General features: G+C 45.6%; 1 protein-coding gene across 5 annotated transcripts; it reads left to right on the top strand.

Moving 5' to 3' along the window:
- Positions 1 to 10,211: 10,211 nt before the first annotated feature.
- On the top strand, positions 10,212 to 90,718 carry TMEM67 (transmembrane protein 67). 5 transcript variants are annotated; one of them, XM_073550484.1, is made up of 28 exons: positions 10,212 to 10,425; positions 16,001 to 16,086; positions 17,273 to 17,363; positions 20,168 to 20,267; positions 22,877 to 22,946; positions 24,133 to 24,207; positions 24,289 to 24,351; positions 25,684 to 25,835; positions 25,940 to 26,048; positions 27,353 to 27,445; positions 34,539 to 34,604; positions 35,140 to 35,296; positions 43,470 to 43,593; positions 46,723 to 46,828; positions 47,598 to 47,654; positions 47,732 to 47,830; positions 49,364 to 49,462; positions 51,515 to 51,601; positions 52,590 to 52,686; positions 57,808 to 57,965; positions 72,622 to 72,762; positions 72,846 to 72,926; positions 78,375 to 78,491; positions 80,177 to 80,293; positions 80,377 to 80,481; positions 82,270 to 82,372; positions 90,231 to 90,373; positions 90,457 to 90,718. In XM_073550484.1, the coding sequence occupies exons 1-28, from the start codon at positions 10,212 to 10,214 to the stop codon at positions 90,535 to 90,537; spliced, it is 2,991 nt and encodes a 996-aa protein (XP_073406585.1). In that variant the 3' UTR covers positions 90,538 to 90,718. The 5 variants fall into 5 exon arrangements, 4 of the variants coding, with proteins under 4 accessions (XP_073406585.1, XP_073406587.1, XP_073406586.1 ...); XM_073550486.1 differs by having other exon boundaries at positions 25,681 to 25,835; positions 57,832 to 57,965; XM_073550485.1 differs by having other exon boundaries at positions 25,681 to 25,835; positions 57,829 to 57,965.
- Positions 90,719 to 101,063: the final 10,345 nt, after the last annotated feature.

The raw sequence follows: 101,063 nt of genomic DNA, 5'->3' as shown, positions 1-101,063 counted from the left end.
AGGCAGAAATCCAGAAAAACAAGGCAAAACAAGGCAAAACAAAACCAAAACAAATGCAAAAAGCAGAGCAGAAAACTTAGCTTTTGAGGAGCATGAATCAGACTGGTCTCCTAGAATCCCTCAGAGAAATCACCCGCAAGGCAGAAGGGCGTCGGCTGCCTGATATCCAGTCAGCAAAATATATCCAGTCAGCAATTCCAGTCACCCAGTCATCATCATTCTGCTCAGGTGCTTTGTAATCAGCCTCACTACCTTCCTTCACCAGAAGAGGGAGTTCATCAGACCTCAATGGTGAAGGGGAAAATGAACTCACAACAGAAAAGATAATGAGTTCAGTTTTGTCTACGTTGAGTTTTAGGAAGCGAGAGGTGAAAAAGGAGGATATGGCTGATAGACACTTCGGGATTCTGGACAGCAGAGAGGTGACATTTGGGCCAGAGGTAGATATGAGTGTCATCTGCATACAGGTGATACTGGAAGCCATGGGACTTTATGAGTTGTCCTAGGCCAAGAGTATCACGGGGTCCTTCTCCGATACCACACAATCAACAGCGAGAGAAGGGTGATCAATCCCAAGACCTTTATTACAGGCAAAATTAGAAGGTCCATAAACGAGTGCCTTGATCCGATAATATTTCACTAGGAAACCCTACCTGGGTAAAGATGGTAACAAGGGCATCGGCTTCCTTTACTGCTGTAATACTGGACAGGGCCACAGCTTCAGGATACCTAGTGTCATAGTCCACCACGGTCAGGATATGTTTTTTCCCGACCGGCTGAGGTTGGCCAGAGGACCTATGATGTAGACAGCTACACGTAGAAATGGTTCCTCAATTATGAGCAGGGATTGCAGGAGTACCTTATGTCGAGCTCCTGGATGCCGCATTCGCTGGCACACATCGCAGATGCAGCAATAATGGGCTTCCGACTGCGAGACGCCAGGCCAGTAAAAACTTTGGGTGAGTCTCTTTTCAGTCCTTTTTCTCCCTTGATGCCCAGCCAAGGGGATGTCATGGGCCAGTTGGAGTAGCTGTGCCCTGTACTTCTGAGGGACAATGAGTTGCCTGGTCGTTGCGTCAGGGTTGCCCTGGTCACTGCCCTTTGTTACACGATAATACAGTCCGTTTTCTCAAGTGAAGCCATCCCCATTATCTCCCATGTGCCCAGTTTCTGCATTTCGCCTAAGGGCTGCTAAAGTCACCCTCTATTTCTCTCCTAAACTCCTCTGTCCCAAGACTCTCCCAATGTGGTAGCAGCGAACGTATTGCTTACCGACTCTGATGCGGTTCGTGGTGGTTGCTCCCCGGTGAGGTCCGGATGATGTAGTGCTCGAAGGGCCTGTAGTCTGGTGATTACTCCCACAAATTGGCACTGTAACTCCCCAATGTCGTTACCAAGGAGGATATCTGCAGGAAGTCCTCCCATAAATCCAATCCAACAGTTTTTCCCCACAACCATAATCCAAACGCACAGAAGCTCGCTGTATATATTTGCGGGCACACCCCGCCAGGACAATGGGAATTCCCGGACCCTGGTAAATTGCCTCAGGTCTAACCACACGGGGGTCAGTGATAGTCAAGAATGCCCCCGTGTCTCTAAATCCTGACACTTTGTATCCATCAATTAAGACACCCAGCAAATGGCGTTGCCATTGCTCTGAGTAGCTAAAGGACAGAGGCCGGAGTCCGTACACTCCAGCAGGAGTATCTATGGTGCCATGGTCGGTGGTCCACTCTGGTGGGGGTAGCTCTTACTCAGGCGGGGTGGAGTGCACAAGATGCACTGGACGAGGTGGGGCTCCCGAATCCTGGAAGGACAGCCAGACTGCAAGTGTCCAGGTTGCCCACACCCATAGCACCTCCCCTCTGTGATACCCCCAGGTCGTGGTCGGAACTGTTGGGGCCTAGGATTGTGAGGCGTGATTGTCATCGGCTTGCGACTAGGTGGAAGGGCAGATATAATTGGAGGGGGACGGGGCGCAGGAGCAGGCCGTGGTTCATTGTCCAGAAGCCTCCTCCATTGCGGCCGGATAGTAAGGGCTTCATCGGCCAGGGCTGCAGCTCTATCCACGGTACATGGCGTGCACTCCCGGACCCATTCCCGTACCTCTGCGGGGCACTTGGCAAGAAATTGTTCTATAAGGAACGCTTGTATAACATCTTCCACAGTAAAGGCATTTTCTGCTTCCAGCCATCTCCAACATGCCTGGGACATCTTGTGTGCATACATCCTAAACGATCCCCCCGTGGTGCATGGGAGGTCTCGGAACTTGGCCCTATATGAGTCTGGGGTGATAGCATGGTAATCCAGGATAGTCCACTTTACAATGTTATAATCCCGATTCCGAGGTGCGTCAATGGTTCGGTAAGCCTCCGCCATGCTTCTGTTCAGGAGCCCCACTAACAAACGCATCCAGCTAGAGTGGGGCACCTCCATCACAGCACACTGCTGCTCAAAGTCTTTGAAGAACCCCTCGACATCTCCGGAAGCCTCATCAAATGGCTTAAACTCTGTCCGGATGATCCGTACAGGCTCCCAGATCCTTGGGGTTACACTCCATATTGCTTTACTCCCTCTTTCAAGCTCCATTGCTTCCTGTCTCCGCTGTGCCCGGCGGGCAGCCTCCTCCTTGTACTCCTGAGACGTCGGGGCCCAGAACCGCCATCTCTTCTTCGTACCACACCAACCACTGGCTTTTCTGGATGGGGATCCCTGTCTCCAGTGTTCGTCCTTCAGACATCTGAGAGGAGGTGGCCGGGCTAGCGCCCATCAGTAGATCGATTAAGGCCTCTTTAGTAAGACCCTGGTAGTTCAGGCCCAGGTCTCTGGCTCTCTCCTGTAAACCGGATACAGTCCAATTTCTGTACTCTGTGGGTGGTTCTCCATTGGGTTACGCTTTTGATCTCACTGCTGCCACCAGTTGTCACGGGGTCCTTCTCCGATGCCACACAATCAACAGAGCGAGGGAAGGGTGAACAACACCCAAGACCTTTATTACAGGCAAAATTAGAAGGTCCATAAAAATCCACCACACTGAGGATACAATAGTCCAGAACAAGAATGTAATCCAGTAACAGGATAAAATGTCCAGGGAGACGAGATTCTAAAACTCTAGCACCAGAGGATAAAATGGGTCCTTCTCTCTGAAGTGCAGTCTTTACATGATCCACTCCACACAGGAACTGACTTGACCAGCTCCTGTTCTCCCCACCCCCTTCCTTGTGTCCAGGGGTAGTCAAACAGGTTGGGGCGGTTTCCAGGCCTCCCAGAGAACAAAGGAGCCTTGGGGATTAAAGAACTACAGGTGGTCATCAAGAGACAGATACAGTCAGGCTATAGACATACAAGAAAAACACTATGAAAATAAGTGAAATAGAAATATACACAAAATGATATCCACATAGCCTATCACAACCAGTATAGATGGAAAAAAGTAGCGGCCCCAAGACAGAGCCTTGGGGGACTCCAACAGAGAGGGTGCAAAACACAAGCCACGGAGACACCATCACATGTTTCTCAATGCAAGCAATGACTAGCCAGGTCTTTCCCCAGGAAGGAACAACCACGGGAAGGGCAGTCTCCAATGAAAGAAACCACCTATGCCAAAACATGGTATCCATCCACAGACAGCTGTTTCGGGGTATTGCCCGTCATCAGTGTGGAGTCTTTTACTAGGCCTTGCTCCTACTAACCAGTTTCCTACTCCACACTGATGAGGGGCAATACCACTAAACAGCTATCTGTGGATAGATACCATGTTTTGGCATAGGTGGTTTCCTTCATTGGAGACTGCCCTTCCCGTCGTTGTTCCTTCCCGGGGAAAGACCTGGCTAGTCATTGCTTGTGTTGAGAAACGTGATGGTGTTTCCGCGGCTTGGGTTTTGCATGTTTTTGCATAGGCATTGCTCTAGAATCACTGCGTTGAGAAACATGTGATGGTGTCTCCGCAGTGTTGGATGTTGATCTCCGTGAGTTCATTCATCCTCATTTTTCCAACAGAGAGGGGGCGGGATGAGGAGGTAGTGGGAAACGCTGAATGTGCAGTCAGAAAGGTATGAAGAAATCTAGGACAGGGCGAGGTCTTTTATGCCAAGGGAAGGAATCTGTAGCAGTAGGCAGTGGTCAACTGTGTCAAAGGCAGAGGACAGGTCAAGAAGGAGGAGGATGGAGAACTGTCTGTTAGCTTTGGCTGTCATTAGTAATTTTGGTCAGGGCAGTTTCAGTGGAGTGGTGGGGGTGGAAGCCAGATTGCAGGATGTCAAGGAGGGAGTTACATGAGAGGTGGGAGGAAAGTTGAGCATGGACATGCTGTTCAAGGAGTTTGGAAGCAAATGGGAGCAGTGATATGGGGCGATAGCTGGGCATAGCAGTTGGGATTGAATGTTCGTTTTTATGCTCTGGGGTAAAAAATATATATATGTAGCGCACCATTCAAGTGTCTTCTGTGGTCCAGCCTCTTCTTTACGATGTTGCCCAGTGAGCATTATCCTCCTCCCCTTCACTTGATGCGGAGGAGGATGGCATGTGTCGGGCAGCATCAGACTTAGCAAAATGAAAAAAACACTTATTGTCTTTACAATTTATGTATTAGGGTCTTACCCAAGTAGCAACAGGGAGACAAAGCAGTTATGCTTACCTGGAGGGGTAAGTGGTCACAACCCCTATCCAAGCTTAGGCAAATGGCTGCTGCAGATCGCCTATGTGGAGAAACTTGTGAGGCTAGAGCTGAATGGAATAAAATCTGCGCTGACAGTAGTCCAGAGATGAGCAGGAGACGGGAATCGTAGAAATGCAGTTTATTTGTATACGTGTTTCGAAGTGACACTTCTTCAGGACAAACCAGTTGGCAGCGTCAGAAAGAAGAGGCTAGACCAAGCAATGAGAAAGGTGGACAACATCCTTTCCTGGAGCTCTACAATTCTGGCCATAATTTTGATGAATGCACACAAAGCAGATTCCAATAACTTTTTGAGAAAATTTGAGAATTCCCAAATTCACTCATCGATAGTATTCAGGTGTTAAGACACTGATGTTCTGTGCAGTGTTGTGGGGATGTAACAGCTGTACAAAAAAGAGAAATATCGGGAAATTTATCAATCCCTCTATACCAGTTTTCTCGTGTCAAAAAACAACCCCACAAAATTTGGAGTTAAGGTACTGTCGCACTTAGCGATGCACCAGCGATCCCTACCAGCGATATGACGCGGTCAGGATCGCTGGTGCATCGCTAAGTGGTCGCTAGTGAGCTGCCACACAGGCAGATCTCACCAGCCACATCGCAGGGGTCGGGGGTCGCTACTTACCTGTCACACTAGGCGATCCTGGCTCGTCGCTCGTCTCTCCGCAAGAAGCTGACGACGGGAAACGGTCCAGGACGTTTTCGCGCGATCAGCGATAACCAGCTGGGGAGCGGGTCGTAGGTAAGTATCACACACAGCGATATCGCTAGTAATATCGCTATAACGTCACAAGTTATAGCAATATCGCTTAGTGTGACAGTACCTTTAGAAGAATTACAACAAAATGTTGCAACTTTTTTGCCCTTTGCCACAATGAATAAAACGCACAAAAAACTTTCCAAATTGTACACTGAAAACAGGAGTAATTTGTAGCTGACATCTATGGTGGCTCATAGCTGTCAAAAATCGTTTCTGATATACAGTCCTATAATTTGGCAAGTTTCTTAAAGGGAATCTGTCACCAGTTTTTTGGCCTATCAACTAAAAATATCTAATAGAGTGTGAGCTATACATTCCCCAACTACTTGTGGAAACCCCCCGATTCCCCATGAATCCCCCAAAAAAACATACAGCCGTGCTTTTCTGCTGTGCTATTCTTGTTGAAAGCTCTGAATGTAAGAATGGAGAGTAACGCTCCCAGGATTCCACTGCAGTCGCGTCAGTGTCCACTGCACCTTCAGCAGGAATCCCAGAAAACGGCTTTCCTAACACAAGAACCACATGTCATCTGAAGAATTTTATTTAAAAAAAAAAGTGTTTTGGCATCTACTTCAGACACAATTCTCATGATCATGAGACTGAAGCTGGTGATCGATGTTAGTTACATGTGTGAGCGGAGTTCAGTGAGGAGTGCATGTGTTCTGTGTGGCGTAACCTGCTGCCAGACACTGCCGGAAGCCACTTTTCTACCCTGGGCTCGGAAGGGTTGGATGTTGGAATTCAACACCAGTAGAATAGAAGGATGGCAGCCCAAACTGAGTGAAGTAAAAAAAAATCTTTTTATTCTGCCAAATACTGAGCAAGGTTTCGATAATACAGGTCTTTATCAAGCGTACCACCATAGTGCAACTAGCATTACTAATTATTGACACACCGATAGAACACGTATCACCTCCCCATTCCCAACAACTTTACCCAGCAGTCAGCACATCACAGCTAAAATCTCCTGCACAGCAGATATTACATATAGTACAAATTGAAACACACACAGATTGCGTTTCAGATGTCCTAAAATGAATGCAGAATCTCAGAATCCTTACTCGTGCGCATCCTTGTAGCAATGGCAACAAGTCCACCAATCCAGACGTCCCCGGATTAGAGGTTGTGCTTCCTGATATCGTCCAGTCCTAGATCGGATCTCCTTGTGCCAGTCTGTCACATGACTCGCTACACTTATATTGTCCAATCAGGAAAAGAGCCATATAAGTAACATGGTGATTAAGTCACCGAACTGAATAAGAGGTCACATGACCGCAGGTTCCTCATGTTGAAGGTAAAGATAATCTGCCTAAAAAAAAAAAAAAAAAAATGAGAGAAGAGAAGGAAAAGGCAAAGCCCACAGAGGGGAGACAAAAGGGGCAAATAGACCTTTCCACAGAACCACCCACCAGAAATTCCAGTCAACCCCTCATTCTAATGTCCCATAGGTGATAGGAAAAACAGAAAATCTATAAAAACATACTGAATCAGAAAACACAAAACATACATAATATCATAAACATCCCAGGATATTATATTTCAAATGAAGGCCTCTAGGAAAGATGACATGGGACATCAGAATGAGGGGTTGACTGAAATATCTGGTGGGTAGTTCTGTGAAACACAACAAGAAAACACAAAATGACAAATTTGCAAAAAATACTCTGCAGTAAAAACATGACAGTAATCAGCAAGTGCTGTATAACAAATACAGGGTATTTAGTCGATACGTTTTTTGCAAAAAATGTATACCAAGCTACTCCACCTCGTCACGGTAACCCTTCATGAAGCAGTCCCTATTGGGTAGTTCTGTGGAAAGGTCTATTTGCCCTTTTTGTCTCCCCTCCGTGGGCTTTGCCTTTTCCTGATATTTAAATTATATATTTTTCCTTTTCTTCCTCTCTCTCATTTCTTTGTTTTTCCTTTTTTTTTTTCTAATATGCAGCAGTATTTCTTTACCTTTAACAGGCAGAACCTGTGGTCACGTGACCTCTATTCAGTTCAGTGACTTACTCACCATGGTGCCAATATCACTCTTAGGCTGGAGTCACACACAACCATTAAAAAAATCGGTCCGATTTTTACAGTATGAAATCGCACAAATGTTTCTTGTCCAGGGATCCGTCTGTCATCCGAATTTCCGGCGATGAACCGATTTTACTCGCAACTAAGCATCCGTTTGACATCCAATGCCTGATGCTCTTTCCTGTTGACCTGGAGAAGTCTTGCGATTTTATCGCAAGTCACACTTGTGGTCCGTTTGTAATCCGATTTTTAATCGCACCCATAGACTTGCATTGGCGAGTCCGATCTGAAAATTAGTGACAATCGCAGCATGCTGCGATTGTCTCGGTCCAAGGAAACGTTCCGAAAAAAAAAAAAAATCGGATGATGGGAGCTGCCCCATAGAATAACATTGGGACGAATGCAATGCGATTTTTTATCGCTTTGCATTCGTACGATTTTTTCACTAGTGTGACTCCGGCCTTATAAGTGTAACGAGTCATGTGACTGACTGACGCAATGAGATCCGATCTAGGACTGGACGATATCAGGAAGCACAGTGTTACCTCTAATCCGGGGACGTCGGGATTGGTGGACTTGTTGCCATAGCTACAAGGATGTGGACGCAGTAGGGATTCTGAGATTTTGTATTCATTTTAGGACATTTGAAAAGTGACGTGTCTTTCAATATGTAATCTATCTGCTGTGCAGGGAGTTCTTAGGGTATGTTTCCATGGTCAGTAAACGCTGCAGGCTGGATGCTGCACACAGCCGCAGCGGACAGATGTTACAGCATAGTGAAGGGGATTTCATGAAATCGCATCTCCACTATGCATGCAGGGACGCCTCCGGCTTCCCTGCGTAACCAGATATGCGGCAGTTCTTTCCAGACCGCAGCATGTCTATTTATCTTGCGGAGACACTAGATAAAGTCACCCATACAATGTATAGGACGCTATGATTCCACATGGATCAATGAACAAATGCAGAATCACCGCGTGTACAAAAGTCAGCAGCACTTTGGACGGAGTGCTGAGTCCAAACACTGCCGTATCCTGACCGTGGAAACATACCCTGAGCTGTGATGTGCTGACTGCTGGGCAGAGTTGTTAGGAATGGGGAGGTGATACAAGTCCTATCGGTGTGTCACTAATTAGTAATGCTGTTTGCACTATGGTGGAACGCTTGATAAGGACTGATATTATCGAAACCTTGCTCAGTATTTTGTAGAATAAAAAAGATTTTTTGCTTCACTAAAGTTTGGCTGCTGCCCTTCTAGTCTACTGATGTTAAACTTATCTAAGTGATTTCCTTGGATATCATTACACTTCATCTGTGGCTACGACGACCCGGTTCCTGGAAATTGGGACGCTCCGTCTGTGGGGATGACAACCTGGTTCCCGGAGATCGGGACGTTCCGTCTGTGGCCCCAACGACCCGGAGATCGGGACTCTCCGTCTGAGGCCACAACGACCCGCTTCTCGGAGATCGGGACGCTCCGTCTGAGGCCACAACGACCCGGTTCCCGGAGATCGGGACGCTCCGTCTGAGGCCACGACGACCCGGTTCCCGGAGATCGGGACGCTCCGTCTGAGGCCACGACGACCCGGTTCCCGGAGATCGGGACGCTCCGTCTGAGGCCACGACGACCCGGTTCCCGGAGATCGGGACGCTCCGTCTGAGGCCACGACGACCCGGTTCCCGGAGATCGGGACGCTCCGTCTGAGGCCACGACGACCCGGTTCCCGGAGATCGGGACGCTCCGTCTGAGGCCACGATGACCCGGTTCCCGGAGATCGGGACGCTCCGTCTGAGGCCACGACGACCCGGTTCCCGGAGATCGGGACGCTCCGTCTGAGGCCACGACGACCCGGTTCCCGGAGATCGGGACGCTCCGTCTGAGGCCACGACGACCCGGTTCCCGGAGATGCTCCGTCTGAGGCCACGACGACCCGGTTCCCGGAGATTGGGGACGCACCGTCTGAGGCTTTGACGACCCGGTTCCTGGAAGTCCCTATAGAGTGCTGCTCCTAGCTTTCTACTTTCAGTCAGACTGCAACACTTCCGACAACCCAACGTGATCCATCAGATGTCGGGAAGACAGGTTGGTGCAGGAAGGACATACAGGAAACATCACCCTACTGCAGAGCCTCCGATCCCTAAAGTGAGGCCAGCACTATATCGTCTCCCATATACAGCAGAGTGTCCCTGTAAGGAGAGCAGTGTAGTAAAGTCCAATGGTGACCAAGTAAAATAAGATCACAGACACAGCACGCACTCCCCTCCCTCCCCAGGTCCAGCGCTCCGCCAATGCTCAGCTGGTTTTTGTCAGAGTGGTGTCATCCCGTTCCCAGCTCACATCACCACTGTAGCCAAGGTTCCACTGCACAAGGTGGTGATGGACTTGGGGAGGGTGAACACCAGATGTGTATTGTTGTATAGCGTTTGGGGACGACTTTCCTAAGTGTACCCCCATATTAAGCAGAGCAGCAATAGAATGGCCGCTTCTGTTCTCAGCAGGCTCCACAGACAAAAATATTGGACGTTTGGGCGAGTTGCGGACGATTCCCGGAAACCAGTAACCAATCAGGAGCCAGGTCTCATTTCTCGGAGATCGTTCTGAAAATGAAAGCAGCAACTGATTGGCTGCAGTGGAGAATTACCGTATAGACTCGTATATATCCCCTCTGCACGTGTGAGCGCGGCGCATCCTCCCGCCATTCCCTCTCCACCCTCCCCCTCCGCTCAGGGGTCGCCGCCTGTTGTATCATGGACACGGGGAAGCGGCTCATCTCAGGCTCCCGGTGCGGAGGCCTCAGGCTGCTGCGCTGCCTGTACGTAGTCGTGACCTGTCTGCCATGCTCCGGCCTCGGATACTCCATCCCGCTGCAGCGTCCTCAGGACTGCACGGCGCAGCAGTACTACCACCCGGGAAACCTCTCCTGCGTGCTGTGCCCGGACACACAGCGGCCCAGCCGGGACGGTACAGACAATGCGAATACTGAGCGCTACTGCGGCTGTGTAGAGGGGACCGGGGCTCTTATATACACGGTGGGAAGGGAGCAGACCGAACTGCCAACAGCAACCAATCAGATCACTGTTTTGGTTGTTTTGTTGCGCGGGAAAAATAAAAGCAAGAATCTGATAGGTTGCTATTTGCAACTGCGCCGCCTATTCTGCGCCACTGTGTCTGAGGGGTTGTGTAGCCACATATGTATAGTTATCATGTACCTGTGCGGAGTAGCGCACCGCCATTATACATGAATAGCTGGGGATTGGTATTATATACAGTAGTTACGGGTCACAAATCTCCCTGTTATAGAATGGTAGAGTTGGAAGGGACCTCCTGGGCCATCTGGTCCAACCCCCTGCTCAAAGCAGGATTCACTAAATCATCCCAGTCAGATGTCTGTCCAGCCTCTGTTTGAAGACTTCCATTGAAGGAGAACTCACCACTTCTCGTGGCAGCCTGTTCCACTCATTGATCACTCTAACTGTCAAAAAGTTTTTTCTAATATCTAATCTGTGTCTCCTCCCATTCAGTTTCATCCCATTGCTTCTAGTCTTTCCTTGTGCAAATGAGAATAAAGTTGATCCTTCTACAATGTGACAGCCCTTTAGATATTTGTAGACAGCTATTAAGTCTCCTCTCAGTCTTCTCTTTTACAAACTAAACATTCCCAAATCCTGCAACCTTTCCTCATAAGACAGGGTTTGCAGACCGGTCACCATTCTGGTCGCTCTTTTCTTGCTCCAGTTTGTTGATGTGTTTTTTTAAATGTGGTGCCCAAAACTGGACACAGTATTCCAGATGAGGTCTGACCAAAGATGAGTAGAGGGAAATAATGACTTCACGTGATCTAGACTGTATGCTTCTGTTAATACAGTGTAGAATTGCATTTGCCTTTTTTGCTGCTGCATCACACTGTTGACTCATTTTCAGTCTGTGATCTATTAGTATACCCAAGTCTTTTTCACATGTGCTGTTGCTTAGTCCTATTCCTCCCATTCTGTATATGCTTTTTTCATTTTTATTGCCCAGATGTAGTACTTTGCATTTTTCCCTGTTAAAAACCATTCTGTTAGTTGCTGCCCACTGCTCCAGTTTATTTATATATTTTTGAATCCTCTCTCTTCTCTAGTATTAGCTATCTCTCCTAGCTTTGTGTCATCAGCAAATTTAATCAATTTACCCTCAATTCCTTCATCTAAATCATTGATAAAGATGTTGAACAATACAGGGCCCAGGACAGAGCCCTGTGGTACCCCACTTGAGACATTCTTCCAACTGGATGTACAGCCATTCACGACCACTCTTTGGGTCCGATCACTAAGCCAGTTATGAATCCACCTAACAGTTGCCTTGTCCATTCCATACTTAGCCATTTTTTCAATAAGGATTGTGTGAGATACTTTGTCCAATGTTTTGCCGAAGTCAAGATATACTATATCTACAGCATTTCCCTGATCCACCCAGTCAGTGATTCCGTCATAGAAGGAAATTAAGTTAGTCTGACATGACTTATTAGTTACAAACCCATGCTGACTCTGCTTAATCACTTCTTTCTTGTCCAGGTACTGACATACATGTTGTTTAATAATTTGTTCAAAGATCTTTCCTGGTATAGCAGTCAGACTCACCGGCCTATAGTTGCCTGGGTCCACCTTCTTCCCCTTTTTGAAGATAGGAACAACATTTGCTCTTCTCCAGTCTTCTGGGACTTTTCCTGTTCTCCAATAATTTTCAAAGATTATGGAGAGGGGTTCAAAAATTTCTTCTGCTATCTCCTTCAGTACTCTGGGGTGTAATTCATCTGGACCTGGAGACTTGAATTCATTTAGGTTAGCTAAGTGTTTCCTCACTATCTTTCTGATTATAGATATCCTGGATTCTTCTATTCCCTTAATAGGACAGTAAAGAACAACTGATGTTACATTTCCTTTCTGAGAGAAAACAGATGCAAAATAGGAATTTAAAAGTTTGGCCTTCTCAACATCCTGTCTTACCATTTCATCATTTTTATCCTGTAAAAATCCTATAGCATCTTTTACTTTTCTTTTACTTTTGACATATCCCCAAAATCCTTATGGTGTTAATCACCATTATCACCTACTCTTTATATAAGACCTGATTCACCCAACCAACTGTCACTCTCCAGGTACCAGGGGCGACACTGACAGCTTGGGGCCCCTGTGCAAGAAATGTGTCTGGGGCCCCCTCCCTTTTGTGGCAACAAAGATATAGCCACACACATGTATGTATATTACATAGTCTCCTTTATTATGTATATTGCATCCCTTATTATACAGTGCCCTCTCTTATTATGTACAGTACCATCCCTTACATATTGGATTATATAGAGCCCTGTTTTTTATTACATACCATCCTGTCTTGTTAACTGTATAATGCAATGATGGCTGATGGAGCATGGAAAAGCTTCTTATCTGCTGGAGAAGCTGATGGACTGGTCGTCTGATCACCCACTCCTCAATCAGCAGTCATTTTATGTCTAAAAAGAGAGGGGACTATGTAATAAAAGAGGGCGCTGTGAATAACAAAATTAACAAGAATACACTATGTAAGAGACAGCGCTGTACATAATAGCAGAAGAAGCTATATAATAAGGGACGGCGCCATATATAACTAGAGAGGATGGTATGAAATAAGGGACAGTGTTATACATAATAAAAGAGGAAGCTATGTAACTAAGGATGGTGTTATACAGAATTAGTGAGTACACTATATACTAAGGGACTGTTATACGTAAGCGATAATAATGTCTTCCTCCACCTCCCTCTGTTCCTAAGTCCATTATAAGTCCCCCTTACTCCCATCCCAATCCCCCACACTCCTCATTGTCCCCCCCCCGCATCCTATTTTTGTCCTCTCCCCCACTCCATCATTGCCCAATCCACCACTTCCATAATTTCCTCCTCCCCCACCAACCCCATTATTGCCCTTTCCACCACCATCATTGCATTCTCCCTCAACACCCACATCATTGTTCTTTCCACCACCTCCATCATTGCTTTCTCCCCTAACACCCCATCATTGCCCTTGCCACCATCTCCATCATTGCCTTCTTCCCCACCACTCCCATCATTGTCTTTTCCACTAGCACCATCATTGCCTTCTCCCCCTCCATCATTGCCTTTTCCCCACCACCATTATTGCCCATTCCACCAAGTCCATTATTTCCTCCTCTCCCACCATCCCCATTCTTGCCCATTCCACCACTTCCATCACTTCCTCCTCCCCCACCATCCCCATCATTGCCTTCTCCCTATTACCCCCATCATTGCCCTCTCCTCCACCTCCACCTACACACACAGCACCATTCACCTCTCTGCACATTACCCCGCAGCGCTACACATGCACGCACACAACCACCACCACTCATCTCTACACACACACACACACACAGCACAACTCACCGCTCCGCAAGCTCTATCGTAGCCACAGCATCACTGTCCCGGCAGCTTCCTCTCTCTGGCATAGCCGCGCTGAATGATGATGTCATCCAGCCGCACTGTGTCAGAGACAGGAAGTGCGGTCAGGAAGCTGGACAGATCCCTGCAGCTCCGCTCCCCTGCTATTTTCTCTTGTAGGCAGCGGAGCTGCAGGATCTGGCCAGGGGCCCCCCGGAGCCTCTGGGCCAGATAAACAGGCCAGATTGCCATCATTATTAGCTGCCCTGCAGGGTCCCCCATCCACCTCCGGGCCCCGATGCAGCCGCACAGGCTGCACATGCAGTATGTCCGCCAATGCCAGGTACAGACCACGATATAAGTCAATGGGAAGGGTACAAACACACATGGATGCTTTTTGTATTCGTTTATGAGGCATTTTCACGAAAGAAATACCTTGAAAATTGCTTAAAGATTGCTTAAAGGGGTTGTTCTTTCTCATAAAAATTTATTCCCCCACTGCAGGTTATTATAAAGAAACAATCTATGCGGTACTCGGCCTACCCAGGTCCACCAACTCTGTTACTCACCCTGCCCAGGTCTATCGGGAAGTCTCCACCACTGCTCCTGGTGTCTGGCTTTGGCTGTGCTGTCATTACGTCGACAGCCAATCAGTGAGGACAGCGGCTCTGAGCGAGGAGTTCCCATAAAGATGAAACGCCCCTCACTGGGTTCACTAATTGGCCGTCACGCTGTCGACATAACTTGCTGGCGGACTCAGGGAGGGAAAGCAGAGTGCTTTGTGCTTCTTTACAAAAGTTTGCAGCCAGGGATTAACTGTCATACCCAAAAAATGCTTAGAAAACAACAAAAAAAAAACACTCCAAAAAGTTTACAGAATAAATCCCAGAAAAACATTAAGGCTGTGTACCCACGTAAGCGTTTTTTTTTTTTTTTTCACGGTTTTTAACCAGCAAAAAAACGCTTAATAAACGCTTACAGGAAGCATCCCATTCATTTTAATGAATTCTGCACTTTTTGTGCACATTGATGCGCATCACGGTAAAAAACGCAGCATCCTCATTAATTTCGTGGAAAAATCCGCATTTCTAACTATATTTTATGAGCAGGAGGATGCTCCTGTAAAAAAACGAGCAAAAATCGCGCAAAAAACGTGTTTTTCCTGGGAAGGAGTCCGTTTTTTTTCTGTATATGTGGGTAGATAGCCTAAAGATCCACCTCAGTAAATGTTAGTAAAAGTGAATCAGAACAACAACAAAAAAAGAGGAAAAAAAAGCTCCAGTATTATCTGAGGCGGTTTCCATTTCGAAAACCCATAGTTTCTAACCTGAAACTAACATGGTGTGAACATCGCCTTACTGGTAGATTGGTTAGGGGCCTTGAATGGTTGTACTCACCAATAGGAGCAGTAGCACCCTTACCCGACCACTGCCCATTTCACACGTTGGCTTTGGACCCACCGTTCTTGTGATCATGAGTGGACCCAGTGAAGACCCCTCCCCAATCTACCAGTTAACGGCTACAAATTGATAACTCTTATCAACCAAAATACCCCTTGAAGAGCCTAGACACTTTTAGAGACGCTTTGACCTTGATTCATCAAAGCGATGACGCATTGCTGATTCTAAGGTACATCGTTTTGAAAAGTTGCTAAATGTTTGCGTGAAGCAAAGAAGCTCAGACATTTTGAGGTTTTTGGCATTTTCACGCCAGGTTTACACAGCTCCTCCAAAACGAACAGAGCTGGGGAAGAATAGAGGCACGAGGCCACATAAGTCATGATGACCTGTGGTGTTCCTTACTCCAGGCACTGACTGGACTCAGATTTGTTGCTTGCTGCATGGAGGCGCACACCACTTTTCATATAAATCAGGAGCATCTGTCTCTACAATGGCCTCTCATCAAGAGCTGCATGAAAATCACTGATCTTGATGAATCAGGGCATTTATTCTTACGTAACTGCCTGCATTTTCAGCTAAAGAAATCATTTTTGCAAATTAGTTTGATTGAAAATTTTGCACCTTTTTGACTTTCCAGTGGACCTTTCTGTTTAGTATTAATATATGAGTATTCCAGCTCAGGAATATTACCTGCTGCCGTCTGAGAACATGCTGCTCTCTTTCTCTTAGGTATCGCTTGTGAGTGTCTCCCAGGATATAAACTTCTTTCTAAGAATGACCACAGTGTCCATTGCCAGAAATGTCCTGATAACTTGGTGAGTATTTGACTTGGGCCTTATTCAGACATCCATCCATCCAGCCTTCTTTTTTAGTATATTTGAAAAAAAAAGAAAAAAAAGCGCTAACTATCAGTGCGCTGGATCCAGTTTTCATCCATTTTCCGCCCATGTATATGTATCCACCACCTGTTTTTCTCATATGCATAAAAAGAAATATCCAAGCTTTTCCAACCCATTAAATCAGTGATCTCCATTCTTTCTGCCTTGAGAGCCACATTAAGGCTGGGTGCACACACTGCGGATTTTTCCGCACGGATCCGCAGGTAAAGTGACCTGCGGATTTGCCAGCGGTTTTCCCCTGCAGTTTGACACCTGGACAATGGAACAGGTGTCAAACCGCTGCGGAATCCGCAGGAAGAATTGACATGCTGCGGATTTAAAACCGCAGCAAAACCGCACGAAAAAATCCGCAGCATGTGCACATACCGTAAGAGAGGTTCGCAAGCCACATTTAGGTCCAAGAGTGTCGCGAGCGACATCCAGCTCTTGCCTACCTCACAATAGCGGGACACATTGCCCCCATTACTGGTATAATGCCAGTTTTTCCACAGAAATTACACAAAGGCCGTGGTACCAAGAGCCTGAGGTACCCACATTACCCCCACTCAGGATTCTCACATCAACCACCCCCACCACACTGTCGCATCCAGCTTTAAGCACCTTCTCTTGACATTTCACATCATCTGGTCTCCAGCTTACCATACTTGAATTATTACTGTAATAATGTACTGTGATGTTTTATCGTACAGCACTCGGCCGTATTGTACGGTAGTGTGACTCCGGCCTAAGGATACAAGTCTGCAGTCGCTCAGAATTCTCCGGAATCAAGAGTGGCGGGCACATGACTGCATGATTGCAATTTGTATACATTCGGTCACATGCCGACTAGACATGCGCGGCCTTGTACAAGTATACTGAGTGAGACCGGACACTTCTAGTTGGAGTGTGGCCAGAAGTATGCAAATCGAATACTTGCAATTAAATGACCGCCTCAAAGTGCAGAGTGCACGCAATGTGAGGATTCACAAGTCTGTAGTGACATAAAGCGACTGCAAACTTGTAGCGTAAAGACGGAAAAACCCTTTAAATCAAAACTACATCTTCCACCAGTTCTATCTTCTCTCTGGTTAAATAAAGTTTATGAACTGATGTTCTCTTTCAGGGCGTTACATCTGATGGGTGGAATTGTATTAAATGTCCTGGTGGATTAACGTTATCCAGAAACTGCCAGTGTTCAATTGGGATGATTTTAGGTAATTTATTTATTTATTTTTTTACTTGTTACGAATTGTTAGTACTATGATTTAATGCCGTGGACACATTTGCATCATCTTTTTAATTGCTTGCATTTTGTACTATTAAAACCTTTTTGCTAATTAAACATTTGTCTTTGGTTTCTGGGGATGAGATTTATTTCTATGTAGTACATAGCAAACTGCAGAATGCCTCGGGGTGAGAGTGGACGTGCAGGACTATCTGAGTTTAATACAGGGAACGCAAACTATTGTTTTTATTACTTGTCATCCGTGTGCAGTCCTTTTTTTTTATACCAGCAGTTCTTAAAAGATTACAAGACTAAAAAAAATACAATTTCCTATGTTAAAGAACTGCAACGTAGCTGTAAAAGTCAGATACTTTGGACTTTTTTGCGCACCCAGTTGACTTCATTGGGTGAATCTCATCAGACACAAGGAATAAAATAATGTATGCTGTGGTTTTTTGTTTTTTTTTCACCCACATTCTGGTGAAAAATAAAAATCTGCTATGGCGCAGCATGTGGCTCAGTGGTTAACACTTATCGTTGGTTGAGATCCCACCAAGGACAACATCTGCAAGGAGTTTGTATGTTCCCCCCATGTTTCTGTGGGTTTCCTCCGGGTTCTCCAGTTTCCTCCCACACTCCAAATATATGCTGATAGGGAATTGACATTGTGAGCCCCAAAAGTGACAGTGATTATGTTTGGAAAGAATTGTCGAATTAATGGCGCTATATAAATGAGTAAAAATAAAAAATCTGCTCCGCTCCACTGAAGAACATTGGCTTGAGTTCTGTCCGTTTTCTCAGGGTCAGCACTCGGATCAAGGGGCTATCTTGACAGGTCTGATTTCCAGCATCTTTCACGTATCTGACATTCATGGTTTGAGTACGGAACTCAATATCCATACTATTTGCAGGTCTCCAGACCTGGACTCGGCAGCCGCACTTACAGCTATGAAGTTGTTGAGTTGAAGTCAGGTGAGCCGTGACCCCTCTTGACAAGGTAGTCTGTACTCGGACCTAGAATGTCATATTTGTGAATCCGGACTTGGACTTAAATCTTCTTATAGAATCATTCAGTAAAGGACAGAGATCTGACAACTCCAATCTGCGGTCTGTCATTTGGCGTTCTCGCATACATCCATTCTGCCTCTTGGTATGTACTACATGTGCTCCAGAAACCAAGAAAATGAACATGTTTAATTACAGTCAATTAGATTTTATTTTTTTTAGCACAAAATAGTTTATTAATAAAAAAAAAATTAATTATTGCAAAGGTATCCTACCCTATAGCCATGTTCACTACGTCTCCAGCATATCTGGCAGACCTTTTTCTTTCCTGAAAGGGTCGTCTTTTCTTCTGCAGTTGAGTCTCCTGATATTACTTGTACAGCAAACTCTTCTTTGCCAGGTTAATGTTCCTGGAGTCTGTAATGGGGGCAGTCGGATGAGACTCTGCTGATGAGCGGCTGTAAGTAGCTGAGGTCATTAATGGTCTAGGTGCCAGAGTGCTGCTAAAGTCTGGGATTCTTGTGCAGTCAGCAGCGCAAATCTTTTTACACGAATAGGGATACACCATCCTTGTGTTTCTCAATGCAGTTCCTGTGCACTGTTCATGGCTCAAGGGCAATTTTCTTCTTGAAAACTTCTGAAAATTCAGCAAGTGTGCTCCAGAGTGTCTAAAAGAGTAATACAACACAAGAGCAAGGAATCAGATGGAAACTGAAGCCTCATTCACCAGTGTCATGACAAAGTAATCACAAGTAATTTAGCTTCCCTTCTGCAGCCTTTACTCTATAACTCTTTAAAATATTAGGGAAAATGTTTAAGCTTAAAGGGGTTGTCCACTAGTAGGGCAACCCCTTCTTGATCAAGATGTTTGACACCCTCTCCCATTAAATAATAAAGCCTATACTCGCCTCCTGTGCCGGTGTCGGCACTCGTTCTACCGGGGCTCCTGTGCGTGTGTTGTGACGCTTGGCATTCACAGGACCCATTTAGCACTGGCGTCACTGTCTCCGCTTTCGGACAAATGGAATATAAAGAAGTAGTCCAGGCTGCAGCTGATCTGACTTCCTCTTCCTGCTCAATTTGACAGGAGGTGGGGACAATAACACCAGCTCTGATGTGACGCCGGCGCCCAATGTCACAACAACAACACGGGAGACTGAGTGCTGACACAGCAAGTATGGTGCCAGCACGGGAGGTGACTATAAGCTTTATTATTTTTAGGGGGCCAAGCAAGGGGTATGAGAAGAAGTTGTCTAAGTAGTGGACAACTTCTTTAAAGGGGTTGTCCAGACTTCTGATAAGTCTGCAGTGACTGCAGACTTTTGTCAGAAGACCGGGCAACCCCTTTACTCTAAAGGCCACCCTTTGTGTCCAGCACACGAGGAGCTTTTGGTGAGTTTTTTTAAGCTGCGTATTTTTGAAAAAATGCAAGTAACCTATTTTACTTAATGGGAGCAGAAATGGGGCAGAAAATCTGCAACATGAAAACTCACCAAACGCTCATCATGGGATCCCAGCCATAGGAGTTTTCCTGCTGGGATCCTCTTTGCTGTCAGTAACACAAATGAATACAATTTTGAAAGATTTTCCCTTTTACTGATATGCTTCTTGGATAATGCCGCCAATACACAACCTGGTTCAATCAGACCCATCTATAGGACTGTTGGGGGTGTAAAGGAATTGGAGAAGGAGTTCAATAGACAGCAGAACGATAGTCTTTGCTACCTTTATGGTTTCAGTGTCTGGACCTTAGAATTTCAGCTTTATTTTCTCATTCATTTCATTTAGTGGAAAGGGTCAGTAATGGGACATTGCTGCACGAAGCTGAATGTGTCGACTGTGACGGGTTTGAGCCATCCTTTACATGGCCTGATTCTTCTGGATTCCGGTATTTTATTTGCACGTGTTTATATTATGTTATGTGGTCTTTACTAAAACATTAATTGAATAGTGTTCACTGCCATTCATTGCACATGTGCAACATTCAGGCTACAGATTTGGGATGAATTTGCAGGCTAACAGCGTTCTGAACCTGCCCAGCGCATACATTTTGAGCTGCTGCTGGGAGGAAATTAACTTAATTTCCCCCGCAGTTGTTCAGGTTTCATTCACCAATCTGTGTAAAGAGAGCTATGGCTCTAACCGCCACCCCCAGCACTGACTGACAGCTGGCCCTAATGCTTAGTCTTCTGTCAGTCGGGGGTGCGGTTAGAGCCGCCACTCTCTATACACAGAGTATTAGCTGAAACCATAACAGCGCCTCCTCAGTGACTGAAATCCGAAAGTTGACGGGGAGAACACAGTTTAATTTCCTCCCGGCAGCAGGGCGTAAAGTGCAGCCGCCAGGCAGGTTCAGAACGCCATTAACCTGCAGATTAACCCCATATCTGCAGGCTAATAGCATTTTTTCACTTGACAGGTTCCCTTTAAAAAAGACGGAACATGTGCACATATTTTTAACGTTTAATGTCGTAGAGAAAAATTGTGAAATCCATAGACATCTGCAGAGAGGGGACATATCACCCTCACATTGAACATATCGGATTAATTATAACTGGGGAAGTGGGAAGCTAATTATAACTGCGGAAGTGAGAAAAAGTGACACTTCAACCTCCGTTGAAGTATGACCTCCTACCGTGAACAGGTAATTACAACAAGGGATCTGATGAGAACCAGCCAAAAAGGCTAGGATTTGTATGCTCAGAGGCGGAGAAGTACAGGGGTTTCCTCTGTTCTAAGGAATTCTCTGACTCTCTGGAGCCAGTTGTCAATGATGTATATTCGGGTCTGCATCAATCCGATATTTATGGGAGATATATTTCCGTTGTCGTAGTGAAGGGACTAGCGTAACACCTTCACTTTCATCACTGTAAGGCCAGCCGAACACCTGCCATTTATTATCATGAAAATGGATGATGCTATCCATGCCATGTTTCGTCTGTATAGAAAGGAAAAATGATAGGAAATATGACAACAATATCTCCCGCTTGGGACCTCCAAGGGCAAAGATATCCTCAATGTTGGGGATCTTATAAACCTCTAGCACATCCCACGACCAGACCCCGCCCCTACCCATTTGAAATCACCAATGGAAGGTATGTGGGCATAACCTTGATCTAACAAAAAGCAAAGTTTGGCGTTTTGTATTTTGTCAGTCCTGAAAGATACAGCTTGCTCTAGTTCTGTACTATTTTCCTAATTGGAGTGCTTACCTCTGCTAAACTCATTCCCATGACACAGGTTTAGTACATTTATTTTGTGATCCCTTTTATTTTATGGGATTTTTTTTTTATACCTTATTGTTTTGTTCCCATTTTGTAACACCTTTTGTTTATTTTTATAAACACCGCCTATTTCTCCAGATTAAATATATAAAATTTAATAGCTCTGTTCCTCTTTCTCTGTTAACCACATCCCTGAAGCCATACGCTACCTGTAACGGGTGTGCAATCAGCCTGTATAAACGATTGGTGGTGGCAGCTAGTTGTATATACTGTTCGCTCACTGTGAGTTCTCCAATAACCGACCTAGTAGTGGAATCAGCCGCGGCCTTGTCCATCAATCGTTAGTCAATTGTCCTGACGATTGGACGCAGCAGTGTTGCGTGGTTTGACAAATCGATGGCAGCCTTGGGACCTGTGTGATCTCTCCTGTGTTCTCCCTGACAAATTGGTGGCAGCGGTGAGATGTACATGTTCTCCCTGACATTTTACATTTATTGAGTGCTTTTTGAGTTGTGTCCCAGGTGAAATCCACCTGGAAAAAAACAGCTGGTGCAAATACCCTAATGTTTCTCTGCTGGGAAAATAAATCAAGAGTGACCTGAAGACCTTTAAAAAAAATCTCCAAAAGTGTATAAAGCTAATAGTATGCACAGCTATGGTTTTAGGCCTCATTCATTCATTTTAGCCCTCCTACTTGGGAAAAAAAACACAGACCAATTTTTATCAGTGGGTTGGATCCAATTTTCATCAGTGTTTGGTCGTTCTGTTAATTTTTTTTTATCAGTAATTTTTGGGTTATGCCAGAAAAAAAAAATATTGCAAAGTTTTTCCTACAAATTTCAATGTTAAAAATAGACAGCATAGGGAATGCACATGGATGGCCTCCGTATGCGGTCCTTGATTTTCACTCTCCCATATACTTGTATGGGTAATTTTTATCCATGACTCGGAGTAAGAACAGACGTTATTATTTGCAGACGCACGGTCCGCATTAAAGATCAGAGATCCGAACAGCGGCATGGATGGACAGGTCACATACATTAAAAGCAAGCACCTGAATAAGGCCCATAACCGTCTAGCCAACTTTTTCCCCATCTGTATACACGCTTTTTTTTTTTTTTTTTAACCTATAAAGCAGTTTTATTCATTTTATATCACAATATCCAAGGACATAATGGCTTTGGGCTTAATGCAGACCTGCATTTCATCCATGTATTCAGTCTTCTCATGGACCCTATAATATTGAGGTTTATGTGTTATGCTATCATCGTAGGTGCGAGAGATGTCATGAGACGTTCATCAATAAGACCAACTCTTGCAACTGCAACCCGCCAAATACTTTGGTAAATTGCATAAAAATTATATTGTTATATTATGTTCACGCGGCGTTTTATGGCCTTCATTTAATGTATACGCTGAAAAAAAGATCTCGACTTATATGTTAAACAGAGGCTCTGACGGCTGTCTCACATTGTCATCCGTCACCGACAGACGTGTAAAAAATAAAAATGGATTTATTAATTTTTACTGGTTCCTGCAGGATGGAAACGCATAGCCTACTTCACTTTTCATACATGTACGCTTGGACTTTCACATATACACAATGCATAAACCCAGGAGTACATACGGTACTTAAAAAATAGTAGAGGATCTAGCATTCGTAGATACAAAATAAAAGCAATAGTATTTATTAAAATAAATAATTTAACTGATATGTCCTTTTACTAAGTCCAATAGGCAAAAAACATTAAAAAAAGACGTTAGACACAGAAGTATTTCTGCGTTTCGAACCTTTAAGATTATTAGTCCGAACAGCATACATATTTATAAGCCTCCTTTTAATTTTTTTTTTTTCTTGTCAAAGTCATCATTAGATTGATAAAAGAAGACCTAGCGGATTTAATGTTAATGTTTTTGGATCTTGTAGATTTAGAAAGATAGAAGGGAAAACAGTTAATTAATTGGAAACCGTATACAGGTCTTAAAAAACTACATTTTAAAGGGGTTTTCCTACTACTCGAACAACCCCTTCTCAGTCACTAAGTTTCCCTCACGTAATAACAGCTATACTCCAATATTGTGTGGGCGCCGTTCCAACGCTGTCAGCGCCTGCTCTCCCAGGTATTACGTGACATTTTTATGTCACGTGAACCCTGCATCCAATCCGCAGACACTGCATTCTCACCTTCTTTGGACATAACTGACAACCGGAGGACGTCAAGAAGCAGCAGCACACTCTTACTTCTGCCAGGTGTCTGTTGCGTGTAAAGGAAGAGGGAGTGAAGCGGCCGCTGATTGGCTGCATTATGTCAGGCAAGCCCCGGGGGCATAGGCGCTGATACCGCTGGAACAGCACCCAGACCGAAGGTAAGTATAGCTGCTGTTATTTTACGTGGGGAAAATATAATGCTTGAGACGGGGTGGTCTGAGTAGAGGACAATCCCTTTAAGTAGCTTTTATAAAATTGAAATGTGGCTTAAGGCTTACTTTACTCTAATAGGAATATAAATGGGTGCTTTATTTTCCTAGGCTGGTGGCATATGTTTTAATGGAGCAGGTCATACCTTGTCCAGAGTTGTTTCAACTGTTCGATTTGGGCAGCTCGTAAGTATTTGTCAGAATTGATTTCATGCATGATGTGAAGAAAGTGAACCCAAACTTCTGCTTATACGTTTCTGATTTCAGGGAGTGTTATTACGATCTGAATGGCTTTCCGTGCACTTGCAGGCATCGGCGGCAGCTTGTCTGGTGAGAATTATAGTGCATATCTTCAGAATACTGCAATGTCTTACATTTTGTGCAATTAGCAATATATTTTACAGTATAAATGTTTGAGCTCCAACATTCAATCTGCGGCTGCATATTATTTTGTTAGAGCGGACACCCGATCTAATGGATATTGATGAGCTGAAGCTGATCAGCCGCTGCTGATTGGCTGCAGCGGTCATATAATACAACAGTGTCACCCATAGGGAACAGCAGCGCCACTGGAGATGAGTACACATTTGTTTTTTATCTTCTCTGGGACCCTGAATTGAGTGAAGGGGGCCTATTAGTGATGAGCAATCGTGCTCAGATAAGGTTTTATCTGAGCATGCTCGGGTGCTAACCGAGTGACTTTGGCGTGCTCGAAAAATATGTGTGAGTCCCCGCGGCTGCATGTCTCGCTGCTGCTCGACAGCAGAAACACATGCTTGGATTGCCTGTTTGTTAGGCAATTCTTGCATGTGTTGCGGCTATCTAACAGCAGAGAGACATGCAGCCGCATGGACTCACACATTTTTTGAGCATGCCGGGGACAATCGGCAGATAACGCATTATCCGAGCAACTTTGCTCATCGCTAGTGCCTGTCAGTAGCATCATCCCTCCTAAGGCGTCTATATGGGCATGAAGGTCATAGGAAGCTGAGAATACGATACCTTGATATCTGCTATATGATGTCTTATTCTATAGAAATCTCACATTTTTCATAATATGTTAATGAGCTGTTAAGATCTATGGGCCGGACATAGATCACCCTGAGAATCTGCCTCCAGAGATTACTATAAATGAAAGTGGTCATTACCAATGTGAGACATGAAATGACAGACTGCTCTAATGATCTACATGTCTCACCCTGGTAACGCCTCCTCTCATTTAATATAAGCTCTGGAGCCAGATTCTCAGGGAGATCTATGTCTGGCCCATAGATCTTAACAGCTCACATACACATTAAGAAAAATGTGGATTTCTATTAAATGAGACATATGCTCACAGATAACAAGGTATCATATACTCAGCGTCCTATGACCTTTCTGCCCATATAGACAGCTTAGGAGGGATGATCCAACTGACAGATTCCCCTTAAGCAAGGATTGTTTAGAAGTGGACACACCCCTTAAAAGATGGTAACGCTCTGCAGCTACCACTAGAGGGAGCACAATAGCTTTCTGCATACGTATCCCTGCAGTATTATCGTCAAAACTTTACTGCTACTAATCGGAGGCAAATCTGTAAGGGTTAAACCTATGCATTAAAGGCGCACAGATGTATGCGCCATTGTTAATTGTTCTTCTCTTTTCATATCCATTTTGTAGCAGGACTCCAATCAGACGGCATGTCAAGCCTTAGGGAACATGTGTGTGATGAACATGCATTCTACAGGCCCCCAGAGCGCTGACGCCTGCGGTCTATTCCAATACATATTCACCAATACGGCTGCGCTCGGAGTCGTGCACTCCATTCCTTTCTGGTACAAAACAAAAAAGCCATAAATATAACCTATAAGACATCATCATGAACCAGACACAATGTAGTGAATGTTCTTAGAATTCTGATTCTTCATGTGTTTCACAGGAGAACCAATATCCCCTGGTTGTATTATGATGACCAGCCAGGGTTGGCGGCCCGGGTCCTTACTGCCTTTCCATTTCCAGAAAACTTCAGCTTTAAGCTAAATGACCAGGTGAGAAAAGCTAATCTTATAATGGGCCAATCAGATTTATTAAAGGGTTATATAGATGTACGCTTAGTATATTCGATTGACGGGGTCTGCCTTTCTGCACTTCCACTGATCGGCTGTTTAAAGTGCAGACGAGGGACACATCCCTTTCATTCCTTACCACCACAGCGCCATCCTTTTACAGTGACTATGTCTGGAATTACAACTCACTTAATCTTTATGGACAAAGCTGTTGTGAATTGTAACACCAGACCCCGACATTGTTAATAGTGCGGAGCTGTGCCAGGTAATAGAGGAAGGGGACATAATGGTGACTGGAACACTGTCACACCATACAGCTAAACGGTGGGAGTGCCAGGAGTCCGACACAAGCCAATCTAATATTGATTGAGTAGATTAAGAAAAGGGCATCAATTTTAATCTCTTCCGGTGCTTTTGGGGTTTTTTTCCTCCTTCTCCAATTTTTCTAAAAGCCTTTTCTTTCTTTGTATAACATAGTTGGCACCAGAGTTGCTCTTGTGCCCGCACCGTATACTCCCAGCCGATGTGTGACATGCATGGCAGGAAGAAGTTAGGCCCCTTACACATTGGGTTCAGACACCCGATCGTTGGTCCCGCCAGGGTTTATGCTTGAATCTCCCGAAAAACGAGATTCAGGCGTATGCACCGTCGGTGCTATAGTCTATAATGGTGCCGACAGAGCGAACGTCACGTATCACTTTTGGGCATATATAGTAGAGATGGACATCCAGACACACAGTCTACTACTACTTCTGAGTGTCCACCTCCAGTAGGCGTACGCACCCGAAAATGATGCACCGCAGAGCACGCATTTGCTCTGTTGTCACCGTTACAGTCTACAGCCCCATCAGCGTGTACGGCCGAATCCTGTGGGTTCGGACATAAGCCCTGACGGGACCATTGAATTTGTGTCAAAACGCAGTGTGTAAGCTCTCTTAAAGTCAACGAAAATCTTTCACAGTGTACAAGTTTTCTGAAGAATAAAGGTAGACCAGAATAATTAAAAAATTCCAGAATTGTCAAACTGAACTGTAATAGTAGAAATATACAGTATCACCCCTCTATATAATGTATTTTTATCTGGCACTGATGTGGGGGGCAGCACTGATGTGCCTGGTCTACTTTTGCAGCCAGAGAAGTGGATGAGGGTGGGGGTGCATTATGAGAAAAGATGGAATTTTTTTTTGCCTAAGTTAGACTTTAGGTTTGGTGTCTCTAACATTATAAATGGTGTTTTCATTTTTGACATCTCTGATAATGAGATTAACCCAATTTTTGTTTTCCAGTCAAGAAACGCAAACATTAAACTTTTAGCAGCTCTATATGATGTTCACGGGCGGTTCGGTGGATGGAGTTCATTCAATGGAGGCCTGCTGCAGGTAAACGAGGGCCAGCTAAAAGACAATATGACAGCAGGATCAGTCTGTACTTCGCTTGTTTGTAGTCTGGAACTATGGAAACCTATAAGTCAGCATAGGAGCTGCAAGCAAGAATTTTTGGGGTTCATTGTAATTTTAAATGCAATAATAAAAAAAAAATATCGGTCAGCCTGCACATAGTCTTTAAAGGGGTGGTCCCCACGGGGGGGACACCACAGTGCTGACATCACAGGAACCGTGCCGTCCCCCCCGGGAGGTACATTTTGTTGTTTAATGATGGACAGAAAGGCTTTTCAGTAGGGGGTGTAGAGAGTGGCCAGCCGTTTTAATTAGTTTAGCACTGGACTATTTTCCCTTTTAATCATAGTTGATAGTTTTACCTGGTTTAGTAGATAAAGGCTTGAAAACTAATTATTTCTCGTTCGCCTTATTGGGGGACACAGAGACCATGGTGTATGCTGCTGCCACTAGGAGGCTGACACTATGCACAAAAAAAGGTTAGCTCCTCCTCCGCAGTATACACCCCACCAATCGGCAAGAATTTCCTCAGTTTAGCTTAGTCAGTAGGAGGTGGACACGGGTCTTTCATTAGACCCATATCTACCTCGATGTGCGTCGTTCCTTTTCAGGTTTTCCGGAGGGATACAGAGTGAATAGTCACATCTGTAGTCCCACAAAGAGACTATGAGTACGGCGTGTACTGCCACCCCGTATCCTCATAGCTCTCCGCAGCAGGACCAGGAGCTTTGCACAGGTGCGTGCCAGCTATACGGATGGTCCTTGCCCCCCCGCCTCCCACCCACTCGCCTACCAGAGCCTGTCGGTCGGACGAGGCGCGGACATGGGGGAAAATACACTCAGACAGCGTTTGATTTACAAGGTACCTTTATTGAAGACTCCACTGGAGGATTCTCCGGAGCGGCACAGGGCAGTGCCGCAGGGTCCTCAGCTGCCTGCGCCTCCCGGCAGCCGCCGCACTTTCTATTGCGCCAAATGCCAGGCCCCGGCTGCGGTGCGGGCCTTGTTCCCCCCGCCCTCATTCTTATGCGGGCTTATCCTGAGGGCTTTGTTCGGGCGGCGGTTTCTTTTTGGGTGGCCGTGGCAGCGCTGCAGGACTTCCGCGCCTCTCCGCGCTGACAGGCGGCCGCCGATACTAATTTAGTCCCCGGCTTCATTTCGGGCCTACTCGGCCGTCGCGGCCACGCCCCCCGCCCTCTGTTATAGGCGGGCTGCTCTCCCGCCCGTTCTAGGACCACCCACCCTCCTAGTCTGTAGCTGGGCAGCAGGCGGTCTTCTCTCCGGGTCAGGCGGTTAACTCCGCCCTTCTTCTTCTTCTCTCCTGAACCACGCGTTCCTTTTACCTCAGGCTGCCGCCATCTTTGCAGCCTGTCAGCCGGACGCCTTTGAAGACACCGGGCAGCGGAAAGGGGTTCCTCGTTATCCTCTACTGCGGCCCTGCATCTCAGACGAGCTGGGCACATCGCCTTTCGGGCCTCCGGACTGTGAGTAGCTCTGCAACTGCAGACTGACACCGTCCTCTGCCTTCTTTCCCTCAAACTTCCGGCTTCTCCTCGGGGTTTTTTCTTCTTTTCTTTCATTATGTCTAACCGCAAACCGGAACGTGCCCGTCCGCCAGCACAGAGAACTTTCCCACTCCCCTCGGTTTAGACTGCAGTAATCCCATTCAGCCCGATGCCGTCCAGGAACCATCTATTGCGCCTCTGAGTGTGAACCCCCCCCATTCCTGGCTAGGCCTCTTCTCTATCACAATCAGTGGCGGACCTCACCAGGGTGTCTCAGTCCCTAGTGGCCGTTCTTGATAAGTTGCCCCTGGACACTTCTGCAGGGTCCAGCAGGTCGCAAGGGGTTCCATCTGAGCCAGCCAGCAGAAGCCGCAAAAGACCCAGGCGGGATCTCCGGCCGGAATCCTCTCCTGACCTGGTCTCTCCACATAGTCCTTCCCAGCAGTCGCCTTCCCGTGCCTCCTCACCCGAGTCAGGTGAAGCATTCTCGGATGCGTCATCCGAAGAGATTTTAGAGCTGGATTCGGACCAGGACGCGGACATGAAGGTTACAGTACAGAACCTCATTGCTGCGATTAACCACACCTTCGAAATACAGACTCCCCTGCGAAACGCTCTGATCAGGAGGTTTCGTTCAGACGGGCTGAAACACCTTCCAGAGTCTTCGTCTCCCACTCTGAGTTTGGCAAGATTCTTACCAGGGAGAGAGAGAAAATCCGACCAAACGCTTTCAAAGAGGGAAGCGTCTCGGCGTGCTCTATCCATTTTCAAAAGAGCTCACCGACAACTGGTCGGCTTCCCCCTCTGTAGACGCTCCCGTGTCCAGACTATCTTAACAACACGGTCCTTCCGATTTCAGGTGTGGCGTCGCTAAAGGATTCTAATGACAGAATTATAGAATCCCTAGCAAAGTCAGTATTCGAAGCGGCGGCGCTAAGCCCAGCCTTCGCTTCATCTTGGGTAGCAAAGGCCATAGCTACTTGGGCGGAGGATCTCCGCAAGGGCATCCTAGATAAAGCCCAACCAGAGCAATCGGCCGAACTGGCTAACCAGATCTCCCATGCAGGGGATTATCTGCTCTCTGCCTCCTTGGATGCCGCGTCTTGCGCGACTCAGGCGTCCAGCGACGTGATGACAATCCGGCGTACAATTTGGCTCAAGGCTTGGCAGGCGGATTTGTCTTCAAAAAGGTCCCTTACCAATCTGCCTTTTCAGGGAGCGCGTCTCTTTGGATCCCAACTGGACCGGATTATTAGGGACACCACTGGAGGCACAAGTTCCCTCCTCCCTCAGTCCAAGCCTCGTAGGCCTCCGCTAAGGCGTCAGTTTCGGCCTTTTCGGTCTACCAACAGAGGCCGCAGGCACGCCAGGATAGAAAGAAGGTCTCCTTCAGACCCACTCCCTCCTGGCGATCTCACTCATCCCAGGGCAGATCCTCCAGGTCCAGATCTGGTCGGTCCACATCAGCATGACTATCAAGGAAGTCCCGAGGGTCCTTCCCAACTGGGCGGTCGACTCCTTTTCTACAGAGACGTCTGGCTTGCCTCAGTAGAGGACGCTTGGGTCAGGGAAGTTGTATCCCCAGGATACAAGATAGTTTGTTTCTCATCCCCGGGATTGTTTCTGCGAGTCCTTCCAAAAGACCCTACCTTAGTCCGGGTTTCTTCGCATCCATCACCTCTCTCCTCAGTTCCGGGGTGATTTTGTCCGCTCCCGAATCAGAACGTTTCATAGGGTTTTATTCAAACCTGTTTGTAGTGCCGAAAAAAGATGGTGCAGTTCGTCCCATCCTGGATCTCAAGTTACTGAACAAGAGGGTCCGATTGCGTCATTTCAGGATGGAGTCTCTTCGGTCGGTAATCGCTTCCATGGAGGCGCAGGAGTTCATGTGTTCAATAGACATTCAAGATGCCTATCTACATGTTCCCACCTTTCCCGGGCATCAGAGATTCCTGCGTTTTGCGATTCACCAGGACCACTACCAGTTCGTTGCACTGCCGTTCGGTCTCGCCATCGCACCCAGAGTTTTTACAAAGATCATGGCGGCGTTGATGGCCTTGTTGAGGATCAGAGGTCTCGTTCTTTTTCCGTACCTCGACGACATTCTGATCAAAGCTCCGTCTTTTCACCAGGATCGCCAAAATCTTACCATCGTCCTCTACACCCTGTCCAATTTTGGGTGGCTCGTCAACAAAAAGAAGTCCTGCCTTGTTCCGACACAACGTCTGGTGTTTCTGGGCCTATTGTTCGACACTCGTCCATCAAGGGTTTTTCTCCCAGAGGACAAGATAGTTTCTCTGCAGCGAGATGTACGATCGCTGCAGACCACACTACTTCCATCTCTCCGGACAACATGAAAGTTCTAGGAAGGATGGTGGCGTTGACAGAAGCGATTCCCTTTGCTCAATTTCACTCCAGACCCCTCCAACAGGCCATCCTGTCTCGGTGGAACAGGTCTGTTCTTTTCCTGGATCGTCCAATTCGCCTTTCATACCAGGTCAGGCAGTCCCTCATTTGGTGGCGAACGTCACCTCTCATTGCCCTAGGACGGTCATTCCTTCTCATTCACTGGCAGATTGTGACAATGGATGCCAGCCTCCTCGGCTGGGGGGGCAATATTTCGCAATCACACTGTTCAGGGTCTGTGGTCGACTAGAGACAGCTCTGCCGATCAACGTCGTCGAGACACGGGCGATCTATCTGTCTCTCGTTCACTGGGAGAGACTTCTCAGGGGCCTGCCAATCCGTATTCAGACAGACTGCCACAGCGGTGGCAGATATCAACCACCAGGGGGGGACACAGAGTGCCTCAGCCCTAGCGGAAGTGTCCAAAATTCTTCACTCGGCAGAGTTTTCAGTTCCAACAATATCCGCGGTGCACATTCCCGGCATGGACAACTGGGCCGCCGATCTTCTCAGCCGCGGGGGTCCCGCGGTGGGCGAGTGGTCCTTACATCCGGATGTATTTCATCAGCTTTGCCGTCGTTCGGGAACTCCGGACGTTGACCTGCTGGCGTCTCGCCTCAACAGGAAAGTCCCACAGTTTGTATCCAGGGCTCGAGATCCTCTCGCCAGGGGCGCCGATGCTCTGACCATTCCTTGGTCTTAGTTTGAGCTCCCCTACCTGTTCCCTCCCCTTCCCCTTCTTCCCAAGCTGTTGAAGAAAATCAAAGCAGAAGGAAGTCCAGTCATCCTCATCGCCCCGAATTGGCCCAGAAGGTCTTGGTTCGCTGACATCGTCAACCTTCTCGCGGACGCCTCCTGGAAGGTTCCAGACAGGGCAGATCTGCTGTCTCAGGGCCCGATTTGCCACCTCAATTCTCGGCCGCTCAATTTGACGGCATGGCTATTGAGACCAAGGTTTTGAAACGATCAGGTTATTCATACCATGATCCGGGCCAGATTTCACTTGGTGTGAGGCCAATAACATTCCGCCCATGTCATTTTCTCCCCCTTCATTCTTTTTAATGTCATTTTATATTAAACTTTCCAGTCAATAAAACTTATGTGTATACAGATGAAGTAAAAATTACTGATTGAACACTCATGGAATACATGATATGCTAATTATATATACATAAAAAAAAATAAAATTATTTAAATGGAGCGTTTAGCAGATTTTTGTACAATAAACCAAAGACATCTGTTAGGCCACTGTAATGCAAATTAAATCTATACTTTTTTTTTTTCTTTAAACCTTGCTTTCATTCCAAAGTAGTCTTTTATACACTTGTTATGTAAATTAGGCGCTCTCCCTCTTATTTCTATTTCTCCTATGACTCACTGGAGGAACAGCACCATGGATTTTCTCATGAAATGATCTTTTTTGTTTTAAATCAGATAAATTTTTATTTAACCAAATTCAAGGTACAAAACAATAGAACAAAAATCGCAATGAAAACATTAACAATGGCCAATAGTTTCAGAAATTCCCTGCTTCCCTTCCCCCCATTACATACAAGAGCAGCAAATATTGCATGGTGTCACCTAAGTTCAGGGTCGTCTTCTCTCCACCCAAGGTGTCCACAGTGTCTCAAATGTTCTTATGCTTTTTCTCTTAACGTAAATATCTTTTTCCATATTCACAATAGAGTCAGACTGTCTGAAAAATTCCCTCAATGTCGGCGGATCTTCATTTATCCGGTATCTGGCGATCAGTTTTCGTGCAATATATAATAATCTAGCTATTGCCACCTTATATTATGTACCTGGACCTCCTCCACATATCCCAGTATACACACCGCAGGATCCCTCTCCATCCTACAACCTTACGCCCCTCCTATGGCATTAAGCACCGCTGTCCAATATGGGTTCAGATTTGGACACTGCCATAACATATGGAGAATTCCAGCCCCCTCCATTCGGCACCGAGGACACTCAGAACTCTGTCTCAGACCTGCTCTATACAGCCGTTCAGGAGTCCTATATACTCTATGGAGTACATATATCTGCGAGAGTCTGCCCGGTTCACTCAGCGATAATTGGGGTATATATTCCATAATCACTTATCTTCCTCTATCCTATCCAACTCCTCCTCCCATTTTCCCTGTGCTCTAATAGGATAATTATTTAAAAAAGTATGCGTTGGATCCTTATAAATGCCCGACACTACCCCTTTTATTCCCCCCTCTGCACAGACATAATCAATCAATATATCCTTGTGAATCTCCATATTCATCGTCCTACTCTGTGTAACATAAGCATGCTTAAACTGCCCATATTGAAATCTGCAGACCTCCGGTAGCCCATAATCTTCCTGCAACTTTCCAATGGGCACCAGTCCCTGCGCGTCCTGCACCTGAACCATGATGAAATGATCTTCACCAAGGTCATGGCAGCTGTCATGGCCATTCTTCACAATGACAGCTGCCATGACTTTGGTGAAGATCACTTCATGAGAGAATCCATGGTCCTGGGTCCCCCAATGATTGGCTCGGAGAAAAGGATTTTACGGTGAGTGCACAAAAATCCCTATTTTTCCCAACCTGCTTCTGTCACAAGCTCCCCGACTGACAGGTCCCTCTTGTGCAGGTACACGTTCACACTGTGGCCACCTAACGGACAAAACCTAAGAAGCAAAATGCGCAAATGCCCTGCATTAATAAACCAAATAATTAGTGTCCGAGTGACCCGCCTCCCCATCTGAAAATTTGCAAGGGCACCGTCACTCCCTGCATCAGTCGTCATCTCAGAGAGAGCATAGTCCTGATCTCGTTACGTCATCCGGAATTAACTGTGCATGCTGGGAATGACGGCACCTGCGTCAGATTTCGGACGGAGTGGCAGGTCGCTCAGAGAGCTGTGGGCAGGGAGATATGGAACTGAGCGCAGTAAGTGCACATGTGCCCCGTTTGCATAACAATTGGACAAGACATTACTTTGGAATGGAAGCAGGGATCACAAAAAGATCTAGATTTTAATCTGCATTGCAGTGACCTGATATAGTGTTTAGTGGATGGTGCAAAAACCTGCCAAAGGTTCCCTTTAATATAACATTATAAAGGTATTTTATTTTCTGTACGTGAAACGCCGTAGATATGTTTATTTTAATTGTCTCGCTTTCTTTGCAGCTTTGTCCCGACATTGACAAACGCTTGGACGCTGCATTTCTTTTCGGAACAACGTATGAACAAAACGTAAGAATTGTATGATACCAAAGTCACCCAGAATTACAATTTCATTAGCGCGATCGCACTTCTGAGAGTTTGAAAGCAAGAAAAATCCGTCATGATCTCCGTCAGTGAAGGTGGTGGTCTTATCTAGATGCTTCTGACATTGTTTTTGATGCTCGTAGGTTATGTACTCTGTTCCGCCATCCAGTAACCCAGAAAATGTAAAATTTTGGCAAATAACTGCAACAATTTAGGGAAATTCACAGGATGAGAAGGCGAAGTGACAACAATTAGGAAATTAGGATAAAAAATCCACAGCACTTTATAATTCTGATATCTGGTGACAGTGAAGTAGCGTAGAAATGTTAGATGTGTCTAGATCCTGAGAATACATTTCTGATCTCTGTTGCCACCTTTTTTTTTCCTTTTTAGTGACTGATCATTGCTAATTGGAAAAAGCTATTTAAAGGTTCCTGGGTATAAATGTATGACAAAAAATGCAAAATTTTCACTCTCTATAGCTATAGTAAAAATAACTTCTTTCCTCACTTTTACGCAGTGTGAACTATCCATCTCCAAGCTTCTGCGTGATCACCCTGAACCCATGTTCTTTGATGTGTATCTCACCTATGGGGGGATTGATGGGCAGCAGAATATCTGGCCTGTACCCGTATTAAACCGAAACCTGCAGCACAATGACCAGTTTGTCAATTTAGGTAAGTCTTCTCCGGAATCCAGCGCCGTTCCGCTCCTCTTCTCAGCGACGTCACTTCTTGTCATAGTTTCTATATCACATCGCGCTCTGTGTAACCTGGAAGTTGCTTTATAATCTAATATAATAATACGTGTATGGAGCGTCAGAACAAGACGCCATAGACTTACATTGTAAAAAAAGATTTTGCATAGAGCACAGTGTAACCTGGAGAGTCTGCAAATTAATTACCGTATGTAAAAATCCTACAATGTGATTTTCTGGTTTTCATTTTTAGATTCTGTCTCTCACAGGTGAAGTGTGCCTATGATAAAAATTACAGCCCTCTCCATTCTTTTTAGGTGGGAAAATTAGCAAAAATCGGCAGTGTAGCAAATACTTATTTTTCCCACTGTATATGTAATACAAAAAAACAGAGAAAAGGCATATTGGACATAATTTCACGCAAAAATCCCAAAATATTTTCTCTATCGCTTCATTGGGGGACACAGGAACCACGGGTGTATGCTGCTGCCACTAGGAGGCTGACACTATGTACAGAAAAAGGTTAGCTCCTCCTCCGCAGTATACACACCACCGACTGGCACTAATTTCCTCAGTTTAGCTTAGTGTCAGTTAGAGGTGGACACGGGTCTTTCATTAGACCCATATCTACCTCAGTGTGCGTCGTTTCTTTTCAGGTTCTCGGAGGGATACAGAGTGAATGGTCACATCTGTAGTCCCACAAAGAGACTATGAGTACGGCGTGTACTGCCACCCCGTATCCTCATAGCTATCCACAGCAGGACCTAGAGCCCCTAGCACGGATGCGTGTCAGGCGATCCAGAGGTGTGCCGTCTCTGGTCCTCGTCCCCCCGTCTCCCACCCACACGCCCACCAGAGCCTGTCGGTCTGGAAGAGACACGGACATCCTTCTACACTGGATGATGAAGGTACCATCTTCCTCGAGATACGGGCGATTTATCTGTCTCTCATTCACTGGGAAAGGCTTCTCAGGGGTCTGCCGATCCAGATTCAGACAGACAATGCCACAGCGGTGGCATACGTCAACCACCAAGGGGGGGGACACGGAGTTCCTCGGCACTAGCGGAAGTGTCCAAGATTCACCACTGGGCAGAGGTATCAGTCCCAGCGATATCCACGGTGCACATTCCCGGCGTGGACAACTGGGCCGCCGATTTTCTCAGCCGCGAGGGCCTCGCGGCGGGAGAGTGGTCCTTACATCTGGACGTCTTCCATCAACTTTGCCGTCGTTGGGGGACTCCGAACGAAGATCTGCTGGCATCTCGCCTGAACAGGAAGGTCCCACAATTCATATCCAGGGCCTGAGATCCTCTCGCAGTGGGCGCGGATGCTCTGACCATTCCCTGGTCTCAGTTCAAGCTCCCCTATCTGTTTCCTCCCCTTCCTCTTCTTCCCAAGCTATTGAAGAAAATCAACGCGGAAGGGGTGCCAGTCATCCTCATCGCTCCGGATTGGCCCAGAAGGTCTTGGTTCGCGGACATCATCAACCTCGCGGACGCCCCCTGGAAGCTTCCAGACCGAGCAGATCTGCTGTCTCAGGGTCCAATCTGCCACCCCAATTCTCTGCCGCTCAATTTAACGGCGTGGCTGTTGAGACCGCGGTTCTGAAACGGTCAGGTTTTTCGGATCGGGTTATTCACACCATGATCCGGGCTAGAAAGCCATCGTCTTCCAGAATTTATTATCGTACATGGAAGGCCTATTTCACTTGGTGCGAGGCCAATGACATTCCGCCCATGTCCTTTTCACTCCCTTCTATCCTGGCGTTCCTCCAGGCAGGCCTAGATGCGGGCCTTGCCCTCAGCTCTTTAAAGGGTCAAGTCTCAGCGCTTTCCATCCTTTTCCAGAAGACGTTGTCCTCCCGACCGCAGGTCAAGACTTTCCTTCAGGGAGTGGATCATGTGGCATCTCCGTACCGCGCTCCCGTGGATCCATGGGCTCTCAATCTGGTCCTGGAGGCTCTACAGGGTTCAACCTTTGAACCTCTCAGGGAAGTTTCCCTATCCCTTCTCTCCTGGAAAGTAGCCTTTCTGGTGGCCATCACCTCCAACCGGCGCGTGTCAGAATTGGCGGCCCTTTCTTGTCACCCCCCTTTCTTGGTGCTCCAAAAGGATAAGGTGATCCTGCGGCCCCCGCCTTCCTTCCTTCCTGAGGTGGTGTCCACTTTCCACCTAAATGAGGACATTGTTCTTCCGTCCTTTTGTCCGGGTCCAATCCACCCTCTTGAGCGCACCTTGAACAAGCTAAACCTGGTAAGGGCGATGAAGGTCTACCTGGCTAGAACGGCTCCATTGCGGAAGACAGACTCACTTTTCATTATTCCAGATGGTGCGCGGAAAGGTCAGCCGGCCTCCAAGGCTACTATTGCTCGCTGGATCAGATCGGCAATTTTGGAAGCCTACCGGGTCAAGCATCGAGTGCCCCTTCCTGGAATTATAGCTCACTCTACCCGGGCAGTGGGTGCCTCCTGGGCAGTGCGCCACAGAGCTTCCGCGCTGCAGCTTTGCAAAGCTGCAACCTGGTCTTCGATCCACACGTTTGCCAAATTTTACAAGGTCCACACCTACGCTTCGGCGGACGCCAGCCTAGGCAGAAGGATCTTGCAGGCGGCGGTGGTGAGTTCTCAGACCTAATGGAAGTTTGCTTCTCCCTCCCCAGGGACTTCTTTGGGACGTCCCATGGTTCCTGTGTCCCCCAATGAAGCGATAGAGAAAACAGGATTTTTGGGTCGCTTACCGTAAAATCTGTTTCTCGGAGCCTTCATTGGGGGACACAGCACCCTCCCATGTTCTGCAACTCCTGTTCTTATGTTGTTTGTTGGTTACAGTTGAATTGTCTGTTCTGTTTTCACTCTATTTTGTTACTTCTCCTACTGCTTTCTCACTAACTGAGGAAATTAGTGCCGGTCGGTGGGGTGTATACTGCGGAGGAGGAGCTAACCTTTTTCTGTACATAGTGTCAGCCTCCTAGTGGCAGCAGCATAAACCCATGGTTCCTGTGTCCCCCAATGAAGGCTCCGAGAAACAGATTTTACGGTAAGCAACCCAAAAATCCTGTTTTTTTGTGTTCTTCCAATACACACAAAGGAAATAAACGTGTATAACAAAACGTCTCTAACTGCAATCAGTTTCTGTAAGGGCAGTTTCACACGTCCAGATAATCCGTGTCTGTGTGCATACGTAGGCCATCCGTGTGCTGTCCGTATGCTGTCCGTGTATTGGAAAAATTAGTTTCAATGTTAACCCTTTGACTTTTAAAAACGCACACGGATCGCACACGGACGCCATCCGTGTGCGGTGCGTGTTTACACGGACCCATTGACTTGTATGGGTCTGTGTGATCCGTGCTGTTGCACAAAAACGGACATGTCAGCGTATTTTGCACACGGACACACGGACCGTGAAAACACGCTGACATCTGCATAGACACATTCATTAGAATGTGTCTACGTGTGTCAGTGTCTCCGGTACGTGAGAAAGCTATTACTACACGTACCGGAGCCACTGACGTGTGAAACTGGCCTTAGAAATACTTCATTTTCTGGAGCAATGTCAAGGATGCCAATGCTTTGGGCCCTGATTGTATCTGAAGTCTGACTGCTTTATTGGACCTGACAGATTCCGTTTAATTCCTCCTGTAAATTTACAAAGTGATCACTTTTACTATTCCCCAATTCTGTGGACTGTGTCTCACATTTTGATACTCTCTGATCAGTTCTGAAATAGAGAAAAGCTCTGTCGACAGCAGGAAATGTCACACCAATTGTTAATGTATTCATACACTTCTGCTAGAAACAGCAGACTAAAAATAGTCTGGGTGAAATGGTGGATGAGGAAAAGCCAATATGCTAAGACTTTTTTCAACAGTATTTACACAAGAAAATCCCATGATGGATAACATGATCAGGGATAAAAATTCTCCATTAAATGTCACCTGCTTAACCCAGCAGGAAGTACGGCGGCGTCTAAAAATCACTAAAATTGACAAATCCCCGGGCCCGGATGGGATACACCCCCGAGTATAGCAGGAATTAAGCACAGTCATAGATAGACCATTATTTTTAATCTTTAAAGATTCCATAATAACAGGGTCTGTTCCACAGAACTGGCGTATAGCAAATGTTGTGCCAATATTCAAAAAGGGGACAAAAACTGAACTTGGAAATTATAGGCCAGTAAGTTTAACCTCAACTGTGGGTAAAATCCTGGAGGGTTTTCTAAGAGATACTATACTGGAGTATCTGAAGAAGAATAACCTCATGACCCAATATCAACATGGGTTTACAAGGGACCCTTCCTGTCAGACTAATCTGATAAGCTTTCATGAAGAGGTAAGTTATGGACTGGACCAATGAAATGCAGTGGACGTGGTGTACATGGACTTTTCAAAAGCTTTTGATATGGTGCCATACAAAAGGTGGATACATAAAATGAGAACAATGGGGATAGGGGAAAATATGTGTAAGTGGGTTAAGAGCTGGCTCAGGGATAGGAAACAAAGGGTGGTTTTTAATGGAGCACACTCGGACTGGGTCACGGTTAGCAGTGGGGTACCACAGGGGTCAGTATTGGGCCCGCTTCTTTTTAACATATTTATTAATGACCTTGTAGGGGGCATAGAGAGTAGAATTTCAATATTTGCAGATGACACTAAACTCTGCAGGGTAATCAATACAGAGGAGGACAATTTTATATTACAGGAGGATTTATGTAAACTAGAAGCTTGGGCTGATAAATGGCAAATGAGCTTTCTTGGGGATAAATGTAAGGTCATGCACTTGGGTAGATCAAACAAGATGTATAATTATGTGCTTAATTGTAAAACACTGGGCAAAACTGTCACTGAAAAAGACCTGGGTGTATGGGTGGACGACAAACTCACATTTAGTGGCCAGTGTCAGGCAGCTGCTGCAAAGGCAAATAAAATAATGGGATGCATTAAAAGAGGCATAGATGCTCATAAGGAGAACATAATTTTACCTCTATATAAGTCACTAGTGCGACCACACTTAGAATACTCTGTACAGTTCTGGTCTCCAATGTATAAGAAAGACATAGCTGAACTGGAGCGGGTGCAGAGAAGAGCGACCAAGGTTATTAGAGAACTGGGGGGTCTGCAATACCAAGACAGGTTATTACACTTGGGGTTATTTAGTTTGGAGAATCGAAGGCTTAGGGGTGATCTTATTACAATGCATAAATATATGCAGGGACAGTACAAAGACCTTTCTAATGATCTCTTTACACAAAGACTTGTGACGGGGACAAGGGGGCATCCTCTACGTCTGGAGGAAAGAAGGTTTAAGCATACTCACTAGGGTGACCGCAAAAAATCGATGTCGGAATTTTGTCCGTCTGGACCCCACAAAACGATTCCCCTTTCCAGATATTGAGATAGCCAAAATTTGAGCTCGATCAAATGACGTTAACCCGTGCCACTCGTCGCTCAAAGTTTGAAAAAATCCAAATTGAGGTATTTTATGATTTAGGTATTTTGCATAGTCTGTTAGACTATAAAGAATGTGACAACAACATTGCAGAAATAGCCCTGACCAAATTTTCGAACCATTTGTGGTATTTGAATGCAGAGTTGGTTGGATTATCGTTTTTTGATCCCACCATTACAGACAATGAAAAGTTGTTAATGGCTAATAAATTGCTCAGTAGCACAGATGAACCATCAACTCTGCATTCAAATACCACAAATGGTTCGAAAATTTGGTCAGGGCTATTTCTGCAATGTTGCTGTCACATTCTTTATAGTCTAACAGACTATGCAAAATACCTAAATCTTAAAATACCTCAATTTGGATTTTTTCAAACTTTGAGCAACGAGCGGCACGGGTTAACGTCGTTTGATCGAGCTGAAATTTTGGCTATCTCAGTATCTGGAAAGGGGAATCGTTTTGTGGGGTCCAGACAAACAAGATTCTGACATTTTTTCCCCCCCCATATGAGATCCGGTCACCCTAATACTCACAGATGCGGATTCTTTACTGTAAGAGCAGTGAGACTATGGAACTCTCTGCCATATAATGTTGTAATGAGTGATTCCCTACTAAAATTTAAGAAGGGACTGGATGCCTTTCTTGAAAAGTATAATATTACAGGGTATATACACTAGTTTCCTTAATATTGCGTTGATCCAGGGAGCTAGTCTGATTGCCGTATGTGGAGTCGGGAAGGAATTTTTTTCCCCAACGTGAAGCTTACTGTTTGCCACATGGGTTTTTTGCCTTCCTCTGGATCAACATGTTAGGGCAAGTTAGGACAGGATATGGGTTGAACTAGATGGACTTAAAGTCTTCCTTCAACCTTAAAGGGAATCTGTCACCCATATCTCGTGATATCATGTAAAGATATCACCCAATTGTGCGTCCCATAAGGATTCTATTAGGGCTTTTGACTCCCCCCGACCCCGCACTTTTGAGGCATAAATACCTTTTTTATCTTGTTGGGGATGTATGCAAATCACCGCGGTCCGGTCCAATGGCCGTGGCTTAGTCGCCTTCTTCCCCCCCGCTCCCCGCCGGAGGCTTACTGCACGTAATCTTCGTCTGTGAATAGCACAGATAACGTTGGTTTCCGCGCTTACGCATTGTAAAGGCCACCTGCGCAGTATGCTTTGCCCAACTGTAGGCAAAGCAAATAATCGCTACTGCGCAAGCGCCGGTATTTTTCCAGCGCGGTCTATGCCCCGGGAGTCTTCACATGCACTATGTTACTATGTCCAATTTAAGAGGCCAGTTTTTTCTTCATACTTTGTAGAAAGTGTTTGTTTTTTTTTGTTTGTTTTTTTTTTTTTTTGCAATAATTGCAGACTTTGCTGAGGATCCACAGTAAAAATCATATAGAACAGTTATAGTTTGATGCAGATTATAATTTCCCATTTGAACTCACTGGGGAAAATCTGCAACTAATCCATAACAATAATTAAATTGTGTAATCTTCTGCAGATTTTCCACAGGCATTTCAATAACCTGTTAACAATAACCATAAAAAATGCTGTAAATTAGACCAACCATTGACTGCACATCAGTTAGCTTGCACTTGATATCAGTAGAAAAAAAAGGTGTAATATGCCAACATCCAGAAATGACCCAATAAAAAGAATCTGTCACCAAGTTTTTTGGTACTCCAACTAAGAGCAGCATAATGTAGAGACAAAGACCCTGATTCCAGCAATGTGTCACTTACTGGGCTGCTTGCCGCAGTTTTAGTATTATCACAGTTTTCTCTTCTGCAAATCTAGCAGTTCTCTGAATGCTGAGCTCTGTATAACCCAGCCCACACCCCTGATTGGCAGCTTTCTGTGTACACTGTGCATAGGCAGTAAGCTACTAATCAGTGGTCGTGGGCAGGGTTACACAGAGCACATGAATATGGAGGACTACATGGCAGTAGGTTGCCCTGTCTTCTAATCATAATCATCAGCTGATAAAACAACAATTTTTATCAAAACTGCAATAAACATCCCAGTAAGTGACACATCACTGGAATCCGTGTCTCTGCTCCTACATTATGCTGCATCCAGAATAGGTGGCAAAAACGTGGTGAAATATTCCCTTTAAAAAAAATTCAACTTTATTGTTCAATTAAACATCAAAACAACTTCAGAAACAATCCCAAAAGATTTAAGGCCCCGTCGCACTAAGCGAGATCGCTAGCGATATCGCTTAAGCGTCACCGATTTTGTGACGCAGCAGCGATATTGCTAGCGATATCGCTAAGTGTGATACTTACCTCCGACCGGCTCCCCCGCTGTCTATCGCTGATCATGCAAGAATGTCCTGGACCGTTTCTCGTCAGCCACTTCCTACTGGGCTTCCTGCTGGCGCCGATGAGCGACGCATGGACGCTGGCGGGAGGACATCTTCATCGCCGCGTCTGACAGGTATGTAACGACCGCCGACCGCTGCTGCATCGCTGGTGAGATCTGCCTGTGTGGCAGCTCACTAACGACCATTTAGCGATGCACCAGCGATCCTGACCGGGTCATATCGTGGTCGGGATCGCTGGTGCATCGCTAAATGTGACAGTATCCATAGATTCCCCGGTGACGCATTTCAGGCCAATTGTGGTTCTTAGACGTACCACGAGTTAACAATGTGAATCCATCTCTGCTTATCCTTTCTATAACTTTTCTTCTCCAAGGAAACAACATTAACAATTGGATCCTGACGCGTCGCATATTCTTGGTGGACGCACTGAGTGGGAGAGAAAACACACTAAGCAGTGTGCCCCATGTAATCCGAATTGCCAGCAAAATAACAATCAGGTAAAGGAATAGCATTTCCTCGATAGAATAACATGTACCGGTAAGTCATTGTCTCAGAAGACGCCGGGCGAGGGGGAGCGGCGGAGCAGCGTGTCACAGGAGGCTGCGGCTGAAGCCTGTGCCCACTGCTAAAGAGAAATCAATATTCACTTCACTGGCAGTGAATATTCAGTTCTCTTATAGCGCACACAGCCGCCGGCTTCCAGCAGCGGCCGGACTATCACTGGTGACTGCTCATTAAGGTAATGAATATTCAGCTCTCTCCACTCCCATAGGCGTGGAGAGAGATGAATATTCATTACCTTAATGAGCAGGGACACGTGATTGCTCGGCCGCAGGTACTGCTGGCACCGGAACAAGATGCAGGGAAGGTAAGTAGGATGTGTTTGTTTGTTTTTTTATAGGGATGAGGAACCATGCATACAAGGATGGGGATGAGGAGCCATGCATACCAGGATAGGGACGAGGAGCCACACATAACAGGATAGGGATGAGGAGCCATGCATACCAGGATAGGGATGAGGAGCCATGCATACCAGGATAGGGGTGAGGAGCCACGCATAACAGGATAGGGATGAGGGAGCCATGGATACCAGGATAGGGATGAGGAGCCACGCATACCAGGATAGGGATGAGGAGCCACGAATACTAGGATAGGGATGAGGAGCCACGAATACCAGGATAGGGATGAGGAGCCATGCATACCAGGATAGGGATGAGGAGCCACGAATACCAGGATAGGGATGAGGAGCCATGCATACCAGGATAGGGACGAGGAGCCACGCATAACAGGATAGGGATGAGGAGCCATGCATAACAGGATAGGGATGAGGGAGCCATGCATAACAGGATAGGGATGAGGGAGCCATGCATACCAGGATAGGGATGAGGAGCCACGCATACCAGGATAGGGATGAGGAGCCATGCATACCAGGATAGGGATGAGGAGCCACGAATACTAGGATAGGGATGAGGAGCCACGAATACCAGGATAGGGATGAGGAGCCATGCATACCAGGATAGGGATGAGGAGCCACGAATACCAGGATAGGGATGAGGAGCCACGCATACCAGGATAGGGACGAGGAGCCACGCATAACAGGATAGGGACGAGGAGCCACGCATACCAGGATAGGGACGAGGAGCCACGCATACCAGGATAGGGACGAGGAGCCACGCATACCAGGATAGGGATGAGGAGCCACGCATACCAGGATAGGGATGAGGAGCCACGAATACCAGGATAGGGATGAGGAGCCACGAATACCAGGATAGGGATGAGGAGCCACGAATACCAGGATAGGGATGAGGGGACAATGCATACCCGGCTTATACTCAAGTCAATTAGTTTTCCTAGTTTTTCGTGGCAAAATTAGGTGCCTCGGCTTATACTCGGATCGACCTATACACGAGTATATACGGTATCTTACTACTGTTCTGTACTCAGTACAGGAACATTGTTTTTAAACACATTCAATTGTGAAAGTTATTATTATTCAAAGATCTGTTGATTAAAATAAATTTGTTTGTGGGAAAAAAAACCTTTAATTTTCACTGTGCTAGATGTGGATGCAGTTTAATGCTATGGGGGGTTTACACGGCTAAATGTGTCAGAACGTGGTGTAACTTGCAGCAGCTAATAGGTGTTGTAATCTTAAGTGGCCTTTACACATGGCGATATCGCTAGCGATATCGCTAAAGCGTCACCGATTTTGTGACGCAGCAGCGATATCGCTATGTGTGATACTTACCTCCGACCGGCTCCCCCGCTGTCTGTCGCTGATCGCGCAGCTCCATTTCTCGTCGGGCGCTTCCTGCTGGCGCCGATGAGCGACAGACAGCGGGGGAGCCGGTCGGAGGTAAGTATCACACATAGCGATATCGCTGCTGCGTCACACAATCGGTGGCAGCTCACTAGTGACCATTTAGCGATGCACCAGTGATCCTGACCGGGTCGTATCGTTGTCGGGATCGCTGGTGCATCGCTAAATGTAAAGGGGCCTTTAGTCTACACGATCTAAAATACATGATGTTTATCGTTCAGCGTAAGCCACTGTAATACATTTGGCACATGTTAACAGGGATTGTCAGGTGGAAACAAGTCCTCACTTATCCGCTGAGATCTGCACCGATTGTTGGAACATGGAATTTTTATCTTAGAAGGGGCAGTTTCATCCCTGTTACAAAATGGCGCATCGGATCAGATGCCCAATCACCGCTCCATTAATTTTTTTACGGGGCTGCGGGAAACAAATGAATGCAGCTCTTGGTAGCTCTGTTGTGGATGAATGCAGCGGCGGTTGAACATGCGCATTGCTGCCTAATTCTAACTGGAATCAAATTGCCCCTTTCTGCCAAACATAGAACTGGAGAAACAAATGGGTTATGTTGCGCTGCCGTGGAGAAAAAATGAAGGATGCCAATCCAATTTCAGGTGGTTTTATTTGTCGGGGATCAAATGCCCCTTTCTACCAAATGGTGCAGATCCCAGCTATCGGACCCCCACCAGTCAGCAAGTTCTCACTTATCTTGTGACTAGGTGGTAACTTGTTTTCACCGGACAGCCCCTTTAAGACTGTAAGGGTACTGTTACACTTAAAGATGCACCAGCGATCCCGACAACGATACGACCTTGTCAGGATCGCTGGTGCATCGCTGGTGAGCTGCCAAACAGGCAGCTTGAACAGTGATCAGCACCAGCGAGGACGCTGGTATCTAAGGTACACATCGGGTAACTAAGTGACGCGCGCCGCTTAGTAACCCGATATTTACTTTAAATACCAGCTCCCAGCGCCTGCTTAGAGCGCTGTGAGCCTCGCTGATCGTTGGCTCCCGCTGCTACACACAGCGATGCGCGCTGGCCAGCGGGAGAGCAACGATCAAAAAATGGCCCAGGACGATAGTGCACGATCAGCAATACCCAGCGGGGGGCCGGTCGCTGATCCACGTCACACACAGCGATTAATCTGCTGGACATTATTATTTATTACATGTGATTCTGTACTGCCCAGCTAAGATGGAACAGTATCTACATCTGTAGCTAAAATATTAAATGCAAAATACCGTATGTATTTTAAACTGTCCATAACACTGATTTTAAATATCTTAAACTAAATCTATCATCCTTAGTATCAGCCTTGTACCCGAAGCTCATAGAGGAACAATCTACCCTCCGCTGATGATTGTTGAATACTCTGATGTACAAGTACAGAACCCAGGCAACCAGATTGTGAAGGTAAAGTCCGCATTGAAAGACGCACTCCTCCTCCCATCAAAATGTTTATCCTCTTAATATATTGCAGTCATCATATTATGCAGCACTGTGTACTTACAATTGCTCATTTTGCCTTTCTACCCAGTTAATTCTTCTCTTTTCTCTGCTCTATGTAGAAACAGGAAGTCTCTTCTCAGTACATGAGTCATCTCCCTCTTCAGCTCCTGACCCAGCTACTCCACTCCTCTCCTCACCAGGGAGTTTTGTAGTGATGTCTCATGCAGGGAAAACTGACCTCCTGTTTCTACATAGAGCTTAGAAGGATTTGGCTAGCTAGTTTCTATTCACATGATGTCCTGGATCTAATGGAAAAGGGAAGAATTAACTGGGTAAAATGAGCAATTGTAAGTAGACAGTGCTATATAATATGACGACTGCAATATATTAAGAGGATAAACATTTTGATGGGAGGCAGAGGACGACTTTTTGAAATAATTTTGCTAACAAATTATTTCCTAGAATAACAAAATACCATGTGAAGTGTGTCATATGTCAAATTCCTATATTTCCTTACGGAAAATGAGTTAGGCTTTGTAAATCTCAAGATGCATTAGTGTTTATAGGACACATCGTGTTCTTTATGGATCACGTGAAAAAAAAAAAAGGAAACCACAAGACCAATGTGACCAGAGCTTGGCTCCCATCGTACCTTGACAGCTGACGCGCTGAGGGTTGTAGTTCTACAAGCTATGACGATCGTGTCATTTACAGGATGCTTTTCCTTTCCCAGGTTTCTTTTTCAGTACAGTATGAAATGAACCAGTCAGACTCCCTCGTCCAGGCAGATGTAAGTGATCAGGAATTCGCTTTCTCTGGTGTCTTTCCACCATTGGACGCATGTTAAAATTGGCCTTAATTTTACAGGTGGCTTTGGGGGTGCTGGGTGGTCTGGCTGTATTGTGGTCCCTTCTGAAAACTGCAGCCTGGAAAAGGCGAATCGGTAGTCAAGTAATTGACCTGCAGGTAATAAGTGCAAAACAATAAGTTTGGTTTCATAATATAGAATGTCATAAACATGTGGTTACTGTATATAGTAGCGAACATGTAGACACTTCGTCTATTCTGGCTAATAGTTGTAATCAAAATGAATCAATGCCCATTAAAAATTAGGTTTATTACCAAAATTTACAAACGTTCTGCTTTTTGCAATGATCCAAAAGAGATTCCTGAGGAGTCTTTGCCTCCAGTTGTTGTAGTTTACCTGCTGCGGCCGCCTTCTTCAAATCCCACCAAACCTTTTCTTTGGGGTTGAAGTCAAGCAACTTATAAAAATGTTTGTAAAAAAATGCACGAAAAAATGCAATAAAAACACAAGTAACGCAACTTAACTAGTTGATGCAAAAATGCTACAAAAAAAATCTGCAATATCAAAAACTCACAAAATACTTTTGATGGGTACATGTCCTAGGCCAGATTCAGCAAAGGATTTGTACAAGTATTCTGGTGTAAAAATCTTTTAAAAATCACAAACTTTTGGTACGACTGGAGGCTGTGCTAAAATTTTGCCCTTCTCATGTCATTTTTACCCAGCTTCGATAAAACAGGCAGAGCTGGGGCATCAGTCGCTATACAGCAGGGACTAGAGTAAGATTTGTGGCGAGGCATACACGGAGGTGCAGGTCACTTCCTACTTCAGCTGATTTACTAAGAGGGGTGATATCCTCTTAATGAATCAGGAGCTTTGCACCCCACCATGCCCCCCTCATGATGACCTGCATGAAGTTCACGCCGGTCTTGATGAATCTGGTCCTTTGACTATACACTGACTTTTTTTTTCTTGAGTGACAACTGTTGTTCAAAAGCCAAACATTGAGCCATCGACCCATTTTATACATGTTTACTTTAAAGGGGATTTGTCACCCCATTTTTGGTCTATCAGCTGCCGGCACCGCCATCAGGGGCTTATCTACAGCATTCTGTAATGCTGTAGATAAGCCCCTGATGAAACCTGAAAGATAAGAAAAAAGAGTTATATTATACTGACCCCGGCGTTCGGTCCGGTCCGATGGGTGTCGCCGTACCGTACAGCGCCTCCCATCTTCATACTATGACGTCCTCCTCCTTGCTGCTCCCTTGGATCCTGCGCAGGCGTACTTTATCTGCCCTGTTGACGGCAGAGCAGAGTACTGCAGTGTGCAGGTGCTGGACCTCTCTGACCTTTCCCGGCACCTGCGCACTGCAGTAATTTACTCTGCCCTCAACAGGGCAGAGAAAGTACGCGTGCGCAGGAGCCAAGGGATAAGTAAGGAGGAGGATGTCATCGTATGAAGATGGGAGGCGGCAGACCGGACCGCGACACCCATCCGCACCCGACTCCGCCCCCTGGTGAGTATAATCTAACGTGTTATTCCTTATCTTTCAGGTTTCATCGGGGGCTTAGCTACAGCATTACAGAATGCTGTAGATAAGCCCCTGATGGCGATGGCCCCAGCTTATGGGGCAAAAATGGGGTGACAGATGCCCTTTAATTCTTTCTTTGTCCTTTTCAATTCCTAGACTGCGACTCAGTTTCTAATTTTTTACGCTGGAGTTTTGGCCAACGTGTTCTTCGCTGTGACTGTGGGGACTGGACTTTACTGGCTGCTGTTGTTCAAAGTAGGTATTCATCTTTTATTTTGGTGTTGGGGCTCGTTCAGATGTCATTTTTTCTCGGGGGGGTCGGCTCAAAATCGGCAATGCAAGTCTGTGGGTCGGTAATAAAATCGGACTTCGCACTGAAGCCCTCAAATAGCTCCATCGACAGAAAAAGAAAAACATTAGGGGGTCTCAGAAAATTGTAACAGAAACTGCCCCTTCTCGCAATTTATATTTTTACAAACTTTTAGGTTTTTTTTTTTTTTTTTCTCCGCTTAAATTAAAAAAAAAAAAAAAATCTATGCACGTTTTGTTTCGTTGTAGTGACCTAGATAATCATGTATCCAGGTCAGAAAGAACAAAGAGCCCACAAAATATTATTATTATTTATTTATATAGCACCATTAATTCCGTGGTGCTGTACATGAGAAATAATGGCAGAATTGCAATAATTTTCACCATTTTTTTCCTCTTCAAATTTGTTTCCCATTTTCCAGTACATTTTTGTAAAATGAATATGGCGTCATTCAAAACTACAACTTGTCCTGAAGACTGCAAGCCCTCATACGGCTATAGCGATAGGAAAATAAAGGAAATAAACAAAAAGTGAAAAAGGGAAAAATCTCCCAGTCCTTTAGAGGTTAAAGAGAGATGTAAAAAGACAGAATGAGATTTACTTAACCTCTCTGGGTCCCACTCTTGTCCTGGGCTCTGTGTTTGGCTGCAGCAGTGACGTGATATTGATAGCGCTGCAGCCAATCCCTGAGATTAGTACCGTCTACAACAGCAGCGACTGACTACAGAGCTGTGGATGTTTTGTCACTGCTGCAGCCAAGTAACAGACACAGGGACAATGGCTGAGGCAGAGAGATAGACCCGCAGAGGTTAAGCTCAGCTCAGTGGGCTTTCTTACACCTTACGGAGTTACTGTCAAGCGTTTCAGAGTCACTCCCACTCCTTCTTCAGGACTACCACAAATGAGAAAAATGTCTTGAAAAAGGAGTCAGAGTGACTCTGAAACGAGTTGACAATAAGCCAACGTTCCTTAGCAGTCCAGTGGGCAGTCCCACTAGTGATTGACAGTCTTCCCTTTATGCTTGTGGATGCAGAGATAGCTGTCAATCACTGGTAGCACCGCCTACTGGACTTTTATACATATAGGGAATTTCAATGAATAAAAATCAAGTCCTACTGCATCTTTTCCTACAAACCTCTATATTATTCATGCTTCACTTCTCCTCTGTATCACGCGGTTCACAAAATGGACTGTACATACAGTGTAAAAGGGTCCCTTTAAATTTACACACTGAGCTTTTGTTCTCAGGGATAAGCTGCTGCCATAGGAGTCGCACAGCAGCTTTCTTCGTTTTATAAGAACCCCATTTATTTAGTATGAGAGAGAGATGGTGGTCAGGCGACAGCTATCTCATATATATGAACCCCCGTAGGCTAGGGACAAGTAGTCCAATGTGAGATAGATACTGAGCCTACATTATGTGTAGCCTTGGATATGGCAGGGGCTATGCTGCCTGTCCCTATGCTAAAGGAGGCTGTATATTTTATAATAATGCAAACGGAATATAGGAACAAGATGATTGCCTTCAGGTTTTCTTTAAACATCTGGGTGATTTCTACTTTCAAGGCCTCATACAGACGTCCGATTTTCTCATGTACGACCAATTTTGATCAGACTTTGATCAGCGTGTTGTCCGAGTGTCATCCGTTTTTCTTGTACATCGAGACAAAAAAAAATAGTTTCTCCACTTTTTCCTTTCTGACAATCTGTGAAAATTGAACCGCACTCGGATGTGATTTGAGTGCAGTCAGATTTTTTTCACTGAGCCATAGACTTGCATTTTCGACGCTCAGATCAAAATCAGACAGGTCTCCAATATTTTTGGTCCACGAAAAATCAGACATGTGAATGGTTCCATAGACTATCAGAGATACGAGTGCTGTCTGTGAATACCACAGCTCGCACTTTGAGGGTATAGTCAGTGATGTGTGCAGGATTAAATGCTAATCTCAATTTTCCTACAAATCAAGCAGTAACCTTGTTGCGTGCACTTCCAGGGCCAGCAGCACGTCTCTGTCTTGTTACCTCTGCCGGACGATGAAAAAAACTTCATCACTTATGTATCATGTGCATTTACTCTGAAGGTAGGTTGTTAGATTTTCTACTCTTCATTTTTGGCCATTGGAGATGCTGTAAAATCATGTCTGCAGAGTAGTGAAATAAACCAGATTCCAATTTTTTGTTAATTTGGGGGAAGGGGGTTTGCAAAGGTACCTGGATATCAGAATGGTCCCTGCTGGCTCCACCACTGCCCCCTACACTTTTTAAGTGCACCATTAAGAATCATCTACATGGCTGTATTTTTTTGTCATATGCAAAAAATGGGTCCACGTTTCAATAGTGCTTTTTCTCAGATTTCTCTATTGTCAGTTTTTACCATCAGAGTTTTATCGTTTTTTCTCAAGCTTCTCGTATCAAACGGTTGGTGACGAAGAACATCTGACAGATGGCATCCAAGTGCTGTCCGATAGTTTGTTGCTTGCATTGCAACAACATCTCAAAGGGAGCTGTGTCTGCTTTCGAGAATCCTGGAGGATATTATTATATTTTTGCACCGCATGTACAAGAGAACATCGTGTATCTTTAGCGTGAATGCTTTTAGAAACGCATAATGAATAGTGTAACCGTGTTTGAGACCTCCTAGTTCTGATCGGTGGGAACACCCCCAATAATCGCTCTTCTCTTCTCCCCAACATTGAGGACAAGCTCAATAAAAAGTTTATGAAGCTGTTTTCAATATGACTGAATCCTTCTGCCGCTTCATATTGGAAATTGGTGCCGGTCTCTTGATCACTATGGGTTAAACCAAAATGATGGAGGTGCTGCAGCGCGCCTCTTCATTATCTAGACCGGGTCGGTTGTTTGCTCATACATGACTGTGCCTGGGACTGCGGCTCTTCTCATGCATTAAGTTTGATGAGCGCAGTACTGGCACTGCCACTCATCTGCTGCACCTATAAAACAGTGGCGATAATACCAGCCGTACATCCGTTATAGCAACATTCACTTTTCTTGTCACTTAGGTGCCTAGATTCATTTATTGCCATTTAACCATGCACTTCTTCTGTTCAGGGACTACAGTTCCTACATACTCTCGTCTCACAGCTTTCCATCCATATTTTCTTCATTGACTGGGAGCGACCAAAGACCAAACCATTAAAATCTGAAAGTAAGTACCTAGATTTTGAAAAGATCGAAATTTATGTTTATTCGGACTCCCATGACAGCACCACGAGAGAGGGGATCCGCCCTATAGGAACAGGAAACCTACAGATACAAAAAGGGCGGCACCTCTCCCACGCATCAGTTGGTTTCCTGTTCCTGAGGGGACGGGATCCTACAGAAGAATTGGATCCCAGGCCGGCCAGCCGACACCGGTAGCGAGGGGGTCTCCTACCTCGGCCTGGTTCGGATCTCCTGGAAGGCGCCACGGTGGCCCAGGATGGGTGTCACGGCGGTGGCGTGGACAGCAGGGAGCGGCGTCCGGAGGATGTCCGTCTCCGGAATTAAGCCGCCGCCGGTAAGTATACCCCCCCGGGGATTCCCGGCTCCGGCGGCGCAGATATGTTGGCAGCGCTGTGCAGGGGGCTTCGACCGGGCGCTGCTCCGGAGCTCCCGGGCGTCCCGCGGGGCTTCCGGCGTTTCCGGGGTAGCGGTGACGTCAGGGGGCGGGCGGAGGAGGCGCTTCCGGGTCAGCGCGCCACTGCGCATGCGCGGCGATTCCAAGATGGCGGCGCCCATCGAAAACACCGATGGCGCGGGGTCGGGCGCCAGCTGGGGTAGGGAGCTCCGTTAAGGGGGGGGAGGGGCGCGGCATGGATACTGCTGACCGGAGGAGGGGGTATTTAGGCGGGACCCGGGCAGGGTACCTTGCCTTGACCACATTACTACATGCAGCAGTGTGCAGCAGCAGCAGCAGTGGTAATGGAAAGCGATCGAGAGCAGCAGCAGCGGCAGAAGCAAGGGCAGCAGCGGCAAACATCACTGCCGCCCATGGATGACCTTCGGCAGGTCAAACAGAAAAAGAAAGGGTCCCGTGACAGTAATGCGGGACGAAGTGACCAGTCCACTCGTAAGAGCTCCTCCAGGCAGACAGGAGCATCGACCGAAAGAAATCCCCCTCGTTCTCCGGTACTTGATTGTGGCACTGGTAAGTGATCTTCGTGAAAGTTCACTCAGTGACGGGACCCCCCTTCTGTGTTTTTCTTTTTCTAGGGAAAAAAAGCTACAAGTAAAAATAAGCATAGGGAATGCGCACTCTGTGCATGCCCATTACCGGACGCGTGCCTCAAAAGATTGTGCCCCCCTGTATTCAGCAGACGGTGGCAGAAGAGTCGCCTGCAGCAGCGGCGAGTTTGAGAGACATTGTCAGGGTAGAAATGAGGGAAACCCTAAAGTCCTTGTCTCAGCCGCAAAGTCTAAGGGGCGAGGTCCCGGGGGAGTCTGATTCCTCGGTAGAGTGGAGAAAAAGCAGAGACTCCCAGGCTTCATCTCCCTCGTCCTCCTCAGGAGAAGAGGACTCGGGGCGATTTTGTCTGCCTCTTGACCGGGTAGACAAGCTGGTCAAAGCAGTCAGAGGGACAATGGAGGTAGAGGAGCCTAAACCCCATTTATCCATGGCAGTTCCTGAGGATGGCAGTTTCAGTAGAGGGCACAGTATGTCATTTTCAGTATAGAGCCCTTCCCTTTGGTCTCTCAGCAGCACCCAGGGTTTTTACAAAGTTAGTGGCCGAAGTTATGGCTCACTTACGAGAGGTTGACGTCTTAATCATTCCATATTTAGACGATTTCTTGATTGTAGGAAAATCGGTGGGTCATTGTAAATCCCAGATAGAAAAAGCTAGATCCAGGTTAGAAAACCTGGGATGGATTTTAAACTACGAGAAATCGCGACTCCAGCCCTTAAAAATACAGAAATTTTTAGGGTTGATACTAAATTCAGACACTCAGCGGTGCCTGCTACCACTAGATAAATTACAAAAGATACAGGAGCAGGTTCTTCGGGCAATGGATAATCCATCTATGACCCTCAGACAGGCCATGTCCCTGTTAGGTTCTCTAACTTCATGCATCCCAGCAGTAAGGTGGGCACAGTTCCATACCAGAACCCTTCAAAACGACGTCTTGATTAATAGCAGGGCCCTTGGAGGCTCCTTACAGGGTCGGATGTGTCTAAGCCCCTCAACTGTTACATCACTGAGATGGTGGCTTGAGAGCGAGAACCTAGCGTCAGGGGTGCCCTGGATAACACAGATAACCCGTATTATAACCACAGACGCAAGTTCCTTCGGTTGGGGAGCCCATATGGGGGACATAGTGGTACAGGGCCAGTGGGATTCTAATTCTGAAATCTCATCCAACCAGAGAGAACTATTGGCGATAGAGCGGGCAGTCAAGAAACTCATTATCTACCTGCAGGGCCATCATGTGAGGATACACTCGGACAACCAGGTAGCGGTAGCATATGTCAACCACCAAGGTGGAACCCGCTCCAGCGCTCTGATGCAGATAACAGAACGGCTCCTCCAGATAGCAGAGAGAAATTGTCTATCTTTGACCGCGCTCCACATCAGCGGAAAGGACAATGTAAGAGCAGACTTTTTAAGCCGCAAGGCTCTAAGACAAGGAGAATGGGCTTTGAACAAAGATATTTACCGCCAGATTGTCCGCAGATGGGGCCAGCCAGAGGTAGACCTCTTTGCCACCAGAAAAAAACAGAAAAGAAAGATTGTTCTGCTCTCTGAACCCCAGGGAAAATCCCCTGGCGGTGGATGCCCTACTGATAAGATGGGATTTTTCTCTGGCATACGCCTTCCCACCATTGAATCTTCTTCCTCTGGTAGTCAGGAAGATCAGAGAGGATCAGGCAAGAGTCATACTGATTGCCCCCTTTTGGCCCAGGAGGACCTGGTTCGCGTGGTTGAGGACCATGTCGGTAGGCGATCCCTGGGTACTGCCGAACCTTCCGGATCTCCTCTACCAGGGGCCAGTCAGCCACCCACAAGTAGCGGGACTTCATTTGACGGCGTGGTATTTGAAAGGTCACTATTAAAAAATAGAGGGTTCTCCAAGAACTTAATTGACACCCTCCTAAGAAGCAGAAAATTAACCACCACTAATATCTATGCTAGGACCTGGAAACGCTTCCTGTCCACCTTTCACTTTGACATCAGAGATGGAATTCCCACGAAACATATTCTGGAATTTCTCCAGAAAGGTTTCGAATTGGGTCTCTCCACAAGTACGCTAAAAGTACAAGTTTCAGCCTTAGGGGCCCTTTTTGCAGCTGATATTGCAAAGGATTATTGGGTAGCAAGGTTCATTAGAGCAGCGGCCAGATCGAGACCTATACACAAAGACAGATGCGTACCATGGGACTTAAACTTAGTCCTTACAGCCATGACAGAAAGTCCGTTTGAACCTTTAGATTCCGCCTCACTAAAGATTATATCTCTTAAGACAGCATTCCTGGTAGCAATAACATCCGCGCGTAGGGTGAGCGATATACAGGCACTTTCCAGATTGCCTCCTTACACAGAGTTCTTACAGGATAGAGTGATCCTAAGGCCAGATCCAGCATACCTTCCCAAGGTAGCAACACAATTCCACAGGACACAGGAGATAGTTCTGCCTTCCTTCCTCCCTAACCCAACCAACCCTAAAGAGCAGAAACTCCAGGCGTTAGATATTAGAAGATGCTTACTGACATATTTAGCAGCCACGGATCCTTGGAAGAAGGAGAACGCATTATTCCTATCCTTCCAAGGTTCCAGGAAAGGATACAGAGTATCAAAACGCACATTAGCAAGGTGGATTAGGGAGGCTATCTCTCTTGCCTACACAGCAGGTGGCGGTCCGGCTCCACAGAACCTGAGGGCACATTCCACTCGGGCCATGGCATCATCCTGGGCGGAGAGATCTGGAGTATCAATTGATCAAATATGTAAGGCGGCCACCTGGTCATCTCCTTCCACCTTTTTTAACCACTATCGGTTAGACATGGGTGCCTCCTCAGACCTCACCTTCGGGCTAAGGGTGCTGCAGGCTGTAGTCCCTCCCTAAGTTAGTTTACATCTCTGTAATTCTCTCGTGGTGCTGTCATGGGAGTCCGAATAAAGTATTAAGTTACGTACCGGTAACGGTATTTTTCGGAGGCCCATGACAGCACCCTTAGTTCCCTCCCTTGTTCACATATAGGGGTGCACTCCTTAGAAGATTGTTCATAGAATCACCTTATGTGGGAGATGGTATGGAATAATTCTGTTAAATAGGGTAGATAGGTTGTATATATCATATGTTGTGTACTAACCATGGTAGCCTCTCAAGCTCTGTAATCCAACTGATGCGTGGGAGAAGTGCCGCCCTTTTTGTATCTGTAGGTTTCCTGTTCCTATAGGGCGGATCCCCTCTCTCGTGGTGCTGTCATGGGCCTCCGAAAAATACCGTTACCGGTACGTAACTTAATACTTTTTCTGGCATAAACAAAATAGCGCTGTACTTAGCTATTTATATTGGTGCCTTAAGGCCCCATCAGCTCCACAATGGGTTAAATTCTCCTGAACCATCGATATCAGCGGGAGCGGACGGCAGTCTAATGTGTATGGGGGTCTCCTGACTCTTCCTCAGTAGATGATGTCAGGGGGGAGAGAGGTCCGGCCTGCTGTAGCAGCTGCTAGAGGAGTCAGGCAGCTGTTCCCCCATAGAGAACACAGGAGCGGTTGATAGAGTATTCCAGTGTATGGAGGAGTCAGGAGAGATGGTGTCGGCGGAATATTTTTTCGACCAATGAATATCTCATGTGCGTACTTGTCGGCCTAGACATGCAAATATGGTACTCTTTTTCCCTGGGCTTTTGTTTGTGGTGGTTTAGTAAGTTATTTTCTATTCCGTGGTCCTGCTCAGCACTTATTCACATTGAGTTCATTTTTGACACATGGTAATGTTTTAATACAAGAGCTTAGGGCCATCCTGACAGGTTACACCTTGTCGCTGGTGGGATGACTTTTACACTTTTTTTTTTTTTATCAAAAGCGGTGTTTACTAAGTACCTTATGTTATTTATACGCACTATTGCTTTTTACTTATTTATAGCAGATTATATGTTCATTTCATTTCTCTCTTAGGTTTTGTCAGTTTAATGGCCAGTGTGAATATGCGCCTACACGTTGCATGTATACCAACTTATACTCCAGTTCTTTTCTTTCAGTTTTAATTGCCGTCAAAACTTGTAATCATGGTACAGTGTGGGAAGGTTGGTAAATGCTAAGATCTGCTGGATGATGGACCTCAGTTTTATTTTTCACTATCCAAGCAGGTGGTGAAAAAAGTAGCTCATTTCCAGTGAGCATCTGGAGGACATATTTCATAGCAAATGAATGGAATGAAATCCAGACTGTGCGCAAGACCAATCCTCTATTTCAAGTTGTTGCTGTTCTCTTCTGTCTTAAGGTATGTGTATATATGTTGTGTTCCCCTTATAAACAGTCTACAAAAGGGGGACCTGGCCTAAAACCCAGAAATGAACATCTGAATAAACAATACTTATAGTGTATGTGTGTGTGTGTGTGTGTGTGTGTGTGTGTGTGTGTATGTGTGTATATATATATATATATATGTATGTATATATACACAAAACTATAGTACCTATGGAATTGCTAAGCTATGCACACATCTTGTGGATGCATACTTTTCCTTCCTATTATGACTTTCAGATGTGACCTATAGTCCTGAATTGGGTCCTAGTGAAACGCTCCCAAACTAAGTCTTCACATATGACATATGCAACTTATACAGTCATTTTGTCTATATTCATCCTTTTGTTAAGATGTTTCCCCATTCTTTCATTCAGCCTGCCTCTTTTGGTTCTCCTGAAGATGACATTCCCGTTGTTCAGATGTTTCAGCTTACTTGGTTCAGCATGTCTCATCCAGTTCTTCTGAAGGCGACATTCCCGATGTTCAGGTGTTTTATCTGCCCTTGATTCAGCCTGTCTCATCCATTTCTCCAGAAGATGACGTTCGCGATATTCAGATGTTTCAGCATCCCTTCATTCAGCCTGTCTCAATCGATTCTCCTGAAGACTACGTTCATGGTGTTCAGATGTTTCTGCATCCCTTGATTCAGCCTGTATCATCAGTTTCTCCTGAAGACGACATTCCTGTTGTTCAGATGTTTCAGCTGCTTTCAATTCAGCCTGTGTCATCTGTTTCTCCTGAAGATGTCGTTCCCATTGTTCAGATGTTTCAGCTGCCTTTGATTCAGCCTGTGTCATCCATTTCTCCTGAAGATGACGTTCCCATTGTTCAGATGTTTCAGCTGCCTTTGATTCAGCCTGTGTCATCCATTTCTCCTGAAGATGACGTTCCCATTGTTCAGATGTTTCAGCTGCCTTTGATTCAGCCTGTGTCATCCATTTCTCCTGAAGATGACGTTCCCATTGTTCAGATGTTTCAGCTGCCTTTGATTCAGCCTGTGTCATCCATTTCTCCTGAAGATGACGTTCCCATTGTTCAGATGTTTCAGCTGCCTTTGATTCAGCCTGTCATCCATTTCTCCTGAAGATGATGTTCCCATTGTTCAGATGTTTCAGATGCCTTTGATTCAGCCTGTGTCATCCGTTTCTCCTGAAGATGACGTTCCCATTGTTCAGATGTTTCAGCTGCCTTTGATTCAGCCTGTCATCCATTTCTCCTGAAGATGACGTTCCCATTGTTCAGATGTTTCAGCTGCCTTTGATTCAGCCTGTGTCATCCATTTCTCCTGAAGATGACGTTCCCATTGTTCAGATGTTTCAGCTGCCTTTGATTCAGCCTGTCATCCATTTCTCCTGAAGATGATGTTCCCATTGTTCAGATGTTTCAGCTGCCTTTGATTCAGCCTGTGTCATCCATTTCTCCTGAAGATGACGTTCCCATTGTTCAGATGTTTCAGCTGCCTTTGATTCAGCCTGTGTCATCCATTTCTCCTGAAGATGACGTTCCCATTGTTCAGATGTTTCAGCTGCCTTTGATTCAGCCTGTGTCATCCATTTCTCCTGAAGATGACGTTCCCATTGTTCAGATGTTTCAGCTGCCTTTGATTCAGCCTGTGTCATCCGTTTCTCCTGAAGATGACGTTCCCATTGTTCAGATGTTTCAGCTGCCTTTGATTCAGCCTGTCATCCATTTCTCCTGAAGATGACGTTCCCATTGTTCAGATGTTTCAGCTGCCTTTGATTCAGCCTGTGTCATCCATTTCTCCTGAAGATGACGTTCCCATTGATCAGATGTTTCAGCTGCCTTTGGTTCAGCCTGTTTCATCCGATTCTTCTGAAGACAACATTCCCGTTTTTCAGATGTTTCAGCTTCCATTGATTCAGCCTGTCTCATTCATTTTTCCTGAAAATGACGTTCCCGTCGTTCAGATACTGTATTTCAGCAGCCTTTGATTCAGCCTGTCTGATACGCTTCCTTTCAAGCTTGGATTTGCGCTGTTCACTTGTCTCCGCTGTTTGAGACAGTTTTGCTTTCTTAGGTTTTAGATTAACTTGCCCAATAGATGGTTGTTTTTTTGGGTTGCATTTTAAACAGCCCTTAGTATTATGACCCTTAGTAACCACCTCATACTGATCAGAGATCTGTTAGGTGAATCTGTATATATAAAGCAGAAAACGTCTGACTGCCTCACAGTCAGACTGTCCTAATTGTCCATAGCAACCAATCAGAGCTCAGCTTTCACTTTACCTCAGCAACTTCAATGCTGAAAGCTGCACTCTGGTTGCTATAGGCAACCAGAATAATCTTACTGTGAGGCATTTTTAATAAATGAGGTTGCACTTACTCATGCAGTGGCTATACCAGAGCGATTTGACTTTTGAGACAATTCTCATAAATGAGGCCCCAGTTACTTTTGCAACAGCCGTTGCTATAATTACAGAATTTAGAGCGACCTATCAGGTTACCGCTCCTAGTTGCTGCCCCTTTAAGAGCAACTATTTGGGAGCTGTCGCTTTAATTCTTCAAGACCCTTTGCGCAAAATCTGTGGTTTTGCATTCACCACACAGACATCTATTTTCTTCTTTATTTCTATAGAGCCTAAATTCGGAGGAACAAATCTCGTGAAAGGGGGATTTTGAGTTTTAATGGTCTCTTTATTTTTAGTCTGCTTCTAAAGACTGGCTGTGCAAAATTTCACTCAAATCGGATGAAAAATGTGGTTTTGTATTCAACGTACTACCACACACAGATATTCAGCTTTATATATACTGTATATACTAGAACTAGATTATAAGCCGACCCGAGTATAAGCCAAAGCACCTTAGTTTACCACAAAAACTGGGAAATCTTATTGACTCGAGTATAAACCAGGTATGCATTGTCCCCTCATTCCCATCCTGGTATGCATGGCTCCCTCATTCCTATCCTGGTATGCATGGCTCCTCATCCCTATCCTGGTATCCATGGCCTCCTCATCTCTATCCTGGTATGCATGGCTCCCTCATTCCTATCCTGGTATGCATGGCTCCCTCATTCCTATCCTGGTCTGCATGGCTCCTCATCCCTATCCTGGTATCCATGGCTCCCTCATCCCTATCCTGGTATGCATGGCTCCCTCATTCCTATCCTGGTATGCATGGCTCCCTCATTCCTATCCTGGTATCCATGGCTCCCTCATCCCTATCCTGGTATGCATGGCTCCCTCATCCATATCCTGGTATGCATGGCTCCCTCATTCCTATCCTGGTATGCATGGCCTCCTCATCCCTATCCTGGTATCCATGGCTCCCTCATCCCTATCCTGGTATGCATGGCTCCCTCATTCCTATCCTGGTATGCATGGCTCCCTCATTCCTATCCTGGTATCCATGGCTCCCTCATCCCTATCCTGGTATGCATGGCTCCCTCATCCATATCCTGGTATGCATGGCTCCCTCATCCCTATCCTGGTATGCATGGCCTCCTCATCCCTATCCTGGTATCCATGGCTCCCTCATCCCTATCCTGGTATGCATGGCTCCCTCATCCCTATCCTGGTATCCATGGCTCCCTCATCCCTATCCTGGTATGCATGGTTTCTCATCCCTATCCTGGCATGCATAGCGCTTCATTCCTATCCTGGTCTGCATGGCTCCTCATCCCTATCCTGGTATCCATGGCTCCCTCATCCCTATCCTGGTATCCATGGCTCCCTCATCCCTATCCTGGTATGCATGGTTTCTCATCCCTATCCTGGCATGCATAGCGCTTCATTCCTATGCTGGTCTGCATGGCTCTTCATCCCTAGCCAGGTATGCATGGTTCCCATCAGAAAAACATAATAAAAATAAACAATCCTACTTACCATCTCTGCGCTCTCTTGCAGCGTCTTGTTCTGGTGCCAGCAGCTGCAGTGGCCGGGTGATCACGTAAATATTCACTGCCCTCTATGCCTATATTTTTCTTAAGTAGCGGCACAGGTGAAAGGCCGGCCGCTGCGGCTGACACTGTGCACGATATTACAGAGAAATGAATATTCACAGCCAGCGCTGTGAATATTCATTTCTCTTTAACAGCGGGCATAGTGTCAGCAGTAGCCACTGGCTTCCAGCAGCTGCCGGGCTTTCGCGTGAATGAATATTCACTGCCCTCCATGCCTATGGGAACGGAGAGAAGTGAATATTCATTTCTCTTAAGTAGCGGGCACACATGATCGCCCTGCCGCTGCTGGAACCCTGCGGCTGACACTGTGTGGGCTAGGAGAGAGAAATGAATATATAATTACAGCGCAATGAATATTCATTGCTCTTTAGCATCGGGCACAGACTTTTAGCTGTAGCAGCCGGATCTTGCCTCCCGTGACCCGACACGGCCGCTCCCCCTCCATTTTCTGGTAACCTCACTAAAGTATAAGCCAAGGGGGTTTTTTCAGCACAAAAAAATGTGCTGAAAAACTCGGCTTATACTCAAGTATATACGGTATATATATATATATATATATATATATATATATATATATATATATATGTATATATATATGTGTGTGTGTGTATATATATACAGTATAATATGGTGTCATGATCCAGGACGGGATTTCGCTTTGACCCGTCCTGGTTATACTATGGGTTAATTGTGCTGCCTCTCTCTGGCAGCAGGAGGCTATTTAGTGCTCACTGGACCTGGGTCCGGTGTCAGTTATACTCCTGCCCTCGGCTGAGTTAAGTGACCTCTTGTATACGTGTGCCTTGTGCCTGATATCTTGCTTGCTTGTGTGGTTTTGATTTGGTTCTGTCCCTGTTACGAGTTCTGCCTGCCCCTCTTGTACTGCGCTACCTCTCGTGTATGACTCTCTGCTTGTGACCCGACTCCTCTCTGCTCGTCCACTTGGTACCACGTCGCCCTCTTGTGTATGACCTTTGGCTCTGTCTGACTACCCGTCTGTTTGTCCCTCCTGTACCTCGTTTGCCCGTACTGCTGTGACCTCTGTTTTGCCTGACTCTGAGTTGTTGTATGGTGTCCTGTCCTATCTGAATACAGGACGCTAAGCCCCGCCCCCTTGCAGTCACATGACCATAGGTCCCGTGCAAGCTTACTCATTTTCAGTGTCCGCAGGTCCTATGCCTCTTTACTTTCCAGCGCTGACTGGACCCTGACACTATTAGCCTGATGCACGCATGGTCACCTCTGCTGCCCTGCTCCCCTGGTAACTTTTAGCACTGCTTCTGTACTCGGGACATGTGCACTGGCTCTATGAGCAAGTGCAGTGCGGTGTCTCTGACATTATAACTGACCCATACCATTTTTTTTTTCTCTGCTCCCATTCACCTGTGTGTGTGATGGATCCTATGCACACTCTTTCTGAACAGGTTAAGCATCTGACGCAGATGTCTCAGAAACTCTTTGGAGAACAAAGAGTCCTGGCTCAGTCTCAGCAGCTGATCGCTGACACTGTGCAGGGGGTTCTTTCATTGGGGGCTCGGGATGTTACATTAATTTCCCCTGAGTCTCCAGTGAAGTTACCAGATACCTTTTCTGGAGATAAAAATGACTTCAGAGTTTTCAAGGAGGGCTGTAAGCTTTTTTTTTTCCTTAAGACCACACTCTTCTGGGGATGAAAGTCAGAGAGTGGGGGTCATTATGTCTCTGTTAAGGGGAGCCCCCCAAGCCTGGGCTTTCTCCCTTCCTACCACGGCCCCTGAGCGTATGACTGTGGATGCATTTTTTGAGGCCCTGGGACATATTTATGATGAGCCTGATCGGGTGCGTATGGCTGAGGACAGGCTGATGAATGTTTGCCAGGGGAAACACTCAGCCGAGTGGTTTTGCTCAGAGTTCAGACGCTGGGCTGCTGAGGTCTGCTGGAACGACGCCGCTCTCCGGGGGTTGTTCCGTAGAGGCTTGTCTGAGCATCTGAAAGACGCCTTGGCTCTCCACCCCCCACCTGATGCCCTGGAGGAAGCTATGACACAGGCCGTCCGAATGGATCGCAGGTTACGGGCAAGGGGAGTGATACAAACCGAGACATCATTATTCTCCGAAGGAAGGGGAGCCAGTTCTTCATTGAAAATCACGGCGATGGGAACCATCAACCTTAAAGAGGAAGAAAGGAGACAACGGCTCGTGAGAAAATGCTGTGTTCACAGTGGCGAGTCTGGACATGTGAAAAAGGATTGCCCCTCCCGGCCACTAACTAACAAGCGACTGAGCCCGGGTGATTATCGTGGAGGTCACCCAGGCTCTCAGGTACCCTTTTCTGCATTTTCTAAAATGTCATTTCAAGTGGAACTTTGTTGTGGGGGTGTCTCCACATCCACTTCTGCCTTCGTGGATTGCGGTTCATCATTGAACTTTATTGACTCTGACTTGGTGGCCAGGTGTAAGTTAGGGACAGTTCGGTTGGAGACTCCGATTCACCTTGTTGCTATTGACAAAACACCACTGGTTAAGAATGACATTATGTTTTGTACTGAAGAGTTTCTCCTTAAAGTGAGTTCCTTACATCAGGAACGTATTTCATGTTTTGTAATGAACAACCTGCCTGCGGGACTGGTGTTGGGGTTCCCCTGGTTACAGCTGCATAATCCTGTGATTAATTGGGAATCTCGGGATATTGTTAAATGGGGTCCCTATTGCTCTGAGAAATGTCTTGTTTCTGTGTCTGTCGTCCGTGGGTCTAGAAGGCATTCCGGAGTGCCTAATAGATTATACTGACGTTTTCTCCGAAAAAGAGGCTGAGGTTTTACCACCACACCGCCCATTTGATTGTGCCATTGACCTGGTTCCAGGTGCTAAATTGCCCAAAGCCCGCCTGTATAACCTCTCGGGTCCGGAACGGGCTGCGATGAAGGAATATATTTCCGAGAGCCTCCGTAAGGGACATATTCGTCCTTCTGTTTCTCCTGTGGCGGCAGGGTTCTTTTTTGTAAAAAAAAAAAGACGGTGGTTTGCGCCCATGCCTCGATTTTCGTGAGTTAAATAAAATAACTGTGAGGAATACTTATCCCCTTCCACTTATTCCTGATTTATACAATCAGTTGTCCGGAGCTAAGTGGTTTTCGAAATTAGATCTACGGGGAGCGTATAACCTTATCCGAGTCCGGGACGGAGATGAATGGAAGACCGCTTTTCTCACTACTGAAGGGTTGTTTGAAAATTTGGTCACGCCCTTCGGCCTGACCAACGCTCCAGCGGTCTTCCAAAATTTCATAAATCATGTGTTCTCCGATTTGATTGGACGTTTTATGGTGGTGTATTTGGATGACATTTTAATCTACTCGCCTGATAAACAGACTCACATTGGTCATGTTCGGGCAGTTCTCCAAAGGCTCAGGGAGAACTGTCTGTTTGCTAAACTTGAAAAATGTTTATTTTTTGTTCAGGAACTGTCCTTTCTGGGGTTCATCGTGTCTGCTGAAGGGTATCGCATGGATCCTAATAAGGTGCAGGCCATTCTCGAGTGGGTTCAACCGTGTGATTTGAAGGGTCTGCAACGGTTCCTAGGGTTCGCTAATTATTATCGGAAATTTATAAGGGGGTTTTCACAGGTGGTTAAACCCCTGACAGACATGACTCAAAAGGGGGCCGATATCAAGAATTGGTCAACCGCAGCGGTAGCAGCATTTCAGTTTTTGAAAAAATGTTTCATGTCGGCCCCGGTTCTTATCCAACCGGACCCCTCTGAACCATTTATTGTTGAGGTAGACGCCTCAGAGGTGGGGGTGGGGGCGGTATTGTCCCAGGGACCCGCCACTTTGACCAATTTAAGACCTTGCGCCTTTTTCTCAAAGAAGTTCTCCCCTGCGGAGAGAAACTATGATGTGGGGAATCGGGAACTTCTGGCCGTAAAATTGGCTTTTGCAGAATGGAGGCATTTTTTGGAGGGGGCTGTTCATCCTATAACGGTAATCACGGACCACAAAAACCTAGCTTACATTGTGTCAGCTAAAAGGTTGACTCCCAGACAGGCTAGATGGTCACTTTTTTTTTCCCCGATTCAACTTCTCGATCACTTTTCGGCCAGGATCCAAGAATATCAGAGCGGATGCGTTGTCACGCAGTCTTGATCCGGTGTCCCCCCCGGAACCTCCATTCTTCAGCCTGGGGTGGTGGTGGCAGAGGTTTCTAATGTGTTGGAACGGGAGATTCGAGAAGCCCAGTCTCTTGCACCTCCAGCTAAGCCGGTGGATAAACTTTTTGTGCCAGCTCAGTTTCGTCTCAAGGTCCTCCAGGAGTTCCATGACTCAGTTCTGGGTGGACATCCAGGGATCTCAGCGACCCGGAAGGCCATTGCTAGAATATTCTGGTGGTCTTCTTTAGCCTCTGATGTTGGGGAGTATGTGTCTGCGTGTGAGGTTTGTGCCCGTGCGAAAACTCCCCATAACCGGCCGGCCGGGGAATTGGTACCACTGCCAATTCCTGAGAGACCATGGACTCATCTGTCCATGGATTTCATCACCAACCTTCCCCTTTCCAAGGGTAATACCGTGGTCTGGGTCGTAGTGGACAGGTTTAGTAAGCAGGCACATTTTGTACCTTTGGCAGCTCTACCTAATGCGGAAACATTGTCCAGATTGTTTGTGGAGCATGTGGTGCGGTTGCATGGGGTACCCCTGAATGTGGTGTCTGATAGGGGAGTGCAATTTGTGTCCAGATTTTGGAGAGCCTTTTGTAGGAGGTTGGGTATTGGTCTGTCCTTTTCATCCGCCTACCATCCAGAGACTAATGGGCAGACTGAGCGGACCAATCAGTCTCTGGAGCAAATTCTGCGTTGTTTGACCTCAGCCCGACAGGATGATTGGTGTTCTGTGTTACCATTGGCTGAGTTTGCATTTAACAACCGCACTAACCAGTCTACGGGTACATCTCCTTTTTTTTGCAATTATGGGTTTCATCCTCATTTTGGAGAATTTTCCCGCTTGAATTCTGGGTGTCCTGGGGCGGACGAAACGATCCAGCGGTTGGGGGAGGTATGGCGGGAGGTCCAGAATAACATTACGAAGGCCCAGGACAAATTTAAGTTTTTTGCGGACAAAAAACGATCCGTGGGTCCAATGTTTCAGGTCGGAGATAAGGTATGGTTATCCACCAAAAATATAAGGCTCAAGGTCCCCTCTGCGAAGCTTGGACCCAAGTTTATAGGTCCCTATGTAATTACCGAAGCAGTTAACCCGGTGGCTTTTCGGTTGAGTCTTCCGCCATCTCTAAGGATCCCTAATGTTTTCCATAAGGCCCTTTTGAAACCTGTGAGGTCCGGTGGGGAGGGATCATCATCTTCCCCGACACCGGTTCTGGTAGATGGGCAGGCTGAGTACGAGGTGGAAGGAATTGTCGACTCCAGGTTGGTCCGTCGCGCCCTTCAATATCTGATACATTGGAAGGGCTACGGTCCTGAGGAACGCTCGTGGGTTCCTGCTCGATCAGTTCATGCGGATCGGTTGATCCAAACCTTTCACGCCAAGTACCCTGAGAGACCTGGGGGTCCGGTGGCCCCCCATTGAGAGGAGGGTACTGTCATGATCCAGGACGGGATTTCGCTTTGACCCGTCCTGGTTAGACTATGGGTTAATTGTGCTGCCTCTCTCTGGCAGCAGGAGGCTATTTAGTGCTCACTGGACCTGGGTCCGGTGTCAGTTATACTCCTGCCCTCGGCTGAGTTAAGTGACCTCTTGTATACGTGTGCCTTGTGCCTGATATCTTGCTTGCTTGTGTGGTTTTGATTTGGTTCTGTCCCTGTTACGAGTTCTGCCTGCCCCTCTTGTACTGCGCTACCTCTCGTGTATGACTCTCTGCTTGTGACCCGACTCCTCTCTGCTCGTCCACTTGGTACCACGTCGCCCTCTTGTGTATGACCTTTGGCTCTGCCTGACTACCCGTCTGTTTGTCCCTCCTGTACCTCGTTTGCCCGTGCTGTTGTGACCTCTGTTTTGCCTGACTCTGAGTTGTTGTATGGTGTCCTGTCATCTCTGAAAGCAGGATACTAAGCCCTGCCCCCTTGCAGTCACATGACCATAGGTCCCGTGCAAGCTTACTCATTTTCAGTGTCCGCAGGTCCTATGCCTCTTTACTTTCCAGCGCTGACTGGACCCTGACACTATTAGCCTGATGCACGCATGGTCACCTCTGCTGCCCCGCTCCCCAGGTAACTTTCAGCACTGCTTCTGTACTCAGGACACGCGCACTGGCTCTGTGAGCAAGTGCAGTGCGGTGTCTCTGACAGATAGTACCTATTGTTTTGACATTATGGAACATAAGAAGTTTCAATCTGTGGAGATACAAATGCTGAAATATTCCCAAATCTCTAACATAAAGAGGCATGAGTACTTAACTGAGTGGTGAATGATCGGTAATTGTGAGGTCCTTTGGGCATTTGCTTCTTTTCCCCTCTCTAAACCTATCCCGATTTCCTCTGTGTCACTTTTAAGAGGAAACAATGGTTAAATTATACTACAGTTCTTAAATATAAGTCTTTCGCAATTCAGATGATTTCTCAGTCAAATCTTTCTCCCTGTAATATTCTATCAGTTTACCAGAGGGATCCCAAAATCGGATGAGGTTTTCTCCGGGACATACTAACTCTGTTCGGGGTGAGAAGTGTTAGCTGCTTCTATATAGCATATCATTGGTAAAGTGGAGGTCTGGCAGTATTTAGGCTGTTACGTAATTTGGTCATAGAGTATAATGAAAGAATCGATTCACCTATTTTTCTAATAAATCAGCCAAAAGTAAATCACCGGAAACGCAAATCAGGTAAAAATGTATCTTCCCTCTATCCAAGAGCCTAAATTTACTTCAGTCTGAAAATTCTTATTTATCAGTCATGTAATAGGATGTCCCTGTGTATAATAAAGGAAAAAGGAGAGGAATCTTTTAGCTGTAAAGAATCAGTCTCTCACTATATACTTGACACAGAACTCTGCAAATGAATACGTGGATTTCGGCCGCGCTGCCCAAATGATGAAATTCCAGAAGGTTAATAAAGTTTGACAGTGGTTTATTCTACGCGTTTCAAGGTTTTTTGCAACCTCTTCTTCAGGAAATACCACATGAAGCATACATAGGTGGTGCACTAAGTACACACAGATTTACAAAAAATGAGCTCCAAACTCATTTTCAAATGTAAAATAATTGTTTTTTAATATAAATTCTAGTCCCTTGGCTAAAAAGCTTTTTTGTAAAATATACAGTCTCTCATCAAATTTAAGTAGAGCACCTACTATCAGGAGCATCATAGCACCTAGTCGCCTCAAGCCAGTAGCCAACAGCCATGAGGGGCATATTTCAAACACTATTAAATGGGCTTTTAAATGTGGTACAAAGAACTGTTTATGCTGCCAGAGTATTGGGCATCAGATGATGGATATTATCTCCTTTTCCACCAAAGAGAAATTCAATATACCCTACTTCCTAAACTGTAATTCTGAATTTGTTATTTATATGATTGAATGCCCCTGCGGAAAGAACTACACAACAACGTCAACTCCGTCTGAATTCCCACAGACACAACATAAAGAAAGGTCTTCTTACCCATGGTCTTTCGAGACATTATACCTTAGTTCATAATAAAGATTTTAATAAGTTAAAAATTATTCCTATTGATCATATCCCTGCTCATATTCCAAACAGGATTATGAAATTAAACAGGAAAGAGGTATATTGGATCTATAAATTAAGAAGCCTCAAACCACAGGGTCTTAATGAGATCACAGAGGTTTTTATTTAATTTATTAATAGAGTTTATTAGATGTATTTATTTATATTTTTTTTTAATATTTATGGATGTCTTTTAATATTTATTTTTCTGTGGGAGTTTTTAAAGAATTTCACCATAAAATACCTGACGGGTTGATTATTTAATTGTTACAAAAGATCTTATTCATGTTTTATAAGGGAAGTATTTTTAATGTGCTTTTATTATATTTATTTCCATCATACTCCTTTATGTCTAGTAAGCCCTTGAAATTTAGAGATTTATTAACTATTAGTGCTCCACAGTAATAGGAATAAACCGATGGTGCTGCGGTTAGAAAATTAGGTGAGTAACCTAGACCCGGGGTTTGTTTTTTTTTCTTTCAATTTTTTCTATTCTATCTCCACTCAGAGAAATAGTAGTTCTACAGAGCATTAACTCCTCTCCTCTTTCTGGACTTGTCTTTGGCCCCAGTAAAATAAATACTGGTATATTTATTTATATATTTTTTTCTTTTTTTTTTAAGTTTGTTAATAATATTCCTCTCAGAAATAATTGTATATAACCAATCATTCCTTTGTCCTAAAGAAATCATCCTCTGACATGATTTGCTATCCTCAGGTGGTGTTAATAACACTGCTGAAGGAGTGATTTTTTTTTTTTTATTCTTTATTTTTTAAACTTTGGTATGTGACTTATACTAGCACTGGTTGCTGTATAATTTGACTCTGTGCTGGCGTTTTTAACAGCCATGTGGTATTTGGAGAAGCGCTGTGTGCTCCTGTGGTACGATCCTGAAGGTGTATGCAATTTTGCAGGTGTGGAGCACATCGTCCTTCCCACTCTGCCACTGAGCTTTGGCAGATGACTGATTCCCCGCCCTTTTTTTTTTTTCCTTTTCCCTTTATTCTAATTCATCATTAAATAGAAATAATAAGCCGAACCTAAGTTTTTAAAAAAAAATATATTCTATATTTTTTTTTATTTATAAAACATTTATTTTTAATTGATTAAAATTTAGATCCTGCAATTTTAATTTTTAACTAATGGTTTATTTCAACATTGGATACACTTGCAGGAACCTGTTAGCATAGCCGAGTGGTCTAATTGTCAGGCAGCAGATCTGGAGGATGCTGAGGCATATCTCTAGGAGTTCGTGTGCGAGATTTGCTTTTCTTGCTCCGTATACCGTATATTTTCTTGCTCAGTATACCGTATTTTTCGCTTTATAAGATGCTCCGGATTATAAGACGCACCACAAATTTTGAGGAGAAAAATAAGAAAAAAATATTTTTTAATAAAATGGTGGTGCCTCTTATAATCCTTGCATCTTATTGCTTTCCGGGGTTGGTGGCTGCGGTATAGCGGGGTCCCAGGCTCGCTGCTGGAGGAGGCAGGCGTGGAGTGATGCTGCAGGCCGCATTCAGGAATGAGGGGGGGTTCTGATGTGTGCCGTTGCTGCTGCTGCAGGGTCTTGTGCTGCTGCCGGGTTTCTTCGCTTGTCCGGCGGTTGCTGGCCGGTGCTGCGGGTGTCTCCGGTGCCCAGCGGTGTGGCGTTGTGTGCCCGTCGATGCCCGGGGCTCTGCCGACATTGTGCGACAGGCCAGAGCCCCGGCATTTCCTCGGTTCCCTGTGTGCCGGTAAAAAAACGCGCCAGTGGCCATTTTTTTACCGGCACACAGGGAACCGAGGAAATGCCGGGGCTCTGGCCTGTCGCACAATGTCGGTAGAGACCCGGGCATCGACGGGCACACAACGCGGCACCGGAGACACCCGCAGCATCGGCCAGCAACCGCTGGACGACCCCGATCACAGCCTAGGTAAGGCATGTCCGCTTTGTAAGACGCACCCCCGTTTTCCCCCCAAATTTGGGGGAAAAAAAGTGCGTCTTACAAAGCGGAAAATACGGTATATGTGTTTTTTAATTTTCCTTATATTTTTTTTTTTTTCCTTTTGTTCAGCAGCCTGTGAAATTAAAATAGACATGTCAGTATAAGAACAGCTTCTAACTATTACTATGAATTTTTATACTGTCTGCTAACTATGAACTTTGACATGTGTCATCTGACTGTTTGGAGCTCATTTTTTTTTTAAATCTGTGTGTACTTAGTGCACCACCTATGTATGCTTCATGTGGTATTTCCTGATGAAGAGGTTGCAAAAAACCTTGAAACGCGTAGAATAAACCACTGTCAAACTGGAATTTCATCATTTGGGCAGCGCGGACGAATTCCACGTATTCCTTTGCAGAGCTGTTTCAGATAGTCGGTGATCGACTTGTGGATCTGCAGCAGCCCTTATCTATACATGCTTTGAATACCTACTACCAGGTGAACAGTTTTCTGTCAAACCGCTTACTTTATTTGTGGGATAAGACCCTATATTGCGCTTGTGTCTCCCTCTTTCCTCACAATACTATATACTGGACACAGGCAGACAGCCACCGCACACTCGAGAAATGCTTTAACTTGATTGCAATTGCTGTTTCTAACCTTCTTCACTTCCTGCTGTTCCATAGCACATCTTACATCTCTTATCTAACTATATCTATTATGAAGATAGATGCAGGATCTCTCCTGTGTTTACATGCTGCACACACCCAATCTTTCCCCATGCAGCGTCATCTAGCAGCTGAGAAGCAGGAAGTATCACACTACTGTCCAATAGTGAGACAGCGGAGAGCCCTAATTTCAGCCTCAGGGCCAGAGCTGTTATCAATAAATTTGACAATACTTTTTTATTTTAGTTTTCTTGATTATATATTTTGAAGAGAGTTTTTTTTTTTTTTTTTTATGTTTTGGTCCCCTACATCATGTTATTCTGTGATAGGTCCTCATAAGCATAGAGAACAATTGCTACATCATTCGTTTATAAAGCAACCACTACTGTGACCTATACTAGACAATGATCAGCACGAACAGGGCAAACTGTGTAATAGCTATATAATCACCTGATGCTTTTCAGATTGTTGGCTTTGAAAACCTTGCATTGCGTGACTCCTCCTCCAGTCTGTCCAGAGACGTACAGGATTATGTAGCCCCTTGGAGCCTTATTTTGCGATACGGTGTGACTACAGCCTTGTGGCTTGCGATTGGTGGTTTACAGGTATGAGCTTGTACTAAATGAGCTTTTTACCTTATAAAATAAGACATTTATGCCTCATACATTAAACTATTTTGTATTTTCAGATTCTCTTCCACTCTGGATTTTATGAGCGAATTGTGGAAGATAAAATCCGACAGTTTGTAGATTTGTGTTCCATGAGTAATGTAAGTTAGTTGAGTCTAAATAATATACTATTTTCATGCCTTCATCTACAGTATTCAGTAACTTATCAGAAATTCTGATTCTCCCTTTTTCTGATTTTCAGTTTAGATGTATTAACAGTAGAGTTCTGTAATTTGCTCTTAGTGAACATTTCCATGGATTTTTTAGATTGAGCCTTAGTTTATGTCTTAAAATTCGACTCGGCTCAAATCACAGCTATGATTTACATTCGATGTATACGCCATACATCACTATAATGTACTTTTTCTTTAGAATAATCTTGAAAGGTGACTCTGAGTCACTTCTCACGGACAAGCCGCGAGTCTTGGAAGTCAAAGAGTCTCATGTCAAAACCCAGGAGGTTATGTCATAAAGGAGCGGGACAAAGGCATAGTCAGGTCACAGTCCATGGTCACAATTCCAAGAAGATAGCAGATCAACACTAAGGGACTAGGCAAACAGATGGTCAAAGGCAAATTCAAGTTCATGCAGCAAAGATCACAATATAAGAACTCTGAGTACAGAGCAATCACATACCACTTGAGCTTAGCAACAACTGGCAATGTTCTAATCTCTGCTAGCTTCGGGGAACACCAGGAAGAAACCCCAAAGGCCTGCCAGATTGGACAGCTGGGCTGTCATTCGCAATACTGACAGCTCCGCACGCCCCTGATCCTATTGAGCGGCTGAGCTGTCACTCACTACGTCCTTTAGACACTGAGTGGTGGAATTGTGACACAGTCACCATAACTTTTTAATACAATGAGTTTCCACCATACACACATATACTGCATGGTGACCAGTTGTTTACATTGGATAGCGTGCTGCTTCATATTTAAAGCCCTGAACATGGCATAAATAGATCATTGATAATATGTACTGCTCAAAAAAATAAAGGAAATACTTAAACAACAGAATATAACTTCTGTCAAACTTCTGTGAAATCAAACTGTCCACATAGGAAGCAACACTGTTTGAAAATCAATTTCACATGCTGTTGTGCAAATGAAATAGACAACAGATGGAAATTATTGGCAATTAGACCACATCTCAGTACCAATGCGTTCTGGCTGATGTTTTGGTCACTTTTGAATGTTGATTGTGCTTTCACACTCGTGGTAGCATGAGACTGACTCTACAAACCACACAAGTTGCTCAGGTAGTGCAGCTCATCCAGGATGGCACATCAATGCCAGCTATGGCAAGAAGGTTTGTTGTGTCTGTCAGCGAAGTGTCCAGAGGCTGGAGGCGCTACCAGTAGACAGGCCAGTACACCAGGAGACGTGGAGGGGGGCCGTAGGAGGGCAACAAACCAGCAGCAGGACTGCTACCTCCGCCTTTTTGCAAGGAGGAACAGGATGAGCACTGCCAGAGCCCTGCAAAATGACCTCCAGCAGGCAATAAATGTGCATGTGTCTGCACAAACGGTTAGAAACTGACTCCATGAGGATGGTTTGTGGGCCCGACATCCACAGATGGGGGTTGTGCTCACAGCCCAACACCGTGCAGGACGCTTGGCATTTGCCACAGAACACCAGGATAGGCAAATTCACCACTGGCGCCCTGTGCTCTTCACAAATGAAAGCAGGTTCACACTTAGCACGTGACAGACGTGACAGGGTCTGGAGACGCCATGGAGAGCGATCTGCTGCTTGCAACATCCTTCAGCATGACCGGTTTGGCAGTGGGTCAGTAATGGTGTGGGGTGGCATTTCTTTGGAGTGCCGCACAGCCCTCCATGTGCTTGCCAGAGGTAACCTGACTGCCATTAGGTACCGAGATGAGATACTCAGACCCCTTGTGAGACCATATGCTGGTGCGGTTGGCCCTGGGTTCCTCCTAATGCAGGACAATGCCAGATCTCATGTGGCTGGAGTGTGTCAGCAGTTCCTGCAAGATGAAGGCATTGAAGCTATGGACAGGCCCGCCCATTCCCCAGATCTGAATCCGATTGAGCACATCTGGGACATCATGTCTCGCTCCATCCACCAATGTCACGTTGCACCACATACTGTCCAGGAGTTGGCGGATGCTTTAGTCCAGATTTGGGAGGAGATCCCTCAGGAGACCATCCGCAACCTCATCAGGAGCATACAAAACCTAGAAAAAACAAAATGAAAAAACCCTGCTGTATTTAAATAAGTAAAAAGCAAAAGTGCATTTAAATCATACAGAGTTCTTAGTAATACTGTATTTGATCAAACATAGCATAAAAGCCGTCCCACCATCGACAAGGTGACTCTGTGGTCGGGGCGGTCCTACACTGTCTAATATTAAAAACCTTATCATGTGTCAAAGTTGACGTCTGTGTGAATAAGTGCAGACAAGGACCGGGTCCCAACCACTGGACCCCAGTCAGGGGAAGCCTTTAAATACAATTTCCAGCTCAGGAGAGGAAGGCCACACCCCAGCTTGCACAGAATGCAAAAATACAAAGAAAAAACACAAAAATTGAGCTTGGTTTGAGTTGGTACACATGCAGCATATAATTGCATGTTCACATGGCCAAAGAGCATACAAAACCTAGAAAAAACAAAATGAAAAAACCCTGCTGTATTTAAATAAGTAAAAAGCAAAAGTGCATTTAAATCATACAGAGTTCTTAGTAATACTGTATTTGATCAAACATAGCATAAAAGCCGACCCACCATCGACAAGGTGACTCTGTGGTCGGGGCGGTCCTACACTGTCTAATATTAAAAACCTTATCAGAACTCTGTATGATTTAAATGCACTTTTGCTTTTTACTTATTTAAATACAGCAGGGTTTTTTCATTTTGTTTTTTCTAGGTTTTGTATGCTTTTTGGCCATGTGAACATGCAATTATATGCTGCATGTGTACCAACTCAAACCAAGCTCAATTTTTGTGTTTTTTCTCATCAGGACCATGCCCAGGCGTTGTAGGGAGATCATACAGGCACGTGGAGGCCACACACAATACTGAGGCTCATTTTGACATTACATTCCACCTTAATTTTGTGTGTGACTCCAAATCCAGGCCTCCATTGGTTAATGAATTTGATTTCCATTGATGATTTTTGTGTGATTTTTGTTGTCCGCACATTCAACTTTGTACAGAACAAAGTATTCAATGAGAATATTTCAGTCACTGAGATCTAGGATGTGTTATTTGAATGTTCCCTTTATTTTTTTGAGCAGTGTATTAATCCTTTTTCTCTCTGATACATACTGGAATAACAAAAGACTGACTGGCACTTCCAAGCTAATGTGAACAGGTGCATACTAGGAGCTGCTACCTCTATATACAATATGTAAAAGAAGTTGCACTCTGTCATGCTAAGCATGTAGACATGGAATATATGAAATATGAATAGCAATACTGCTCTGGATAATAAGATATAATTGATACGCTTATCACATAATTTGGCCAATTCATGCATGCCCAGCAGCCAACGACAACTGTATTTCTTTCATGGATCGGTTATAGGGAGCCTGCTGCGCACAGGGCCAATGTCGTGCAATCTTCACACCAGCCGCTGGAGCTTTTTTAGATTCATACTTCCTGTCTTTTACAGGAATAATTTTCAGTAGGCTCCTTATCAGCAGAGGCATGATTGCAATGACATGTCACACCCGTATACACAGCTGATAATACAGGCTCCACCAATCACAGTAGGTGATGTCACAGCTGACCCTCGTCCCCCCCCTTTCACAATGACCTTTGCACATGCTCATTAGGTGATTCAATAGAAAACGTTGGATCTAAGTTAATTTATTGCTGCTAATGTACATGTGAATTTCCTAGAAGAATGAGTCTAAACTACCTCCGTGTCACGATTGGGCTGCCGAGTAAACTGGGACCAGGGGGACCTTTCCTGACACTAGGGGGCACCCTAACTCACCCTGTTCCCCGGGATGGCGAGGATGCCGAGGCCTCCGCCCTAGCACTATTTCCTAGCTTTAGCCCTGCGTCTGTCCCCCTCCCGGGGAAGAGAGGCGCTACCGTGTACCGAAGTACACCAACCCGACAGACAGGGGAACGAGACAAGGGTAAAAGGAATCTCCAAGCGTACAAACCAAGCAACCATCGCACAATAAACTCCTCCAGCACTCCAAACACCAGTCTCTGTCTCTCCACATCTAATTTTTATAGGAGAGAGGAGTGGTTAACCAAGCACAGCTGAAAGCAGGGATTTCCACATGGCCGATTAACCCCTGTCCTGCTGAAAGAAAACAAACACCCTTAATATGCCGGAGAAGTGCTCCTTCTCAGCGGGAAAGCAGGAGTCATCAGACGCGGCGGTCTTCTGGCTCTGTTCTGTCTCGGTAACCCCGTGACACTCCGGTGGCCCTTTTGAAAATTACAAGATTTCTACATTTTTCAATACAGATCATGTTATGCCAAATTACAAATACCAAAATGTTTTTTATAAAATACATCTCACACCGAAACCAGATTTAAATAATGGGTAATTTTTTGGTTTCACAATCCCATTGCCCCCTCCCAAATGGGGAAAAAAAATAACATTCACCTCAGGGACCGCTCCTGCTGCACCGTCACCCACCACACGGTCTGCTTCTTTCCGTCGTCAGGCAAGCCACATATTTTGGCCTATTCATTATAAGCCAGGAATAACAGCCGTGTCAACAACCTTACAGCACTCAGTGACCACCGGGGCCTGGAAGCAGCGACATGTCTTGGATTTGTGGCGTACAGTGGTGGAATGAAGAGGACTGAGTTACTTTCACAATGTCACTCTACTGGGAATTTTTTTCCATTCACTATGTTGTAAAACGAATGATGCCTTTAAAGACCCTCATATGTTTAAGGTGACGAAAAAAAATAAAATAATGGCGCTTTAAGGAAGAGGAGGAAATAAACGAAAATTGACTTGGAGAGTTTATTTGCTTTTAGTTTAAAGGAAGCCTGTCAGCAAGATTTCGACCCCCAAACCATCACCAACCTGTTATACAGGATGCTTAAAGGTTCACAATGATGATCTTTTGTCGTCTGGCACATTCAGCAGGTCAGGGAAAAATAACTTTGAGCACTGTAGTAAAAAGTTTTGAAAACTGTCTAGCGAAGAGAATGTCGCCATCTGGAGTTGTAATTGGTAATTGCATACGCCATTATTGCACCAGGAACAACATTGGTGTCTCAGTGCTGGACCTGGGGAAGGTGTGTGACGAACTTTTTTTTGTTTGTTTTATAACAAATTGTAGCCAAGGTAATTTGGTTTTCAAAAAGTGAAATTTTTTTTTTTTTTAATAGGGATAGGTAATAACTTGATGATTAGTGGGGGTCAAATTGCTGAGACCCACACTGTGACCAAGAACAGGGCTCTAAAATACCCCATCAGAATGGAGAGGCGACTAGACATACACAAAGAAACGTTATCCTGTGGATAGATGATAACTGGAAATGTTGGTAATAATTATATAAGACTGACTTTGTGAACTCCGTAATCCCAAAGTTTCAATTTTGCAGATCTCGGTATTCATACTGTCCCACAGATGCTTTGGATATTACATTCACGGCCGCTCTGTCCATGGACACGCTGATACAAACATGGAGGAGATGAACACGAATTTAAGAAGAGAAGCGGTAAGTTTGCTGGATTATCTTGTGCAGTGATAAAAATGGTGAAATAAAGGATCCTATCTAAAAGGGGATAAGCCTTCACCGGACAGGACAGGGGGCAATAACCTTTTCCCATCAAGAACCAATGCAGGATCTAAACATCTTTGTGTTTATGTCGAATGCATGTCTAATCTATGGGACCTCCATGATCCAAAGGAGCTTCATCTCTGCTTCATTCAACTGAATACAGCTGACTACTACATCAAGGTGACCAACATGACAAATTCTCAATATGACAAACTGATATTATTTTCTGGCGATATAACATCACTTTATGAAACACCCCTTTAAGATATAGGGAATAAAAATATATGTACACATTTCAATCACTCTTAGGCCTCTTTCACACATCAGTTTTTCGCCGTCAGGCGCGATCCAGCTTTTTTTTGTAAAACCGGATCCGGCAAAATGCAATGCCGGATCCAGTTTTTCCCCATTGACTTGCATTAGCGCCGGATCGCGCCGGATGGCATTGCGTTTCATGCGTTTTTTGCCGGATCCGGCTACTTGTCTCATTCCGGCGTCTGGAAAAAACGGCTACTGTAACGTTTTTTGTCTCCGGCGAAAAAGCCGGAAGCGCCGGATCCGACGCTTTCGGCTTTTTGCCACAATGAAAGTCTATGGGCGCCGGAATGCGCCGGATCCAGAAAAAGACGGATCCAGCCACCGGATCCGTTTTTTTAAGTCTGCGCATGCTCAGATCCAATTGGCCAGCCCCCAGGAAACAGATATAACCTGCTAGACGGATCCGGCAGAAAAACGGATCCGTTTCTACAGTTCTCCAAAATTTACGCCGGATCCGTTTTTTCTAAAAATAGCCGGATCCTGCCTGACGGCAAAAAACTGATGTGTGAAAGTAGCCTTATATTGCCTTATCAAAAAAAAAACAAGCCCTCACACAGTTCAATCAACTGAACAGAAACCACATTTTATTTTTTTTCTTACAAATTTCTGATTTTTTTTTTTACACAACTTAAAACAATCTATGCAAGTTTGGTGTCGATGTAATTGTACTGACACGAAAAATTATGTTTTCACATCATTTTTACAGCACAATTAACACTGTAAAAACAAACCCCCCCAAAAAAACTATGGCAGAATTGTATTTTTTCACCATTTCATCCCTCCTGTTCCTGTTTCTCAGTCCCTTGTATGATAAAATAGTGTAATTTATAACTACAACTTGTCCCTAAAAAAAAAAAACAATAGATGGCTATGTCGACAGGAAAATAAATAAGTTTTGCTACTTTGAAGAAGGGGAATAAAAAACAAAACAAAAAGTGTACAAATGAAGTTCTTCTAGGTCAATTAAAAAGCTGCACACAGCCAGCAATGTAACTAAAGTGAGTAAATTAATATAAACTCGCGCATTTCATCCCCCTACATTCCAGTCTCACATCCCTAATCCTCCCCACTAGTCTTCTGCTTACTTTGGCTGTAGCGGTGACATCCCATAAACCCCATGCGACTGATAGTTGATCACAGGCCTGAGCTGTATACGGCACAAGACTACTGAGGCCAGGTATACAGAAGACCAGCCGGCAGGGTTGGGGCTACAATGCTGGAACCGTGGAGGGTTAAATGGCTGAGTATTGTCTTTTTTAACATCTATCAATTAATTAAAACCTTTTTTTTATTTCTTATTTTAGGAGAATATGTGCAGCCAAAGAGGGCTACAGCCGAACACAGATATTCAGACATTTCAGATTTCTATTTCTGGCCGGACCAGGGCACAGTTTGATCGGATCCATGATAATTTTATAAAGGTTGTTATGATAATTCCCTTCTGCAAAGAGGTCTTGACTTGCAACAAAACGTTTTATTTTTATTTTTATTTTTTTTATTGCAGAATCATGGACCCTCTCGGTTTTTACGCAGTTTTACAACAGTTTCAGAACAAAGCACAAAAGCCTATAACACCATGAATAAATTCCTGAGTTCCTTTATTGATCATGTATGTATCGCGTCCTAATAGTTATGCATTGAGGTTTATAGGGGCCTGGACGTTTTACTTGAGTGTCTATAAGTTATGGGTAACAAAAAAAACATAATAAGGATTACTAGCTTGGCCCATGCAAAATTTTCACACATTGGTCGTCGGGGGAGCAGGCAATTTCAGAAAAAGCAAGCTGGTCAAATGTAAATGTATTTCATGAGTTGATGAACACAGACAGGTATTTATATATGTTGATTGGTAATACAATAAATTGGTTTGATAAGTAGAGGCCAAAAAAATGTTTTCCGGTTGAGGTGACACCTGCAGGTCATTGTGTCTTTCTGCAGGTTTATGAAAATGAATGTTTAAACTGTATTTAGTGATAAAATCATGAATGAGTGGTTTGTTTGGCTGTTTTCTTGCTGAAGGGAGCAAGTTTACCGTTCAAATGGTGTATCGTGTGTGTGTGGGTCGAAGTCATCAGCGAAAAAGCAGTGTATGTTTACAAATGTGTTGGTAGTGTGCTTTAGGGTACTGTGGTGCCACCTGCAGGTCTTTTCCTTACTGCAGGTTTATGAAAATTAATGTTTAAACTGTATTTTGTGATCAAATCGTGGACGTTTCGTTTGTTTGGCTATTTTCTTGCTGAAGGGGGCAAGTTTACCTTTCATTTGTGTGTGTGGGTGCAGTATGAACGGAGATGCAAATGAATCACCGAAAAACAGTGTTTAGAAATAATAGAATAGATTATCCAAATTGAGTCCCATATACCAAAAACCTCTATGAAAAACTTTAAAATGTTACTTTTATCATTGTGTGTTAAAAACCTTCATTAAGGGTACCAAAATTATTGAATTATTTTATGCCCCTGAGCAAGCAAGGCATATATATAACCTCTTTGCATACCAAATGCCAGTTTTGACTGATATCAATCCTGCAAAAAAAGGGGATACCAGAACAATATGTGGTAAGCAGTATGCTGGGAAGGGTTAAAAAGATGTCAGAGATAACCTAGATATCCTCTCACCTATTGGGAAAATTCGAACCAAACGCCCCTCTCCATTGATTTTCTTGGACAGCGTCCAGACTGAATTTGCAAACAAGGCTCAAAGGACCCCCCATTCTTATGATAATAGGTTCTTAGATGTGGGTCGCATTTCTATCTGGCACTTTTGAACTATTCTGTTGATAGACCATACACTTTTAAAGTAGCTGTCTTTTTTGGAAGGGGCAGGGATTAACCTCTTTGGCTGAAAATGCATAAGCCATTACAAAAAAATCCCATTGCCTTTAGTCCTCCAAATCCAAGAGTCGTGATTGAGGCAACTCTTGGATTTGGTTAAAAAAAGGAAGTTCTCATGGAGGAACTCGGAATGCCCAAAGAGGGTATATAAGAAGGGGTTATCTAATGAAGAATAGTGCAGACTATGTCTTTTATAATGACATCCCCAGTATTGGTATTCTAATGCTTTTAATCAAGTATGATGTGCAAGCCGGAGAACTGCCAGAGGTAGCCAAGCACTGTATTTGTCTGTCTCGTAGAAAATAAGAGCCCCATTCTGAGGATCAGACCCTCGTTGATCCACAATTTATCCCCCATTATTTGGATAGGTGATAATGTTTAATTAGGAGAATAACCCTGTTAGTACTATCTATATACAGTGCAGTAACAATGATTTCCAGGATGGGTCATAAATCTGTGCTGCCGTTTAACCAATTTACGATTTGTTATTAGAAATGATAATTGTTTAAAGGCAAAACTGAAGAAGAGGTCTAATTGGTTTCTCTTTCTTGAGCTTATTGCAGGCTTTTAAAGACATGGATTACTTTGTGAAAGACAAGCTTCTTCTGGAAAGAATTCTCAATATGGAGTTCATGGAACCAATGGAAAGAAGTATCTTTTACAATGGTACTAACTTCATTTGTAGAGATGGTATGAGGCTGGGTAGAAAGCCACCTAAGTGCAACGCCTTATCCTCCTGGAAAGGGGAAGGTTACAGCAAGATGATGCCACCCCTCGCTAACTTAACAGATGATGTCAGGGAAGAGAAGGATCTGGTCTGTTGGATTTACAGCGGTCACACCTTTTGTTCTCACTGGAGATAAGCCACTGTCAGGGGAGTTTGGCAGCAACTTTTTCATAGAGAACACAGGAGTGTTCATGTATAAAGGGCAGTTAGGGGAAATGATTTGGTTGACAGCTATCTAATTTACAGTATATGGGAACCTTAATAGGCATCTAATTATTGATAATCTGTGGCTAACACTGTTACATGGGTACCATGGATTGTAGATTGTTAGGGACTCTAGGGATGTGTAAATGTTCACTATTACATGAGCACTATGACGGGATGTGGATTGCATTATATACAACCTGATATGGCTTTAAGTATTATACTGTAGTACCTCTATCAGTTGACATAGCACTAAAATTACTGGCAGGTAAAATTACATGAATGGTAGGAGGATATTTTTGTAAACTAGCTTTGGGAGCCAAGTTAGCTCATCTTTCCCTTTGCGCCATTGCCATTATTTGCCCCCTTCCTGATTTCCTATTATTTTGCATGTTTGTCACTCTTAAATGTTTCAGATCACCAAACACATTTAAATATTAGACAACAATAACACAAGTAAACACAAAATTAAGTTTTTAACTGAATGTCTTTGTTATTAAGGGAAAAAGAAATCCAAACCTACAGGTCCCTGTGTGAAAAAAGTGATTGCCCCAAAACCTAATAACTGGTAGAGTCACCCTTAGCAGCAACTGCAAACAAGCATTTGCGATAACTGACAGTGAATCTTTTACAATGCTCTGGAGGAATTTTGGCCCACTCATCTTTGCAGAATTGTTGTAATTCAGCCACATTGGAGGGTTTCCGAGTGTACACCCCACCGACCGGCAGGGAATTCCTCAGTTTAGCTTAGTGTCAGTATGAGGTGGACACGGGTCTTTCATTAGACCCATATCTACCTCAGCGTGCGTCGTTTCTTTTCAGGTTATCCGGAGGGATACAGAGTGAAGAGTCACATCACATCTGTAGTCCCACAAAGAGACTATGAGTACGGCGTGTACTGCCACCCCGTATCCTCACAGCTCTCTACAGCAGGACCAGGAGATCCGAACACGGATGTGTCCTCGTTCCCCCGTCTCCCATCCACTCGCCTACCAGAGCCTGTCGGTCTGATGAGGCGCGGATACTCTTCTTGACAACACGCTGGATGAAGGTACCTTTATTCATAGAGACGGATCAGGCAGGGTAAGTATGAGGCCCCGGGTCCCATTCTCCTCAGCAGCTCCAGAGGTCACGGTGGCAGGGCTGCGACGCCTCCGCGCCGCCCCGCGCTTCCCGGCGGCCGCCGCATTTAATTCAGGCCCCGGCTTGTTATCAGCCTGTTCTGCCTGGGTTTTTCTCCCGTCCGGCCCCAGCGAGCCTCGGGAGCAGTCACCGCGGCAGTGCTGCGGGGCCTCCGCGCCGCTCCGCGCTGACAGGCGGCCGCCTCATCTAATCCAGGCCCCGGCTTCATCTTGGGCCTTGTCCTGCGTCGCGGCCACGCCCCCCGTCTTCTTTCTCGGGCGGGCTTTCCTCCCGCTCGCTTTAAGCCTGCCCACTGCCTTCTCCCCTCACTCTAAGTCTCCCTGAGGCGGCGCTGTCTCCACCCACTCCCAATCTGGATAGGACAGCGCCATTTTTAGTATCTTCTTCCTCCGTCTCTGCAGGGAAGCGCGCGCTTCCTGCTCTGTTCTCAGGCTGCCGCCATTTTCACAGCCTGTCAGCCGGACGCTGTCCTATCTGCCGTGCCCCCTGCAAGCCCAGACAAGAGTGCACCTTCATTTGCTGGAAGCTGCGACAGGACACCGGACCGTGAGTAGCTCTGCGACTGCAGACTGACACCCTCCTCTGCCTCCTGTCCCCCAAACTTCTGGCACTGCTTCAGTGACTGTCCGTCAGTATGTCTAATTCTAAGCCTGACCGCTCTCGTCCTCCTGCCTCCTCTTGCACCTTAGTTAAGTACTTTGCGTGCTCTTCTTGCAATCGCAAACTTCCCTCAGGTCAGTCCACTCCCCTCTGCCTAGACTGCAGCAATCCGATTCAGCCCGACGCCGCCCAGGAGCCATCTATTGCTCCATGCGAGAGTGAACCCGCCATTCCTAGCTGGGCTTCGTCTCTATCACAATCAGTGGCAGACCTCACCAAGGTGTCTCAGTCCCTAGTAGCCGTTCTCGATAAGTTGCCCCTGGACACTTCTGCAGGGTCCAGCAGGTCTCAAGAGATTCCATGTGAGCCAGCCAGCGTTAGTCGCAAAAGACCCAGGCAGGATCTCCAGCCGGAAGCCTCTCCTCGTCCCATCTCACCGCATACTCCTTCTCAGCAGCCTCCTTCCCGGGCCTCCTCTCCCGAGTCAGGTGAAGCGTTCTCGGACAGGTCTTCTGAGGGGATTTTAGAGCTGGATTCGGACCAGGATGTGAACATGAAGGTTACGGTGCAGAACCTCATTGCAGCGATTCACCAGACCTTCGAAATTGCTGACCCCCCTGCGAAATCCTCAGATCAGGAGGTTTCGTTCAGACGGGCGGAAACACCCTCCAGGGTATTTCCTTTCCATTCCGAGTTTGGAAAGATTTTTACCAGGGAAAGAGACGATCCGACCAGACGCTTTCAAAGAGGAAAGCGTCTCGGCGTACTGTACGCGTTTGCTAAAGAGCTCACGGACAACTGGTCTGCTTCTCCCTCGGTGGACCCGCCCGTGTCCAGACTATATAATAACACAGTTCTCCCGCTTTCAGGCGTGGCGTCTCTAAAGGATTCTAATGATAGGATTATAGAATCCCTAGCTAAGTCTGCCTTCGAAGCGGCTTCAGCGGCGGTATGTCCAAGCTTTGCTTCATCTTGGGCAGCAAAGGCCATAGCTACTTGGGCAGAGGATCTTCGTCAGGGTATCCTAGATAAGGCACAACCAGAGCGATTGGCCGATCTCGCCAATCAGATTTCCCATGCGGGGGATTATCTGCTTTCTGCTTCTTTGGATGCCGCATCCTGCGCAGTTCAGGCGTCAAGCAACGTTGTGGCAGTCCGACGTACAATTTGGCTCAAGGCCTGGCAGGCGGACTTGTCTTCTAAAAAGTCTCTTACTAACCTGCCTTTCCAGGGAGTACGCCTCTTTGGAGCCCAGTTGGATCAGATTATTAAGGACGCCACCGGAGGCACGAGTTCCCTCCTCCCTCAATCCAAGCCTCGCAGACCTCCACTAAGGCGTCAGTTTCGACCCTTTCGGGCTTTCCGCCGTTTCAATACGGCGGAGAACCCATCCAACCAACAAAGACCGCAGGCGCGCCAAGACAGAAAGTTTCCTTCAGGCGCACTCCTTCCTGGCGATCCCACTCTGCCCAGGGCAGACCATCCAGATCCAGATCTGGACGGTCTACATCTGCATGACTATCGTCGGACTCCTGAGGGTCCCTTCCAATTGGGAGGTCGACTTCTCTTCTTCAGGGACGTCTGGCTGGCCTCAGTAGAGGACGCTTGGGTCAGGGAGGATACAAGATAGAGTTCGTCTCTCTTCCACGGGATTGTTTCTTGGAATCCCGTCCTCCAAAAGATCCAGCCTTGATCCCGGGGTTCTTTACGGCCATCACCTCTCTCCTCAGTTCCGGGGTGATTGTGCCCTTTCCCGACTCGGAGCGGTTCACAGGATTTTATTCGAACCTTTTTGTGGTGCCGAAAAAAGGCGGGGCGGTCCGACCCATCTTGGATCTCAAGCTTTTCAACAAGAGAGTACGCCTTCGCCACTTCCGGATGGAGTCGGTTCGTTCGGTAATGGCTTCCATGGAGGAGCAGGAATTCATGTGTTCAATAGGCATCTTGGATGTCTAATCTACATGTGCCCATATTCTCCGGACATCAGAAGTTCCTGCGTTTTGCGATTCGCCAGGAATATTACCAGTTTGTCGCGCTCCCCTTCGGTCTCGCCACTGCTCCCAGAGTCTTCACGAAGATCATGGCTGCGCTGATGGCCTTGTTGAGGATCAGAGGTCTCATTCTTTTTCCGTACCTTGACGATATTCTGATCAAAGCTTCCTCTTTTCAACAGGCTCGCCTAAGTTTGACGATCGTCCTAGACACCTTTTCCAATTTCGGGTGGATCGTCAACAGGAAAAAGTCCTGTCTGATTCCTTCTCAACGTCTTGTGTTTGGGCCTACTGTTCGCACTCGTCGGTCAAGGGTCTTTCTCCCACGAGAGAAGATTCTTTCCCTGCAGCAGGATGTACGATCGCTGCAGACCACACGATTTCCGTCTCTCCAAACAGCTATGAGGGTCCTGGGAAAGATGGTGGCGGCGATAGAGGCAGTTCCCCAGTTCCCAGTTGCCCAATTTCACGCCAGACCTCTCCAGCACGCCATTCTGTCGAGGTGGAACCGGTCGGCTCTGTCCCTGGATCGCCCTGTACGTCTTTCATGCCGGATCAAGCGGTCACTCAACTGGTGGTTGACGTCACCTCTTATCTACTTTGGCCTGTCTTTTCTTCCCATTCACTGGCAGATTGTAACAACGGATGCCAGCCTCCTCGGCTGGGGTGCAGTGTTCCGCAATCTCACTGTTCAGGGTCGTTGGTCAACTCAGGAATCAGCTCTGCCGATCAACGTCCTAGAGATACGAGCGATCTATCTGGCTCTCGTCCATATGTCAACCGTCAAGGAGGGACACGGAGTGTCTCAGCTCTGGCAGAAGTGTCCAAGATTCTTCATTGGGCAGAGATTTCTGTCCCGACAATTTCCGCGGTACACATTCCCGGCGTAGACAACTGGGCCGCCGATTTTCTCAGCCGCGATGGTCTCGCGGCGGGAGAGTGGTCAGTACATCCGGAGGTGTTTCATCTGCTCTGCCGTCGATGGGGAACCCCGGATGTCGACTTGATGGCGTCTCGCCTCAACAGGAAAGTCCCACAGTTTGTTTCCAGGTCTCGAGACCCTCTGGCAGTGGGCGCAGACGCTCTGGCCGTTCCTTGGTCGCAGTTCGAACTCCCCTACCTGTTCACTCCTCTGCCGCTTCTTCCCAAGCTGTTGAAGAAGATCAAAGCAGAAGGAATTCCAGTCATTCTCATCGCCCTGAATTGGCCCAGAAGGTCTTGGTTCGCGGACATTGTCAACCTTCTCGCGGACGCCCCTGGAAGCTTCCAGACAGGGCAGATCTACTGTCTCAAGGCCCGATTTGCCACCCCATTTCTCGGCCGCTCAATTTAACGGCGTGGCTGTTGTGACCGAGGTTTTGAAACGGGCAGGATTCTCCGATCGGGTAATTCATACCATGATCCGAGCAAGAAAGCCATCATCTTCCAGAATTTATTATCGTACTTGGAAGGCCTATTTCACCTGGTGTGAGGCCAATGACATCGCGCCCATGTGCTTTTCGCTCCCTTCTGTTCTGGCGTTTCGTCAGGCAGGGCTGGATGCGGGACTTGCCCTCAGTTCTTTGAAGGGTCAAGTTTTGGCGCTGTCCATTTTATTTCAGAAGACGTTGGCCTCCCGCCCTCAGGTCAAAACCTTTCTTCAGGGCGTGGCTCACTCGGCTCCTCCGTACCGAGCGCCCGTGGTTCCATGGGATCTTAATCTGGTTCTTGAGGTTCTGCAAGGTCCTCCTTTTGAACCTCTCAGGGATGTTTCTCTTTCTCTCCTTTCTTGGAAGGTAGCTTTTCTAGTGGCCATCACTTCCATCCGGCGCGTGTCGGAATTGGCGGCTCTTTCTTGCCGCTCGCTTTTTTTGGTACTTCACCAGGATAAGGTAGTTCTGCGGCCTCCGCCCTCTTTTCTTCCGAAGGTGGTGTCTCCTTTCACCTCAATGAGGATATTGTCCTGCCTTCCTTCTGTCCGAGTCCATCTCATCCTCGGGAGCGGTCCTTGAACAAGCTGGACCTGGTCAGGGCGCTGAGAGTCTATCTGTCTAGGACGGCTTCCCTGCGAAAGACAGAGTCTCTTTTCGTCATTCCAGATGGGGCGCGGAAAGGTCACCCGGCCTCCAAGGCTACTATTGCTCGCTGGATCAGATCGGCAATTTTGGAGGCATACCGGGTTAAGCATCGAGTGGCTCCTCCGGGGATCAGAGCGCACTCTACCTGGGCAGTGGGTGCTTCCTGGGCGGTACGCCACAGATCTTCCGCGCTGCAGCTTTGCAAAGCTGCAACCTGGTCATCAGTTCACACGTTTGTGAAATTCTACAAAGTCCACACCTACGCTTCGGTGGACGCCAGCCTAGGTAGAAGGATTTTGCAGGCTGCGGTGGTGAGTCCTCTGGCCTGATGGAAGTTTGTTTCCCACCCCAGGGACTGCTTTGGGACGTCCCATGGTCTCTGTGTCCCCCAATAAGGCTCCGAGAAACAGATTTTACGGTAAGCAACCCAAAAATCCTGTTTTTAAGGTCATGCCACAGCATATAAATCAGATTGTCAGGACTATGACTAGGCCACTGCAAAGTCTTAATTTTGTTTTCCTTAAGTCATTCAGAGGTGGATTTGCTGGTGTGTTTTGTATCATTGTCGTGCTGCATAACCCAAGTGCGTTTCAACTTGAGGTCACAAATAGATGGCCGGACATTCCCCTTCAGGATTTTTTGGTAGACTGCAGAATTCATGGTTCCATTTACCACGGCAAGTTTTCCAGGTCCTGAAGCAGTAAAACAGGCGCAAACAATCACACTACCACCACCATATTACCGTTGGTATGATGTTTCTTTTCTAAATTGCTGTTACTTCTGCACCAGATGTAATGGAACATACACCTTCCAAACATTTCAAATTCTGTCTTCCAAAAGCCTTGTTGTTCATCAAGATGTTGTCTGGCAAAACTGAGACTATTCTTTATGTTCTTATTCTCAGCAGTGGTTTCATTTTGGATCTCTGCCATTTTTGCAGTCTCTTTCTTATGGTGGAGTCATGAACACTGACCGTAACTGAGGGAAGTGAAGTCTGCAGATCTTTGGATGTTGTTGTGGGGTCTTTTGTGACTTCTTCAATGAGTCGTTGCAGCGCTCTTGTGGTAATTTTGGTCGGCCAGCCTCTCCTGGGAAGATTCACCACTGTTTCATATTTTCGCCATTTTTGGATAATGGCTCTCACTGTGGTTTGCTGGAGTCCCAAAGCTTGAGAAATGGCTTTATAACCTTTTCCCAGACTGATAGATCTCAATTAATTTGTTTCTCATTTGTTCGAGAATTTCTTTGGATCTCTGCATGATGTCTAGCTTTTGAGGAATTTTTTGTGTACTTCACTTTGTCAGGCAGGTCCTGTTTAAGTGATTTCTTGATTGAGAACACGTGTGGCAGTAATCAGTCCTGCGTGTGGCTAGGGAATTTGAACTCGGCTTCCCAAAGATGTGATAAACCACCGTTCATGTATGTTTTAAGGAGGGGGGGGGGCTACACTTTTTCACACAAGGCCCAGTAAGTTTGGATGACTTTTTACCTTAATAATAAAGACCTTCATTTAAAAACTGCATTTTGTGTTTACATGTGTTATCTTTATCTAATATTTAAATTTGTTCAGTGATCTGAAACATTTAAGTGTGACAAGCATGCAAAAGAGTAAGAAATCAAGACGGTGTAAACATTTTTCACATAACTGTATGGGGTCAGCTGTATGTGGATCTGCCCACAGTTGAATACTAGTAGGTTCTATGTTTGACATAAACAGTAGACTGGCATTACCGATCTTGGCATGTTAACTACCTACAGATGTAATTTTCCTTTTTTCTTTTCCATTTTGTTGTCCTCCATAGATGAGACTCACTCCTTCAGTGACGTCCTCTACTACGGTCACGAATCGACACTCCTCATCTTTGATACTCTCGTCTTCTGCGTTGTTGATATCATGTCTCAAAACTTTGTCCTAGCTGCGATTATCACCTATCTGCAACAAGAAGTAAGTCTATTTTTTGCTAAAATTATAAAATACTAAATTTTGTATTTTACTTTTATTTTGTTATGTATTTTTTTTCTACCCAGTGTTTCCGGCGTATTCGTGCTGCTGTAGGGCAGAAGAATTTGGCATCCAAAACCCTTATTGATGAAAGATTCTTGATTTAGGCAAGTTCAGGGAATTTCTTCTAGTTGAAGTCTCAGCAAAGTTCACTGTAACTATTCTTACAAGTATTACTTTTATATTAGACATAAAATATATTTTTTGTAATGGACTGAAGTGTTTTATATTTCTGTGCCTATTGGGCGTATTCTTGTACATATAAAATAAACCATTTTGTGCCACGTGTTTTTTACTGAATGAAAGTATTTTTTTTTTTGCTTTTGTTCTTGCGCGATCAGCGATAACCAGCGGGGGAGCGGGTCGTAGGTAAGTATCAGACATAGCGATATCGCTAGCAATATCGCTATAACGTCACAAGTTATAGCGATATTGCTAGCGATATCACTTAGTGTGACAGGCCCTTTAGACTTTGAAGGACCCGGCATGTTGCGTCACTGCAGAGGAAATAACCAGTCAGCATCTGCCTCCTCCAGTGGTAACATAGCTGTTGCCAAGTGAAGATGCAAAAGCACCTACTTTTATCTCATCCCTGGCAAATCTGTAATAGGGGATTTGGTGCTCTAGTCAGAGAAAGTAGATAGCGCCTCCACCCCCAGTAAAAAAAAAAAAAAGACATAGCTGGTATAACGGTGCACAATTTCTTTTCTTTGTGCATTGCATCATTATGTATCATAGAATATAAGGAGCAGACACAATAATAAAGGGGAAGGAAGTGCATCGAAGTGGGCGCCTAATTCAGGTTTGGCGGCACAGACCTGTATATTTAGCTGCAATTCAAGTTTTAATATTTTACGGTGCGAAACTGGAACTAGCACAACCTGTACTACAGCAGGGGTATACAGCTAGGGGCCCCTGTGACAGAAATATATCTGAGCCGCCCTCACTATCCAGCATCCCACTTATGATGAGGAGAATCTGGCCATGGGAAACCTGGAGCCTTGGACTCCGAACAACAAGGCAGATTGCCCTCCATTGTTACCGTCCTGCAAACGGCCCCATAGCAAAAGTTCTATTTGGGCCCCCCCACACATATAAAATATATGTAGATTTTTTTTTTTACTGAGATGGAGCTAGATAGATATATATCTGTTAAGATTCGGTTCTGCTGATTCCAGCGCAGTCATACTTGCAGGCAAGTGACAACTAGTGTCAGCTATGTCAGTGAATAGAACACTGCGGCTGACACTCTAGACGGCACATGACAGCAAGTGTGCAAATCGCATCCTCGTGGTTATGTGGTAACTGCTAGAACCGTCAGAGCCCAACCATGTATATATGGTAGTATACCACAAATAAATGTATGGAATGTTGTAGCAGGAGGCACTATTCTATACAACAGTATCCTGTAAAAGACTTACTTCAAATATTTACTTTTTTTTTTACAATGAATGTTGAGACCACTGTATGTCATACATAGGCGGCAACTGATCAGCGTATTCACCATAATGCATACGTTACACAGAGGCCATTTAGTCTTAAAGGGGTATCCCCAATCCCGATGATAAGGGATAATTTACTGACTTTTGGGGGATGTGATTTCTGCTCTATTCATTGTCTATGGAAATAGCCAGGCACAGTGCTCAGTAGCTCTATAGGTAATGGAGAGCAGAGACCGAGCATGCACAACTCTGCTCCATTCAGGACAACACTGCAGACCTCTGTTCTCAGAATCTCTGGGGAACTCAGCAGTCGGATCCCCAGTGATCAGAAGGTTATCCCCAATCCTGAGGTTAATTCTTTACAATAGGAGTGCAGTGCAGTGAGCCCTCCTCCCCTGAACTCTAAATGGGATGCTGCTGGGAAGGGAACAGTGGAGAGCAGAAGATGCACTGTAATTCCTGCCCTACCTCCATTAATGTCCCCTTTGTGCTGTGCAGTCTGGGCCCCCTAACTCTACAGGTGAACACTTACCATTGGGGTGTGCCATGCAGGAAGCCAGAGCCAGAAAGCACTCTTTTTGTCCAGCATATCTCTTCTTGCATGACCTGCCCCCTTTTTCTGTGGCCTGTCCCCGGCTCTGCATACCAGAATGATTACGAGTGGGAGTCACGGAGCTCTGGGCTCTCTGACTGATGGACCCCATAGCGAATCCATACACTCCTGCCTGCATTGCCCCAATGCAGCTGCGCCGGTGGTAGGTCCGCCCCGTACCATAGTAAGGGTATGCTGGGAGTGGTTGTTTTATAAATCACAATGATATCCTCAGTCTACAATTTAGTGATCAGAAGCAGAACAAACTGTGCCTTCAGTCACGTTCACACATTCAGTATTTGATCAGTATTTACCTCAGTATCTGTAAGCCAAAACCAGGAGTGGGTGATAAATCCAGAAGTGGTGACGTGTTTCTATTATACTTTTCCTCTGATTGTTCCACTCCTTGTTTTGGCTTACAAATACTGATGAAAAAGACTGACCAAATTAGGTCTTACAGATAAAATCTACTGCAGATTTCCTCTTTTTGAATTCTCTACCTGCTCATGTCCTTTATAATGACTTCTCCCAGGCCAGGACAAGATATTACTGTCTTGGTGCCTTTGGTTTCTTGCTTTTGCAGCAGATCCATACATTGCACCTCTGAAAATAATTTTTAATACGCATGCTACTCTATCTTAACCTAGGCTATGTGTGAACAAATATTGATCACATTATGCTCCTAAATGTTTAATATATGTATTGTGGGGGGTTGACACGCTTAGCTGCTTCTTCATGTAGACACAGGAACGCTTTGATGGCAAATTACTTTCTGTTTTTTTTATAAGTCGGCATAGAGCAAGGAAGAATTCAGGAAAAAATAAGCAGAGCCTTCCTGGCTTAACAGAAAACAAAACAAAGTGCAACAAAGTCCTTTCCCAGCAGGTTTCAACCTTCAGTCACCACACATTGTCCTCAGCTCCTCCTGCAGACACATGGGAGTCCTTCCTCCCCCAAGTCACCACACAGACTGATTCTCATGTCCAGGTATTTACCAACCCATGTGATGATCACATGACCTTGACATCACACAGGTCCAGTAAGGACTCTGCAGGTGGAGATACGGTCGACCCCCTCCCACCCACTTTATGGAGGTCCACTAAAACCAGCCCATAACATAACTTTCTCTTAACCGTCTCGGCACGTAGCGTGCTGGAGGAAAACTATTCTGGCTTTACATCACTGATAGCAGCATGCGCAGTGACACATATCTCACTTCATACACTGTGCCAGGGACCCTGTCACAGTATATATAATATACCACTGGTCCCCCCTAATTATTTCTCCCTAAACAAATATCTTTAGCTCACTGTGCTCCATGAATCTAAATAATTATCAACTGTGCTTCGCTAAATATATACAGTGGGGAAAATAAGTACTGTATTTGATACACTGCTGATTTTGCAAGTTTTCCCACCTACAAAGAATGGAGAGGTCTGTAATTTCTATCGTAGCTACCCTTCACCTGTGAAAGACAGAATCTTAAAAAAATCCACAAAATCACATTGTATGAGTTTTACATAGGGTAATTAATTTGCATTTTATTGCATTAAATAAGTATTTGATGCAATAGAAAAACAGAACTTAATATTTGGTACAGAAAACATTTGTTCGCAATTACAGAGGTCAGACGTTTCCTGTAGTTCTTGACCAAGTTTGCACACACTGCAGCAGGGATTTTGGCCCACTCCTCCATACAGATCTTTCAGGTTTCAGGGCTGTTGCTGGGCAACATTGAGTTTTAGCTCCCTCCAAAGATTTTCTATTGGGTTCAGGTCTGGAGACTGGCTAGGGCACCCCAGGATCTTGTAAGACTTCTTATGGAGCCACTCCTTAGTTATACTTGCTGTGTGTTTCGAGTCATTGTCTTGCTGGAAGACACAGCCACGACCCATCTTCAATGCTCTTACAGAGGGAAGGAGGTTGTTAGCAAAATTTTGCGATACAGCACCCCATCCATCCATCCTTCCTTCAATACAGTGCAGTCATTATGTCCCCTTTGCAGAAAAGCACACCCAAAGTATGAGGTTTCCTCCACCATGCTTCACAATTGGGACGGTGTTCTTGGGGTTGTACTCATCCTTCTTCCTCCAAATACGGCGAGTGGAGTTGATACAAAAAGTTCTATTTTGGTCTCATCTGACCACATGACCTTCTCCCATGCCTCCTCTGGATCATCCAGATGGTCATTGGCGAACTTCAAAAGGGCCCGGACATGTGCTGGCGTGAGCAGGGGAACTTTACATGCCATGCGGAATTTTAATCTATGACGGCGTAGTGTGAAACTAACGGTTATGTTTGAGACTGTGGTCCCAGCTCTCTTCAAGTCATTGACCAGTGTAGTTCTGGGCTGACTCCTAACCTTTCTCAAAATTATCCTTACCCCACAAGGTGAGATCTTGCATGGAGCACCAAGCCAGTGAAGATTGACAGTCATCTTGTGTTTCTTTCATTTTCTAAGAGTTGTGCCAACAGTTGTTTCCTTGTCACCAAGCTTCTTGCCTATTGTCCTGTATCCCATCCAGACTTGTGTAGGTCTCCAATTTTGTCCCTGGTGTCCTTAGACAGCTCTTTGGTCTTGGCCATGGTGGAGTTGTGGGAGTGTGATTGAGGGTCTGGACAGGTGTCTTTTATACAGGTAACTAGTTCAAACAAGTTCAATTAATACAGTGCAGAGTAGGAGGGCTTCTTAAAGAAAATTTAACAGGTCTGTGAGAGCCAGAATTCTTGATGGTTGGTAGGTGATCAAATACTTATTTCATGTAATAAAATGCAATTTAAAATCATACAATTTCTGCTTTTTATTTTTAGATTCTATCTCTCACAGGTGAAGTGTACCTACGGTAAAAATTACAGCCCTCTCCATTCTGTGTAGGTGAAAAAACTTGCAAAATCGTCAGTGTATCAAATACTTATGTTCCCCATTGTATAATCAGTCCACTGTGCGCCCCAAATACATATCAGCAGACACTGTGCCTCTTAATCATATTTAATTAGCCCACTGTGTCCCTTTTCCCATAAACTTCATGGAGAAGCCTTCACAATGGAATATCACGCTAGTCTCAGGTTTAGACTTCATTGCAGGTACACTAAAGGCCCTTTTACATTTAGCGATGCACCAGCGATATGACGCGGTCAGGATCGCTGGTGCATCGCTAAATGATCGCTAGTGAGCTTCCACACAGGAAGATCTCACAGCGATGCAGCAGCGACGCAGCGGACGATATTTACCTTTCAGACTCAGCGATCCTGACGTCCTCCCGCCCACCTCCACGCGTCGCTCGTCTCACACAGCAGGAAGCAAACGACGAGAAATGGAGCTGCGCGATCAGCGATAGACAGCGGGGGAGCCGGTCGGAGGTATCACACATAGCGATATCGCTAGCAATATCGCTTTAACGTCACAAAATCGGTGACGTTATTGCGATATTGCTAGCGATATCGCTATGTGTAAAACCCCCTTAAGACTATGTGCACACGCTGCGGATTTGTATCTGCGGATCCGCAGGTAAAACCACAGCTAAAATGACCTGCGGTTTTACCTGCGGATTGTCCAGCAGTTTTCCCCTGCGGTTTGACACCTAGACAATGGAATAGGTGGAAAACCGCAGCGGAATCCGCAGAAAGAATTGACATGACAATTCTTTCTGCGGATTCAAAACCGCAACTTTTCTGCTGTTGAAAATCAGCAGCATGTGCACTGCGGATTGTAAATCACATAGACTTACATTGCGGATCCGCAGTGGCCAAATCCGCAGCGGATCCACAGCAGAATCCGCAGCGTGTGCACATAGCCTAATAGCTCAGCAAAACATTGATTTGGTTGTGGAACTAGTGTTATGGCCATTTCTCAAAGTGTCCCAGGAGCCATTTTTCAACACGACAATGCCAAGCCACATTGTTACACACATGTCCCGGGTCTGGGCTCTATTTTCTACGCCCTGATCCACTAAACTTTCTTGTGCTACACGTTCGGCTGTTTAAGAAGCCCTGTGTGTCCCCATGTCGTGAGCTTTCTATGCTTATACAAGGCCTACCATACACACTCCTTTGTCTTGGTATTAAGACTTTTAGTTTGTCTGTGCACAGTTCCCTGTCTTCGGTATCCTGGGCGTCTCTTGGCTGCCTGTTGCTTCCAGTCCCTCAGTTATCTTTCTGCCTAAAGCTTTCAGTACCTCTGCTACCAGTCTGCTGTCTCCCGGACATCTCCGGTCTCCCTGTGATTTGCAGTACCTTTGAAAATTCTCTGCGGTCCCCAGTATGTCTCCTATCAGCCTGCGGTGTTATGAATGGGTCACCGAGGAGGATGGCAGGAACATGCTAAGCCACCAGAAGACCAGAGAGGTTGGTAACTAAGCAGATTGCAGACCCCTGATCCTATCCGCACAACTAGCAGTAGCCGTGGAGCGTTCCTACGATGCCCTAGACGTTTCGTCACGGCCGGAGGACTAACTAAGCCTAAAGACAGAAAGATGAAATCTAAACTGCCCCGGAGCAGATTCCGAAAGGAATAGACAGCCCCCAAACATATTGTCGGTGAGACAAGATGAGACACAAACACAGGCAGAGAACAGACTGAGCAAACGGTGGGGCCCAAGCTGTCTAGACAGGACAGAAAAGATACTGTCTGCGATCATGCACAAAACCCTGAAAAAGTCCAACACTACTGATATACAAAAAACCTGAGATCACATGATCTCACCCCCGCTAGATCAGCACTCTGGTATAAACTGGCAGCAAAGCAAAAAGATACTAACATAACAGGGGACTGAACAAGCTGCAACATGAAGCAGGGCCCAGCGCTGCCCACAGCAGGGAGCACGCTTAACCCTAGCAGCAAAATAGAAAGCAAAAAAAAAGACAACCAGATTAGATGCAAAGGATTAGCAAAAGAATTACTTAGCTGAACCATACAGATCAGGCAGGGGACAAAAGAGCTCCAAATGCACACTGAGGAAATCATCAGCAACCTCCAAGAGCAGCCAGCTCAATTATATGCTCCCAGCCAGTAATCCCAGGTTTCCAATTATTGTCGTCAGATAGAGAATACCATCCACCTGGCCAGCTCCACTACTCTCAGCAACCAGCAGAGGGAGCTTCGGCTCAGAACTCCGAGCAAGAGAATTCACAACAGTACCCCCCCCTTGAGGAGGGGTCACCAAAACCTCATCCACTCCACCAGGCCAATCAGGATGGGCCGGGTGAAAGGCATGAATCAATCTCTTGGCATGTATGTCAGAAGCAGAGACCCAAGAATTATCCTCCTGGCCATAACCCTTCCACTTTACCAAGTACTGAAGTTTCCATCTAGCCAGACGAGAATCCAATATCTTCTCTACCTCATACTCCAAATTACCCTTAACCAGTACAGGGTCAGGGGGCGCTGCCATGGGAACGACTGGCTCCACAAACTTTTTCAACAAAGATTTATGAAAGACGTTATGAATCTTAAACGTAATTGGAAGAGCCAAACGAAAAGAAACGGGGTTAAGGATTTCCAAAATCTTATAAGGTTCAATAAACCTTGGCTTGAATTTTGGAGATGCAACCTTCATGGGAATATTTTTTGAGGACAACCAAACCATATCACCCACTTTAAACCGGGGACCAATGGTCCTATGCCGGTTGGAGAACCGTTGGGCCTTTTCCTGAGAGTGGGACAACTTATCCACTGCTTGGTCCCAAATCTGCTGCATTCTCTCTACTACAGAATCCACACCTGGGCAGGCAGAAGCTTCTACCTGCCCTGAAGAAAATCGAGGATGAAACCCAAAGTTACAAAAGAAAGGAGACATCAAAGTGGCAGAGCTAGCCATATTGTTTAGCGCAAATTCAGCCAAGGGCAAAAATGAGACCCAATCATCCTGATCAGCACATATGAAACATCTCAAATAGGACTCCAACGTCTGGTTTGTTCTTTCAGTCTGCCCATTGGTTTGAGTATGAAATGCAGAGGAGAAAGACAACTGAATTGCCAGTATGGAACAAAAAGCCCTCCAAAATCTGGAAACAAACTGGACCCCTCTGTCCAACACAATGTTCTCAGGAATCCCGTGCAAACGAACCACTTGTTGTAAAAACAAGGGCACCAACTCAGAAGAAGATGACAACTTTGGGAGTGGTACAGGATGGACCATCTTAGAAAATCTATCACAGATCACCCAAATAACAGTCATTCTCTGAGAGACAGGGAGATCAGAGATAAAATCCATTGAGATATGGGTCCATGGCCTCATGGGCACCAGCAGAGACATCAACAAACCACTAGCACGAGAACAGGGCTTAGACCGAGAACAAGTCCCACAGGACTGCACAAAATTCCTGACATCACGAGATAAGGCAGGCCACCAAAAAGACCGACTCACCAAATCTCTGGTACCAAAGATACCTGGATGACCAACCAACACGGAGCAATGAATTTCAGACATTACTCTTTTCCTCCACTGGTCAGGGACATACAGTTTTCCCATAGGGCATCGTTCAGGTTTATCCTCCTGAAATTCCTCCAGGGCACGTCTCAAATCAGGAGAGATGGCGGAAAGAACTACACCCTCATTTTGAATGGTCGTAGGCTCGGTCACTTCAAGAGAATCCGCAAAGAAACTCCTAGAAAGGGCGTCCGCCTTAACATTCTTAGTGCCCGGAAGAAAGGAGACCACAAAATTAAAACGCGTGAAAAACAAGGCCCACCTAGCCTGTCTAGGATTCAAGCGCTTGGCTGATTCAAGATAAATCAAATTCTTGTGATCGGTGAGGACCACAACTTGATGTCTAGCTCCCTCCAACCAATGTCTCCACTCTTCAAATGCCCACTTCATGGCAAATAATTCCCGATTCCCCACGTCATAGTTACGTTCAGATGGAGAAAATTTTCGAGAAAAGAAGGTACAGCGATTCATCTTAGAGGTTACCGGATCTCTTTGAGACAAAACGGCTCCTGCACCAATCTCATAAGCATCTATCTCCACCTGAAATGGGAGTGAAACATCAGGTTGCCGTAGAACCGGAGCAGAAGTGAATCTCTGCTTAAGCTCCTGAAATGCCGAGACTCCCTCTGGAAACCAATTTACCACATCAGCGCCCTTTTTGGTCAAATCCATCAGAGGTTTATCAATACCAGAAAAATTACTTATAAATTTACGGTAGAAATTAGTAAAACCCAAAAGCTTCTGAAGAGCCTTCAGAGAAGTTGGCTGAAACCCAATCATAAATGGCCTGTACCTTGGCCGGGTCCATTTCAATAGCAGACGGGGACAAAATCCTAAAAACGAAATCCTCTGTACACCAAAAAGATATTTCGATCCCTTAACATACAGAGTATTTTCCCTCAAAATCCGGAACACAGTCCGGACATGTTCCACATGAGAATTCCAATCACTGGAAAAAATCAAAATATCATCCAAATAAATGATCAAAAACTTATCCACAAGGTCCCGGAAAATATCGTTCATAAAAGATAGGAAGATGGAAGGGGCATTAGTGAGCCCAAAAGGCATCACCAGGTACTCAAAATGACCCTCCGGAGTATTAAACGCCGTCTGACATTCATCCCCGTGCTTGATGCGAATAAGATTATACGCCCCTCTGAGGTCAAGTTTGGTAAACCAACAAGCACTTTTAACTCTGGAAAAGAAATCAGAAATCAGGGGTAACTGGTACTGATATTTAACAGTGATTTTGTTAAGGGAACGGATAGTCAATACATGGCCTTAATGAGCCATCTTTTTTGGCCACAAAGAAAAAAACAGCACCCAAAGGCGAAGAGGATGGTCTGATATAACCCTTCTCCAATGATTCCTTGATGCAAGATCGCATAGCATCATGTTCAGGTACAGATAAATTGAAAAGCCGACCCTTGGGAAATTTACAACCGAGCATTAACTCAATTGCGCAGTCATAACTCCTATGAGGAGGCAAAGATGCGGACTTACTCTTACTAAATACATCAGAAAAATCAGCCAAATAGTCAGGAACGTCTTGAGACTGGGGAGAGGTGGAGAAAACAGGAGCTTCCCTAAGAACACACTGACAACCCCAGCTCACCACAGACAGAGATTTCCAATCTAAAACAGGATTATGGGTTTGCAACCAAGGAAAACCTAGTACAATTGTATCATGTAAATTGTGTAACACCAAAAATTTGCAATTCTCTTGATGGTCCGGGGTGACCCGCATTACCACCTGGGCCAAAACGGGTTTATTCTCCGCCAAAGGGGTAGCATCAATCCCCCTCAAGGGAATAGGCGTTCTCACGGCCACCATGGGGAAACCACAACGCTTGGCAAAGTCAAGAGCCATCAGATTCAAAGCTACTCCTGAATAAACAAAGGCCTTAGCAGAAAAAGTAGACAAGGAGTAGATCAAGGTAACTGGCAACAGGAACTTAGGCTGTACACTGCCCACCGCAAATGCGTGAGCAAAATGTTTTTCTCGTTTAGGGCAGACAGAAATAACATGAGAGGCGTCCCCACAAAAGAAGCACAACTTATTACGCCTTCTAAACTCTTGAAGTTGCGTCCTAGACAAAACCCTATCACATTGCATGGGTTCAGAAGTTTGTTCAAAAGGCAGCACCGCCTCTCACATACTTTTACGTTCA

This window comes from Dendrobates tinctorius, unplaced genomic scaffold (assembly GCF_039654945.1).
Source record: "Dendrobates tinctorius isolate UK_male_01 unplaced genomic scaffold, ASM3965494v1 ptg000165l, whole genome shotgun sequence".
NCBI lineage: Eukaryota > Metazoa > Chordata > Amphibia > Anura > Dendrobatidae > Dendrobates > Dendrobates tinctorius.
Note: the sequence above shows the minus strand (reverse complement) of the source record. Positions and strands in the feature narration are given on the sequence as shown.

Excerpts from the sequence above, each read along its gene's own strand:
- TMEM67 (XM_073550483.1), top strand. The coding sequence starts at position 10,212 with ATGGACACGGGGAAGCGGCTCATCTCAGGCTCCCGGTGCGGAGGCCTC. Across the intron at positions 47,831-49,363 it reads GTCAAGTAATTGACCTGCAG|ACTGCGACTCAGTTTCTAAT; the intron begins GTAATAAGTGCA and ends TTCAATTCCTAG. Across the intron at positions 90,374-90,456 it reads TCACCTATCTGCAACAAGAA|TGTTTCCGGCGTATTCGTGC; the intron begins GTAAGTCTATTT and ends TTTTCTACCCAG.